Here is a 107,491-nt window from a genome sequence, read left to right as displayed (position 1 = left end):
CGTATTCTTATGAAAATTTGCGAAGAACGACTCTTCTTGAAACCAGAGAAATGTACCTTTGATGCGCAGGAGGTCGAATATCTTGGTATGATTATTCGTCCAGGATGCGTCGCCATGGACGCTGCCAAGACTGATGGAATTCGTGATTGGCCAATCCCATCCACTGTTAAAGAAACTAGATCGTTCCTTGGATTCTGTAATTTCTACCGAAACTTTATCCCTCATTATTCCAATATCGCACAACCCCTTATCGATCTGACAAAGAAGGACAATGTCTTCCTTTGGTCCACACCGTGTCAAGAAGCATTCACGATGCTCAAGGAGTGTTTCCTAAAACAACCTGTCCTCCGTAATCCCGATCCTTCTCGACAGTTCGCAGTAGCCACCGACGCATCCCTTGTTGCAACAGGTGCTGTCTTGCTACAGACCGATGAAAACGGCGTATATCATCCCTGCGGATACCTCTCCCAATCCTTGAACCCCGCTGAGCGAAATTATCAGATCTTTGATCGAGAACTCCTTGCCGTCATCCGCGCACTCCAAGAATGGCACCATTATTTGGAAGGAAACCCTCATCCGGTTATAGTTTTCACCGATCATAAGAACCTCCTCTATTTCCGCACCGCGCAAAAGTTGACCCGTCGCCAGGCTAGATGGCAGCTCCTTCTTTCATGTTATGATGGTGAACTCCACCACGTACCAGGAACCAAGCTTGCCGCACCTGATGCCTTATCTCGACGACCTGATCATACGCCAGGTATCATTGACAATGAAGATATGACTCTCCTCCCTGATTCCATGTTCATTCGCCTCCTTGACCAAGAGCTTATGACCACTCTTGCGAACCCTGATCCTGATGACATCGACCCCATCTTCCAAGCCGCCTCCGATGCCTTAAGCGGCCTTTGCCTTCCTCCCATGAAATCGGCTCTCTCTGACTGGATGATTAAGGATGATGTCTTATTGTACAAAGACCGTGCCTACGTCCGACCGGCCGGATGCCGCTCTATTTTAGAACGAACCCATGACCACGCCACAGCGGGACATCCCGGTCGTTTTAAAACCGAAGAACTGGTTAAACGCGACTTCTGGTGGCCGTCCATGGGAACCTATATCCGTAAATACGTTGAGGGTTGCGCCCTTTGTCAGCAAATGAAATCCGATACCCATCCCACGACCCCTCCATTGGTTCCTATCCCTTCCTCGGTCTCCACTCCATTCTCCCAAGTCTCCGTCGACCTCATCACTGATCTCCCACCCTGCAATGGCTTCGACTCTATCATGGTCGTGGTAGACCATGGCCTTACGAAGGGGGTAATTCTCATCCCTTGTACGAAAACTATTCACCTCGGAGGGCGTAGCAAAGAAATTCTTCAAATACGTCTACCGCCGCTTCGGGCTCCATGAGAAGGTAATCTCAGATCAAGGCCCACAATTCATATCCAAATTCTCTAAAGCCCTTGCGAAACTTTTGAAATACAACATCGCCGCTTCCACCGCTTATCATCCGCAAACGGACGGTCAAACCGAACGTTTGAATCAAGAACTAGAAACCTACCTCCGAATCTATTACCGCAACAACCCAGAAGAATGGGTTTGAACATATCCCCATGTCCGAATTCGTCCACAACCATCGCAAACATGACTCTCGCAACGCGTCCCCATTCTTCCTTATGATGGGATATGAGCCACGGGCTCTCCCCCATGTACTCCCAGACTCCACTGTTCCCACCTGCAGAAGAACGACTTCGTCTCCTTCAGAAGATACGAGAAGAAGCCATCTCTTGCCATAATCTTGCAATGCAGCGAATGGCCGCACGATCATACGGAAAGAAGTATCAACCATGGAAGGTCGGCGATAAGGTTTGGTTATCAGGAAAGAACCTTATCACGCAGTTACCATCACGAAAACTCGCTCCAAAGCGCTACGGCCCCTTTACCATCACCGCAGTATTATCGCCGATCACATTCACACTCCAATTACCCAAGCAATGGAAGGTTCACCCCACGTTCCATGCTTCCGAATTATCATCCTATCACGAAACCGAAATCCACGGTCCTAACTTCCCTGATCCTCCACCTGATATCATCGATAACTGAAGAAGAATACGAAGTCGAAGCAATCTTGTCGCATAAGGGCACGGGTAAACGAAGACGCTATCTCGTATCCTGGAAAGGATATTCATCCGCCAGTAACGAATGGATTCCCACGGAAAACCTCGGCAATGCCTCCGCAATCCTTGCTGCTTATAAGAAAGCTCACCAGCTATAAGAATCGTTGCGAAAAGATGTCTTTCTCAGAACTCCGCACTCTCCAAATCTGCCTCCTGCAACTTCAAACTCTTGTCAGAACCATTGATAATATGTCCGAAAGTCTCGCCGCCTCTCCATCCACAACATCTGCTACGTTGACCGAAACCATCGAATCCCCAAACTACTTTGCCATCCTTGACGACATCGAAACCAACACCTTATTCGAATCTGCTCTCCTCTCTGAACAATACGCTATTGAGATAGATCGCCTCCTTGCTGAACGAGGAGCCCTCTCTAGCACGCTTCTCATTAATATTATTCGCGCTGCCAATCTCGTCAAACGTACCGCAGGCCTTCTTGGTGAAAATGACCAACGCCTTGAAACCATTTTCCGTCATCTCCATATTCGTATTCGCAACACTGCGATATGTCTCATGCCTACCTCTACCAAAGAAGTTGTTAGAGAAGCCATCCATATTGTCACTGAACGAATTGCAACCAACCCAATCGCTAGACCACCATCCCCTCATGTCGCAATTCCCGTCCCTCCTCCGGTTGAGATATCATCTCCCATTGAGCATACACCTAATGCTATCATTCCTCCTGCTGTACCGATTGTACCATTTGCTCCTATGACTACCCTGGCGGCAACAACCCCTCGTATACGCCCTACCCGTCAACGACCCTCTAAGCGAGAGATCTCCATCTCCCCTCCTTCTCGCAACCGCACTCTACCTTCCAAGACACCATCCCCGCCTCCGCAATCATCCTCCGTCACCATCGTGAAAACCGAACCCCTTGATAATTTCAAGTGTCGTAACTGTAACGAAATCGGTCATCGTCACAAAACTGCCCTACATACTTCTGCCGCGTATGCCGTAATCTCGCGCCAGGGCACCTTTCGGTCTTTTGTAAAGACCTTAAAGGAGAGAAACCTATCCCATTAGTATGGACGGACACAGGCTTCTATGAGGCTCTCTCTAGATGGGAGGCTGACAAGGACGCCGCCATGGAACAAATCTCTATCGAAGAAGATGAGAGAATGTTCAGTCAATGCGCAGGTGATCGTGACAATTATGACGCTTACAATAACTTTGATTGTTGAAATCGGTGACTTCAACGATAACAACGGGGTAATGTTACAGTCAAGTACGCCCCTATTCATTTTCTTTCTCTTACATCATTGTATTACATCACGATCGCATCTTGCCGTCGCTAGATGATCTATTTTTGTTATCTCTGACTCGTCTTATCTCTGACTCGTCTTATCTCTGACTCATCCCTATGATCTCATCGTACCGGCCCTAAAGTCATTTCCATGTACTATATAAACTCGTCCTGTACCATGTAGTTCTTTACTTTAATCTTACTAGGTTTTACCTGGAACTTCCTTCGCTTAAGACCTCCAATCTTAAGTCGTATTGAACTTGATTCAAGTCGAGGACACTCTCCTTGTCTTGTCTTAGAACATCGAACTTCGGTATACGCCGAAGCCTTGAACCGAACCTTGGCCGATTACTCTTATCGAGTAGCCATACGTCTGAACTATCCTAGTTCGTAACAGCAGTCCCCCTTCCATTCTGTTTCCTCTAGAGGCACTGCCTTAGGGTCTTTCTACTTCCTGTGCAGTGGAAACTCCTCCGGACTTTCCTGTACTCCTCCAGAACTCTCCCATGTTCCTCCAGATGTTTCCCACGCTCCTCTGGAAGTCTTCTAGCACTCTATTAGAGTAGCCAGCCTCCGGAAGTCCTTTGGACTTTGTCAGACCATCATTGGACTTCATCCAAAATCAAGGGCACCACACTCGGGTAAGGGGCACAGCATACCAGCTGAGGCCAAGCCCTTCAGAACCTGTCTACCCTTGAGCACGGTCTTAACACATCTCCTGGATTTCAACATTTTCCATACTCCTCCTCAGCACATTCCTGCCCACCACCACACCATATCCACCTATCTACTGTAGAGAAGTATTAGTGTATGCTATTTATATATAATAGGTCATAATAGAACACTTTTTGGTTTGTTTTTGTTCCAATACAAGCTCCAGAGACCTGTACATGTATTACAGGAAAAACATATCAAAAACACATCCATATTTTTTACCCTTCAATGATAGAATGTCTTAGCACACTAGATATATGTTTCTGAGTATATATGAGTCGATTCCACCGCTTGTTCAGCCAATCGGCTCTCCAAAGGTCCCTGCAGCACTAGATGTAGTATGCACACAAAAAATAACAAATAACTTCACTTTTTCAGTTTTAACTATATAGACTTGAAATATGATCCCCAACATCCTTTCAATAGTATATACAAGATATGAGCAGTATGGGATCATAGGTTCAGTCCCTGGGGTGCTGCATTGCTATCCTCCCCTGATGGTTCATCTCTTGGGAAAATTTTCCCTGGGGCTCTGACCTTCCAGAAATGTAGGGACTGTATTTCTAGGTGTATATAGAGTATATATATGTTATAAATATATGCTAACAGTAGCAGGATCCTCCTTTATAAACCAATACTTCCTCCTGCTTGCATGGGTGTATATTTTCGCAATGATGGTTATACTCATTCACCACTGGAATGATTACCTAGCAGGCTTACATATATTATATATGGTGTATATAAAGGCTAATTATGGCCAAGATCAGTGAGAAACAGGGCGGATTATTGATATCATGTACATACTAGATATATTGAGTGATAAGGTATTTTACATGTCATTAGGGAGATATTTATGATCAGACTGTTGCAGTACATCCTAAATACACTAGGAAGTATTGTCCCAGTGTTACAGACAATCCACCTAGAATTGAGAGCAGGGCAAGCATATAGATAAGAATTGGACTGTGGGAAACCTAAAAGGACAAAACATCGAAAATCAACACTGGGTGCACATACAGTTAAGGCCTCCAAATAACTTACATTTACACAACCCTTCCACACCACCTCTACCCATAGAATAAAGTGCGGGAAAGGTTCTTTGGGTACTCTACTATGTAATTTACTGACTTTTAAAAAATCCTTACCCTGTATATGCATCAATTATGACATTTGTGAGTAGTTCTCATGTAAAAATAAGAGTCTGTTTGGCCACCATTATTTTATGCAAGTTTAGAATCTATATTTTGCAAATTTGCTTTGGTAATCTTCAGAGCTTGAATGTCTTGTCACGCTTTGACCATGGCCTTGTCCTTATCATCAATACAATGCCTGATGATCCTGATTGCGATACAGACACTCTTGTTGATGACCATGATCCTGTTGAGGTGGAGGATATGGATGATGGGTCTGGTGATGCAGAGGAGAGTGATAAGAGGTATCTGTCATGCATCATGCAGATCGCCATGCATGCTATGCACACGGTCATTACAGTCCTTGACGCAACAACTACCACACTTGAAGCTTACTCAAACACCTACTATGACAAATAGCTGTATCATATGTCTGCTTTGTCGGGGACTGCATGGGTCACTGAACTTCTTACTGGACACCCTGAACACATCAGATGCGAGCTTGGGGTCCACAAGCACATTTTCTATGTGCTTATCAACCTCCTTTGGCAAGCAGGATGCAGAGATTCCAGGCATGTACTGCTAGAAGAGCAGCTTGCTATATTTCTTTATGCGTCTGTCATGGGTCTCTCAATTCGCCACCTTGGTGAATGCTTTCAGCAGTCAAACAAAACAATATCAAAGTACATATATTGTTACTGTCCTGGTATCAAGCTTAATGTTTTTTAGGTATTTCAGATGGGTTCTTTTGGCATTCTCCTCTCCACCAATATATACAACATATGTCTGCCTGCCCGACATAGATAGCCCTCCTCCCCTTGAAATCACCCAAAACCCGAAGTTCTTCCCATTCTTTGTTGATGCTATTGGGCTATTGACAGTACACATATCACATGCCCTCCTTTTGGTGAAGATCGGCATGCCGCTTGGGATCACAAGGGTAACTTCTCTCAAAACTGCCTCGCAGCATGTTCATTCAACCTATCCTTTACCTACATGTTGAGCGGTTGTGAGGGGTCAGCTGCAGATGCCCATCTCTATCACACGATGCTCATACTACCAATTTCAAGATATTGAGTAGTTGCTTGTCCTCTAGACCCTCACTCTGCAACTTTTTTCACCACCTTCTGCCTATGCAAAGGAATAGGATCTACTGATTGTGCCAAGGTGTTGGAGGTGTTGGCCTCAAGAGCATTGGTTGCACGCTCAAATGTTGTATTAAGACCCGCCAATACTAGTTCTCATCTGCTGGATGGCCACTGGCATTGCTAGGCATGCAGATTTCCCCAAGTCTCCTGATTTCATTGAATGTGGGGGGGCAGGTAACAAGAGCAAGCATACTTTTGTCATCATCAATCATTTACCTGTTTACCGGTGCCTTGTTACTTAAGAGTCTTATATAAGACGCGTATATAGTGACAACACAACTATACAGGATAAGACTTCTTGCCAGTCCTTAAGTACACGGTCAACGACTTTTCTAGTTTTCGGTGGTAGATAACGTGCTGAGTTCTTGGGAGGAATGTCTTTCAATATTCTCCTTCTTGTTCCTTGGTTAGTTTTAAACCTCGTGGTCTCGAATACTGAGTGTGAAGTTTGTACGTGTTTTGGCAAGTGTGTGCCTGTGGATTCGTGAAGTGTGTCTCGTGATTCGTGTCTCCCTTCCTGAAAAAGAGAGAGGAAAGTAGTGCTGATAACCTTTAGCTAGGTAGCTGTACTTTGTTATATAGTCAACCCCTGTAAGGTAGTATATAACCTGAATATATGTTTCTTATTCTAACTTCAAGGCTGCTGAATGGCCTGCACTTGGATCTTACTGGTTCTCACACGGTTTGAGAAAAGAGTTAAAGTGGGAAGCTTAAATTGCATGGGTGAAAATGGGCTCCTTATATACCTTTTGGGAGGCCAATCTTACTAAGCATGATTCATCACATAGATTGGTAAGAATGTGCTTACAAACTTGTGTTGAGTCAGCTTGTTTACTAATGTACATACAAAATGAAGTGTAGTATTACAAAGAATGAAAAATGAAAAGCATGAGTCATCACATGGATTGGTAAGAATGTGCTTACAAACCAAGTCCTTAGGTGTGCTGAATCAGCCTTATGACAAAGTGGATTACAAATACAGTTGCAAAGTTTTACAAAGCATGACAAATCATGACCAAACATGATGAGTCAAGTTGAATCCTTACAAATCAGAGTATTTCCCAGTCACATGACATGATTACTAACATGTTTTGATGGCTTGAGGAAAAGTCTGGTGGCTAAATGTGCCTAGAAAAATAGAAAGAGATGGAAATCTCATGGAACAAAATAGAAATACATAGAAAAAATAAGAGTGAAGTTTGAAAGTGACAATACTAGCTAAGAAATGAATGAAAATGATAAGGTAACTTGGTGATAGGAATCAGTCAGGTGTCTTTCTACCTTCCCTGTCACTGCTGTTGTGTATATGTCATGGTATGGATCACATACCATGCATGACACCGGAAGCAGTTGATGATGGCGCACTAACATTGACCGACCCAAGGGAGGGTTGCTGTGTGACATTAAATGGAGGGAGGCTCTCTGAGCTGACAATGGTTGCACGCTGACCACCTGAAAATAGAGCCGGTGAACTTGATGCCATTGAGTGCATCTCCAAGGTCCATCATATGGACTTCGTCAAAGGAAGGGGAGGTGACTGCATTGCTAATAGAATGCAAAGGAATAATGGGACATAGTGTTGCAATGGTGGCAAAGAACGAGTTGTCGTTACCTTTCTTGACATGCATGAGACCTTTCAGCAACTCATAGTGTTTCTAACCCTTGACCCTGAGGCCTTTGGCCTTTGGATTTTTCTATTGGTTTCATAGTAATTAGCATTGTCATAGTAGTTTGATGTGAATTAAAATCACTTTACCTTCACAAAGTCGGTCCACATGTTTTCTGACTCTGGAGTGATCGGAAGCTCCATCATGGTGTTCCATGCTGTAAGATAGTCCAGAAATGTTGGCCACTTTGTTGACGACGGTAAACATAGCATGGAGCTGAAACTTGATCATCAGTGAGGGTACCAAGGCTGATATAGTGGTAGTACATACCTGTGTCCATTTTGATTGACATGCTGCCACTGTTTTGCTTACATCCGAGCAGGGGTGTCCCTTCCATTTCAGCGGCAGCAGCAACCCAAAATGTTGATCAAAGTTCAAATCATCACCACCTTGTGAATGGTTCTTGGCGACATACTCGATGAGGATGGTTTCATCTGCTTCCGTCCATACACACTGATCTCTCGGTTTCTGTTGGTCCCGCACCACCATGGGCACTTTTTCTGCCCTGAGACAATCCTGTAAGAGGTTGTGATGATAGATAGATTGTGGACGGGTAACAGGCATGCCTACTAGTATTGATGATAAGGTTGGCTACACTGTGACAACACAGTATGATTATGAAAGCCAAAATTTGCGAAACATAGATTCTAAACTTGCATAAATAACAGTGGCCGAACAGACTCTAATATTTCACTTGCCTATTCATCAATTGTGGGTGAGAGGCCCTGTGCTCCTGAGATATTGTGTATACTATTGAAAGGTTGTTGGGGATTATATTTTTAAGTCTATATAGTTAAAAACTGAAAAAAAGCAAAGCTATTTTTGTATGCATACTACATCTGGTGCTGCAGGGACCTTTGGAGGGCCAAATGAGTGGTTGAATCAACTCATATATACTCAGAAACATATATCTAGTGTGCTAAGACATTCTATCATTGAAGGGGAAAAATGTGGATGTGTTTTTGATATGTTTTTCCCCATTTATTACAGGTCTCTGGAGCTTGTATTGGGACAAAAACAAACCAAAAAGTGTTCTATTATGACCTATTATATATACATAGCATACACTAATACTTCTCTACAGTAGATAGGTGGATATGGTGTGGTGGTGGGCAGGAATGTGCTGAGGAGGAGTGTGGGAAATGTTGAAATCCAGGAGATGACCGAAATGCTCATAATGTTTTGGGTGCATTGCAAATTTCCCACAGTTTAAAAAATGTGGTGCATCGAATGCATGACCAATAGGGACGCTCAAAGTTGGGCGCACACGTCGCACACTGCACACTGCACACACACATGCACACGACCCCCTCACACATGCACCCCTACCCAAAACAGTAACCTTAGATAATCATCGGACTTTGGACTAAACCTTGCGGCGCACAGCGCCGAACAATGCTCTACAGTACTTCAGGCCATACTGTGATAATGATACATCAATTAATTACGAGTTGTGGTAAATGTGTGATACATATTTACCATAATCCATAAGCACCTATAATCTGTAGGGCTGATATATCAGTGGAGGATTCTACCTAGAAGCCTGCTGTTGGCTGATTGGTTCCCTGGACCTGGTTCCTTGCTTCTTGTCACCCATCAATCCTTCTTCTGATTCGGTCCCTGGGGGTTTTGAGCGGGGCTGTCAAATAGGCTTACTAATCTGATCAACCATTATCCGAAACAATGGCTCACCTAGACTTGACCTAGACCATTTGCAATTTAGAAGTATTGAGGAAGATCAAGATTGATCACATGATGCAAGCCACATCACTTTTTCCTCAAGTGATGTGGCTTGCATCATGTGACCTTGATGTTCGGAATTTGACCAAGTCCATGAGTACCTGGCAGGCATAACCCTAAATAAACATATTTGTCATGTGACTCATGTCCTGTTTGAGGTGTGTGTTTTCGCACGGTTCTGAATGCCCATTTCTAATTATTCTGTCTGCGCTTATTGATCCGATTTCTTAGTCTTTGACTACTTATGTCTCCTTATAAAGTCCTTGGATCTTTCACCGATATCCCAGCCGTTATTCGTGTTGATGATGCAAAATCTGAATCAACTGTGTCATTGTCTTTTCTGCATACTTGCAATGTGCCGCAAACTGTCGTCAATCATCATGGTGTGGCTGTAGAGTCCACTCTTGGGCCAGTGCGCATATCTTTGCTCTGGGGTGTGAATCCTGCGTCAAGAATTTGATATGTCTTGTCACTTGTGGTGATGAAGATGGTGTGCTTTCTGCGAGGATAGCGTTTCTGACAGCTATCTCGCCTTCATCTTGCAGCTCGATTTCACCCTATCGATATTTGTGGCATTCACCAAAGTTCACCTTGCATTATAGTATACACCTCCATCTCGCAGCTTGTCCTAGGTTGATCTGTACGATACTTGTACCCTTTCACCGTTCTCGCGACTCGTCTGGGTTGACCTGTTTGATATATGTATCTGTACTAGTAGCACCTCCAATTGATTTCACATTATGACGGCTCAAAAAGTGACCATAGTGGGCTCTGCCACATTGTCACTCAGACTCCTGCAAATCCTACACCAGTGGTGTGAATTTTCATTCAATTGGGAAATGTTGGACTTAGTGAAATTTTGCTTGTCATACACTCACATCCCTTGTAATGGTGCTGGGTCAAGCAGCCCACTGAAATGACACCACCTCTGAGTCTCCAACCACGTCCCAAAAGTAAAAGTGTGGAACTAATGCAAGATGATGGATTGTGATTCACATATTACCAACTATGTACATGTAACAATGATGTATGGTGTGAAAAACTCAACCTGACTAGGCACTTGTTAAGGTACTCAGCCAGTATATGTCTAAGCTCTGCCTATGCTGCTATACTTGCAAACAATAAAGCAAGAACGTTCGACCCGAGGGAAAAGCTACTAAGGACAGCTCAAGATCAAAAGACCCGAAAGAGCGCTAAAGCGCGGGAATAGCGCATCGCAAGATAGAGCGCTAATGCGCGGGAATAGCGCGTCGCAAGATAGAGCGCTAATGCGGGGAAAGAGTGGAAGTCAAGAAAGCGGACACTGAGTCAAAGGAGGGTAATGGATAGTGAGTGAGATCAAAGGTATTGATTGCAAGGGTAAGGAAAGTCAAATAGGGGCCATAGAGCGCAACTAAAGGGTGACTACTTCTAAGTAAAACCTAAGGGAAGGAAATACAGTCGAAGGGAAGTAATGTCAAAGTAGTCACCATAGGCTTCTTATACTAGTAAACTATACCATCTCAGACTTGGAAGGGATAGGATATACATGTAATAAGACTGTAGCACTTTTTACAACTCGAGGCAAGGCAAATTACATACCAATGAGGTAGGATGGACCATGGATGGATTCCGACATTTCGGGTGATTCCTAGAGCGCGAGAACAGCGCGCTGGACTAGCGCTAGGCGTGGGAACAAGCGCTAGCGTCGGATAAGTCACGGGAGCATGAATAGCGCTGCGGGAATGTGCGCGCATAGTGTGGGAAAGTGCAGAATAGCGTCAGACAAGGGTTATGGCTGAGACAAGTGAAGACTGCTGATAGGGGAGTAGTGAATAATGCGAGGGATAACTTTGGTCCACCTATTGAAGGCTTATGCAGGTATACATGCCTAGCGCCAATATGATTGTCACACCACGAGGAGACAAATGGACTCATACACACCTGCCCCTCTCTCTTATTTCACGTCCTAATACATTACTTCCTGGTTCTAACTATCGTCTTGCACCATCCGCGCATCACCTGCTCTTATGGAGCAAACATGACTCGTTTTCCGCTGCGCTATTTACAGCACAATATACTCACCTCGTCTCTACCCGTTTGGTTATTGACCACACGTCTGTCGACGCATTTAACAGTGTATATTCTTTTGACAAGACCCGACGTGTGCTGGTTTACAAGCCAGTCGCGAAGAAAGTCCGCATGGTACAAACTTCTATGCCCCCTGAATATAGGATAATGCGACGGTTACCTGATGATCCTTTGGCCGGCATGCCTACACTGCCTACCCACCCGCCTGATTTCTTTCCAGGTGTCTGCTTCACTCAAGAGAGAGTGGACAAATTGGACTTAGACCCCACTAATTGGTTATGGCCTGACGAGTTGAAGCTCATATGCTGGCTCGTTCAGGTCCATGAATTAGCATTTGCATGGGACGCGACCGAGCGCGGCCGTCTCAATGAAACATATTTCCTGCCATACAAAATCCCTACCATCCCTCACATTCCTTGGTCTCAATGTAATATCCCTATCCTGCCCGCAACCCTCAGAGAAGTTATCCACATCATCAAAGAAAAGATCCAATCGGCTGTATACGAACTGTCTACCACTGCATACTGATTGCGCTGGTTTTGCGTAGTCAAGAAAGACGGAAAATCCTTGCGCCTAGTTCATGATCTTCAACCGCTGAACACAGTAACTATCCGAGACTCATCCCTCCCTCCTTTTGTCGAACAGTTAGCTGAATCCTTTCTGGGTATGCGGTATATGGTATGATGGACTTACAGTGGCTCAAAAAAGTGTCCCAATGTTTGTGAGTTTTCATGTAATTGCTTCATTGTGAGTCAGGGTGTGGGAATCTGACTAAGCTATAGGGAGGTGTCAGAATGCTCTGCCTCTTGGCTTTATCTTTGTTCCATGTAGCGTGGGAATCCGATGTTATCGCGTGAAGATATTGTCATTTTAATTTGATGCCTCATTGGGACACTTTTTTGACTTTGAATTTGACCAATATAATCTCTATAATTCTAGTACTTACTGTTGCCTCTTCTTGCTCTAATCACTTCTACCACTCTTATAAACACACTATCTATCAATTCCTAGCATTACCCATTAGTAATATTCCCTCACTGTGCTGTAACTCTCTCCCATAGCTAAAATAGCCCCTATTGGGGTTCCTGATACACTTCCTGAGTAATTTCCAGAGTTGTTCAATAGGGTTGAGGTCTGAAGACTGTACTAGCAATAATAGAACAGTAATATCATAGTTTTCAAACCATTTGGTAGCTAACTCTAAGCATACTTGAAGTCATTATCTTGTCATAAGATGGTGTCTTCTTCATTAATGTTTGATTCCTGCATGCTTTTAAGCAGACACTCTGCCAAAATTAAGATGCACTGCTCTGCATCTATCCTCCCCTCCACCTCACAGAGAATTCCTGCCCTAGTCCACCTCATACAACCCCATACCATCAAGTTTTCTTCTCCAAACCTGAAGTGTTTTCTTCTTGACTTCTCTTTGTCCTAGTAGTTCTTCTGCCTTTTTCCATACATATTCCTGGTCATCTGACCCCATTCTATTGATTTTTGTCTCATCTGACCAGATAGCCCAATTCCAGTCCTTTCAGGTTACGACCAGCGCACGCTACATGAGGAATCACGCGACCTCACTTCCTTTGGAACGCCGTTGGGTCCACATCGGTTGACAGCACTTCCGCAAGGTCACACTAATGCGGTACAAGTATACCAAGGTGATACCGCTTTCATTCTGCAGGACGAAATTCCAGAGTTCACGTTGCCATTTATTGACGATGTGCCCGTCAAGTCGGTTAAAACACGGTATCAAAGAGCTGACGGCTCATATGAAACCATAGTGCTAAACCCGGGCATACATCGCTTCATATGGGAGCATTGCATGGTCATCAACCGCATACTCCAGCGACTCAAGAATGTCGGTGTAACCGTATCTGCTACTAAGTTTGTTCTAGCCGCTGTGACAATCATACCAGCGCTAGGCGCGTATGAGTGTCATAGGCATATTTTGCCTTGCCTAGAGGAAAAGAGTAAGGCGCTAGTCACCAGCGCTATTCAGCTCCCAAGCTATCTGCTTTGGAGCCACTTTTCTCCCATAGCGTGCTACCCGGTCCGACGCCCAGGTACTCCATCCTCCCATGTCCCGCCTATGTCCACCTACCTCCGCTGGTGCGTTATTAGTCCTTAATTGTCGCTACTGATCAGTCGCAGGTCTTATTACATGTATCCTCGTGTTCCGCAGCGCTACATGTCTTATTACCTGTGCACGCATCATGCTCCCGCCTGTATCGCTACTATTCTTGCTGCGCATCCCGAACGCTTATGCAGTATGATAAAATGGCTCGCCGTACATACAGTAGACTACTTCCCTTCCCCGGACCTTTGCTGGTGTCGGAGTCACTTTAGTCACTATATCCTAGTCTTGGTGCAATTGATTCTGCTCTTGCCAATATCTCTGATTGCGTGTTGCTTGACTTGTTTTTAAGTGCGCGTCGCTAAAGTTCCCTCTTAAGTTTGACTTTCACAACACCGGGATAGCTGTCGGTAGTCAAGCTACAATCTAGTTGCTACCAGGCATTTCACTTGCACTGTCTGACCTTACTCCTCACTTTCGCTCCCTTTGATTTCTTCTTGCTGTTGCTAGTCGGACATCGCATAGCACTATCGCATAAAAACAACTTGCATAGTGCTTCTCACTTATATGCACGTTTCTCTATCGGAACTCACTTGTCGCTAGTCACTAACCGCTATAAGCGCTACTCATCAGTTTTTGGTCTTAGGTCGCCATAGGTTATCAGTCCTTCGTGCTATCACTACCCTTGCATATTAGAAGGGAGTTGCTTCAATAGCAGTCCTCTTGGGTCGAATAATACACTCGCGCCTATTTGGATAAGTAGCGCTAGTTTCTAACCAGCCTAGTCGCTATTTCTCTTTCACACTGCTCCTACCGCTGTCATAGTTGGACACAAGTGTACCTTTGAAGGGCGAGTGCTGGAAGATTCAAAGTGCAAAAAATCCGCGATTGGCCTGAATGTTGTACCATTCACGCAAGTGCGGGGCTTCCTAGGTACCTGCGGAGTCTTGCGCATCTTCATTCGGAACTTCTCCAAGATCGCACAACCCCTCACCAATCTTACCCACTGTGAAAAACACAACCTGACTAGCACTGTTAAGGTACTCAGCCAGTATATGTCTAATGCTCTGCCTATGCTGCTATACTTGCAAACAATAAAGCAAGAACATTCGACCCGAGGGAAAAGCTACTAAGGACAACTTAAGATAGAAAGACCCGAAAGTGCGCCATAGTGCGGGAAAGCGCGTCGCAAGATACAGCGCTAGTGCGTGGGAAAGTATGTCGCAACTATAGAGCACTATGGTGCAAGAAAAGCGGAAGTGCAGGTTGGTAGATGGTCGCTATCGGGTCACTAATGCGTCGGTAGTGGAGCATTAATGTGTCTGTAGTGGAGCGCTAGTGTGTCGGTAATGGAGCGCTAGTGCGCGGGAAAAGCGGAAGTCAAGAAAAGCGGATACTGAGTCAAAGGAAGGTGCTGGATAGCGAGTGAGATCAAGGGTATTGATTGCAAGGGTAAGGAAAGTCAAGGTAAACCAATAGGGCTATAGAGCGCAACTAAAGGGTGACTACTTCTAAGTAAAACCTAAGGGAAGGAATACAGTCGAAGGGAAGTAATGTCCAAGTAGTCACCATAGGCTTCTTATACTAGTAAACTATACCATCTCAGACTTGGAAGGGATAGGATATACATGTAATAAGACTGTAGCACTTTTACAACTCGAGGCAAGGCAAATTACATACCAATGAGGTAGGATGGACCATGGATGGATTCCAACATTTCGGGTGGATCCTAGAGCGCGAGAACAGCGCGCTGGATAAGCGCTAAGTGGGAACAAGCACTAGATAGAGCGGACATGCACTAATGCTCCTATAGACACATTGCTGGTAGTTCTGACAGTGCTATAAGTGTGGGAATAGCGTTGGATAAGTCGTGGGAGTATGAATAGCGCTGTGGGAATGTGCGCGCATAGTGCGGGAAAGTGCGGAATAGCGTCGGACAAGGGTATTGGCTGAGACAAGTGAAGACTGCTGATAGGGAGTAGTGAATAATATGAGGGATAACTTTGGTCCACCTATTGAAGGCTTATGCAGGTATACATGCCTAGCGCCCGGACGCTCCTTGGACCCGATGTGGGTATCACAACCTGGCAGGCACATATAAGAAAAGTGCTCAGCCAGTATAAGTGAGTCTCAGCTCTGCCTAGCTGCTATACTGCAGAATGCAAGAACATTTGACCCTAAAGGGGAAGCAAGGAAAGCAAGGATCCACGGAATGATGCTGAACAACCCTGGTGAATGGCTGGGTGAAAGCGCAAGAAATGCGCTGAAGGCGCGCGCGGGAAAGTGAAGTGCGAAGGTGCGTGGAGCGCGGGAAGGTAGTGCAAGCAGTGCACAAGTGTAGAAGACGGATACTGGGACTGATAAGAGGGAAAGTGCGGATCTAGACGGATACTGATAGTGCCCACTAGCTATAGACTGATGCTAGGGCCTCAATATGATGAAGGACACATGCATTGCATGGAACTAACTAATGATAGATACCGAGTGGTAGGAAGGTGTGGGGTAGTTGGGTCGGAGAGCACATGAAGGGCATCAGGAGTGCGCGCATGAACATCTGGCTGACGGTAATCTGCTGCAAGGTACTTGAATGCGCTTAGTGGCAAGTGCAGGGCTAAAAACGCGATTTGAGGGTGATTCCAAGATTAGTTTCACAAACATAAGCGCATTGCGCGGTCAGGCGGCGCAGAGCAGAATACTAAGCGTCGGTGGCGAATCTAGGCCAATATGGCTGCGCTTCAAAGGCAGATAGCTGGTAACCGGTGCAAGGATCAAAACGGTGTCAGTAACAAAAACGCGGAACTTCCATATGTCAAAGGCGCATTGAGCGCTCAATGAAAACGCATGTGGATCATCAAGGACATTGTCCTGAACAGCCTGATAGGCTAGGGCGGCAACATGGCAATAGGCGCTTTGCTCCTTGAGAGCTTTCGACGTATAACAACCATAAATCGCGTTAACTGAGGAACATTCGTACAAACCATTAGCGCATTTGAGCGTTTCTTCCGGAGTGGTTCTAGCGTGGTCAAGGTATGCGTCTTGGTCGTCTGGAACATGATCCATGTGATGCATCTGATGCACCACTTGGACATTGGTTGAAGAGCATGAACTGCTATCGTTAAAAAGCGCGGTTTCGTCAGTAATGGGATCGTCAAGGGGCGTACTCTGGTCAACTGGTGTCGCGTATTGAAGCTCTGGCGCTGCAGGAGGCACCTGATTAGGCGCGCTAAAGTGCGATGAGCATACAGGTCAGATTGAGACATCGGAGCGAGGGGCAAAGGCGCGGTATCTTCTACATCCGGATGGTGCGTTTCTTGGACTACTGGGGCAGGGATGTGTCGTATGTTTCAGGAATTGGTGCGATGATTGCTGCTTCTGGTTGCTCTTGAGCGCGTTCTGGATGCGGAGGTGCGCTTGCAAGGGGCGCTTCAATGGCGGCTGGTTTTTCGAAGATAGGGCGCGTATAGTGGCAAACACCACATTCTGGCCAAAAATCCAAGACGTGATCAGCAAATTCCACATAGTTGTCAAATGCGCGGTATGAGAGAAGCTGCCTGTGTTTAGGCGCTGTATACTTCAGTGCATACTTAATGATCTCCTTGTCTGATAAACCAAGCGGTTGCGCGAGTCGTTCTACTGACTCCAGGAAGTTGACGAGCTGAGTACCATCACCTGCAAAGCGTGGCGCTGAGTTGGCTATTCGAAGGGGCATTCCGGATGAATCTATGGGTCATACATGGCGTGAAGTGGTCGCGTTAGGCGTGGAAAAAGCGCGGATTGAAAAGTGGATGGAGGAGCGCAGATGGAGTGCGTAAATGCGCGTGTCGTATAAAGGTCTAGGAATGAACTGGTTGCTGTGTCAGATGGCCCCCTCGGGTGGGCTCCAGTTGAGGCGATCTCAACCTGGCTGGGCTGATATGAAATATCTAAAAATGCTCAACCAGTATAAGTGAGTCTTGGCTCTGCCTAGCTGCTATACTCGCAGAATGCAAGAACGTTCGACCCTAAAGGGGACTGCTACTGAACACAGAACCAGATGAAAGAAAGACCCTTGAAGTGCGATGGATGCGCGAAAGCGCAAGAAAGAAAAGCGAAGTGAGCACGAAGCGCGAGAGAGCGCACTAAGGTAAGCGCGAGAGAGCGCACTAAGGTAAGCCGCGGAGAGAGCGCACTAAGGTAAGCGCGAGAGAGCGCACTAAGGTAAGCGCGAGAGAGCGCACTAAGGTAAGCGCGAGCGTGGGAACGTGAGCGCTAAGGCGCGCGTTGTGCGGAGAATACCGGATAAGGAAACGGACAAGGAAGCGGAGGTGCAAAGCGAGTGGCAAATGCAGAGCGAGTGTTATAACGAGCGCGGATAAAGGTCTAGTATAGGCGGATAACGATACTCATTGGAAACACAAAGTGCGCCCAAGTGGTGACTACTACTTTAAAGTAAAACCCATAGCGAGTGAAGTACAGCAAAGGGGAGTAATAATGATGGTGTGTAAGTAAGTCAGCAACTTTATACTATGGAAATCACATCGGAAGCGGAAGGGATAGGAGCAATAAGCGCTATGAAACATAATGACATGTAATAATGCTGCAATGCTTGTTAAAAACCACGATGCAAGTGCATATGACGTACCAATGAGGTGGGTGGACATAGACGGACGTCCCCTGGATGATAGGCGATGAAGGGCGATGCAGGGCGCTTAAGCGCGAGAAAGCGCGCAAGGTGCGCGTGTGGGAATGCTGCGCATTGTGTGGGAAAGTACCGCGCCTATGGCGCGTTTCGCGGGAAAGCTGCGCGTTATGTGTAAAATGACTAGGGACATGATAGAAGTCGAATATAGCTGATGGTGCAAGTCATGCATTGAAGGCCAATTGTCATGAGTTGTGAAAAGGTGCGAAATGTGCCTATATGTGCCTGCAGAAACGCGAGTCTCTACACCAAACCAAGTGGCACCCCAATGAGGACCCCGTAAATCAAACCGCCGACAACGCGCTCAACAGCGCCAAGGCCGCCACACAGCGCTTCATGCTCAGCAAGAACCTCAAGCCGACCTACCTCAAAACACCTCAACAACAACCCTATCGACGACGACGTCACAGCCAACATGCCAACACACGACTCAAGCTCCTCGACACTGACTCAAACCAACAGAATGAACCGCAAGACAACCGCAAGTAAACCCCTCCTTTCCACCAGCAAATCAATCGAAGACCACGCGACGGGCCTAGGCGTGAAGACCGACGTCAACAACCTAAACAATGCAAGGAAAACGCTCACCACGCACGGACTCAACCTTCCCACGGCTGGCAAAACACTACTGACTATCTCGGCTGCACTTTTCGAGTTCAGTGCATCGGCCAACCTCGGGGCCACGCACACAGATATAATGCATGCTTTCGTGTTTATCATCTACGAAGTTCAGAAAGATATTGACACGGAACATATCATCAAGAAAGTCAAAGCGCTAATGGGAGGACCAGTCGCAACCCTGGATGAGAAAGTCGGCGCACTCGAAGACGTGTTAGTGAAGTACAAGAAGGAAATGGAGAAAATGGTCACAGAGGTGCATGACAACATTCAAATGTCAGTAGAAGAACTAGCGAAAGCAGCAAAGAGTACGAGCGCAAATGCCTCGCAACACTCTCAGTCTCAGATGACCAGTGATGTGCAAGGGTCTAATGGACCACGATCATATGCAGCAGCAGTGAAGTCTAACACCCCTCCACTACTAACCAAAGCCCTTGCAAAAAGCGAAGCACAGTCTCGACAGATTCTGATAGATAGAAGATCCCCACTCTATGCCAACTCGCTCAAGGACCTCACGGAGGCGCAACTAGTAGCCAAGGCCACCATGGCAATCGAGTTGATAACAAAGGACAATGAGGACAACGAGGACATCCCCAAGAGTTTAGTGTTTCTATCGGCACGAAGACTCCCACACGGCGGAGTACTCTATGAACTGGACTCAACAGAATCCGCCCTATGGTTCAACAACCCAGCAAACAAGAGCAAGTTCCTCGAACACTTTGGAGTAGAGGTTGTCATCAAAGACCGGGCCTTCCATGTACTAATCGAAAACGTCCCGATCTCTTTCATACCGGACAACCATGCGGCAATAGACGACGTCGAAAAGAAGGCCGGCCTCAAACCCAAATCCATCTGCAAGGCAAGATACATAAAGCCCGTCGCCAGATGCAACCCAGGTCAACGCACGGCTCATGTCATCTTCACCTTCAGTACGAAGGAGGGAGCCAATCACGCAATCAAATTCGGGCTAGCTGTCGCAGGTAAGAAAGTATATGGTAGGAAATTGATACAGGAACCTACCAGATGCCTCAAATGCCATTCTTTCAACAGCGCACATGTAGCAGTTGAATGCCCACAAGAACACGATACCTGCGGGACATGCGGTGGTCAACATAGGACAGCAGCATGTACAGTAACAGACCAAAGCAAGTACCACTGCAAGAACTGCGAGGTGGAAGGCCACGCAGCATGGAGTCGCGACTGCCCGACGTTCACAAACAAATGGGAAAGCTACAAGAACCGCAACGAGGATGCTAAGTACCGATTCTTCCTGACAGATGATCCACTTACATGGGAAACCATAAACGATCCATCTCGGTCAGGGGACGAAGACGTGAACCAAGACCACCGTCAGCAACCATGTCCACAACACCAACAACGCTTCCCACCTCCAGTCGACTGAACAAATGAACGGCAAAATGTCAACTACCGAAGGCAACCCCCTCAAGAACGCAACACCCGCAATGTGAATCGGACCCCACTTGGCAATCAAACCCGACTCATGGACACCTGGTGCTCACAACCACAACCTCCTCAACCCTCACAACCCCTCCGAGAAGAAGACCACTCACAGAATGATGACTACGGCTGGACGTCCCACCACCTAGGCTCCCCTTATGAACAGTACAACCCAGGAAGTGGATGGGACCAAGACCACGCAGGTAATCTATGAGCGATGACGCCCACAGAAACCAACCTGCGCAGGACGACCTCAAGATTTGGCAGCAAAATCTTCGCAAATCTCTCAATGCCTGGGAACATATGTTAAGAAATCTCAACCCGGATGTATATGATATAGCCTGTATACAAGAACCATATTTCAACCCTGTAAATCTTGCTAACGCATCTAACTTAAAACAGTTTTGGGACGTCATCTATCCGACCGACCATCACGCTAGCGCGGGCAGATCGCAAACTCTAATCCTGGTCAATAAAAGACTATCCAAGAACAATTGGCATATTGTACTGATCAAATCGCCGAACGTTATGGCAATAGAAATCACGGGCCAGTTTGGAAAGGTGCGTATATATAACATATACAACCCATGCGATAGCGACACGACACTCCACTTCCTCGAAAGGCACATGGCCACAGAGAATGCCCAGCGCAATCGCACGCAAGGTATCGCTCAAGGCGAAAACGGCGAAGCAAATGAATATATTGTATGGTTAGGTGACTTCAACCGCCACCACCCCATGTGGGAAATGCCACATAACACGCATCTATTCACTGCGGCGAACTTAGACGCCGCGGGCACGCTAATCAACCTTTTATCTTTATATAACTTAGTACAGGTACTTCCACCAGCATTAGCAACTCTGGAAGCATCTAATACCAAGAATCACACTCGCCCAGACAACATGTTCTGCTCCGCTCAGCTAGAACAATCGTTCAGTCAATGCAGCGTCGAACAACACTTACGCCCGGTAATCACTGATCATTTCCCCATAATTAGTACACTAGACCTCCAGCCAGAGCGCATCCTTACAACACCTAAGCTAAACTACCGAGAAACCGACTGGGACAAGTTCCGCGACGTCCTGACCGACAAACTCAACGCTATCCCTCGGCCAGTCGAATTAACTGACCGTGAGCAGTTCGACACCGCCCTTTGCCAACCTAACTCAATGTATTGCCAAGACCGTTGAAGAACAGGTTCCCAAGACCAAAACCCTCCCCATATGCTAAAAGGTGGTGGTCTAAAGAGCTAGACATTCAATGCAAGGACGTAAACAAGCTAGGAAGAAAAGCTAAACACTTAACAGCTAGAAGGAACGACCCGATACACGAAGAATATAGAATGGCCCACAATCGCTTCTCGGAAAGCATCAAGAACGCAAAGGAAGAACACTGGAAGGAATGGCTGGAAGGACTCACCCTCACAGGAACCTGGACCCTTCACAAGTACGTAGCGAGTGCCCCCGCTGACCAAATACACACTAGAATCAAAACACTTCAAGATCCCAGAGTGAATGGACAGAACGGCACCACACAGGACAACACTCGCAAGAGCGAGCTACTATATGACGTGTTTTTCCGACCCCCGCTAGAAAATGATCACGTAGACCCCGACTTCAAGTATCCCCCTCCTGTTTGTGAATTCGAGCTGATCACAGATCCACAGATTCACCGAGCCATCAAAAAGCTCTCCCCCTTCAAGGCCCCAGGTCTAAACGGCATATGCAATGTCGTATTCATGCGCTGCGCAGACCAGCTAGTACCCTTCATGGGACCAATATTTAGGGCGACATTCACGCTAGAAGTCTACCCGAAAGACTGGAAATGCTCATCTACGATAGTTCTCAGAAAGCCAGGCAAACCAGATTATAGCGTCCCTAAGGTGTACCGTCCGATTACGCTTTTGGACACAATGGCTAAAATCTTATCATCATGCGTTGCAGACGATCTGACATACATCGCCGAACAGAACAACCTCCTCCCCGCCATGCACTTCGGTGGCCGACCAGGACGCTCAACAACGGACTCACTTCACCTCCTTACCAAGTTTATCACCGACTCATGGGCCTCGCAAAATAACCACGTTTCACTGCTATTCTTGGATGTCAAAGCGGCCTTTCCGAGCGTGGTGGTAAACAAGCTCATGCACAACCTCAGGAAAGCGGGAATCCCACAGGAGTACGTCAATTGGTATAGACGACGCCTCGACAACCAGTCGACATACCTCTTTTTCGACAACTACCAGTCCAACCTGTTCAACGTAATAGATGGTGTTGACCAGGGCTGTCCACTATCGCCCCTAGGATTTGTTTTCTACAATTCAGACGTGTTAAGAGTAGCTGACCCCAATCCTAGACAGGGAGAACTAAGCCTAGGATTCCTAGACGACGTGGCACTCGCAGCAAGGGGTAAATCATATGAAGAGTCCAACGGCAAACTCAAACATATGATGGAAAAACGAGGCGGCGCACTCGAATGGAGCGAGGAGCACAGCGCAGAATTCGAGCTCGACAAAACCACACTAATCTGCCTCTCCAGTGCACGGAGCCCCGACCCAGACAACCCCCGCAAGTCAATCCCACCCCCCCCGCCTACCTATAACCATCCACAACCACACCATACAACCGTCGAAATCGCACAAGTTCCTGGGGGTCGTAATTGACCAAAACCTCAACTTTAAAGAGCACGCCACCCATGCCATGGCAAAAGGAACAAAGTACGCGATGGCATGCAGATGGATCATCCGCCCCACCAGGGGCATCCATGGCAAGCTGGTAAAAAGGCTTTTTGAGAGCGTCATTCTCCCGAAGATGATGTACGCGGCGGATATATGGTGTGCAGGCCTAGTGGCTGAAGGGCAGAGGAAAGAACGGAGGGGGATGAGGAGCAAGGGGATTCGCATCCCAGATGGCCAGGGTTCAGAGGACAACCACATTGTTGATAACAGGAGGACTAAGATCAACCGCAACTGATATTCTGGATGCTCACGCTAATGTACTCCCCTTTCAGCAGGTATTAAGGAAGACATGCTATCGAGCATCCCTAAGGATGGCTACACTCCTCCCACCGCACCCGCTAGCCAAAGAAATCAAGAAAGCATATGAGTATAGCGAAAAACGACAGTTCCAGGGGAGAAGGAAAGCGATATCCCTCACCTCTACACAGGCTGATGAATGAATTTCAGATTAACCCATCCAACATCGAGAAAATTGAACCGGTCAGACATTACCCCAAGTGGGAACCGGACATTGATACGCATATTGCAGAGTCAACGCAGCAAGCGGTAAAAGACGACACACTCGCCACGGAAGAACTACGGGCATATTCGGACGGATCGTCAGTGGACAGGGGAGTAGGAGGCGCAGCAGTACTGATGAGGGGAGAGGAGGTGATAAGAAGGAAAAGATTGCATCTGGGAAGCAACGAGGAACATACCGTATACGAGGCAGAGCTGGCAGGGATGATCCTGGCAATCCAACTGTTGAAGGAGGAAGGAGGCAGCAGGGGGGGAACGATGGCGCTAGGCATAGACAACCAGGCAGCAATACTCGCCACGACAGCATTCCAATCAAGACCAGGCCACCACCTAGCAGACATATTTCACGACGACCTGCTGTTAAGACCGTACTCAAGTAGTATCGGATCCGAAGGGCTTCGGCCTCAGCTCGTGCGCTGTGCCCCTTTCCCGAGTCTTGCCCCTTATTTCAGAGAGCTAAAGTATCGCGTGTATAGAGTAACGGCCAATCCGGATCGGATCCGGACTAGAAACTAACGGGTGAGGACTGTCCGAAGACAGAGGCGGATATGTAGACTATAGGAATCTATCCTAAGTCTCGGAGTAGACAAGAGTAGCGTACTCAAGTCTGGATGGATAACGGAGGGACTCAGAGTCCAGACGGAATGAGTGCAATCTAAGATGATATTCGAACTGATCTACTACAGCGCATATACAAAGGTTTATATACTGCGGATAGCTAACGGAATGATCAATAAGCAAAGGTGCGAGGCTATGTACGAAAGTATAAGCAAAGTAAGTAAAAGCGGATTCGTAAGTGTAGCGGATCAGTAAGCATAGCGGATCAGTAAGCATAGCGGATCAGTAAGCAAAGCGGAAGTAAAGGATAACCGGTATACCAGTGTACAGGAATACCGAAAGGAGATGAACGATAGTTAGAGTTATATGAACAGGAAATGAAATAAGAATCAAAGCGGATCTGTGGACCGGACGATGGATATGTTCATCGGATCTGGATCGGATCTGAGATCCAGATCATCGGATCTGTAACCGGATATATGGTATATGACACCTGCGCAACTTGCTACCCCTCAAAGATGGCAGAAAACTAGTCATCCGGTGGTCGCCGGGCCACAAAGGCATACCTGGCAATGAGGCAGCGGATGAGGAAGCGAAGAAAGCCGCGTCAGGAGACTCCTCAGAAGCGCACAAACTCCCCAAGTCACTCTTGACCAGAGACGGCGCAATCAGAATACTCCCGCAAAGCAAATCCGCTCTCAAACAGCATTTCTATGGCAGGATCAAAGACGAAGCCGTGAGCATCATGAAAGAATCACCCCATTACACCCAGCTCAACTCCATCGATCACACGGCTCCGTCCAAGAAATTCGCAAGCAAAATCGCAGACCTACCAAGAAAGCACGGGACGCTACTCTTCCAACTACGCACCAGTCACATCGCCCTCAACAAACATCTCCACCGCATAGCTAGAGCGCCGTCAGCAACATGCCAGGAATGCCATGCCCACAAAGAAACTGTCCACCACTTCCTGTTAGTATGCCCCAAATTCACCAGACAATGCAACGCACTCAGCATGGAAGTAGGACCGCGCCAGCTCCACATCAAATATCTTCTAAGCGAAAGCAAAGGAATCAGAGCAACACTCAAATACATCGCGCGCACAAGAAGAATGGAACAGGCTTTCGGAGACGTCACCCCCCCCAGAGGAGAAGAAATGAGGAAGAAGGAAAGAGGGAGCAGCTAGAGAAGAGGAGAAGTGCACGCAAAATGTAACACAATATTCCAACGCCTTGAGATGGTGTCACTGTCCCTGCTCACGCATGGACCATTGATTAGCACCGACACACCAGAGTCACAATATATATTTAGCAACGTACAATATTGTAGGTAGTGTCCACCATAGGGCCCCGCCCCACAGGACAATAAACAAGGATCCAAAAAAAAAAAAAATGCCTAGCGCCAATATGATTGTCACACTGCAAAGATGTACCCTTCGAATGGGGTGAAGACCAACAGGTAGCTATGCAGACTCTGAAGGACTCAATATTAGAGTCTCCCACACTCCTTCTGCTCAATTATGAGTGCGGTCGTGAAGTTACCCTTGCTGTTTACACCTCTTGCATCGCTGTAGGTTTCATCCTCCTTCAAGTTGGGGAAGATGACAAGCGCTATCTGAACCGCTTCGGGTCCATATCCCTTACGGAAGTCAAAAGTTGCTACTCTCAAGTGAAATTAGAACTCTACGGCCTATTTCATGCGCTTCGCGTCTTTATCTTCGGTGTCGCCAACCTCACGGTTAAAGTTGATGCGAAGTATATCAAAGGAATGATCAATAACCCCGACCTTCAACTTAATGCAACCATCAATCGGTGGATCGCAGGTATATTGTTATTTTCTTTCGCGCTTGTTCATGTACCTGCCACCAAGCATACTGGAGCAGACGGACTCTCAAGGAGACCACCCGCTGAGGAAGATCCCGATGAGGATGATGATCATGAGGATTGGCTTGACCGCTCATATTCTTTTGGCATCGAGATTCTGAATGACTGTAGTTGCGCTATCGCAGGCGCAGGAGCTGATATCATGCGATACCCATATGCTGCACCCATACCTTACCTGCTGACCCGTTTACCCGCTCTCATCGCATACCTAAACACCATAGAACCCGATTCCACAAGCCTGACCATACCCCGCTCAGAGAACGCGCAAGCACTTGACGCCAGATTAATCAAGATCCAACACTTTTTAGAGACCCGCAAGCGACCCGCAGACCTATCAGATGATGACTATGAGTCATTTGTCTCATCCACTGCGCGGGTACTTCATCCTTGACGAGAAATTGTGGAGGTGCAACTCTCAAGGAAAGCACCAGCTAGTGGTTCCTGAATCGCGACATTTTCGCATCTTGAAGGAAGCGCACGACGACCTTGGACATAAGGGAGTATATTCAATTCACGCCTGACTTCTCTTATGCTTCTGGTGGCCTATGATTATTGACGACATCAAATGGTACAATAGGACATGTCACGAATGCCAAGTCAGACAAAGTCGCAAGTTGCATATTCCTCTGACTGTGCTGATCCTGGGTGGTATTTTCAGGTGAGCACATATTGATTGTATGATGATGCCTAAAGCAGGCAGATTCGACCGACAAGTCTATGCACATTGCGCGCTAACCGGATATCCAGAATGGTGCATGTTATGCAAGGAGAATACCAAGACCCTTGTTGCATTCTTATTTGAGGAACTTCTTTGCAGATGGGGACCTATTACCGAAATTGTTACCGACAATGGACCTGCATTCCGCGCAGCAGTTGATGAACTTGCAGCCCGCTATGGAATTCACCCGATCCGCATCTCAGCATACAACTCTCAAGCTAATGGTATCGTTGAGCAACATCACTATGATGTCCGGGAGGCCATCATGAAAAGTTGTGATGGGGATGAGGCGCACTGGTATCAATCCGCACACTCGGTACTTTGGGCAGAACACGTCACTGTTCATCAAGCGACAGGACTTACACCTTATTTCATGGTTCATGGCGTCGAGCCTATCTTCCCATTTGATCTTGCTGAAGGAACATTTCTAGTAGTGCTACCCGACCAAGACACCTTCTCAACGACGGACCTAGTCGCATGGAGAGCCCGACAACTGCAGAAGCGACAAGAAGACCTCAACGATATCAAGGAGAAAGTACTCAAGGCACGCTATCAGTCCATCCGCAACTTTGAGCAGCACTATTGTCGCTCGATCATAGATTACGACTTCGCGCCTGGTGCACTCGTTCTAGTCTGCAACTCCAAGGTTGAGTATGAGCTAAGTTGCAAGACGAAGCCGCACTATCTAGGACCTATGATAGTCATCTGCCGCACTAAGGGCGGGTCGTACATCCTTGCGGAACTAGATGGTTCTGTGTCCCAACTGCGCTATGCAGCATTCCGCCTACTCCCTTATCTTCTGCGCAGCGAAACTAAAGTCTCAGTTACTAGCATCACAGGTCTAGACGATGAAGCACTGAATACTCTAGCAAGCGAAGACATAGAAGAGCCACCCAATGAAGCGCTCGATTTCAACTTCGATGCATGACCCGCCAGCATTCCTCAAATACCACCAATATACCCATTCCCAACATCCGCTATCTCTCATAAAAACAAAAACACAAAAACATACTGCTCTTAGTATGATAGTCTCAGTTTCACCCCAGGTTTAGTCCGGTGTACCAGTTTCATTCTTCTGCTCTCAAAGGACTCACATATGTTACGCGCCATCCACGCATAGACTTTATATCGCAACACAGACATTACAAGGATTGGACTATTTCACACGAAAGATTGATTACCGTACATTTTATCTTCGAACGCGTAGGCAGCGCACCACGCACATTGACATGATATAGGGATTAAAGTCGCGCACAAATAGCGACAGGAGGAATAGACAAAGAAGCGCAACGAAGAAGCCAAGTCAGGTGGTACCCCGCCAATTAACCTGACTGTGACTAGTATCAATTCAACTTCTTCTGCATCACGACTGCATGCTCATTTTACCTTATATATCTCTTAGGCACCCAGTGGAGCTAGGATCGGAACATTGGATTTGGACATGGGACATAGGACTCAAGATTACCTGGACCAGGACACGCAATCACTCAGGATATTCATGTGACTGACATTCCAATTCATGCGCTATCTATTCCAGTCTATATTGTACACTAGCGCTAACAAAAGTCCAAACATGCAACCTAAGGAATCCCATCTACCGAAGCCTCCTCCTCTTCTTGCAGCACACCGCCAAGGAATCCACCTCCGTCATCATTTCCATAAGCATCCCCTGCATAGTCAGCATCTTGGTGTATAGTGCCCACACCTTGCCTTCCAGATAAATGTCTTCATCGTCAGCATCAGCATCTGCCAGGAGGTCAAACTCAACCTCCCGACTCTCTGGCGACTTCCACTTTCGTGAGTCCTCTACTGACTCTTCTTCTTCTTCTTCTTCCTCCTCCTCTTCTTCTGAATTGGTGGTAGTTGCATCCTCTGGAGTCTCCCTAGGATGGCGGATAAGGACACCCTGCCCCGCAGAGGAACCTGGAGCGGGAGCAGAGGGTGCCTTGACCGCCGCCTTTGCTGCAATGACACAAGCGGCAGCTCTCTCCTTTGCGACTGTAAACAAGTGTTAGAAAGTTGCGACCCTTACAAGTCGGGACCACTTACCTCCACGCCTATGGGTAGAGTATTCGCACTTCTTGCGAGCATCCTTGCAGAGCTTGCAGGAATTTCCTGGCTTGCCGACGCAAGGCTTCTTGGCCTTGACACATCGAGCACAAGGGACAGGATGTACGACAGGTGCGACAGCGCGTGGAGGCTTCTGTAACCAGAGTCAGAACACCAGAAGGCAAGGCAACTAATCCACTTACCAATGCCTTCCTCCTACCCACCACGGCGCCAACAGTTGCAGCACGTTCAGCGACCCAAGGAGGATGAACATCCACCTCCTCTTCATCCAACTCCCCTTCCACATCAGCGTCGGCATCTGCGTTGTCCATGGCCTCATCTGTCTCGCCCGACTTCTCCTTCTCTTTCCCCTTCTCTGACTCCATCTCCCGCTCCTTACTCTTCTCCTGCTCAAGCGCCGCCTGCTCGTCCACAAGTCGCTGGACCTCCACCTTGTAGGCGTGAACTTGACCAGAGTATAATTTGTTGGCCTCTTCCGCCTTGCGACCCAATGCAACCTCATCCGACAAAAGTGGAAGGTTCATATTGTAGGTCTTGCAGTTGAGTGCATTGTCGCTAAGTTCCTGCTGTAGAGAGAATCAGAAACCAGAAACAGAGCTAAGTCGGAACTAAGGACTTACCACAAGCTTAGTCCAGTCGTGCACCCACTCCTCCTTTCACTGGATGAGTTCCGGTCGGTCCTCAGGGATAGCTTCGACCACATGGACCAACTTGAGTCGCAAGTCAGCGAAGGCCTGCTGGAGCTTGTCGACGTTGGGGTTAACGACTTCTGAGAAGGTGAATGAAGACATGATTGAAAGTATGAGATAAAGGAGCGGATGAAGGAAAGGTCGGAGGGTTTTTATAGGGAATAGCAATCCAGCCCACACTTCCATTGACCCCGACCCACTCTTTGCGACCACCGCATGCCCATTATTCCTTGCATTGTTCTAGTCCACCGATCGCGACCACTGCATGTTTACACTTCCACCCACTGTTCCGGCTCATCCATTGTGTCCACCGCTTCTATCAAATTTTTGCTACCCCGATCATCACTTCCATATCAGGTCGCCATTGATCACATGCCCTTATTGATGGACGAAATTTTTGCTAAGTCCAAGTCGCGACATGAGACCGACTGGGGACAGTTGGTATTCAAGTCTCCCACAGATGTGACAATCATACCAGCGCTAGGCGCGTATGAGTGTCATAGGCATATTTTGCCTTGCATAGAGGAAAAGAGTAAGGTGCTAGTCACCAGCGCTACTCAGCTCCCAAGCTATCCACTTTGGAACCACTTTTCTCCCATAGCGTTGAAGGATCTTCAACTCAGCTGAGGGTGCAGCTGATATAATTGTTGAAGGGAGGAAAATATGAGTGCGATATGTTCGTCCCTTAGGGGAAGTGGAGAAAGCAAATATCCACTGGTCAACTCTAGGGGGAATGCACAAAGTGCGTGATAAGGCGAAAGCGCGGGAACAAAGGCGCTATAGGCGCGCGAAGCGCGGGATAGTCGCGCGTCGAAAAGCGGAACTGGGTGAAAGCGGTATGCGAGTGATAGTGAGATGTTAAGACGTGTACTGAGACGCTGATAAGACAACTGATGCGGATATGGCCACTAGAGCTAACTGCTACTAGGGCTTGCGATGATTTATTTAAAACATAATAAAAACTCGGAGATGGTGACTGTCTATCATCATGGTGGTCCGTGGTAATGTGTGTTTGTTGTGTTGTGTAAAAAATGTGTAATGAAAAATGTGTACCAAGTGAAAATAAACATGGTACGATGTTGAAATAAATGATAAATGGAGAAATGCATACCTGGGAACTTGGTTGGACATGGGAAAACACAGTGGGAAGTCAGGCGCCCTATAGCGCTTAGGCGCGGGAAAATTCGCCTAAAGCGCGCGCAAGTCGCGCAAGTGTCGCCTATGTCGCGGAAGTGTCGCCTAAGTCGCGCGCGTCGTGCGAACGTCGCGTTTATCGCGCTAGTGTCGCGTTGCATGCATGATACTGTAGACTCAACCTATGTTGCAATATGTGCCATTGTGAGGCTACCCAGGATCGAGTCTCTACATCTCCTGGGGGCTTAAATTCTGAGTGTCCCCACTCAGTGCATCAAGTGGTGAACTCAAGCGAAGTTGCAATGGAGGTATGTGATGAGAGAGGAGTGTTATGCGAGTGTGGCTGAGGTGAATGTGATGAGGTGAGACTGGTGTAACTATGGCGCGCTAAGCGCGGGAAAGGCGCAGGCGTAAGGCGTCATAGGGGCGTGAAAGCGCGGTAGAACAGCGGAATGCGCGAAGTGACTCTGGTGTGTGCAAACACAGTGTAAGCGCGGGGATGCAATGATAGCAACTGGCTGAATGGTATGGAGATGATTGCAGTGAGGCGAGAGTGACATGTCTATGGCGCGTGAACAAGGCGACATAGGCGCGCGAAGCGCGGGAACATTCGCGCGTGCAAAGCGGAAGTGCGCGAATGCAGTATGCGAGCGATGGTGCAACTTCAAGAGGATGTAATTATGCGAACTAGTACTCATGACAATGGATGGTGGGTGATGCGAGTGTGGCGTGACTATGGCGCTTTAGGCGCGGGAACATTCGCGCTTGAGGCGCCTGAGATGCGCGGATGTGCGTAATAGCGCGTATGTCGCGATGTCGCGTAGGCGTCGTGTTATGCAGGGAATGTGAAGGGGTGAATGTCCAATGATCTCCAAGGCATAGAAGGCGAAACTGCATGTTGAGGAAGTGGTCCAACCCATGTCCAAACCAAGTCCCACTAGGCGCGCTATGAAACAGGTGCTAAGGGAATGAATGACATGAGTATAACTATAAGCAAAAAAAAAGCGAAAATGAAATGATAAACTTTGCGGATGTCCTGTCCGTCTTGTCTCTTCGTGCAACTATTGACATCTATACCCTCCTATGCGCTAAGCGCGAAAAGCGCGTGCGCGAGGCGCTTGAGGCGCGGGAATAAGGCGATAAGCGCGCGAATGAGGCGCTATAGGGGAGTATTCTAAGGTAAAATGTGCATGGTGCCGTGGCATGCGTTAGAAGCGAAAATGATATCCTACTGAGTGAGGTGGGCACGAGTCTATGGTGGTTTTGTTGTTTTTGTTGTTTTCTTTTAAGTGGATCTATGAATATATATATGTCAGTGTTTTATTAGTGTTTTGGGCGATGTTATGATGAGAGAAATGAAAAATGAAAAGTGCGCTGGACGAAAACCAGGGTAAAACAAACTATATCCTATGAAAAGCGCGGTATATGGTGATTTTAGCGAAAATGATTGTTGAAGCGGTTGAAGCGGATGAGGCGCGAGGCAAAGGCGCGTGAGGCGACAGGGAATGATGTGATCTTCATCTTCAAGACTCTGCAACAACTTCTTCAACCAGGTATGAACTGATTCTTCTGCAAACTCGCGATAGCGGCGGACTAGTAACTGGAGGAATGAATTCTTGCACTTGGTGGCGCCTATTAGGTGCGCACCAAGGCGAGGCGAGGCGACAGTGGTAGAGATGCACTACAGCATGATAGGCGATAGGCGACGCTGGCGCGTTAACGCATTTAGGCGCGAAAATGATTATATCCTCTGTTTGCACGAGGATAGGATGATATTCTGAAAACGCGTTAGTGAGGGATGTATGTGAAGCGAAATTAGGCGCGAATAAGGCGCGAATGATGAGTATGGACAATGTATCAAGGCGACATAGGCACCTGATCATGAATGAATGGTGTTTAATATAAAATGAAAGGGTGATATGGACGCGATTGGCGAAAATGCGAAAAATGCGAGTAAGGACAAGTGATGCAAGGTTAATGGTGATAAGAAGTGATGTAGGCGGATGTTTATGTGTCAGGCGCGCGCCTAAGTCGCGCCTGAATGGCTGATTGAAATATAGTTCATGGTGAATGTGAGGAATGCGATTTAAAAGTGATAAGGTGGTAAAAATGCGATGGAGGGAGAACTTTGGTGTAATGATGGGCGCCTTAGGCGCGAGAATTAAGGCGTGAGGCGCGCGACTGTGGCGCCTAAGTGAGGGAATAATGGTAAGCTTAAATGAAGTCAAAGGCGAAGCATTAGCAACTGATGAAAAACTCAATGAGAGTGAAAACGCGAAATAAGCGAAAACGCGAAATAAGCGAAAAAGGCGAAATATGCGAGGGTTGAATATACAATGCCTCAAAGTGCGTGACATGCGCGACCTCAGGCGCCATAGGGTGCACAGGAGGCGCGTCAGGGTCGCCTGAGACATGATCTATATGGTGGGTGGGTGATGCGATGCATGGATGCTTGATTGGCGCGTGATAGTCACTGTAAGCGGAACACGCGATATGCGCGGTATCATCAGTAACAAGCGGATTTAGCAGAGACAAACTCTGGTCAATGTAAGGCGTGTTTTGGAGCTCTGACACTGCAGAATACTCCTGAATGGGCGCGCTAAAATGCGATGCATGTTTGAGGTCATTGCTGACCATGGGTGACGCAATTTTGTCTTGTAGCGCGTTTGGCGCGTTCACAATAGCGGTAGGCGCATGTACTTCTTGCTGGGGTAAAACAACTTCGTCCAACTGATCTTCTGGGTCGCTTTGGGGCTCTGTAGGCTCGCCTATTATAGGCGCCTCGATGTAGGCTGGTGCAATGGCGATTTCAACAATAGGCGATGTTGGAGTAGGCGGAAGGGGAAGTGTTTCGTGTGTTTCGTGTACTGGCGCTATAGCTGCAGCTACTGGTTGTTCTAAGGCGTGTTCTGGTTGCTGAGGCGCGCCTACAAGTGGCGCTTCATGGGGCGCTTCAAGGGGCGGAAGCGGAATAGCGGAAATCGCGCTAGGGCGCGTGTAGCGGCGCTGAGTACCGCATTCTGGGTACATAAACAAGGCGGAATTAGCAAACTCTTCATAGTTGTTACCTTCATAGTACTGAAATAGCTCTCGCTCGTTAGGCGCGGTATACTTCAAGGCATACTTGATGATGTCCTTATCTGACAGCCCAAGTGGTTGCGCGAGTCGTTCTACTGACTCCAGGAAGTTGACCAGCTGAGTGTAGTCACCTCCAAAACGTGGAGCAGCGCTGCAGGTGCGCAAAGGCATGCCAAAGGAATCTACTGGTGTGTTCATAGTGTGAAAGCGGAGAGGCGTAAATCGCGAATTTCGCGATTTAGGCGGAAAAGCGGACTAGGCGGAATAGCGAAAGGCGGAATAAGCGGATATGCGAGAAGGCGGAATAGGCGGAAATGCGAAAATGCGAATGAGGCGAAATTGCGGGAAGTGGATATGCGGATTATGGAGTAGAGTAGAATAGAGTTGACAGTGTGTGGATATGCTAACTGATCCCCTCGCGGTGGGCTCCAGTTGAAGGATCTTCAACTCAGCTGAGGGTGCAGCTGATATAATTGTTGAAGGGAGGAAAATATGAGTGCGATATGTTCGTCCCTTAGGGGAAGTGGAGAAAGCAAATATCCACTGGTCAACTCTAGGGGGAATGCGCAAAGTGCGTGATAAGGCGAAAGCGCGGGAACAAAGGCGCTATAGGCGCGCGAAGCGCGGGAAAGTCGCGCGTCGAAAAGCGGAACTGGGTGAAAGCGGTATGCGAGCGATAGTGAGATGTTAAGACGTGTACTGAGATGCTGATAAGACAACTGATGCGGATATGGCCACTAGAGCTAACTGCTACTAGGGCTTGCGATGATTTATTCAAAACATAATAAAAACTCGGAGATGGTGACTGTCTATCATCATGGTGGTCCGTGGTAATGTGTGTTGTGTCAAGTAAAAAAATGTGTAATGAAAAATGTGTACCAAGTGAAAATAAACATGGTACGATGTTGAAATAAATGATAAATGGAGAAATGCATACCTGGGAACTTGGTTGGACATGGGAAAACACAGTGGGAAGTCAGGCGCCCTATGGCGCTTAGGCGCGGGAAAATTCGCCTAAAGCGCGCGCAAGTTGCGCAAGTGTCGCCTATGTCGCGAAAGTGTCGCCTAAGTCGCGCGCGTCGTGCGAACGTCGCGTTTATCGTGCTAGTGTCGCGTTGCATGCATAGTATTGTAGACTCGACCTACAGTGCAATATATGCCATTGTGAGGCTACTCAGGATCAAGTCTCTACAGCGTGCTACCTGGTCCAACACCTAGGTATTTTGTCCTCCCATGTCCTGCCTATGTCCACCTACCTCCGCTGGTGCGTTATTTTTCCTTAAATGTTGCTACTCATCAGTCGCAGGTCTTATTACATGTATCCTTGTGTTCCGCAGTGCTGCATGTTTTATTACCTGTCGCTACATCGTGCCCTTGCCAGTGTCGCTACTATACTCGCCTATGCAATCCCGAACCTTTATGCAGTATGATAAAATGACCCGTCACACATACAGTACAGTACTTCCCTTCCCCAGACCTTTGCTGGTGTCGGAGTCACTTTAGTCGCTATATCCTAGTCTTGGTGCAATCAATTCCGCTCTTGCCAATCCCTTTGATCGCGCGTCGCTTGACTTGCTTTAAGTGTGCGTCGCTAAAGTTCCCTCTTAAGTTTGACTTTCACAGCATCGGGATTGCTATCGGTAGTCAAGCTACAATCTAGTTGCTACCAGGCATTTCACTTGCACTGTCTGACCTTACTCCTCACTTTCGCTCCCTTTGATTTCTTCTTGCTGTTGCTAGTCGGACATCGCATAGCACTATCACATAAAACAACTTGCATAGCGCTTCTCACTTATACGCACGTTTCTCTGTCGGAACTCACTTGTCGCTGATCACTATAGCGCTACTCATTGGTTTTTGGTCTTAGGTCACTATAGGTTATTAGTCCTTCGTGCTATCGCTTCCTTGCATATTAGTAGGGAGTTGCTTCAATAGCAGTCCTCTTGGGTCAAATACTACACTCGCGCCTATTTGGATAAGTAGCACTAGTTTCTAACAGCCTAGTCGCTATTACTCTTTCACAACGGGACAACAGAGAAGCTTACCATCCAGAGAACACTCCAATCTTGTGGCCCCTGGTGACATAGTAGACTGTCATGCCATCTTTAGGAGTGATTGGGACATTAAAGTACACTCCATTGTATACATTGAGGATACTGCCAAAGGCAAGAGCAGCGTGCCAGCAGTCAGGCTGGTGGTGGTGGTGATGGCAGCAGCAGGCTCTTCATCATCACGAGCCTCCTCATCACCGCTGATGGAAGACTCGGACTCGGGCTCGGCCTGCAAATCTGTGGCATTTGAAGTAACACCAAGGTTGTCGGAGAGAAGGCCAGAAGCCAGATTTGCACGATCGGTGGAGGAGAGTTGAAGTGATAGCAGCATGACAACAGCCTCTAAATTGAATGTGGTCAGTATGGTAGGATGAACAGAACATGGAGACCAGACTCATTGGACATACCAACTGTGTCTTTGGTTATAGCAGAAGTCTCTGCACCAGCTGAGGACATAATTAATGCTTTGAAGTGGTCGGTACTGGTGTATGAGTGTATGAGATGCAAGGATCGAAAGACTTCCCTTTTATCCATGCAGGCATCTGCAAACTAGAGAATCTTGAGTCTTGTTGAAGATGAGAGAACACGGAACACATACTGGAGAATCTTGAAGCTGACACTCAAGTCATAATAAAGATGAGAAATTTGGCCATGTTACTTAGTAAAGGCATTCAGAATCATTGAACACATTCTCTGATATGACAAACAAAAACAAGCAAGCACAAACTCTTCTTCCCTTCCAACACTGATTTGTGCTGATTCACCAACTGTCTTTACATGGCTGACAGCCTTACATTTGTAGGTGAGTACTCTGTATTACACCCCCCAGTATGTCCAATCTGATGCATGTCCCACTCCCCAGTACGTCCAATAGTCAGCAGGCTCTACACCAGTCTGTTGGAGCTCATGCTTGACAATCTGTCGCATTTCCCACAAGAAGAAACATTTGATTTCCTATCATCACATGTCAGCAAGTGGAGAGGCTGAGCCAGAGTACTTACTACACGACGTTTTGCCAGTGCCCGGCATAGTTGCACACCCATTGAATATGTGATTGGGACGTCTTTTTCCACATCGAAATCTGGCCAGAGGAACTCCCACAATGGCCACGTCTTATCATACTCCTTGAGTAGATCATCAATAAATAGGTCTGTTTCCACAAACCCTGGCTTAAGTTTCCTGTATTCAGGAATTTTGGTATGCAGGAATTCAGCCTGTTGTTTGTCCATCTGGACACAACAGATCATGTTAGACATGATGTCTACAGCAGGACAAGGCTGCACATACCCTGCAGTCTTAGATTTGAGAGCGGGGAGAGCGGGTGTGAGTTTCAGTTGTTAGTCAGAGTTGTGCATTCAGAGCCTTATGTATATATTTCCAGAGAGATCCACATTGTAATGACCATTCTCATGAGGCGCCTTTCCGTGCATCTGATATGACATGGGCTACCAAAAAGCTTCAGGTGCATTTTGAGCATTTTATCCAGCAGCCCTCAGCCACACCTCCTCAACAATGTGTTCGTGAATATACACTGACAACCAGGCGCACCACATTGCAAACGGCATATATACCACTACATAATGAGGTCCCTCTGGAAGGGGAGACGGATGAATTGTCAGCACCCAAGACTCAGTGGCTGGTTCACGACTTCTTTGATGAAGTTCCCCTGGATATGGACACAGATGTCATCACATATGACCTTCCACCTGCAAAGCACAGACAGACTGCAGCTGTAAGCAGTGATCCAGTCAAAATTGAGTATTTGAACTAATAAGAATTGGATCGCACAGGATAACCCTCTCCTTGCTTGGATACCTGAACGCCAAACATTTCTTGATGAAACTATTTTTTGGAAGGGCATAGGCACAAAGCTATTTGCTCACTCTGTCACTGCAGCAATTCCAATAAAAATTACCAGTGCAAGGATTGTTTCGGACCTGGGATGTTCTGTCGTGCCTGTATTGTCCAACAACACCCATGCCTGCCATTGCATAGAATCAAAGTAAGCTTAATTTTGTATCAGCAAAGTGTCTCTTATCTAGCCTGAATGCAGGAGTGGACTGGGAGTTTTTTCCAGCACACAACTCTCAAGTCTCTGGGTATGTGAGTCCAGCTGGGTCACAATCCTGGTCATTGGTGCCATAATCCACATCCCTCATCTGGAAACAACTTTGTCGTCATCGATGTCAGTGGTATTTAAGAGATTGCACTGGATTTTTGCGGCTGCGAGAGTGCATAGATTCGCTTCAAGCAGCTGCTACAAGTATGCTGGTACCCCACAACCACAACCGACCCACAGACAGCTGCTACATTTAATGTACTTGAGTATTACCACCTCCTCTCCTTTGAATCCAAGGTGTCGGCATATGAATTCTACCACAGTCTAGCCAGGTGCAGTGATAACACTGGACTTTCACCTATCAAAGTAAGTTCCAACATGATTTTGGGTCGTAAGTTTTACTGACAAATAATAATCTTATGCAGGATCGGTACTCAGCTTTCATGCGCATGGTGCGTGAATGGTGGCACCTACTCATCCTTCACTGCAGGTGGCTGTATGCACTATTTATCGCAATAGATGCGAATTTCTGCCTCAAACGCAAAGCAGTCTCTTCAAATGAAGTTGATCCAGGCTTTGAATGCTGGGTGGGCATACTTTGTGGAGGAAACAAAGTACAAGGAATATCTATCTGTGTGGGCAGGCGAGAAACAAGAGGTATGTGTACTTTTGTATCTACTTGTAATGTCTGACACAAACCTTTTCTAGCATAGCACCTGTGTTGGCCACAATGCAGTCAACATGGCCAACACAAAATCAGCACGTGGCCTAGCAGCAACTGGTGTAGGTACTGTTGACTGCGCATGCCATGAATTCAAGTTGCCGACTAGGGTAGGAGATCTTCAAAAGGGTGAAAAGTAAGTTATGCTTGAATTCGTTTGGTCTGTTAATTGACGATGAACTGGAGGTACCTTAATATGGACTACTTTGTGTTTTCAGCCCTGATTGGGTTTATGGTCACAATGCTCAACATCTCATATGACATCACATGCCAGTGGTCAAAGAAACTATGGACTAGGATGGACTCCATGCCGGCTCATTTGCATGTGCTGCATGACGCAATGCAGATTCGTTACTTTGTTCCCAAGTTCCATATCGGAGCTCACATTGCTGCCTGCCAGACTATGTTCTCATGGAATTTAGCCAGGTTTGTAGGCAGGACTGATGGAGAGGCGCCTGAACGTGGGTGGGCAAATGTCAATCGGGTGACCTCAAGCACAAAAGAGATGGGACCAGGGAGCCGACTGTGATACACTAGATGACCATTTTGGCGACTGGAACTGGAAGAAAGTCACAATGTTTGGTGATTTTTTTTTTCACTCCAACATTATTCAAAGCTCCTTGCTGAAGTGTTGAGAAGGCAGACCTTGAAACGCAAGATGGAGGATGCAGCAAAGTGGAAGCGGGGAACACTGTGCTGCCTTGGATGAGCAGGAGGGAACCATTCAGCCCGTGTTACTGGATGAGTAGAGGCTAGAAGTCGAGGCATGGGAGGAGGACAATATCAAGCCAAACCCTTTCGAAAGCAGAGTCGCTTGTGAGTCATCTCTTGTTTCCTCTGCAGCTTTGGCTGATCACTGCTTAGCTATTACCCAGGCAGCAGTGCATGCTCAGCTTGTGGATTTGGAAGCGCAGGAATTGGAAGCTGGGAATGATTGCTCACTTCATGTGAATGTCTCACCCAGCATACTTATAAGTAGTGGGATTGAATTGGAGGATCAGCAGTGCGTTAAATTATCATTGTCGTCATCTTTTTGTTCTGATGCCAATAACAGACAGCGGCTGAAATATGACATTGCCAACGTCTCACTTCGTCCTACAGACAAGCAACAAGAGGCCATCACCAACAGGACTAATGCACTACAGAGATGGATAGACTCATGGATAAGCATCCAAGAACTTTACATGCCCATAGTTTCAGCACTCCATTCGTCAGTCAACTCTAACACCAGTGCCATGGAAGCTGTCCTCAAGCCCCAACAGCTGTCATCTGTATCTTCCATCTTCAATTGACACCCATTTACATTGTGACCAGCAGCTCCTCCAGCATGAATGGGAGCTCTGGCACGCCCAGGCCCATGATGCCCTTAATGAAATCTGTTCCCACCTCTGTCTGCGCTCCCACATGTATAAATTCAAGGACAAGAACCTATATGGCCAAGTGGCATCCACTTGCACTCAGAATCTGATTGCACGTGTTGAAACGAAGAAAGATGCAGGAATTGAAAAATACAAGCGTGCACGTCAGGCACTGGAGTCACTGAGTGGTTATTTGGATAAGGTGGGCTGGGAAGTATCTTTATGATCTCTCAGAAGTGAAGATGTGAGACCTATGGGTGATTTTGTGGGTGGGCACACTCAAGGAACAGGAACGATATCATGGATTTGGCTAGCCACAGGTGTTGATACTGGCCGCTCCAAAAATGACCGTGTTCAAGATTGTAAATTTCTCAAGCTTGCAAGAAGGACATGTAACTGATTGCACTTCTAGGTGTTTGAATTGAGTGGTGTAAAGCTTGTGCACGTGCTGCACGATGGTCTGAGGAAGTGCAGCTACTGCTCGAAGAAATGAGGCACATGCTGGTTTTTTTGCAGTGGCAGGCCAACTGGTGGTGCGAGCGTGCCAACCTACGTGTACTGGAGAAGCCCTCCAACCAGGAGGGCCTGCAAGCATATGCATATCGTCAGGCCGCACTATGTTGTGCGGTGCATGGCTCATTCCAAGCATTGTGGAGTGCTGTGCCTCGACTTGTGGAATCCACCCTTATCCCTGAGGTCTCAGAGTTGAACAATATCCATACACCTTCAATTGACTGCCCCCCGACTTGCATGATGAGCCTCCATATGACGAAGACTATGTGTAGCGCTACATTTGTGTACTATATGTTGTGACATGTCCAGGTACTCAACTCTTTGTGATTGTTACATCAGCATGTCAGATCCAATCTGAGATCCTCGATCACAAGAAGAGAATGAAATAGAATGCGAACATATGGAAACAGGTACAGAACATACAGGAACAGGAACAGAACATACAGGAACAGGAACAGAACATACAGGAACAGGAACAGAACATACAGGAACAGACTCAGAACCTGAATGTATAGCACAAGGGAGGACTGGTAGGGACTATGATCTATAGTAAGATGATATATCACACCACCTGATGTATTATGGTTGAAAATGTATCATGGACTTACCATAACTATGGGGAGTGATATATCATTACCACAGGGACAGGTGAGTACTTGTCATGAATTGTCTAGTGCTGCCGAAGTTCAGTTCCGTCCGGTTTTTTCAAGATAACTGAGGACCAAGAACTGAACCTCGGTCAAGTTCACAAAGGTAGGGTGGACTCTGGGCCGGACCACTTCGAACGGGTTCACAATGGTCGGGTTCGAGTTTGAACCAGTTTGAACTGCCGAACACAACATGAAATTAGCAAAATTTTCCAAGTACGAACAATTGTAGGCTAGACTATTCAACAATAAAAATTTGAGGAGCAACAAGCTCAGCCTGCACCATTGCTGATACATGGCCTTGACGGTATGCACTTTTTAACAGTTGAAGTGCCTCAAATGTCTCTGGAAGCAAGCAGTTGCGACGTGTGGTGCCGGTGATGCCGCCACTTGAGAATGCCCGTTCAGATGCTACCGCAGACCCCTGAATAGCGAGGTAATCTTTTGCGATGCGAGCAACAGTGGGATACTGAACCGAGTGATGCTTTAAAAAAATAATTGTCAGCTTCAAGTTACACGGAATATTAAGGATATGAGCTTACACCCCACCACGCGACTACATTCTCAACATCCTCCAGTGGTGCAGCTAAGTAGTCCTCCAATTCCCGACGAGGCCTTTGACGAGCTGCGTCATGTGAGACACGAGCTTTGATTGCATCGCGCATCCAGCTCTGGCCAGTAGGAACCTTGGCGTGAGAGGGATGGTGTAGCAGAATGTGTCGTCGCAGCAGATGAAGGAGGGGCACGATAATACTGATCAAACTAGATACTAAGTTAGTGCGCAGACAATTTATTGAGATACCCATGGACTTACCACATCTTCGAGCCGTTTCACTCCATCAGCAAAGTCTTGAGACGCCCATTTTGCCTTAGCATAGGCAACTTTGTAGTTAGGGTCGAGGGCTGCATGATGAAAGTAAGAGTGTCGTCAAAATGAGAATGTGTTCAGGATGGGGCGAGATGGGCATGTCATCGTCAGGATCATGATACCATTCGATTTCGGACGCATCCTTCAAAACACCATTAGCATTAACTGCAGAGTTCGACATGTTTTGATGAATGAGCTAACCTTGGACGCACCCCACCCTTTTATCCTTTGCTGATGTTCTGCGTAAGACCAGAATGAGATATGAATATCCACTCTGATCAATTGCATCGGTGATGATAGTGCCGGTGATGATTGCGCCAGTGATGATTGCACCGGTGACGATTTCACCGGTAAACTTACTGATATGTCAACAGTGAGCATCTTTCGACGAACCTGAGGAGTCGCAGAACAGAAGCAACAAACCTGCAACTCTAATGATGGGTTCAGGACCGGTTCAGACTCGTCCGAACTGGGTCCGACGTCCATCCGAGACCACCCGAATGAAGAACCTATGTAAGGTTCGGTCCTGTATCGTATGTCGAACTACTGACCGAACGGTGGTTCCGTTCGCAAAAGTTCAGGTTCAAACCTAGGTTCGGGACTGAACTGCGGCAGCACTAGAATTGTCTACTATATAGCTTTAAAGCAGCATCCCTAAACCTTGCCCGAACCAGTTTCAAACCTCATCATCCCTAAACCTTACGGGCCATTGTAACCCTTGCCATGTTTGGCCTAGACTTTGTCCCAAAACTGGCAACTTAGATGACATTTCGGGTCTTTCCAAGTAGCCAACCACTAGGTCCAATATCCACAACCCTGCCTCAACCTCAGTACTTGACCAGTCCTAAATGTAACCTTTGAAACCCTTTCCACACATTGTATTGTTCAGTATAAGTATACAATGTTATGCTTTTTCATATATCATATATCACGTGATCACTCGAAATACGACTTTGAATTGATTACATAAAATAATCAAGTACTTGTGTACAACATGTGCACTCAAGGTTTAGTAATGACGAGGTTTGAAACTGGCTCGGGCAAGGTTTAGGGATGCTGCTTTAAAGCTATATAGTAGACAATTCATGACAAGTACTGTAGAGTATTGTTCGGCGCTGCGCGCCGCAAGGTTTAGTCCAAAGTCCGACGATTATCTAAGGTTACCGTTTTGGGTAGGGGTGTATGTGCGAGGGGGTCGTGTGCGTGTGCGGTGTGCGGTGTGCGACGTGTGCGCCCAACTTTGAGCGTCCCTATTAATGGCATCACCAACAGATGATGCATCGAATGCATGCATCGCCCTATATTGCTGCTGATGCATCAGTATTGGCAGGCCTACAATTTTAGCATAAATGGCATCACTACTAACGCTGCAATCACAGCAATTTCTTGCATTACTACGACAAGGACGCCTGGACAGCCTTCAATCAAATGTCAATGCACAGACTAATTTTGGTTAGTTGGGACAGGCCCAGTGGCGGCCATCGACTCGTGTCCTTCTAATGTGTTATATAAATACGAGATATCCTCTCATCTGATCAATTTGCTCCACATCCCCGTTCTTGAGTTGCTCATCCTCTGCTAGTAGTAGATCATGTTGACAATCACCAACGTTACCTGGCTGGACCTACTATGCCTTACCGGTGTTGGAGTCTATCTGGTAAAGCAGGTACTCATCAAGAAGAATCCTGCACCATATCCACCTGGTCCCCGGGGGTGGCCTCTCATTGGCAATCTTTTAGATATGCCTCGCATCAAACCCTGGCTCACATTTACTGAGTGGGGTAAGAAATATGGTGAGTGCCTCCCTTTTTCCAATATCATCCATTTTCAAAAGTCTTCCTGCAGGTGATATCACGCATATCGAGGTTCTGGGTCGGCACATCATTGTGCTGAACTCTGTCAAGACTGCAATGGAAATGATGGACAGAAAAAGCATCTTGTACTCTGACCGTCCTGTTCTTCCTATGGTTGGTGAACTTGTTGGTTGGAAGGACTCTTTGCCTGGCCTCTCATATGGCGACCGTTTTCGCCGGCAACGCAAGAACATACAACGCGTCATCGGCAGTCGCGCCGCAGTGGACGTATACAACGAGACCGAGAAGGTCGAGACACTTCGATTCCTGAAGCGTGTGCTTGCGAGACCCGACCGACTGCAGGAGCATATCCGACAGTATGTATTATTATCCTCGCAATGACGTTATCTTGAATTTTCACTATAGCACTGCTGGTGCTATCATTTTGCGCATCACTTATGGTTATGAAGTGAAAGAGAATGATGATCCCTTCGTTGACCTTGCAGACCGCGCTATGTCCCAGTTCTCCCAGGGTCAGTCCGGTAAATTTATGGTTGATATTTTACCATTCTGTGAGCTATATTATTCTGACATTTGGGTTGGCTTCCGATGACCTGAAAATTTTAGTGGCAAAGGTCCCCGCGTGGTTCCCCGGTGCTGGCTTCAAGCGCATAGCACGTGAATGGCGCGGGACACTCGAAGAGATGGTTTCTGCACCCCACGAGTTCGTCAAGGACCAGATGGTGAATAATTTGCAGTTTTGTGATCATGCATTGAAGCTCAAATTTTACAGGTTGCTGGCATCGCCCCCATGTCTTTTACCTCGAATCTCTTAGAAGGCGGTGATATATCTGCGGAAGAGGACCACACTGTGAAATGGTCTGCTTTTTCCCTATATGCCGGCGGTTCCGACACGGTTGGTCCCTACATATCTATGTTTCTAATCATCATCTTCTGAAAGTACTGCGCCTATTTCCTCAGACTGTTTCTGCAATATACTCGCTTTTTCTAGCTATGACACTTTTCCCTGATGTGCAGAAGAAAGCTCAGGCTGAAATAGATGCGGTCGTCGGTCCTGATCGTCTTCCCTCCTTCGCCGACCGCGAGTACCTCCCCTATACTGAGGCGCTTGTCAAAGAAGTCCTGCGTTGGAACGTTATCGCTCTCGTCAGTATGTGGATCTTGTTCATGACACTATTTATTCGCCAACGGGTATTTCAATGACAGGTGCACACTGTGTGACCAACGACGATATCCATGACGGGTACTATATTCCAAAAGGCTCCTTAATAATGCCTAACATTTGGTTGGTGCTCCCCTTCGGTTGATGGACAGAATGTAATGCTCTTGATCGCGACAGGTTCATGCTCAACGATCCACAAACATATGCTAACCCCTCGCAATTCAATCCTGAACGCTTCTTGGCTAAGGATGGAAAGGAACCTGAGACGGAGCCTCGCACGATTTGCTTTGGCTTTGGTAGACGGTAAGCATAAATTTGGTTCTGAATCTGATCGGAATCCTAATTTTCTGCTCCGCAGTATATGCCCAGGTGTGTCCAACTCGCATCAATCAACTAGCAGTAATCTGACGTTTGCTTGCTTTTGATGTACAGGTATCTACCTTGCTGAAGCCTCCATTTGGATATCCACTGCGATGTCACTGGCCGTGTTTGATATTTCGAAGGCTATCGAGAATGGTGTCGAGATCACCCCCGAGGTTGAAACCTTACCAGGTGTGATCGGGTATGTCGCATATCTTGTACGTCTGGCGCTAGTCTCGATTAACACACTCCAAGCCACCCCAAACCCTTCAAGTGTTGTATTAAGCCTCGCTCTGCGACTGCCCTTGGGCTTATTGAACAAGATGCTCTAATAAGCTCATGATTGTGAAACCGCAGAAACACGGAGGGTTAATACTTAAGCATGCGTTGTAATTTACATGTTGCACTCAGGAGTTGTGCAATATGATTCTTGGGGTTTGCGCAGGGAATCATTTGTTTCTGTGGAACCTGTGGACATAATGTTAACGAGACTGTACTCAACTAGCCCACACCCATTGTGCCTGGATCCGCACTGCCTCTTCCTTCTCTTTTGGTCTGACTAGGGGAGACTAGAACAACATTGAATGACTCGTCGGCAAGTAGATGCGGTACTACTATATACAAGGACTCCCCTTCGGTCGGCTCTACGACAGCTATTATACGATTTTGGCGCTCACTGGTGCCGGCTTTATCTTGGCACTTCTTGGCATCGCCACTTACGCATGGTTTGGACTTCAGCGGGTTGTTGGGATATTCACATTGGCTTGTCTAGGTGTTAGTTTGTTGTCATGTGTGTGTGGGCGGTGGTGTACTGAGCCTGCTTTGACTACGTACGGCCCATACCCTTGACGACTTGCATGATTATCGATTACGTTCTATAGTCTCACTCGTGTTGTTAACAACAGCACGACTCATTCACGACTTATTTGAAGCTGTACACTAAGTACTTCGAGTGTTGTATTCAAGACTCATTGGTAAATTTTTGCTTTCTCGACGATCCCGCTGAAGCAGGTTTTCACTGATCCGCGTCGTTGTGCTTTTCTTCGCGAAGCCTCTACTAAGTGAGTCATTCTCGTCTAGCCTTTTATATTTTATGTTATTATTAATGATATAGGCTGTACGTTCGGGTTTCCACTCTTTTTGTGTAACGTGGCCGACGACAATCCCAGCGGTCCAGATCTATATATCATCCACGCAGGTTCTGATTCTAGGGCTCCAATAGATTCATCCTAAACCATCCGTTGTGAAGTTCTGCCATCCAGGCGCAACCAATCTGCCAAATCAATAGAACTTCAAGTTTTTGCCCACAACAATGTTTTCAGGATATAAAAGCAAGCTCTGCCTACCTCAGTAGTTCAGAGTCTCCTTTGCGAAGCTTTTATCGCTTTGTCGACGAGGAACTTGAAGGAGAAATCATGTCTCCTTCAAGTTCCTCGTCGTCGTTACTACTTTGGCAGCATGCATGTCTGTCACTGCCGCACAGTGCAAACCTTCCTTAAAGGTCTGCGATACGAACAATAATTGCTGCAGTCACAACTGTGCTCCGGTGAAAGTGAGTATGAGTAGCTTGCTTTGGATCGAATATTCGATCCTGTTGCTCACCTCTTGCACCTCGCAATATCAATAGCGCGGCGGTCAGAAAATCTGCCAGTAAGACTGCTTACCGATAGGCTGGCAGCCCGTCCACGAGCACATCTGGGCAGTGAGTCGTGTTTCCGCTTTCGCATTGGTGCTGTGGCTGATGGCACAATATATAGTTCGTTGCTGACTTGGTCAATGTGGTTGTTCCTGAAGTCTGTTATTTTCCCTGCTTCATGGGCAATAGAGGCGCCTTTTTGATTAATCTGAACACTCAATATTGACTTACTTGAGGAGACGTGAGGAGCGATTTCAATGTCCAGAATTGTGCTGCGTCGTTCAGCGCTTGAATATTCATTGCCGAAGTCTGCATTATGTGTATAGCGGTTGTAGCAGTCGAGGCGGGAATTTTGACCGTCGCTGATGGGTGCGTCAAACTTTGGACATTTTCAATATCCATTCAACATCATGACCGTCTCACTACCCAACTTTGTTTGCGGGAAAAGTTCAGTTTTCAGGCTTGTTCTTGCTGAACATTCATTCGTGGATGGATCCTTCAAGGTCTATCTTAAGTAGTCATAGCCGACTGGCACCAGTTAGAAATATTGGTGATGCGGATTCAATGCCGACAAATGTCTTATCGCACCCTGGACATTCACTCATGGACAGACAGTTCTTCGGAAGTTCATCTCAACCTCTGAAGTGTACTGGCCAAAGTGATCACCACAACAGAATCCAAATCTGTTTCTCTTGGACCGTGCAGGTTCGAAACCTGCTGACAATTTATTTTTCTCTTTGAACACCCTGATATTCACTCATAGATGGTTTCATCAGAGGTTCGTCTAACTGGTCTTAGCTAAGTGGTTACCACTGCAACAGAATCAAAATATGTTTCTCTTGAACTGCGCAGATTCGAAACCTGCCGACAATTTTTCTCTCGGAACACCCTGACATTCACTCACGGATGGTTTCGTCAGAGGTTCATCTAACTGATCTTAGCTAAGTGGTTATCACAAAGTGAAGCTCACAGCGGAAGTGGGTTCTGACGCGTGACGGACCCGAATCACACACTTAAAGCTGAACAACGATGTTAGCAAGAATGCGACAGATGATATTCATACGGGGCCCGTAAGATAAGCCTGGTGGACAGGTAAGGATTGGGTGGGTGGGGCAGCACGAGAAAGATGATGATGACGAGCAAACGAGTCCATAACGCGGTTAAGCTCCAGCAAACGCTCCGTGTTGGCAGAGGAGGCGATGAAAAGAGGCAATATGATATTGGGGGTACCCGAATGGATACCTTGATTCGCTGACAGACTGGACATCGTGTAGCATCAACCTACATGTGTTGATAATGATTAATAAAATCTGATGAAAGTGTCACGTACAGCGAGTAGCGACTTGTCGGCGTCGCGCTGATCCAACAAAAGTTCATCGAGGCCAACCTCTATACTATCACAGAAATATCCCAAGGGTACGCATTTTGTCCTCAAGGGCGGTGGCTAGTGACTTTCCATCTGCCGAAAACAACACAGATTGCATGTCAGATACATGACGGAGGGGCGAACTGATGCACTGGTTGTTGCCGAGATTCCGTAATCGCGCTGTGTCGTCGTACGATGCGCTTGCAAGGATGCAACCATTCCGGTATGGTGGATCTTTGGTGACGGTTCAATTTGGCGTCCGATGACATCCCATACTCCCGCACTTCAGCTGCCGGACGCGTCGTAGGCGTTTGCACGTGTTGCAGTACAAGGTGGTCATTTTCCGCACTCTTGAGAGAGCTGTGCACAATTGGAGTTATCATTGATCAAAGAGTACCAAAACCTTGGCCTTAAGTGGAGCGCACACATGCCGTCGATGCGAATCTGCCGTCGGATTCGAGACCAGCACTGTACACGCTGGACAACGGGTAGCACGAAGTGGTGCTGCAGTAGTCGAGCTCACCGTTGCTCACAACGAGCACGAACGTTTCGGCAATGTCACCGGTGTCGACTCAGAAACCTGGTGTGACATACAAGTGATATTATTTGTTAGGTGTGCTCTGTATACAGAATAATAAATACGGCGGACTATGAAAAATGGTAACATAATGTATGCGCCATGGCGGCAAATCGAACCTCACCAAAGATCCACCATAGTCTTCAGGAAATCAGCTCAAACCTCCAACTTGCACTCAACGTTCAGGAACAAAGCGTAGGCACCTACCGGTCACCATCATGCACGCCACCTAATGCAGCACGCACACTTGATATTAAATGAGAATGCTCGAATGGGATTGCCCCTGATGTTACTGATATCTTCTTCATATACCTAGAAGCCTGGCGAGTGCGCAAGGTACCGATCGAGGTGCCTCCCTCGTGACGTCAACAGGCGCCAAACCGAGTTCAAGCCTCCGAGCCTAGCTAAGGCGCGTCCAATAATTTGCAAAACTCCTTTTGCAAGTTCCACGAGTCCGTCTCGAGCTCCCCGACCATAGTTATATCGCCAAACTGTTAAAGCAGAGTCTGGGGTCTTTTCATTACATAATTATGTAGGGTGTCTGGACCTTGTTTGCTCAGTCGTTCCAAGCAACCGAGAAAGGTCCAGACTCCGAGGTAATCACCATACCAGACAGCCTTCAATCAAATCTTAATGCACAGACTGATTTTGGTTAGTTGGGACAGGCCCCCAGTGGCGGTAATCGACTCATGTCCTTCTAATGTGTTATATAAATACGAGATATCCTCTCATCTGATCAATTTGCTCCACATCCCCGTTCTTGAGTTGCTCATCCTCTGCTAATAGTAGATCATGTTGGCAATCATCAACGTTACCTGGCTGGGCCTACTATGCCTTACCGGTGTTGGAGTCTATCTGGTAAAGCAGGTACTCATCAAGAAGAATCCTGCACCATATCCACCTGGTCCCCGGGGGTGGCCTCTCATTGGCAATCTTTTAGATATGCCTCGCATCAAACCCTGGCTCACATTTACTGAGTGGGGTAAGAAATATGGTGAGTGCCTCCCTTTTTCCAATATCATCCATTTTCAAAAGTCTTCCTGCAGGTGATATCACGCATATCGAGGTTCTGGGTCGGCACATCATTGTGCTGAACTCTGTCAAGACTGCAATGGAAATGATGGACAGAAAAAGCATCTTGTACTCTGACCGTCCTGTTCTTCCTATGGTTGGTGAACTTGTTGGTTGGAAAGACTCTTTGCCTCTCCTCTCATATGGTGACCGTCTTCGCCGGCAACGCAAGAACATACAACGCGTCATCGGCAGTCGCGCCGCAGTGGACGTATACAACGAGACCGAGGAGGTCGAGACACTTCGATTCCTGAAGCGTGTGCTTGCGAGACCCGACCGACTGCAGGAGCATATCCGACAGTATGTATTATTTATCCTCGCAATGACGTTATCTTGAAATTTCACTGTAGCACTGCTGGTGCTATCATTCTGCGCATCTCTCATGGTTATGAAGTGAAAGAGAATGATGATCCCTTCGTTGATCTTGCAGACCGCGCTACATTCCAGTTATCGCAGGGTCAGTTCGGTAATTTTATGGTTGATATTTTACCATTCTGTGAGCTATATTATTCTGACGTTTGGATTGGCTTCCGATGACTTGAAAATTTTAGTGGCAAAAGTCCCCGCGTGGTTCCCCGGTGCTGGCTTCAAGCGCATAGCACGTGAATGGCGCGGGACACTCGAAGAGATGGTTTCTGCACCCCACGAGTTCGTCAAGGACCAGATGGTGACTAATTTGCAGTTTTGTGATCATGCATTGAAGCTCAAATTTTACAGGTTGCTGGCATCGCCCCCATGTCTTTTACCTCGAATCTCTTAGAAGGCGGTGATATATCTGCGGAAGAGGACCACACTGTGAAATGGTCTGCTTTTTCCGTATACGCTGGTGGCTCCGACACGGTTGGTCCCTACATATCTATGTTTCTAATCATCTGCTGAAAGTACTGCGCCTATTTCCTCAGACTGTTTCTGCAATATACTCGCTTTTTCTAGCTATGACACTTTTCCCTGATGTGCAGAAGAAAGCTCAGGCTGAAATAGATGCGGTTATCGGTCCTGATCGTCTTCCCTCCTTCGCCGACCGCGAGTACCTCCCCTATACTGAGGCGCTTGTCAAAGAAGTCCTGCGTTGGAACGTTATCGCTCCCACCGGTATGTGGATCTTGTTCATGACACTATTTATTCGCCAACGGGTATTTCAATGACAGCTGCACACTGTGTTACCAACGACGATATCCATGACGGGTACTATATTCCAAAAGGCTCCTTAATAATGCCTAACATCTGGTTGGTGTTCCCCTTCGGTTGATGGACAGAATGTAATGCTCTTGATCGCGACAGGTTCATGCTCAACGATCCACAAACATATGCTAACCCCTCGCAGTTCAATCCTGAACGCTTCTTGGCTAAGGATGGGAAGGAACCTGAGACGGAGCCTCGCACGATTTGCTTTGGCTTTGGTAGACGGTAAGCATAAATTTGGTTCTGAATCTGATCGGAATGCTAATTTTCTGCTCCGCAGTATATGCCCAGGTGTGTCCAACTCGCATCAATCAACTAGCAGTAATCTGACGTCTGCTTGCTTTTGATATACAGGTCTCTACTTTGCTGAAGCCTCCATTTGGATATCCGCTGCGATGTCACTGGCCGTGTTTGATATTTCGAAGGTTATCGAGAATGGTGTCGAGATCACCCCCGAGGTTGAATCCTTACCAGGTGGTATCAGGTATGTCGCATATCTTGTCGCGTCTGGCGCTGGTCTGGATTGACACACTCCAAGCCACCCCAAACCCTTCAAGTGTTCTATCAAGCCTCGCTCTGCGACTGCCCTTGGGCTTATTGAACGAGATGCTAACTGATAAGTTCATGATGGTGAAACCGGAGGATAATACTTAACATGTGTTGTAATTTGCGTGTTACACTCAGGAGTTGCGCAATATGCTTCTTGGAGTTTGCACAGGGAATCATTTGTATAATACTGTACTCAACTAGCCCACACCCATTGTGCCTGGATCCGCACTGCCTCTTAAGTTCCTTCTCTTTTGGTCTGACTAGAACGGCATCGAATGCGAATGACTCGTCGGCGAGTAGATGCGGTACTACTATCTATGTGTGGATATGAGAGTGTGAGCGAATTTCGAAACTGAGACTCCTAGTCTAGGGTTCGGAATATATAGTCTTCCCCAGTCAGACCAAAAGAGAAGGAAGACAGTCGTTCCTTCTATATTGGCTCGGAACGTGAAGTATTGCGTGCCAAAGGTTCTCGACCAGCTTCGAGCGCCTGGAAATCGACGATCCGCTCGGAAGCTTGGCAGCCACAATCTCACAGCTGGCAACGCGCTCGCCTCGCCGTACAACAGATATCTATTTCTTCCTGTAGGAGATGCTCGACGAATACATTTTTACACTACCTCTTTGGACTACAAACCTCACCCAAAGGACCATCAAATTTTTACATTAATGCGAATTCGACACACCTTATATGCATGCCGGGCACGCGGACAACCTTCTTATCGAACCTCATCATGATCACTTCATCATTTACCCACTGTCCTTTCGATCTTTGTCTGCCAGCCGTAAACATGTCTACCCAAGCATAACGTATCGTGATTGATATTCGTGACTGGCGGCTGATACTGTCAGCCTACTTAGGTAGGTACTACTGATGGTTGACTGATGCGGCGGCATGGACCCTGTCGAAGCTTGCTCCACCGTCTACATAGAATTATGTTGTTTCCGTAATATCAACGCCGAGAGATCCGCAGTGGTGCAACCAGTTGATTAATCTCCTAGGGTCCAGCGCTATTGGGCACAAGACGTATATAAATGGTGGGTCCGAGAAGTCTTGTCAATCCAGTGGACACTCAGGTCTCAGCGCTCAGCACTCAGTACTCAGTGTTACAACGTAAATCCGTGAGAAATCTTGTAGCCAGCTTATATCCGCTAACTAGACGCTGCAGGCGCCCCCAACTCACAAGGACACTCTGCACGCAACATTGTTCTTGTGAACACGCACACCAATCTGTAAGTCATGTCTACTCAAGGAGACCTCGAACGAGCAGACCCCGGGCCAAATTTTGGTATGAATTTGATCACATTCTGTCAATCCAGTAGAAATCTTGAGAGATGCACAGATGGTCAACGTGATGAACAAGTTAGCAAGACTCAAAAGGATAAAAAAACAACTACGGGAGAAGATTCGGCGCTTGTGGCAGCATGGATGCATCGACTCCAGACACTCACTCTTATAGTAAGCCATTGTTCAGTGACTCTGGTTACATGAATCTTGAACGACCCGTCAGACGACATTTCTTACTTCCATCGACGGAGAGCTCTTCACCCTTACCCAGTCCTCCACACCGCAGGTGACACTCAATGCAAGTGAGGAATCTGTGGAACTCGTGTATGCATGTTTTACTGGTGCCCTCGTTTTTCATGGCTGTTCTGGTGAGTATCGGGATGGTTGGGGAATCGCGAGGCACTAACAGCTTGTGTTAGCAATTCTGGGATACGTGGCGTCTTTTGCTCTCATTCGATACCAGATCGTTGATGCAGAAACCCATCCCGTTACGGAAACCGATGAGCTGGGAAACCGTTCTCATACTGTTTTACATCACCACGAAAGCATTCACGGAAAACAACTCTGGCTTAGAGCCATCCCTCCTTTGTATGCTGTACAGTCCCTTCTTCAGATGCCCTCGAGGCTCCGGATTCAATCCAGGACGTCCACTCCCCCACTGGATCTCCTGACTCGGTGCTATTATACGATTTTGGCGCTCAGTGGTGCCGGCTTTATCTTGGCACTTCTTGGTATCGCCACTTACGCATGGGTTGCACTGCAACGGGTTGTTGGGATATTCACAATGGCTTGTCTAGGCGTTAGTTTTCTGTCATGTGTGTGGGCGGTGGTGTACTGAACCTGCTCTGACTATGTATGGACCATACCCTTGACGACTTGCATGATTCCGATTACGTTTCATAGAGTCTCACCCATGTTGTTAACAACAGCACGACTCATTCACGACTTATTTGAAACTGTACACTAAGTACTTCAAGTGTTGTATTCAAGATTCATTGGTAAGTGTCTTCAGCATCGCAAGCGGGAAATCAGTTGAAGTTCAAACGTTCAGGAACAAAGCGTAGGCATCCACCGGCCACCACTGGCATGTACGCCACCACTGCAACATACACATTTGACATTAAATGAGAATGCTCGAACGGGATCGCCCCTGATATTATTGATATATACCAAGAGGCCTGGCGAGTGAAGGTGCCGATCGAGGTGCCTCCTCTCGTGACGTCAACAGGCGCCAAACCGAGTTCGAGCCTCCGTGTCCGGACTTTGTTTGCTTAGGGTTGAAGTCGTTCGAAGGAACCGGGAATTTCAGGTCCGAATGATAACAGGATGCCGGACACTGCCAAGTCTCGCGGCCTTTAGCTCATCGAGACCCTAAACCGGTTTCTGGTAGCCTGTTGTCAGTCGGACCTTACTCGGTTCTTTCGAGTTTCTCCAAACCCTGCACAGACAAAGTCCGAACACCCTCACGTCATTCACAACGAAAAGACCCCAGGCTCTGCTCGACATGTTCGCTTCAGCTTAATGCTGCGATTATTATTGAATGAATAGTAGTCTAACTGACAAAACACAAGCATGGCTGAAGGACAAGGTCGAAACTAACAAGTTTGCATTGCCAGCTCTATACCGACCCACGAGCTTTATTACTGAAGATATATGGCGCGCATGTCCAGCTACCACGAACGGCAATGAGCAGGCTCACCGCAATGTTAACCGTGACGGCGTGAACTTGACACTACGACCGAGCAGCGCAGAGCATTGATGTTCATGTGTCATTGGGCATTGACACTCGTGATCGTGATTCCACTCATGTTTACCGTGCATCGAGAAGTATCACTCGTCAAGGTATGTATCTCCACTCGCACCATTCAATTTTTGACAATAATTTAGCTCTATCACAGCGCCGCCACGTCACGCAAAATCCAGTGGTACGACCCGGCGCAGACAATGAACACCAGGATGCACTGCAGCAACCAGCGCCCCGAAGAATCACACCAGTACCATCCTGCACACTTGCTAATGCCCTTCGCCCAGACATAAGAGGAGTACCGGAGCCATGTCTATGGCCGGGGCAGCATACTGTACACACTTATATCGCTGCGCGCCAAGTTGTGACTAGCGAGTTCGACGACTCGCTAGTTCCACTCCACCTCACCCATGTTCCCATCTCGCAGTTCAGTACTATTGATGGTGCACTTCGTGGGTGAGCACTTAGATTATGTACAATATAATACAGCCTCGTTGTTTCAACCATGCTTGGGCGCCACTCAAACCTCAATCAACCCAACCTACAACAAGACATTCTGTCCCATTTTACAGCCATGAGCCGGCCTCACAAAGGGTTCTGCGTTCGGTTCAAACCAACGCAGCTTTTTGCTTGTCCATATTACCTCCCCCTCCCTACAGCAAGACATTCTGACCCATTTTACAGCCACGAGCAAGCTTCACGTTTTCAAGGAGTCAACTTGAAACATATTCATTAATACACGCCAAGATACAAATGACACGACATCCGACCAACTACCATGTTAGTAATGAGAGCGGTACATATGGGAACGGTTTGGGAACGGTACGAAGTTGAGGGAAAGACATTGATGAGAGGAAGACAATGACAACAGATGTTATGGAGGAGCAAGCATGCAAAAAGTGAGGATATTTAGACTTTGAAAATGTGATGAAGAGACTCGGAAGATCGAACCGACAGAGTAAGGGAATGGAATTCGAAACATGCGGGGAGTAAGAACATCTTGAAGGCCGTTAGTATACCGCTCGATAATAATCGCACTATTAAGCTAAAGCGAACATGCCGAGCAGAGCCTGGGGTCTTTCCGTTGCGAAGGACGTGAGGGTGTTCGGACTTTGTCTGTGCTGGGCTTCGAGAAACTCAAGACTGCTCAATTCTAAAAGTTCGAGTTCACCCGAGTACCGCTAAGCGTCGCTAGACCTGTCCAATTGAACATGAGTAGACTCAGTAGGTTGTGAATGCCGTGAGGGTATCCGGACGTTATGCGAAGGAACTGAGTGAGATCCGACTAATAGCAAGGTGCTACTGACCGGATCAACAAATGCAACTTGATTCAGCATCGTCTCTGCATGGAGATAGCAAATTCCCTCTTCGGTTCGGAAACGAGGGTCCCTTGGTGAGTGGATGTAGTAGGGTGAGTTCATGATGCGTACCCTGTTATCAGTCGGTTCTTTTGAAGGGCTGCTCAAGTTTTCATTCAGTTCGCCAAAAGTTCGAGTTCACGAGGGATCCGAGCACCGCTAAACCTATCCTAAACGGGACTTGTACCTAAACCTTACGGCGCGCAGCGCCAACACTTACTAGTAAGCTTGGTGTAGCAAAGTATCTACATGCAGTCTTAAAGCACATCCCAAACCTCACTATACCTTGTCATTCACGTTCCTAACCCTCAGCAGGCCTAACCCTTAGCATTTCCCCTTTTCCTGACCTTTTCCATAGAGTATATCTGAATCATATGTAGTATGTTTGTGAATATAATCTAATCATCTCTCACTCAAAAATGGAATCAATTGATCATGTATTGCTACTCAACGAGGCTGAGATAAGGGTTGGGTCTGCTGAGGGTTAGAAATGATGAGGTTTAGGAGTCTTGCTGAGGTATGGGATGTGCTCTAAGACTGCATGTAGATACTTTGCTATACCGTGACACCAAGCTTAAGTGTTGGCGCTGCGCGGCGTAAGGTTTAGGTACAAGTCCCGTTTAGGATAGGTTTAGCGGTGCTCGGATCCCTCGTGAACTCGAACTTTTGGCGAACTGAATGAATAATTGAGCAGCCCTTCAAAAGAACCGACTGATAACAGGGTACGCATCATGAACTCACCCTACTACACCCACTCACCAAGGGACCCTCGTTTCCGAACCGAAGAGGGAATTTGCTATCTCCATGCAGAGACGATGCTGAATCAAGTTGCATTTGTTGATCCGGTCAGTAGCACCTTGTTATCAGTTGGATCTCACTCAGTTCCTTCGAATAACGACCGGATACCCTCACGACATTCACAACCTACATCGGACGCCCGTGCAAGACTGGCGATCGTGCGTATGTACGGGCCGCCTGTCCATGGAAAGTATTTGGAGATGAGTACATACAAAGAATGCATTTCAATGAAGCTATTTTTGCCCACGTTGCACTCATACCAGACTATCATTGCATGCTATTATCCGTTGTCAGTGGAGCTTCATAATATAGAGCTCGAGCTGTCGTTCATCCCCGAACTAGGGTTTCTCACGTCCGAGTCCGATGTACCGGGTCTACTCATGTTCGCTTCAATTAAATTTCAATGTACAGACCAACTGATTTTGATTAGTTGGGACCGGCCCAGCTGGTGACCGATATTTATTACTCCTGTCCTTCCAATGTGATAAATACGAGATATTGTCCCATCCGATCCGAGTCAATCTGCTCCACATCCCCGTTCTTGAGTTGCTCATCCTCTGCTAGCAGTAGACCATGTTGACAATCACCGACGTTACCTGGCTGAACTTACTATGCCTTACCGGTGTTGGAGTCTATCTGGTAAAGCAGGTGCTCATCAAGAAGAATCCCAAACCATATCCACCTGGTCCCCGTGGGTGGCCTCTCATTGGCAATGTTTTAGATATGCCTCGCGTCAAGCGACTCAAGCTCTGGCTCACATTTACTGAGTGGGGTCAGAAGTACGGTGAGTGCCTCCCTTTTTCCAAAATCATCCATTTTCAAAAGTCTCTCCTGCAGGTGGTATCACGCATGTCGAGGTTCTAGGTCGGCACATCATTGTGCTGAACTCTGTCAAGACTGCAATGGAAATGATGGACAGAAAAAGCATCTCGTACTCTGACCGTCCTGTTCTTCCCATGGTTGGTGAACTTGTTGGTTGGAAGACCTCTTTACCTTTCCTCTCATATGGTGACCGTCTTCGCCGGCAACGCAAGGACATACAGCGCGTCATCGGCAGTCGCGCCGCAGTGGGCGTATACAACGAGATCGAGGAGGTTGAGACACTTCGATTTCTGAAGCGTGTGCTTGCGAAACCCGATCGACTGCAGGAGCATGTCCGACAGTATGTATTATTTATCCTTGCGACGACGTTATCTTGAATTTTCACTATAGCACTGCTGGCGCTGTCATTCTGCGCATCTCTCATGGTTATGAAGTAAAAGAGAATGATGATCCCTTCGTTGACCTTGCAGACCGCACTGTATCCCAGGTCTCGCATGGTCAGCTCGGTAATTTTATGGTTGATATTTTACCATTCTGTGAGCTATATTATTCTGACGTTTGGATTGGCTTCCGATGATCTGAAAATTTTAGTGGCAAAGGTCCCCGCGTGGTTCCCCGGTGCTGGCTTCAAGCGCATAGCACGTGAATGGAGCGGGACCCTCAAAGAGATGGTTTCTACACCCCACGAGTTCGTCAAGGACCAGATGGTGAATAATCTGCAGTTTTGTGATCATACATTGAAGCTCACATTTTACAGGTTGCTGGCATCGCCCCCACGTCTTTTACCTCGAATCTCTTAGAACGCAGTAATATATCTGCGGAAGAGGACGACATTGTGAAATGGTCTGCTTTTGCCCTATACGCTGGTGGTTCCGACACGGTTGGTCCCTACATATTTCTAATCATCATCTTCTGAAAGTATTGCGCCTATTTTCTCAGACTGTTTCTGCAATATACTCGCTTTTTCTAGCTATGACACTTTTCCCTGATGTGCAGAAGAAAGCTCAGGCTGAAATAGATGCGGTCGTCGGTCCTGATCGTCTTCCCTCCTTCGCCGACCGCGAGTACCTCCCCTATACTGAGGCGCTTGTCAAAGAAGTCCTGCGTTGGAGCGTTATCGTTCCCACCGGTATGTGGATCTTGTTCATGACACTATTTATTCGCGAACGGGTATCTCAATGACAGGTGCACCCCACTGTGTGAACAAGGACGATATCCATGACGGGTACTATATTCCAAAAGGCTCCATAATAATGCCTAACATTTGGTTGGTGCTCCCCTTCGGTTGGTGGATAGAATGTAATGCTCTTGATCGCGACAGGTTCATGCTCAACGATCCACAAACATATGCTAACCCCTCGCAATTCAATCCTGAACGCTTCTTGGCTAAGGATGGAAAGGAACCTGAGACGGAGCCTCGCACGATTTGCTTTGGCTTTGGTAGACGGTGAGCATAAATTTGGTTCTGAATCTGATCGGAATGCTAATTTTCTGCTCCGCAGTATATGCCCAGGTGTGTCCAACTCGCATCAATTAACTAACAGTATTCTGACATTTGCTTGATTTTGATGTACAGGTATCCACCTTGCTGAAGCCTCCATTTGGATATCCGCTGCTATGTCACTGGCCGTGTTTGATATTTCGAAGGTTATCGAGAATGGTGTCGAGATCACCCCCGAGGTTGAAACCTTACCAGGTGTGATCGGGTATGTCGCATATCTTGTCACGTCTGGCGCTAGTCTCGATTAACACACTCTAAGGCACCCCAAACCCTTCAAGTGTTCTATTAAGCCTCGCTCTGCAACTGCCCTCGGGCTTATTGAACAAGATGCTAACTGATAAGCTCATGATGGCGAAACTGGAAAAACACGCAGGGATAATACTCAGCATGTGTCGTAATTTGCGTGTTACACTCAGGAGTTATTCTTGGAGTTTGCACAGGGAATCATTTGTTTCTGTAGAACTTTTATAGACATGTCTGACATGATGTTAACGAGACCATGTACTCACTTTGAAAATTTGTCCCATTGATGACGAACATTAAACATTCCAAACAGATGTCGTTAGAAGTCAAAGCGGGACAAAAGTTAATTTGTCGCTCAGGTAATGAACGCTAGACTGGTGACCAGCCCAAGCAAGACGTCGATAGACGCTTGTCACCTGCAGTCTAAATGAACACATCGATCCAGCTGCTCTGCAAGGTAATGCTTTTTCGCATGGATCCCCAATCGATATCTAGTAATGCAACATCTTATAGACGTTGCTTTCACTATGACACTTGCAATGGTTCGCCTGGCTCGAGCGTTATCTTTGTAGGTAACCGGTAACCGGTCGGTAATCATTACATAATCATTGCGGATCGGAAACACTTGGTCGTTCTTTTTTATCTCTAGCACAAGTTAACTGTAAGATTATATAATACTTGCGGACCAAATCACTAACATTGACATCACCGTATAGTGTCTTTTATCTTCGAAGATCGCAGTCTCGCTCTCAGTATCTGTCCGTATCGAACTTCATGAACCTCCATCCGTTAATTTTCCCTAAGATCCATTCAAAAAAAAGAGGCCTCTCAGCAAACACTGCTACTCAGTGCTGACCGTTCACAATTGGTAAATTGTTGATAGTCTAGGTTTCGAAGTCTCCTCCTGATCTAAGAAGACATTCGTTCCTTCCATATTAACGGTGAATTACTTGCCTGCCGAGGGTTCTCAACCAGTCACAGTCTCTAGGACTTTGATGCCTCTAGCTTCGCGCCCGGAAATCGATGGTCCCAGCGCGCCGCTCGACTTCGCCGCAGTCCTAGTGTTGGCAGTGGCTAGTCAGCCATAATCCCACAGCAACCGTCGAATCCTGGCAACGTGCTCGCCCCGCCGCCGCTTGTCGTGCCTAATCTGGTGGTCACTCCTGCTCATTCTGACCAAACCTCATCCAAAGGACCCTCAAATTTTCACCTGAATGCGAGTTCGACACACTTAGTGCAGGGCACGCGGCGGACGACCTTCTTATCGAACATTATGATCGCTTCATCATCAATTTACCGATTTTTTTTTTTCAATTTTTGTCTGCCAGCCGTAAACATATCTACCCGAGCATAACGCATCGTGATTCGTGAGCGGCTGATACTGTCTGCCTATTTAGGTAGGTATCACTGATGCGGCGGTGTGGACCCTGTCGAAGCTTGCTCCACGTCTACATACTAGAACTCTGTTGTTTCCGTAATATCAACTCGCCGAGAGATCCGCAGTACCGTACCTGGCGCAATTGGTTGATTAATCTCCAGCGCTATTGGGCACAAGACGTATATAAATGGTGGGTCTGAGAAGCCTTGTTAATCCAGTGGACACTGACTCAGTACGTACTCAGTGTTGCAACGCGCCCAACTCATATACGTAAGGACCCTCGGCACGCAACGTTGTTCTCGTGAACACGCACACCAATCTGCAAGTCATGTCTACTCAAGGAGACCTCGAACGAGCAGACCCCGGGCCCAATTTTGGTATGAATTTGATCACATTTTGTTCATCCGGTAGAAATCTTGATAAATGCATAGATGGTCAACGTGATGAACAAGTCGGAAAGACTCAAAAGGATGCAAAAAAAATTACGAAAGAAGAATCGGCGCTTGTGGCAGCATGGATGCATCGAATCCAGACGCTCACTCTTATAGTAAGCCATTGTTCAGTGACTCTGGTTACATGAATCTTGAACGACCCGTCAGACAACATTTCTTACTTCCATCGACGGAGAGCTCTTCACCCTTACCTCCACATCGTCGCAGGTGACACTCAATGCAAGTGAGGAATCTGTGGAACTCGTATACGCATGTTTTACTGGTGCCCTCGTTTTCCATGGCTGTTCTTGTGAGTACCGAGATGGTTGGGGAAGCGTGAGGCACTTACAGCTTGCGTTAGCAATTCTGGGATATGTGGCATCTTTTGCTCTCATTCGATACCAGATCGTTGATGCAGAAACTCATCTGGAAACCGATGAGCTGGAAAAACGTTCTAAAACTGGTTTACATCACCACGAAAGCATTCACGGAAAACAACTCTTGCTTAGAGGCATCCCTCCTTTGTATGCTGTGCAGTCCCTTCTTCAGATGCCCTCGAGGCTCCGGATTCAATCCAGGACGTCCTGTCCCCCGCTGGATCTCCTGACTCGGTGCTATTATACGATTTTGGGGCTAAGTGGTGCCGGCTTTATCTTGGCACTTCTTGGTATCGCCACTTACGCATGGGTTGGACTGCAGCGGGTTGTTGGGATATTCACAATGGCTTGTCTAGGCGTTAGTTTGTTGTTATGTGTGTGTGTGGTGGTGTACTGAACCTGCTTTGACTACGTATGGACCATGCCCTTGACGACTTGCATGATTTCGATTACATTCCACAGAGTCTCACCCATGTTGTTAACAACAGCACGACTTATTCACAACTTATTTGAAGCTGTACATACACTAAATAGTTCGAGTGTTGTATTCAAGATTCACTGGTAAGTGTCCTTCAGCATCGCAAGCGGGAAGTCAGCTCAAACGTTCAGGGACAAAGTGTAAGCGCTTAAGCATCTACTGGTCACCTATGCACGTTGCAAGCGCACTTGACATATTAAATGAGAATGCTCGAACGGGATTGCCCGATATTATTGATATCTTCTTCATATACCTAGAGGCCCGGCGAGTGAAGGTACCGATCTAGGCGCCTCCCCTCGTGACGTCAACAGGCGCCAAACCGAGTTCGAGTTTCCGAGCTTAGTTAAGGCGCGTCTAATAATTTGCGAAGCTCCTTCAAGTTTCACAAGTCTATCTCGAGCTCCTCCTCGACCATAATCAATTCGCCACACAGTACTAGTATACTTATGCTCAGAAAACTCACGCTATCTACTATAACATTCTTCTTGTACTATGACACCTGTCGTTCAAACCACAAATATTCAACATAGCATATGTAGTGATGATCAATCATGCCGCATCATGCATCAGATGGTATCAAACGCAAGCTCAGGTTGAGCTCAGGCTTGCTAAATTTGCACTACAGCCCGATGATCTCTTGTTCTATTTTAAATCGACGAAGAGGCCTTTTACGGCAAGTGTTGTTTTTCTCAGTTTGCTCTCGACTCTTTCACTTTACCGCAATCGTATCTCTTCCAAGTTCTCATCCCGAGGCTGATTTAGATTTCCCTGTTGATAGTCCCGGCCACCTCTGGGAAATACACATGGATGACAATCTGCCATAGAAGTACAAGGCATGGTACAAAATTTACCATAGGGACCAGCAGTGGCCCATGTGTAAGTTATTCGTGTATGCTGAAAGGAAGGTCCAGATCGAATTGCGGTGCCAGCCACATGTCGCCCAAGCTCTAAGCTCAGGTCCCGGGAAGATATTGCGAAACGCCTTGTCTCCTCGACCCTATCCGTATCACAGATACAAAGATAAAAGGTCTTATAAAGACCTCTTTTAAGTGTAGGCAATTTCTTTATATTGTAAGTGCGATTAAACTATCGCATAACTGATACCATCTTTCACTCGCACATATTATCACTGTGCGCCGCTCTCTTGTTTTGTGCATTCTGTGGCTCGGAATTCTCCAACAACCTCCCGGTACATTCATTTTTTCAGACGCAGGCATCCAAGCTCCCTAAATAAACATGGCATCCAAATTCATCTCATTCCCGGTCTTCGCCATCTTTCTGTTTGCTTGCTGTTCGTATTTGAATTATTGTCCGCACCAATTCCATTTGATTCAAGCTTCGTTCAGTATCCCTTCTTGCGTGTGCAAGTCCCATCCCCATCGTTCTTCCACCCAGTGAGGGCATCACTCTTTTCAAGGATGTTGTTGCGGTAAGCCATTTTTTTCATGTTTTATAAGCTCTTGAACGAGAAGACGTGCAGCGCGAGGCTTTGCTCGAGGTTAATGTATTAAGACGCGAAGCTGCTCCACTTTTGGAGTTGAATGAAGCCACCGATGTCTTGGCGCGAGACGAAGACGCAGGACTCATCGTGGAACCCTCCACACTCGTCGATGATCCCGGCGATGATCTGGAGGCACGCATCTGTCGTTATGGATGCCTTTGAATTTTTTTGGTGGGCGTGTTTGTATATTGCATATGGCTAGCTTCCTAGCTCGTTTCAGTAGTACTAGTAGCATCCTACGCGCTTATGGGTTGTGTATCCATTACATTCTTTCCTTCCAGTACTCTCTGGAAAGGTGGTGTCGTTTCACCGTCCGCTCATTTCTTAGTTTCCTTTTTGTCTTTCCTCTATGTATTTTTGATAGTCTATCCTTTGATTTCGTACTGACGGACTTTCGCTCGATGCGACTGAGAAATGCTACATATTATTATGTATATCTGTCTTCATTACTAGGTTGTATATCGTCGGGCTCAGTGCACTCTGAATATACCAGCTTCTATCATATCGTATCGTGCAAACTCTCCGGTCCGCGCATTAATGGCTCAGTACAATCTGCCAAGACTATTGCCAGCAGCATGCATAAACTCATTTAACCTGTGGAGTACATATTTGATGGTATCTTCAAAAAACGATGTGCCTTCTGTGAGCTACGTTGGTTAATTGATAGTCAACCGCCGCAAGGCGGAGTGTTTCACAACCGCAAGGGTTCTCTCGAGCGCCACCTTGAAGTTATCCCTTTGATCCCAAAAAGGCAGGTGCTGTAGATTAACTGGCGCTGGACCAGGGTCGGACGCAAATTTTGATTTCTCCTCACACCCAACAAGGGGACATCCAAATACGTTGCACCGCCGGTTTAATCAACTTTTCATATCATGGTTCTCGCCGCACGCGTGCCGAGCTGTGCAAGTGCGTGCAAACGCAAGAGATAATTTAAGAACCGACAGAACAAGCTAACATCCTAATTTGGATTGAAGCTACTCCCCAAATGCGGTCGTTAGCTTTTGGACCAACCGCCTTTAGCAGTATTAAAGAGTTGAAACTCACAGATGGCTCACGCAAGGTACTATAAAGACGTTATGGAACGAACTCATGACTCAACAAGCTTTTTGTGCTCTCGACTCTTATTGTTCTGCGCTCAGAATATATCTTCCATCTAGCGCTCTTGATTTGACACTTCGAACCTTCTTCCAAAAGTCAACAAAACAATAAAACCACTTCCCAAAGCACTATGTTTGCCAAGTTCACTTCCGTATACATCGTCGCATGCTTTGCTGCTTTAGGTGGGTTTAATTGTCTCGTCCTGACATGTTTGTCATATTGACGGTTATGACGTGTAGCATTCGCATCGCCTGTACCTGTTGCAGCTCCTGAAGCTGTTGCCCTTGCTAACACAGAGATTCTTGCTGTGAGTCTTTTTGGATTTGACACAAAATGTCAAGTCGCTCATGCCTTATTTTTGTAGCGTAAGGCTATGCCAGTAGCAGAAGCTTTCGCTGAACGCGAGCCAACTCCTGAAGAGGAAGACGTCGAGGCCAGGATCTGCCGCTACGGCTGCCTGTAATCGAATCCCTTTTCCCACATCACTTTTCGCGCTATTGCGATTTATCAGCGCTCTACTGTCCTTTCTGCCGTCGCATGCGTCGTGCGGTCCAGCTCGACGCGGACCACCATTGTCATACCCAGCCACAATTTGTCCTTATCCGATGACCATTCCGGACAATATTTCGGATACCATTTTCTTACGCACGTTATGAGTTTGTTTTGTTAATCGGTGGGGTTCTGTAACTGTATTACTCGTCATAGATGCTGTATCGCTATTGTTTTGCTTTCGTATGTTTTCTCATGCCTATGGAATATCCACATTCAAAAAACAGCTGTCGTGTAAAGTATCTAGGTGCTTACTTCGAGCTACCGCTTACATGGTACCAAATATTATATATGATGGAAAGCCTTGATGGGTGCAGACCACATGACATTTAAGTGAGCGTTGAACATTTGATTTTAAATAATAGCAAGGACACCCGAAGGACACCCCTTCGGTTGGCTCTTCGACGATATACTGTATCTACAGTAGCAACCGGGGAAGTGCGATATTAGCGCAGTCTTGCAATCCTTCGTTCGTCTCTGCAAATAAACACATCGTGTCTCTTCGCGTTCTCACCCCGATCAACAACGCTGTGTACACTGGCAATTGACCGTGAGCAAAGGGTTTCCTTTGAAGGGTTCGTGCTAGCGTCAGACCTTGTCAACCATCAGATATTAATGTAGTTGCGTACGCGGGTCGCGACTCGCAAAGGAAACTGTCTTCGTGACAGAGACTCGGAGATTGCAGGACTCGTTTTCACTCGGTTCTCGCGCTTTCATCATGGACTCATTCCTCCCGACTCGTATTAATTAATGTAACAAATTGTCCTGAATCAATCATGAAATTCTGAATCCGTCCTATGTACTACTTTAGAACCTATTAGTAACCTAGAACCAAGCTCCCAGTCCATGGCCCGGCGTCGAGACTCACGGACCTTCTAGTAACAGAGCCTCGTTCAGGCAACGTGTTGCAACGGTACCCTTCAAGTCCTTCCCGACTTACCTGTTTGACTGTATCATCCGAGTCTTCGATTTCACCAGCTAGCTGCTCGAAATCAACACCGCGATCATGGCACACCCTGCCCTATGGAGAGGAAAAACGTTCTTCTATCCTATTGGCAATACATCTGCAGTTTGCCTCACACAGGATCTTTGTCCATCTGAAAAAGCAGACGTACTGCTTCTTGGGTGCGGTGACCCGAGGCATATCCTTTACACCGTATATACAAACAGCACTGGCTCGCAAGGTACTAAAAGCACGTTCCTAGTAGGAATATTTGATAGAATGGCGCGCTAATATTGTTCCGTGCTCAGCGTCACGAAAACTGGATTTCACTTGTTGCGACCTTGAGAGTGCAGTCATTGGCGAGCCCAGATTTAACACTCGATGCGTCTTTTAAGCTAATTTATCAAACAGCCCGTAATGTTATCTTATTCACGCTTCTTGCCGACGAAGGCGCTGTGCAGAAAGTGCCGCAAATCTGGAACATCTTTTTCCACTTTTATCTCGACAAAGCTTCCCATGACCTGCTCATATCGCAGTGCAGGAAGTTGGTCGAGCTATCCAGCGATCTGGATAGCTGGAACAACAGTCCTTATGGTCATTTCCTTCGTATGTGCACTAGAGATACTCTCGCCGAGCTGCGGCGCCTTTGGCAGCTCTACGTCAAGACGACGACTTTCTCTCCTGGCGAGGCAAAAGCATTTGAATCCGCATATACTGCTGACGTCAAGGCTTCCAAGGCGAAGTTCGAATCCGTGTGTACATCAAGCCGCGCAGCTGGGCCACTGTCAATGTATGCGTTCGAGATGGCGGGCGATCACTACAACATTTACTGGGAGACAGGCATATGCTCTGCCGTCCCTAAGAGACCCTCGGAGGTCTCATATCCAAATTCAACCTTAGCATATTCCATGGTCGGTGATAAATTTGGGGTCCACTATGGAACGGATCCTCTCTCTTGCTTTCATTTGGCGGAAGCGCTTGCGCCAGCTGTCGGAAGCGCTCGCCATCCAGAGCAAGTTACTCTGAAAGACATAGTAAATGTCTGCAAGACGCAGTTTTCCCGGTGGTGCACTTCCGTTTCCATGGTCTTGGGCAGTCAGGGTCCATCTTCTCCGAGCCCGCTCATCATACGCTACTTTGTGGGAGACGCCCTGAGCTTTTGTCAAGCTCTTGGCTACTTCCGAACTACAAAATCAACATCCACGCCATTCCTTGTCGCCCCTTGGAAGAGCGCGTGCATCGCATTTGATCCTGAAGCTTACGGGACTGATACGCAGTCACTTGCGCCAACCACGTTCAACATCATTGATACGTCCAACCTTCTTGATCACGTCGGCGTGTTGAACATCCTCGTTGTTATTTTCCCTATTCTTCAGCGAACTCCATCCGCTACGTTGTACACGGAAGGTCTCGCCGGGAGCAGCCTAGAAGAGACGTTACCACAGCAACTCTGTGGAGATATTGCGACTATTGGGCTACTCCTCGGCTTGATTCCCGTGTGCTTCGTATCACAGTTCACGAACCGGTCGAACATGCATGAGCACATCATGCGTCTGTCGCAAAGTCCAACCCAGAATCACGAGCGCCTTGCCTGGAAGCTGATCGGCGGTGCTGAGAAACTCCTGACTGATCTCGACTGCCCCATCAACATCGCTGCAGAGCAGCTTGCAGGCATTTTCTTCAATATCTATCTCAACATGTTTTCTCACGAAAACATGGCACGAAAGTTGGCCATGGTCCAGCAGTCGCCGGAGTCAAACATGTTGTCTGGGATCATTCATTACCATCGTCGTTCGTTTGTGGAGGTTTTGGGTGTCGTCAAGAGGAGGGTGATCACGGACTGGGATTCGACAATGAACATGCTTCATGGCAAGATTCAGAAAGACAGGACCCTTATAACCGGAATGAACTTTTACCAAGATCTCTGCTGTCAGCTGCACCTCCTCGGTGTTTTCGATGTGGATTGGCTGTCTCTGCAAAAGGTGCGGGAGGTGCATCGTGTCGAAAGGCCCTTTGTCTTCCGCGATTGGAAGACGCTCCCGCAAATCGTCTGTGTCGTCCTCGTCATTCCTCGGGCTCGCCTCCAGCCACTCTTACCGACTCTTGACGAGGCTGGAACACCTGTGTTGCAGTGTGACGTCAGGGGAGTAACAACCTCGAATGCGTTTTCATGCATCAACACAGTTTTCGGAACCGTCAAGATCAGCGGCAAGGGTGATGGAAAAACTGCAGCCATTGAGGAGGACGCCACTAGACGGTACGGAACTTCCCCTCTCGTGGTGTGGTTCTGGGTGCCATACATGGTGTTGTTGGACGACCATCGATTGTCGGTCGTCTTGTCTGTCCTAAGCACCCCAGCGACTTGCATGCTCGCCATGAAGCTGGGGCTTGACCTTTCCTTATTCCGTGCAGACATAGGAGATGAGAAACTTGTGCATATCTTGCGACAGCGTCCTAACGCTGTCCCAGAGAGTCCTGAGGATAAGAGTATGCAGACCAGCGACCGTCCCATGAAGGCGCCTGGCGCCACATTTGTGACGTTAGATAAAGAATGCAAGAAACCTCTGTCATTCACCACACGGGTGGATATCGTCGAACCGAAGATGAAAGCTTCCTTGACCAGCGGTGCTACTCCCACTGTAAACCAAGTTTCCATGCATTCAATCGCCATCGTTCTTGGAGACAAGTCTTTGCAATTCCCTTTCCCGCTTCCTGTCGATGCCAAGAAAGCCAAGCTTCGCATTGCACGAAAGTCACTATACATTGAAGTACGTTTTGTCTGTCGCTCTGCCTCTCTTCAAATCCTCGGTTCTAACTCGGCGCAGGTGACCTTGCCACCGAAACTTGCTCTTGGAGAAACGGACACAGACATGTTCCCTATCATTCCCCAGGGAGGCGATCTTACTCTGTGGAACATGCACCGCGTCAACCTCGACCAATGCGTGCCCTTCAGCATCACCAACAAGAAGGCTCTCGGCTGGATCAACCCTCACCTCTCCTTCATGTTTTCTGAGCGTGAAAGACGCATTCCCCAGGGTTTGATAACAGGATCCACGCTGTTGGATGTCAAGCACACACTTAATTTCATATTTGGGCTCGCAAGTGGTACCGCGGATGGCAAACCCCCTCTATGCTACGCCTTGCAGGAAGAACATGCTATATTTGTTATGATCTACATCACGGATCTCCGCTTGGACCTCGGCTCGCACACCATGGTCGCTGATGCTTGGGTGATGCCGTCTTCTCCCGAGCCTGCGAAGATCAAAGCTTTCGGCAAGGTTTCTCAACATTTGATGGCTGGCACCGATATGAAGCAAACGGGGATAGCTGCTGAGGAGAGAAAAGCATGGATGCACCTCCTTGTGGCCGCAACGGAGCGGTGCCGTACCTGGGAGCACAAGACCAATTGCGAATATCGCGCCAAGGGCGCTATCCCTCTAACTTTGGAGCCAGACTGGAGTCCTATTTGCTCTTGCGGCGCAGGGGTGGGGGCAGAGGCGTTTGTGAAAAAATATCCAATGCTTCGCCCGCTTGCGCCGTATGTGACGAGGGCAGTGATCAGTCCGCTATTCGCGCTGTCATACATGGAAAGAGTCGGTGCTCCGGAAGATGCCATTGCTACGAAGACTCCACTGACGCCTGCGTCGGCAGCGGCGGTGCGTCATGTGTGCGCTGCTTGTGGAAAGGAAGGAAGTGCTCCTGGGTCCTTGTCGATTTGCAGTCGGTGCAAGATTGTGCGATATTGTTCAGCGGATTGTCAGCGCGAGGACTGGAAAGGGCACAAGAAGCGCTGCATAGTCCCATCTTCCTGAAGGGATCATTCATCACGAGTAGATGTTATGTTGATTGTTTTGCTGTATTCATGCTATGTACTAGTGATCTGTACAATATGGACTGGGTCGTGATCAATATGACAATTAAAATTAGAAATCGACTGTTGTCAATAAACTATATTATTCGACCAGATTGTACTGCGCAAACGCGAATTCAAAGAAAATGAAAATCGTGTCGCCAATAGTGAGGTCTAATTATTGTGGTCTCATGTTTCAATAGATATCGTGTTCGATCGCAAATTATCTAATCAGCGTCTCAGATGCTTGATCAGTTGGCCATGTGGTCACAGGGTGTCTTTGGCCTTCTATATCATGATGGATTATCGTCGTCACCTCGTTTTGCTTGATTTTCCTTTGGAGTACTTTAGCAGTTCTGTCAGAGCCATTACTTCACTTTTCCATCCAGTAAACTACCACAAATGATAATATACAGGTAGATGAGCTTCATCCCCGAGACTTTCCCCCCTAAATGATAGATCGCTGCCAAAAATGATCTGCTTTTCGAGTCCTACATACATGACTCTGTGCGAAGGGCTTTAAACCATGCTTCTGCCTAGTACGATTGCTGTACCCGCTAACCCGTAACTATTCGGTCCTCAAAGCGAGCGTGGCATGTGCCATACGTTTGCACTACGTGCGCCCACTATTTCGGCTGTTGCACTCGAATGAATATTGTTCCTTTATTGACACAGATAGGTAGCTCTACGCAGAAAAAAATACAACATTTTTGCATGACAAGTGCCCATTGACGACTCGGAGGTGAACGATGATTCTACTGTTAATAACTACCATGAATCACTCCGCGATGTAGTGAGTGGGTGCAATCATGATGCTGGTATGGGGGTTATCATGATTTGGTGGTCCTGGAGGGGCTGTAGATTATTATACTTTCACGATGATGAGGAGGCCTTGGCGGAAAGGAAAAATCAACGGGTAAAGGAACTCTTCGCGCGGATACGTTCGCCAGCAAAATATATCCACACGGGAAATGGTATACCAATGATGATGGCAAGACTTGCAAGCAGGGAATTTCCCTCACCATAGCCGAGTGCCGCAAACATCTGTTCTCCAAACAGAGGGAATACGAAACCAAGAAATGAACGAAACATCTGATGGTATATTCAGTGCACGCCAACGAAATTAGGAGTAATGTAAGAAAGACTAACAGAAGCGGCTGCAATAGCGCTTGCAGCATAGGTGAATGTATCCACGAGATACAGTTGAATAGGGAGGCTTCATGTCAGAGGTTAGACGTAGAAGAGACTGATGCATGGGAGCACACCCACAAACTTGTCATCAACCCGAACCCAAAGATAGCGGTACAAATGATGGGCATCATGAAGTGGGCCTTGGCTTGGGCAGACCAACCATACCAACTAACATATGTCAGACTGGGAGCAGGAAATCAATGCGTCAATCTCACAATAGTCCCACTGGGACAAAAAACGAGCCGAATATCAGAGCAGGTATGCGCATCTCTGGTTTACCTTTCCCTCCATTTTTTGCAGCAAGCTAGCAACAAGACCCAGCACTTGAGCTGAAAAGTTCAAGATAGAAGGCAAGTCTTGACATACGTATGTGTATATCTTACTGGAAACTCTGGCGCCAAAGAAAGAGGCGGTTAGAAATCCAACGCCTATTCCGGTGTACGTCAGACCTCCAATTCCAGTGCTGAAGTGGTACACCTTTGAATAGAGGTCTGAGCGAGATTTGTTAATAACGATCCCTGTAGGCAAGTATAATCTTACTGGGGAAAGTAGCAAACATCAAGTAGTAGATACCTGGTATATGCTCTCAGTCCATGTCTAATATAACTTAACGTGGCACTGACCATATATCCTAAATATATGAGCATCAGTGAGCCGCGTGCACATGTCACTAGACTTAAACTCACAAAGACATATACAAGCTCAGCATGAAGAGTATAAAACTCCGGGTCAACAGCATGACAGGCCGCTTGAGGTTGAGCCATAAGTAAGCCCATTTCCCCATCTCGTGTTGGAGGGCAGGATGTCCCGCAGTCGCCTTTTCGGAATCCAGCGCCATGTTGTTAAGACGAAGCCTGATGACTGGCGCATATGTTTCTCTCAAGAGAGGGATGCCGATCACTGCGGCAACGCCAGAGATCGCGATAATGACATAGAAGACATATTGTACACCGACTGATTCTGCGATGAAACCTCCCATAACAGGACCGATAGTAGGACCTTGCAGTATGCGTGAACCCCAGTTGACGTCGCACAATATAAAACAGTGTATAACACACCTATCAAGGGCCCGATGCTATATAGTGCCATAGCCGATGCTCGATCACGTTCCGCGAAGAGGTCGCTCATGACACCTCCGCCGCATGCCATAGGTGCACTCCTCGCTAATCCAGCTTTGCAAGGAGTGAAGAAAAGTTGCAGCTCCAGATGTTCTGAGACGTACCTAGAAACCGGAAAACAATGAAGGATACAGTGGTGCGTGACAAAGCGCAGCCGAGATTAAAGGTGAAAAAGAAGAGGTTCGCTAGGTGGAGTACCTTGAAGTCATTCAGGTAAATGGACCCGGCGATGAAACTTAGGACTTAGGATGCATATGACGCACCCATACACGACCATACATTTCCGACAATGGTGCCGCAAATAAAGGACCAATGGCAAAGGATAGAAGGAATATACTTAGAGTCAACGCTATGACTGTTGAATCGGTTATACTGAATTTGATGGCTACGTCAAGTAAACTAGGTGCCATGATAGAACTTGCTAGTGGAGTGACAAACGCGTACAGCGAGACCTAATACTGACATGAGCCATCGTAAATTGAACTCGGTAATGGAAAAACCGACAAGCGTAGCCATTGTCCATTTTTTTGGTGGAGACCAATTCCTGGGGTTCGCAGGATCGTGTTCCCAACCATACTCTTCGTCATGAGTCTTATTCTCGACCTCGGCAGACTGGCCTTCGCTCTCATGACCTGGGGAAGATAAAGAACATTCGAATCATCTTGGTGGCTCGGAGTAAAAGAAACGGTTCCTGAAGGAGAGCCTGACATCATGGACCAGTGTTGCACTGGCAAGCAGGGAAGGCGACCGAGGACTCCGGTAGAAGGTGATAAGACATGTCTTTAAATATATAGCAGACGATAACCTGACTGAGCAGGTATTCGCTTTATCCCTGGAGGCCACTGAACACTTACGTTGCAATGTTTGAATTGCTGAGAGGTCTAACAGTGTCTAGTATGACGGATACAAGTATCCACTTCGTTTCCTGATATGGAATTTCGATTTCGATTTCGACTTTCACTTTCGGCTTTCGACGTTCGGCTTCGGCTTTCGACTTTCGACTTCTTTGCTTTGGGTTTTGGGCATCGGGCATCGGGCATTGGGTTTGCATGCGATCACGTCAGCGTGTCTTGTGAGTGCATCGCTGCGTGGTAGGCTAGCCAAATGATAACTCGTTCATGCCATCTGTACCATGCAGTGACAAACCTGCCACTAGGAGACAGGTTTTTTTTTTCCTTATCGGAACACACTTCGACATTTACTCATGTAAGCCGTTCAAATTGAATTTAAATAAATGTTTTCCTGACTTTGATTTTGCCCGCAGTGTTAGAGTTTGGGTTTGTTTGGTTGACCTTTGGACGTTGACGTTGATCGATTGGGTTCAACTTGGCAGGGTTATGTTTTAAAATTTTACCTTTTGCCTCCTTTTTGCGTCGTCCGCTCTTCGTGAATGGCGACGACGTGCGTGTGTTCCGTCCTACTTCCTTTTAAATATGTGCATGTCTATCCCATGTTATCAGATAAATTTCACCTTGCCAAGGTAGGGCGTACAAGTCGATGGACGATTATTGGACGATTAGTAGATTCTTCCCCTCTACCCAATATGATTAACGCCTCGAGGCTTGTACTAATAATGGCCTATTATTTTATATAAATGATGTGGGCTCTAGGGCCCTTCTCATCATCTTGCTTCGCTTCAACTGCTATTCACAATGAGAAAAGGCAACTCATCGACTCGGAGCCGCAGCAACTCCCCAGCTAGTGGAAGCTCGGTACGTGACTGATGAGGGTCACTCAGTCCACTCCATTTCAAACACTAACACATCATTTGTCCAGCACCGACCCCGTGGAAGAATCGGTCGGTTTCTGAAGAAGCTCAAGGACGGTGCGAAGAAGTTAAGGATCTCGGTGAGTTCACGAGCATGTACAATGAATGTCCTAGAATACGACTAAGATTGCTATAAGCGCTCGAAGGATTCCCGTACCCACAGCCCTGTTCTCCCGAATGTCAATCATGAACGTGCTTCATCGACCCCGAATCTCGAGGTAAGTTCTCATACTTTTCTTCCAGTCTCTGTGCTCTCTCTAATTTCTGGTGGTCGCGCAGGTTCAGGCGGCTCCGTCTGGTGTGCAAGTGAAGGCTGATACTACCCAATCGGCACTTCAGGATGCACAACAGACCGCAAAACGCATGCATCCACTTTCTGGAGCTGTGACATCCGTGGTTTCTATCGTTCAAGACACCCCGGAAGATCTCGATGCTGCCGACAGTTTCCAGGACACATATCTCAAACCCCTCAGGAGATTCGACGCTGTTATCGGAAAGATTGCGGATGTATGCAGGCCCTCCTCTCGATCAGAACCGAACTAATCTAGTTCTACAGGTACATCCATATGCAAAGATGGCACTGGGCGTGTTGTCTTTTGCAGCCAAAGTATGTTTTCTCTCTATCTCTTCCTGTCTCCCACCGCTCAGCAATCATTTGTACAGATCATTCTAGCTCAAACGGATCGCGACGCAGCGGTATTCAAACTTCTCAAGAAGATATGTGATGTTTACCGCTTCATAACACAAGACGACATACTTGGCCAGCTTTCGTCGATGCGCATTATCCTTGGCCAGATTTCTCAGCAGACTCGTGAATGTGCCCATTTTATCAAAAATTATTCGGAGATCAGCAACTTTTGTGAGTGTTACAAGCTGTTGCGCTCTGTACCGTCTCGAGCTTCTACTATCATCACAGGGAAGAGGCTTGGAAAGGAAGTTCTCTCAGAAACGGACGATACGATCAAAAAGTACAATGACGTGTTTGACGGGCTCATGCAAAACTTCCGGGACCAGGTTACTCGCGACGTAGCCATAGGCGTCCACAACATAGCCATACACGTCCATCGTATGGGTAAGGGTTCGGACGTCCTTGTGACTTCACATATATTCATACCTTTTCAGAAGAAACACTGGACCTCAGCGGCATGACTTATGCGGATCGCGCGGGGCTAGATACCAGAAAAGAATGCCTTCAAGGGACGCGCACAGACATCCTGTCCCAGATTACGGAATGGGTCAACAGCACTGGGGACAACGTTTCACGCGTGCTGTGGCTATCTGGCCCTGCAGGCAAGGGCAAATCGGCCATCGCCCACACCATTGCTAAGTGGTTCAAAGACGTGGGAGGGCTTGGCTCGTGTTACTGTTTTGACCGAGGAGTAGATGGTCGCCACGAAAAGATCTTTGCCACGATTGCGCGCGACCTGGCTGACCGTGATCCGGAGATGAGGCGGGCATTAGCAGATGCAGTTAAGACCGCGAATTCGCTCAAGAATACAGCGGATATCATCCAACAGTGGCAGAACCTTCTTGTCGAACCACTGGGGAAGTCATCTGGGTCAATTGTGGGACCCATCGTGATCGTGATCGATGCACTGGACGAGAGCGGCGGAGTAAAGACACGAATGGACCTCCTCCGTATTCTGGCTGGCAAACATCCAAACCCTGAGGTTCCAAAAATCACAGACCTTCCTGGCAACTTCCGCTTCATCGTTACCTCTCGTCCGCTTGATGATATTGAAGACAAGTTTCGTGGTGTTCAGCATATTCGACAAATGTCGATGGATGGCATTCCACCAGAATTTGCAAAGCGCGATATCCGTGCTTACGTATCCAAGGAGTTGGAAGGGCTAGATTTCCAGGACAGAGAGTTCGCAGTCCTCGCTGAGAAAGCTGATGGACTTTTCGAGTGGGCGCGTCTCGCCTGCGGATACATCAAAGAGTCCCATGTGGGGCTATCTCCAAAAGATTGCTACGAGACTGTGGTTTCACGCGATCCTGCTGAGAGAACCCCGCTGTTGTACGACATGTATGGCCTCATTTTAACAGATATCATGCACGGGAATACATCTTTGTATACGCCGAATCAGCGTTTGACAAAGCTAGCGAGATTTCGCTCTGTGATGGGACAAATACTAGGCGCAGCTGAACCCCTTCCTTTAGCTTCCCTGAACGCCATGAGGCACCATTTTCCAATGCGAGAGGACCATTTCGACGTGGAGCTTGTGATAAAAAGCATGGGCTCCCTCCTCAGCGGCACCACCAACACAGGTTCTCCAATCCGACCCCTTCACGCATCCTTCCATGATTTCTTGACGGACAAAGCATCCAGTAAAGAATTTTTCATCGACCTGTCAAAGGCGCAACGCGACCTTGCATTCGCTTCACTTCGAGTGATGGAACAAGGTCTTCACTTCAATATCTGTGCTTTAAAGTCGTCGTATCTACCTAATAGCGAAGATCCTGGGCTACAAGAACGAATTCAAAAATGCATCTCCCCACATCTGTCATACTCATCTCGTTTTTGGACGTCGCACGTACGATCAACAGCCTTCGACAAGGAACTCGCGAGAGAAGTGAAGTTGTTATTCGACCATGAGCGGGTGTTTTTCTGGCTGGAGTTACTTGCCCTGACCAATGCGCTCAGCGGTGCAGTTGGTGCCCTTCCGCCCATTGCCCAGTGGCTGAAGGTGAGCACATTGCTACTAGGTGTCAGATAAAGCGCTCATGCGCAACCACAGGGCCATTCCGAATTCGAAGATGTCTCGTCGACTGCAATGGACGTACAGAGGTTTATCCAAGTCTTCGGCGGCATAATTTTACACAGCACACCACATCTGTATATATCAGCACTCTCATTCACGCCTGCCAACTCTCCGCTATCGAGAAAGTTTTCTGCACGGTTTCCGAATACTTTTCGTGTAGCATCTGGACGTGCTATAAACTGGCCGGCTGTTCAGACCGTGCTCAGGGGGCACACTTCTGAAGTTAACTCGGTCTCGTTCTCGCCGGACGGCACTCGCATCGTCACTGGTTCTTTGGACAAAACTGTTCGGCTGTGGGATGCAGGGACGGGGGAGTCGGTCGGTCAGCCCTTGCGGGGGCACACTGATTCAGTTAACTCGGTCTCGTTCTCGCCGGACGGCACTCGCATCGTCACTGGTTCTTGGGATAACACTGTTCGGCTGTGGGATGTAGCGACGGGGGAGCAAGTCGGTGAGCCCTTGCGGGGGCACACTGAATTAGTTAACTCGGTCTCGTTCTCACCGGACGGCACTCGCATCATCACTGGTTCAAGGGATAACACTGTTCGGCTGTGGCATGCAGGGACAGGGGAGCAAGTCGGTGAGCCCTTGCGGGGGCACACTTCTTCAGTTTCGTCGGTCTCGTTCTCGCCGGACGGCACTCGCATCGTCACTGGTTCGGAGGATAAGACTGTTCGGCTGTGGGATGCAGGGACGGGGGAGCCAGTCGGGGAGCCCTTGCGGGGCCACACTGATTCAGTTAACTCGGTCTCGTTCTCGCCAGATGGCACTCGCATCGTCACTGGTTCAAGGGATAACACTATTCGGCTGTGGGATGCAGGGACGGGGGAGCAAGTCGGCGAACCCTTGCGGGGGCACACTTCTTCAGTTTCGTCGGTCTCGTTCTCGCCGGACGGCACTCGCATCGCCACTAGTTCTTATGATAAGACTGTTCGGCTGTGGGATGCAGGGATGGGAGAGCAAGTCGGTGAGCCCTTGCGGGGGCACACTTCTTCAGTTTCGTCGGTCTCGTTCTCGCCGGACGGCACTCGCATCGTCACTGGTTCTTGGGATCACACTGTTCGGCTGTGGGATGCAGGGACGGGGGAGCAAGTCGACGAGTCCTTGCGGGGGCACACATCTGAAGTTTACTCGGTCTCGTTCTCGCCGGACGGCACTCGCATCGTCACTGGTTCTTTGGACAAAACTGTTCGGCTGTGGGATGCAGGGACGGGGGAGCCAGTCGGTGAGCCCTTGCGGGGGCACGCTTCTTCAGTTTTGTCGGTCTCGTTCTCGCCGGACGGCACTCGCATCGTCACTGGTTCGGAGGATAAGACTGTTCGGCTGTGGGACGCAAGGACGGGGGAGCCAGTCGGGGAGCCCTTGCGGGGCCACACTGATTCAGTTAACTCGGTCTCGTTCTCGCCGGACGGCACTCGCATCGTCACTGGTTCTTTGGACAACACTGTTCGGCTGTGGGATGTAGGGACGGAGGAGCAAGTCGGCGAGCCCTTGCGGGGCCACACTTCTTCAGTTTTGTCGGTCTCGTTCTCGCCGGACGGCACTCGCATCGCCACTAGTTCTTATGATAAGACTGTTCGGCTGTGGGCATGCAGGGACGGGGGAGAAAGTCGGTAAGCCCTTGCGGCACGCTTCTTCAGTTAACTCGGTCTCGTTCTCACCGGACGGCTCTCGCATCGTTACTGGTTCGGACGATAAGACTGTTCGGCTGTGGGATGCAGGGACGAGGGAGCCAGTCGGTGAGCCCTTACGGGGGCACACTGACTTAGTTAACTCGGTCTCGTTCTCGCCGGACGGCACTCGCATTGTCACTGGTTCAAGGGATAAGACTGTTCGGCTGTGGGATGCAGGGACGGGGGAGTCAGTCGGTGAGCCCTTGTGGGGGCACACTGGTTTAGTTAGGTCGGTCTCGTTCTCGCCGGATGGCACTCGCATCGTCACTGGTTCTTGGGATAACACTGTTCGGCTGTGGCATGCAGTGATGGGGCAGCCATCGCAACAGTGCGCTGAGTCAAATCATCCAGCATTCTCAGATGAACATCGCACGATCAAGGCCACCACTACCATGACATTGAACACTCTGAACAATCACTCCATTCGCTTCTCGTCCAACTCTATCCATGCGCTTTACGACACTTCTGAGTTAATGGAGGGGGCATCTCATGACGACCGCAGTTCGACCCCCTGTGTCCTGGATGATGGTAGTGGATGGGTGATAGGACCCGAACATCGACTGTTATTTTGGGTACCACCCGCTTCCAGAAACTCACTTTGGAGCCCTGGGACTGCATTAGTGATACCCAGGGGTGCTGAGCTTGATTTGAGCCGCATGGCACATGGACAACACTGGCAAAAGTGCCGAGAGGAGTGAGTCTCTTCGAAGCCCTTTCTGTTCCCCGCGCTTACTGAAATCAACACTTGCAGACCTTAGCACCAACGATGATCGTAGCAATGTATCCATTATGATGATTTCATGCTGTGTTGTTCTCCTCTTAACGTTCATGTTCTGTTTTTTACGGCCCTTTGCTCAGTACTACGGTGTTACGCTCGGTAAAAGCCATCTTCGGATATTGGTCTCCATCAGCAATATCCTTGTTGGCACGCACTTAGTTCTACCCCATTCTCTCAGTTTCTCTTTGATTACATCAGATTCGTGGTTCTCCAGCATTTAAACTCGCGTTGATCTACTGTAGAAGTAGTTGATCTTTCCCTGACTGAATACAGTTTAGTTATCTCGTATATAATTAGTCCAGATGGATCTATAATCGACTCGCTACTCAAGCACTCTCGCCAGTTGAACAACATACGTGAATTAACAACACCCGAGTCACAAGGTCCCTATAGAGTCTGTCTATCGTGATATAATAAGCAGTATATAAAAGTGGAATAAGTGTGGTCAGTAGTCGTCTAGCACCGCTGAGGGTACTTCATGGTTGTAACCTAAAATACCACGAGAAAGTGACAAATCCCGACCATTCTGCAGTTCGTTGACGGAGGGCGCTAGCTTGGCTGTGATGAACCTTCCGGGCCAGAATGGAACATAGATCACGATAACCACAAAAAGGGGAAGCGTATCACCCACGTAGAAGGCTGTCTCGCTTGAGCCTTGAGGTGAGGGCGCCGTGAAAGCCCTGAGCGACCTCCGCAACACGGTAGCATGAACGAATCTGCAAAAGCGTTTGTTAAAGGAGACAAGGTTGCCGCATGAAAGACAAACCAGAATGCCGATGCAGCTGATCGCCGCGGCGGCGGCGAGTGTTCGTCAGTCACCGTTCCATTGTTGCTTTGAGTCTTGCATCCAAATGGCCGGCTCTTCAGCGTGGACCTTGTAGAGGAATCGTGCGTAAATGACACAAAATGAACCGACAGAAGCCAGTTGAAAAACGAGGCCGGCCAAAAAAACCTGATAGAGGTGATTAGCGCTCACTCAGATTGGGACAAACGCGGGTACATAAACATACATGAAATCCTGTCAAAGCAGAACTGTAAACGGTGGACGTAGTTATTGAAGCTCCTGCCGCCTGTGGCAAAACATCAGCAGAGAAGCTCTTTGAAAAAAAGAAGTCGATAGTCACTTGAATGACAAGGTAGTCACGTCAGACAAGACGAAAATGAGGGTGAGCCGTCTCACTGGAATCAAGACCCGATGGACGCAGTCGATTTCCCTGGCAAGACGACCGAGGAGAACGTAATTCGTGGCAATGAAGAAACAGGGCTTTATAAAATATAAACAAACCACCAATATTGTTGCAGTTTGACGCTGACTCACAGACAGTACGATCATCAAGTATTCGGCGATGTAAATCCCCAGTGAATCAGGATTATAATGCAAGGCGAAGCGAAACTCAAAACCTATAACATAAACTACAGCCAAACATCAGGAAGAACCAACACAAGTGTGAGATTGAGACGTGCTGTATTCCCCGAGGACCATGGGCAACATCCACTTCTGACCCTTATAGATAATTTGGTAAGTCTGTATGAAAGCGACCAGCAGCACAAGACCTTCGCACAGTAAGTTACGTATGTTCCCTGGCTTACTGGTTACTCACCAAAGGCGATGGCAGTTGGCGTATTGTTAGCAATATAGCCAAGGGCATTACATGGGTCGTTGCGCGGGTCTAGGTAAGGATCAGATGGGCATTGGGTGGAATTGCTGGCCGCCCGAGCAGAAGTGACATAAGTCAAAAGAAGAGTCAAGAAAAACAAAGTGCTGGCTAAGATGGAACGAGCCATGAAGATGATGAAGATGAAGATGAAGATGAAGATGAAGATGATGAACGCCCTCTATGGAAAAGGCCGTGTTTTATGTTGGAGGACGAAAGAGTATCCATCGAAAACTTCGCAGCGCAGCGCTGCGCCAATGTTATCATGTGGATCATGAGGCAGTGAGTTAGGGCAGCCCGAGAACATCGGGTATGCTAGAGCTCATCAGAAGTTTACCGCAGCAAGAATACCAGGAATGTGTATCAAATTAATACCTTCGCTATCATTAAGAATTTATGAACGATGTGTCCGTGATAAGACTGGGGTATTGCCTTTCTCAAGGTCCAGGAGCCCAAAGTGTATACAATTCCGTGTCTGCTGGATCAAAGCAGGTGACCAAGGCTTTGTCCGAGCGAATGATAATTTTACGACTGTTCAGATTGACTGGCAGACTGCGGAGTGTGGGTCGCAGAGGTTCGTCCATGCGGTAGAAACTGCCTCCGGACTCTGATATAGTAGTTGAAGTCGGAGAGTTAGCTGCGTGGTCCTTGACATGCGTGATAAGTAGAAAATTCGGAAGTCTCCCTATGTGCTAACCTCTGTGGAATGCTGTTTGCGACTTGGCAATTCTGGGGTTGCTGCTGGGGCACTGCCCATTCCGGAGTTGTAGTCTAGGGACCAAAATTCAACATAAGAAATTTAATGGATAGCACGCTTTCGACCATGAAGCTTGTATCTAGTACTGTAGACAATTTCAGTATGAATCTTATGCCGGCACCTTTATAGCTTCGATGCGGCAAAACACGGCAAACCCGCTATAAGCTGATAGTGTGTGAGCACTAACTGTTGTAGGAAGTGGCAACACCCAATGATATTTCGGGACCGCGATGGGTTGCGTGGTGCATTCGTTACTGACGGCAGATGAATCTGCCGAAGGTCAGCATAGTGGAACACTATAAATTGCAATGTTGACTAGGATATCTCATGCATAAGACATATCATGTGCTCCACAACAGACGCATTGATTTACTGAACCTCGATGCTCTTCAAGTACTCCAAGCGGAAGGGGTTAGCATCCGTTTGGTTACTGCGGTTATGCGCAATCCACTTGGGCTCATCCTGGAGCACAAAAGCGGTCAGAATACAAAAACAAAAACAGACTAAGAGCAAACCTTGAACAGTCTCATGGTCCTGACGCGGTTGCCCATATCGAGAGAGAAGCGGTGGTAAATACCCGCAGGGAGGACCAAGAGGTCACCGGCACCCATGTGGCAACGAATCCAGGACTCATTGGAGTGCTCTGCATAGCGTAAATTTCATCAAAAGCTCCAGGGTTTAAGTTATTATTACATACCACGAACGTCAAAGAAGCCGGTGCCTTCAAGAAGGTATCGGATTTCTTCATCATCGTGCATGTGCCTGAGGTTATCAGATACATAGTAGTGAGTACACTTCGGACAGACGAAGAAATCAGGTCTTACTCGTGGTAGAAACTCTTGATCTTCGTTTCAAATTCATCACCAAGACCCTCTTTGCTGATAGCGACAACATCGTGGTTCTTGTAATTCCTTTCCTTCGCAATAGCAGCAATCTCCTGCTCATGCTTGCCCTCGGCATCAATGGGAATGTGCCAATGCAAGACGCCAATGGACTTCAAGATCTCATCTGAAACATCCATGCCAGAGTCATGTGGGAGACGTTGGTCACCCTCAAGGTTGTCAAAGTAGTAAGCACGCATATTATGGTTAAGAGGATATCAGACAAGACTCTGAAAGATGCAGGATGGAACTCAGAGTATTCAAACAATCCACGAGGAGAATGACGCCTTTATATGCGGAGCCGTCAGCTGAACCCGTAGGTGTATAATAATAGATCACTTACTCCTAATTTTGTGAGCAGCTAATTTCGGGTGGGGGTGTCCACAAGCTTGTGTGAGCTGTGCAGATAGGCTTGATATGTTTGATGAATCAGCATACGTACCACTTGCAGAATGAATGCATCAAGATCTAGGGTGGAACGGGTGCTCCGTACGTTCCGAACGCATCCGTGTTATAAAAAGTTCTAATTGGCCGCCGTTGAATCAATAAGTGGCACTCGTTTGTGGTGCGGCGGATTTAGGACAGGTTGGTCCCCTCCGATTTCATGCTCGGAGAACCTGAATTTAAATGTTTGCCAGTCACCCCGAGTGGAACATCATCATATCATGATCGATGAATCGATGAAATTCGGAACGAGTGCCATGCATGCCCATCACGTGACATTCGTCGAGCGTTGAAGTTTAAACGCGGTTAACGTTGATTCTTGCCGGATTCCTTCATCGAATTATACCTGAATGGCGACTGCTGGAAGTCCAAACAACGTTGACAGGTATGAAAGCCAAATCATTATGGAAACAATAACGGTTGAATAACCTAATCTCACCTTTTCCTAGGCACTTTGATTTCCTGACTACTCTCCCAGACATTATTCTGAGCCATATTCTCTATCTCGTTTTTGACGATACGAACCAATGTACTACTAACGCGCTCATGATGAACCGGCGTGTTTTTTCATTGGCAAAACCCATATTCTTGTCCACGATCATCTTACGCTCGGAGCTATCAGTCTTACACCTCATACACCGTTGCATTTCCCCGAGTCGGACGACTCTTACAGCTGCCGACAGGGAACACGTCAAGTGCATTGAAGTCAATTTCTTACCATCATCTCAGCAACAGACCCTTGGGGCACCCAGCGTACTCAGTGCTGCCACCCCTTTTCCAAACCTTCACACTCTGAGGTTTCGCTTTGACGTTGGAGTCCCGTTGTTGTCGAGCCTGCCTACTCCAGAACTTCACAAACTTGTTGCAGATACAGCCGCATACACTCGCTGGCTAAGGGTGGATTCGCCATTATTCGATCTCTTATCGAACCTCAAGCCGCAGCGTTTCGAATGGATTCCTGAAGTTTCTTCCGGTCAATCTAAGTTAGGCTCATGTGTAGAGGGAGCCGCAGCATCAGTGGTTCGACCTATTCGTGTTGTTTGTTTCCATGGTGCTTTCCGAGCTCTTATCAAGCGCTGGGACAGTCTTACGCACGTGTATCTGGATGGTATCTACCTGCTTGCTAAACACTACACATCGACATTTTACCTTGCTCTCTTCGCAAAGCACATGCATATCAATGTGGATTCTTATAGGGACACCTTGCATCTATTTTCTTCAGCTCCTCGCGTGCCTTTGGGATCTCGCAAATGCGAGAGTCTGGTGGTCGAGCGTCCTGGAGCGAAAGAAGATCGAACATCTATCTATAATGCCATTCTTAAACATGGAACCTTACTTTCTTTTCGCGGCTTCTCGTCGGCTCAGTGCGCATTGTTCAAGTACACATTTCTTAGCACGGAGGACCAACGATATTTTGGGCCAGTACCACCAGAACAAGTTTTCCGAACCGTCGGGGCCGGGGTCCGCAAGCTACCGGAGTTGAACATTTCTCGGAAAACTCCAACCATGACAGCTGTCACTCGCCCTTCCGCGACCGTCCCGTCTCATGACGAAGCTACTACTGGCCCTCCTACATCCAGGGATTCGAAACCACGCCCTACGCTCGCTTCTGTCATATCGACAACTAACTATTCCACCTATATTATTGGCTTCATTGCTATCCCTATTGCCATTTCCTTCACCATCTTGTATTTCATGTCATTACCCGCTGTCCACTATTTCCAACGACGTCTCAGTGCTGCCTCTGCCACGACTACCTCTGTGACTACCTCTGCGCCTACGGCACCTCGGGACAAACCTCGGTCTCGCGCAGTATCGACCCTTAGATGAGGCCCGAATCCATATTCGAAGGCGGTAACACACTTACCGGATCCGAGTCGTCACAGCAAAGATCCCACAGCATGATCGTTTTGTTTTTCCTCTAGATCTTCCTTGAATATTTCTATCAGTTTTACTGTAAGAATCGATTTGTAAATCTCAGCTGATGTGCCGTTGGGGTTTGATCTGATCGATTGGCGTTGACGTTGAGCGCGAAGTGACGCTACCTCCACCATGGAATGTGTTCTCAGAACCTGACGTATTGCCAAGGACTAGTCCATACAACGAATTGTCTGACCCCATCGATTTCGGACACCCCTGACAGGCCCGCATGCCGGCATCGTAATAAAGCAAATTGGGCGAGGGTGAAGTTCATCCAATTCAACTTTTTATCCATTTCTCAGTAATCACGGATGCAACATATCTTTTCGACAACGACTGCCCCTCGAATCAAACACCATAACGGTTGAGGACGTGGCATCAGAGACGAATGTACATTGGGCAACCGATCTAGGGATCTCAGGCACAAGAAAGAATCGTAACTGCTTCCAGTCACATCAGCGATGGCGAGCCAAAAGTGTATATACGAGGTCATATAAGGTATTCGAGCGCCAGCAGTACTAGTGGGTACCAATGATAAACATATAACAAACATTCGATGGACTCTGTAAGTTAGTAGGCAGCAGCGCTAGATGGGACTCTCTAGAGTCCTTTGGTATCAAAGGTTCGCCTTACCCCGCAAGCAGAGGTTGCCACATGGTAGGATTAGAGCTTTGCGCGAGGTTTCAATTGTCCCACCGCAACATCCGTCTTCGCGCGCTCGCGAAGTTCACGACGAAGGATCTTTCCGGCAGCACTATCATTTCGCCTCATCAGCCAGACGACAGAGTAAGGAATCAGCAGTGTAACCGGACCTCTTCGGAACCTTGTCGATGATGACAACTCCTCCTCTTAGCCGTTTGTGTGGCGCCACACGCTGTGAAACCCAGTTTTGGACACCTAGTGCGAATGAAGACGCTTCCTGGGAGGAAAGCGGGCGAGAAGGCGTTATATATGCGCTGTAGAGTGAGAAGCTGTTGGTTTGATTCACGAAAAGATGTCCATGGACTCACCGAGGTAATTCCGTTGCTTCCTCCTTACTCTCAATCCCAATTACGGCTGCGTCTGCGACCTCGGCGTGCTGTAACAGCACTGACTCGAGCTCAGCGGGAGGAACTGACACATTAGCTATCAGTTGGGTGGTCGCACTGAAGAAAATTAAATGTAGGCTCACCTTGGAAGCCCTACAAGCGTGACCAAATGAGAATTGACAACCGGGCGCATTGCAGCAACTAACTCGCCTTATATTTGATCAATTCCTTTTTCCGGTCTACAATTGTGTAGAATCCATCTTTGTCCCGCACGCCGATATCACCAGTCTTGAACCACCCATCAGGCGTAATAGCTTCAGTAGTTGCAGTGGGGTTGTTTAGGTATCCCTGATGTGAAACGTGTGATCAAACTGGTTTGAAGGATGTTGACACGCGGAATACCTTCATGATCGTCGGCCCTCTCACCCATACCTCACCAGCGCCTGGGATATCTGTGTGTGCCTGTAGAGTTCATCATTAATATTGACCTGAGCTAGACGGGGAAGAAGTACGAACTTCGCCTTCAGCTTCGCCAACAAGTCTGACCTCCAAGTTTGGAAGCAGTACTCCTGCTGCCCCAATGTGACTGCTGGCGTCGGGAACAGGGAGGAGGAATACCGTCGGTGAAGTTTCTGTGAGGCCATAGCCTATGCAAATATTTGAGACTCAGCACTCGGGAAGTGAATCGAGACGAAAACACACCTTGTAGAATATTTACATCTGCGCGCATGCTTTTCATACGCTTCATCACGGTCGAGACAAGCTCGGCACCGAGGGGTGCGGCACCTGAGAAGAGAATCTTGAGGGAGGTGAGGTCATGTTTCTGAATAGCTGAACGTAAGATTGTGTCAGAAGTTAGAACTGAGATAAATGACAGCGGAAAAGGACTGGTGGGCATACGGGCATGCAACAGACCCCAAAGGGAGTTAGATCCACGAGGAGCATTGACACTTATACAACGATGCGAGATAGGTCGATATATGCGTACCATACGCAGTCAGACCGGGAATTCAAGTGGTGAGGAGAGAAAAGAGGAAGAGGAAGACCTACCTGGGTGTCTCGCAAATACTACTAGCATCGGAGGGACAACAAAGCCGACTGTCACGCGATATCTTGCGATAGCGGCACAGAAGCCATCGGGGTCGAAGCCTGCCATGACAACCCCAGGTACACCTAAGAATAACGGCAAATGGAGAAGTTTGACTCCGCCATAGATGTGATAATAGGGCAGGCACCCAAAGAGCACATCTACACCGCCTTGTGCAGGGATGGACGGGGTAAGGCATGGCTTAGAATCGGGCCAGACAGGTTTGAGTATCTCGAGGACAGAGATGAGATTGTAATGTGTGGTCTCGACACCCTTTGGTTGACCTGTTGTGCCAGAGGAGTAGCAGAGATATACAGTTTCGTTTGACCGTTCGCCATCGAAGCTGACTTCTTCCGTGAGCTCGCCACGACCAAGTAGTTGAGTTATAGCCACAAGGTCTTTCAGACCCGGAACAGATACATCTTTGGCACCTGTGATCCACTGAACCCCAGCTACGATGACACGGCTACGTATTTCCTGCTCGGAGCATCCAAGGGACCTTAGCATAGTCCGGGCTGTCCCAACCAGCGAAGGGTGGGCGAATACAAGATGAGCTCCTGCATCAACGTATTGATACTTTAGTTCATCTGGCGTATATGCGCTGTTTGCAAGCGTCGCGCGGAAGCCAGCGGCCACTGCGCCAAATGTCATGATGGGCCACGTGATTGAATTGGGAGAGAAAATGAGCACTGTCTTGGTGCGGTTCTCTAGCGGTGATGGAAGATTGTGAAGAGAGAATGCTAACTGAAGAGCATATGAGCGAAATGTTCCACGAGAGATTGTTGTACCGGAAAGAGCATCTATGAATGCAGGTGATGAAGCGGGGAAACCACCGACTGTGCCTGGGGAAGACGAAGAGACACCAAGGAGGTGAGTGAAGATAGAACGACGACAAATAGGGACAGACGGGTAGGACGACGTGTAAATAGTGTCCGTCATCGTGTCGCTCGTTGTGCTCAAGGTGGGAGTGAAACTAGAACTCCTTTACCGCAGTGATCCAAGCTCCGTATTAATAAAAGGATTCCCCTTTGGGATAGCGCTGCACAGGCTAGTGCAAAGTTTTTTGTCGACTTTTGTACTGCAACAAATCGCGATTAACAGCGGCAAAGTGGGTAAAGACAACGACTTTTACCAAGCCTTTACGATATCTGTCAACTTCATTGATCATCATCATCCCTATGACTATGGGGAACGGCGTCAGGCAAGCGCTGCCAACCGTGAGGTCACTTTATTCGTTTGGTCCAGTTGCCAAACCGGCAGTCAACATTCTTCATATGTACGTTCGAACTTCGGTTGCGCGGTTTTATTAGACTGCTATATGAATAGCACTGTCAGACAATCATTGAAAGGTTTGGATGATCTCGAGTCTCGACTGCCAACGACTCGGAGCCTCTTGACCCATGATCGACCAAATGATAGTCTAGGAGTATGCCATCACCTGATGGCAAGACCGTATTGGATCCCTGGATTCAGCGCTCAGCGCTCAGCGACGGGCGTTTACGTTTAAGTATTAAAACATTCTTCGGAAGCCGACGAATCATGTCTTCTGTCTTCCTTTGTTTATATTCTAGCTAATCTTAGCCTTAGAGCCATCTAGGCTCGTAATGATTATGTATCATCGATCGACACTACTAGGTACCAATGGTAGTAGCACGTCGGGTCATCCGTTATCGTCGGTTACCCCGACACGCACCAACGTCTCCCTCGAAGAAGAATCGCCCAGTGCTTAGCTCCAGTGTGCATGCTCGGCAGGGCACCTAGATCGCCTCGTTGATTTCATTTGCTCTCATCACAGTTGTCCAACGGTCAATTAACGTCCGATAACTCAATTTTGCCGCCCGGACGTACATATCCAGCAAAATTCCTCAAAAGAACAGATCCACGAGTCTGATGGAACTGTCCCAATGCCGCCCATATGCGCGCATATGGCGAGCTACGGTGAGTCGTTAGGGAGGTGAATATATACATGTACTATCTTATTGTAATATTCCAGAATTGACCATCACAATTTACTCCGTAACTCGGGGACCAGATCATGCCCTTGGCCATCGCGAAGGAAGTCTCTCAAGTTAGTTAGCGCACGAACCTCCATGCAGCGCTGGGAATCCTGGTTCTCTGTCCCCATGTGAGGGAGGAGTACGTTTTGCGGGAATTCGAGTAAACGCGGATTCACGAGAGGCTCGTTGGGGTATACGTCTAGACCAACAGACGAGAGCTGTTCCGGTCGTGAATTTAGAAGAGGCAAAGAGAACAAATAAACGATCTGACGCACATGGCCATCTGCAAGAGCGCGAATCATCGCCTCCTCGTCAATGACCTTTCCACGCGCGGTATTCACGATGATACTGCCCTTCTTCATCGCACGAATCTCCTTCTCGCCCACCAGATGAACTGTCTCATCACGTAAAGGAACATGCAAGCTCAGAACATCACTTTCTCGACAAAGCTTTTCCACACTGTCAACGTACTCGCACCACTCTGGTGCGTTGGCAGACTTATTCCTCGAGTGATAGACAACGCGCATAGGAAATGCGTGTACTAGATGAGCAAGCCTAAGACCAATACCGCCGAGGCCCAAGATACCCAGCGTGCGTCCCGTAACATCATGAGCCCGCCCAGGATGGAGGCCCGTTTTGAACCTTCCCTGGCGAAGGGATTGTTCGGCCCAAGCGTAATTTCTGAGACAAGAAATGACAAGGTATAACGCCGTAGTGGCAGTTGCATCATCGACAGCGCCAGGAGTATTAGACACGTTGATACCTAATCCGGATGTAAGCTCATGAAATATCATTGGTGGAAGACCCCAACGGATGTAGGACATGAAAATGTAGTGCAGTCACCTTTTTTTGCGCATCGAAGGACATCGATCTGATCGTAACCCGCACCGTTATGCGCGATCCACTTGATAGTGCCCGTTTCAGCCAGTGCATCGATAATCTCTTCGTCAAAAACGCCGATGCGGTCTGCTGAAGTGTTGTGCCGGTAGATGCCCACAATTCCGTCGTACTTTTCTCCTTTCAGCCCAGCAAGGAAATCTCCCCGATTTGGAGAATCCATAACCTGAGACATGTGTTAAATGCGAATAACTCTCCATCGAGGAGAAATAAACGTACAACAATATCTGCGAGCCCGCTAAAAAGCTGTCTGGCTTCATCATGAGCCCAAACAAGGTTTCCTGCGAGCACCGATCCTGTAAGTATACAAAAATGTGGCCGCGACGGATCAGGACTCACCACAAATCAATATACGGCGCTGGCGAGACGACATCGTGGGAATCTAGCTGGAGTGGGGGACACGAGGGAGGGTGCCAAAAAATGGTTGGTACTTGTTTGAGGATACTCGAACTTTAAACCTTTCATAACGAAATTGAATGGGGTCAACTGATCAGTTAATGAGGAAGGATACGGAGCCGCGGACCGGATGCCCGCCGTTTGGCGTCCTCCAAGGTCAGCAGCGGGCCTGCTAGTCTCAGGCTGCAAACTTACAGCAACGACAGCAATGAAACAACTGTCTAGCTTGCTGAAGGAGACCAAGGCATAGCGAGCTAGCCCAAAGCTAACCTTGGGTTAAGTTCGTGTAAAATAGTACTACGAGAGTTTGGGCGAACCTCCATCTTCATCTCGGCGTCTCCCGAGCGCGTGTCCAGGCGCACACGTGTGGCAGTATGGTCACCAGGTGTTCTGAGCCTTGAGGGAAATCAAATAATCTCGGGTTCACATTCGGTTCGTCAGGGAACACCAACCCGTCAAATGACAGACGAAAGCTACTTAGAAAAAAATCAGCACTCAGAAAAATCATGGTAATTGCTGAAGCAGCTTGTACGTGCACACCATCTAGCGCCCTTAGCAGCACCTCTTCATCAACCACCTTTCCCCACGCCATATCCACCAGAATGCTACCTCGCTTCATAGCACGAACCTTGCTGCTCACCAACGAGCTTTATCGTCTCTGACAGAAGAGGAACGTACACGTGGGGTCTCCGAGTTCCTGGCGCGAGTAATATAGCACTCGCATGGGAAATACATGGATAAGAATCACGAGATGTGCGAGGCGAAAGAGGGCGAAAGCCAATTCCGCCAAGGCCAAAATATGAGTCAACAAGTGTGACATTATGATGCTATTGCACGTTGATCGCCGCGACGGTGCAATGTCGCGAACTTGTCGCGAACTCCTCATGGTAAAATGGATTTTCAGACATCCATATGATTGGCTATGTACCGATCCTCGCCGTATACATTATAGGCATATTCAGCAGGAGCAGAATTATATCATCCTATATTTCTCACGGCTACCATATCAATTCACTGATGATGATGATATGCTCGTAAGGACACGAGCAGCACCTGAAGAAAACGGGGTTTTCCAATTCCCGGCCTGTAGTGAACATCGCTTGGCAGGGAGGTCCAGATCACCAAATAGAATGTTGTTGTCGCCTTTGCATCATTAACTCAGGTTGTAGCCTGCCGGGCGTGTTCGACACATGAATTCTTGAATCAAATAGAGAAGGAAAGTTGAGTGGAGTGGAACTAGTACCAGTAGGTACAGAGTCTTTAAAGGTGCGACGTTTACCTTGTAGACTCATTCATCAATGAGATCACAGCCGGATTCGTTGTGGACAGTCGCTGGATAGAAGTTGCTATTCAACTGCTAGAATCAACCCCTTTGCACGCACCGGCCCATCATGGAAATCTCGAATGAGGCAAACATCCAACATATTTGCAACAGTACTACTGATACACACAGACAATGCACAAAAGGAAGAGGATATAAAACGATATAGGTAACAAAGATTAGTACAGTACTCTCAAACTCATGAGGCGTGAGAATATGAAAACCATATACTAGGCTGGAAACCCTGTCAAAAATATCAAGAATGGCTTCGAAATCTACTCACTAGCTGCCTGAGATACCTCCGCTTCGAAAACTCTCATATCAAACGCCTTCTTGAAGGGTTCATATAATTTACCGGGAACAGCGAACACAACTTCTTCAAACGAGTCTTTGAACGCCGCGCGCGAAACAGTCGTCTTCCCATCTTCACGATTCTCTTCACCTTCCCCACATACAAGGAGGTCAGCCCAGATCTCCGCGATCATTTCAACTTTGTTCTCGCAGGAACCGCACCCAAACGCACCGAGGACGAGAGCTCGGTCACCACGTGTCTCAAAGATGCGAAGTGCCCTTGCCATCCGGTCCCGCATCTTGTCATGTATGCCGTCCGCAAAGATATGAGCGTTTGATGGAGTGATGCTGTAGTTCTGACGTATTGCAGCTGCGTTGACAGGCACAGCCGAGAGAACATTAATAAGATAAGGAGGGGTGAAGTTATTTGACGATGCAGTTGTCAGTGGAGATGTGTCATCACTATCATCTTGGCGAAAGGTGACAACACCTGGGCTGTATACCATGGAGTGATCATGAAGGCCAGCTCCGTCGACGCTAACAAATTTCCTGTGGGTGGTGTAAAACTCCTTGCCTTGGTCGGCCTGGAGACTAGCTACGAGCGATGAAGACCTAGCGAGGATCTCTTCTTGCTCATTACCGCCGTGTAGATAGCCTCCACCGGGACGTTTGGGTGAAGCAAAGGAAAGGACTCCAATTGACGTGGTAGAGAGCGAATACGGCGAACTACGAGTAAGATCTGGTCGCCGCTCGTGCAGTTGCCGAGCAGCCGTAAGCGTAGAGCTAGCAACAAACAAAAAACTAGTCGACTTGGTTCGGGAAGGAGAGACTGTGGGAGGCTTGCGCCAGTCAGCCAAAGATGGCAAATAATGAGGGAACAACGTTGTTCCCTGCTTGCTTAAAATGATTTGTGATGATATGTCATGTGTGACATGCGTTGTGATCATGGTATGCGGTCCTTGATAATGAGATGGGTTTACTTGTAGCGAGGCGTTACCAGGGCAAGAGACAAGCGGAGAGATATGGGTAGGGGGCATGATACATGAAACAGAAGTAGAAGAAAGTTTCTCTTCGATGTACTTGCCATCCCCAAGAACAATGCTTTGTGTTTCGCGAGCAGCTTGAGCCCAGCGTTCACGCCTTGCCTTTTGAACCCCGAAAGCAAGTTGCCTCCGCTGCCGCTTGATATGTTCTTGCTTAAAGTGCCGGCGTTTGTGGCCCAAAGATGAGCCTTGGGATTGTTTGATGGTGGCGACAGAACGCATCGGAGTGCCTGATCGCGTCTTCGATGCTGCCAGCTTGCGATTAGCCTGACGAGCCATAAATCTGTGAATGAGTCTCTTGGTGCTGTTCGATAGTTATACTTGGTGGTTGTAGAAAGAAAGTGTCAAGTGTTGGTCTCGCTGGTGATAATCAATGTTTGTACCTGTTTGTTATCTTTCTTCCACGTCATGTTTTTGGTGACTCGGAGGTGGTATCCAGGGACCAGGGCTGTCCACAGTGGTTGGTTGGTTGTACTCAAAGACTTTGGCCTTATCACCAGCAGCTTCCTGATTTTCCAAATTTCAACCCTACTGGTCAAGTTGGGTCATGGTCAGACTCATGATTCAGAATCAACGCCACTTCAAGCACTAAGCTTAGTAACCAGTGGAAACTGCTGCTCAGTCACACTTCGTTGCATGCCGGTGCCACTTGCCACTCCTCTGATGTGAATGAACTTTTTTGGTGCACTGCTCCCTTACACAGCTCACGCAGTAGCACGTTCTAGAAGATGAAGAAGCGTACTCCTGAGAAGTTTCGCATATGAGCCTTTCGAGCTCTTCAACTCACCAATATTATTAATTTGAGCAAAGCCGATACGATCGGTAGCATCGATAAATTTGTATGCAAGTTGGTCCCGCCGTGGTACCCAGTGAGTGATTTCAAATGACACCTGTCGCTTTCGTCACTCGTCATACTAATAGGTCATACAGTAGTCATACTCGGCAATGTCTCTTCGTCCGAGATGAAGATCGTTTCCACAAACATAGAGCGACCCGTAACGATTCAAGAAGGTAATACACAGTACAGATCCGGTTGTAACAAGTGAGATTTTTTTTAATTCCAATTTATGTCCATTGAGGATAGAACCTTATGTAGGACAGTACTTTCTAATTTATGGGACCCCCGGTGTCTTTCTACAAGTGAGATTTGATTGCGCTTTCTTCGATCCTCGCTCACATCGAACAATGAGAGGAGCGTGGCTGCTATTCTCAAGCCACGACCACGCATTCTCCTCGGCCCAGCTTATTTTCATAGCCTGCCTTTACATCGACTCGTCTGGGCCCCTCTCGGATCAATCTTAACATCTTCTCATACCCCGTCTACAAGCAGCTCGTCGTGAGACGCCAGAAGCAGGGGAACCTGGATCTTCTGACCTGCCCGGATAGAACTCAGGTACGAAGATGCCTGCCGCTCAAGACGTCTCAAGAGAATTCTACAGGAGTGGCTCGCGTACATCGTATTGCAGCGGTCATAGAACATGCTGAGCTCCAGTTTACGACTCGACTTTTTTTTACATAATTTGCCACGGTTCAAGTTCAAGTGGATCAAGAAGTGTTGTGTGAGCTGATACGCTGTTCAGATTTGGAGAGTAACACACAATCATAGATCATTATAGCAGGGTATGTACATGTGCTACCGATCACATTCTCCTTTTTTTTTTGTTCGTACGGCCCTCCGTTTCCAATATTTCGCAAGAATAGAAAGCGAACCAGCTGACATGGCGTGTAATTCGATATCCTGTATCCGTTTGCTAATTCCACGCTGCCGTTGACAGTGACATTGCGTTATCGCAATATTTGTGGGATTACAAGCCATGTACGTGACTTCAGCATTGCAAAGCCGCGGGCACTTACCTCAGTTGTGATACAGGTGGTTGCTCCCCGACTATGTATGGACATATCGTTGACCTCGATAGTTGTATATTAATGTCGTTTTCCAGCTGAATAACACTCGATGTCGATGCCAGGAGAGCGCCGATTGGCACAGGCGCGTCTTGCAGAGGATGCCGGCGAAGCTGATCAAGATTCTGCTGAAACTTCGTATGCACCCTTCAGCACAACGCATGGAATGTTGCTAAATATGGGTATTTGAGGGAGTACCACTTAAACACCGAGCATAACGACAGTGACTGCCTCGAACCTTGCGCCCGATAGTCCTTGCAACACTTACTACAACTATGTGTTTTCGAAGGTGGTTTGATGACGACTATCGATGTGCGCCTTATGTTTACATCGTGGTTAGTAGCTTTATCCTGCATGCATCCCAGTATGATGATTCAGTTGACCTGAATTCCTGCGCGCTAGTTTGCATCTGTCGAAATTCGGTGACTTGGGTTTTCATCGTGATCACCATCTGTCTTTCACGCATAAGAATGTGAGTAGTGTGCTCTTGGACATGACTTTGAGCTGTAGAGCCCTAGTGAGAGACTCGGTCCAATGTTGCTTGTTCGGACGATGGATAGGCTGGAGTTGTCCTTGTTATTCGTACTCATATCATATGCAGACACTATACCATCGCTACAGACGAAACGTGAACTCCGTTTGTTGGAGAGTCGAGTCACACGAAAGTGAGTTTGTTTCACACCCCGTCGGTCAACGCGATAGTGTATTTACCGTTTCAAAAGCCGTGATGGGCCTGAGCCGCGGCTTTCAGGCCTAACCGGATCGGCACATCACGACTCTGACTCAGAATCGTACGATACGATTCTGACCACTTCTGGTGCCGACAGTCGAGGATCCCAGTCCCTGGTTGGCCGGGTCGGAGCTCTTGTTCAAGTGAACATACCCTTCTGATCACTGGTGACTGCAGGAGTTTGATCCCCGTTTCCCCTTCAAGGTCTTGAAGCATTAACCCCGAAAGGGCAGGCAGGCATTGACACTCAGGTCTACATACTGTATTCATCCGAGGGGGCACACATTGTCATCTGTGGCACACCTGTGGAATCTGTGTAGTGTGACATGCATAAAATTATGCGAAACACAAACTACGCGACATCAAATCTTCTCACCAGGTACGTTGTAATGTACCTGCACGCTCGGTCACACGTTCTTGGGGGAATGTTTCTTGCACCGGTAAGAATCTGGGATGTGGATACAGTCAAGCCTGGTCATTTCAAAGTAGCTCTTGGAAAGAATGTTTTCTCCCATAGATCCGAGGTGTTCTTACCACCGCGTGGGGAAACGTACTTTCCCCCCTGAAATCGATGAGACTCGGTCGTCATATTGTCATGCACACATGTAGATCATCTGACGGGAAGATTTACCCCACAAGTGTCATTCCATTAGTATTCAAGGCGACGTGATTGTCAACTTGCTCCAACCTTCCCCAAACCGTTCGTCATGCCGCTCTGGCCCCCTTCCCGGTATGGTATAATTAGACACAAAGCCGGCGACAATTCTTGTACAAATTAATATTGGGCTACAGAGTTGGTGCCACCGGCGTTCGCCAAACACCAGGTGATCATGATAGTATTCTGGTCGCCCTCTACTTTTAGACTTGAGCAGCGGGTTTACTGAGTTCATTACAGGCATCGCGATAACGCCTTCAGTAACCCGGTATAAAAGGCATATGCGCATCCGTTTGGGTGGCTGGATTACCGCGCTAAGTTGGTGTAGCGTTTCGCTGATCTTTCTTGCCCCACATGTCCATCGAGATAGAGAAGAAGTCTGAATCCTTTGCAGAAAATGTGGTCGATGATGACTTCAAGCTGTTGACTGCAGACGCCAGGAAGGCGGGAGAACGGGCACTGGTGCGAAAATTGGACCGCCGGCTGATGCCCACTGCTGTATTCATATACATCCTGAACTACATTGACGTATGCAAACATCCATTTATGAACCTCAGCATGCTCACGTGTACTATGCATAGCGTGTCGCTGTTACTGCTGCGAAGCTGCAAGGTTTAGACCAAGATCTCGGATTGTCAGGTGAGTGAAGTGGACTGCCGTATTATTCATGCTTAATTGATCCACTAGACGTTCAGTATGAAACCATTCTGGCTGTTCTTTATGCCACTTATTGCCCGGCACAAGTGAGCAATTTTTTTGCACAAACCCATGCGATCTTACTCACAACATCTCATCTGCGACCAGGTACCCTCGAACATGGTTTGTTTGTGTGTTATTGTGTATGGATGCAAGACTGATTTTGATTGTCAAAGGTTTTGGGCTATATTTCACGGTTGGTTGTGACTGCCAATGTTTCGATCTAGTCGATACTAAGGAAACGCGACTCAGACCATCAATTTATATTGGGGCTTGCGTTGTTGCATGGGGCCTTACAAGTGCGATGACTGGGGTAAGCTTTGTTGGAAATTGTAACTCGTGCTTGCTAACCGTCACGCAGGTGACAACTAATTTTACGGGAATCATTGTTTGTCGTATATTCATTGGTCTTCCAGAGGTAAAATTTCCATTTTGATAACTATGTGCGGGCTAAAGGAGTGCGGCTTTCCATAGGCTGCATTCTATCCTGGTATCATGTATCTACTTTCGCGATGGTATACCAGGAAGGTGAACATCGTGTTTTAGGGTCATAAGTCGCCACTCATGCAACACATTCAGGAACTTGCCGCGCGGTCAGCCTGGTTCTATTGTGGTCTTTTAATCTCGAATGCATTCGGAAGCGTGAGCTTGCTGTCGTCACAGTGGACCGTGACGCCTGATAACAACCCTTTGTTAGTTAATTGCGGCTGGAATTCTCGCAAGAATGCAAGGCGTACTGGGACTTGCGGCCTGGAGATGGTAAGACAAATTCCCTATTCCAGGAGCAGTGCCCTGACTGGAATTTCGTACCACAGGTTGTTCTACATTGAGGTATATCTTACATCACCCCTGGATCTTATGTACTGACCGGCCACTTTCTCTGCATAGGGCGCCATCACCATGTTCTTTGGCTTCATGACAATGTGCGTTTTTGCGTGTTTTTATTCTCACTCAAAGTTGACAGCCACGGTGTTGTCCAGGTGGCTTCTGCCAGATTTTGTAAGCAGAGCATTTTTAGAACGAATTTCGGCGGGTCTGACATGGCATCGCACAGCCCCATAACACTCGATGGCTTAACGCGGCGGAACGGCGCTTGGCTCAAGTTCGCCTTGCAGAAGATGCAGGGGAGGCCGACAAGGATTCCGACGACGTCACGTAAGTCCAACTCGATTTCTCGATTTCCTATTACTGACAAGGTGTTACTCCATATCACTTTTGTTAATTGGAACATCGTTCGGAACGTCACAGCATTTACGATGGCTTGGTGCTGGCTATCAAGGATCCAAAGACCATCATTTTCATGTTTATAAGCTGCTCGCAACTTCTGGGCCTGAGTTACATCAACTTTTTCCCCACGTAAGTATATGGACAGTCTTACAACTATTGCGCTAACATCGAGCGGGATAGCTTGACTCAAACACTTGGTTTCGGCACTACTGTTACATTTTTGATGGCGGCGTAAGCATGACATTTCGTTGTTACATTCACAGTTATGGCTCATCGTCGTCTGATCGCTAGTCCTCCATGGATATTCGCGTCAATCTGCTGTGTATTAGGCGCATGGCATGCAGGTACGTCTGATTCCTGGTAATACACCACAGTCATTTTGACAGAATGAATAGATAAGACCGGAGAGCGATTCTTCCATATTGCTGGCTGGTGGTGGGTGGTCATCCTTGGATATATCATCTCTCTATCCACCATGGCTACGGGCGGGCGATACTTCTCCTTGTTCCTCATGACCACCGGATATTGTGGTAAGTTCTGATTAGAACGCTGAACGCAAGCTTGACACGTTTTCGAAAGGATTTGCCTTGACATTGGCCTGGGTTTCAAACGCCATTCCTCGTCCACCGGCAAAACGCTCCGTAGCTATGGGTCTTGTCAATGGGTTTGGAAACCTCGGTAATTTGTGAGGCCTCTATGGTCAGTGTAATGTTGAATTGCTTACAAGTATCCACAGAATGGGCTCGTATGTCTGGAGTTCTTCGTGGGGTCCTCAATACCATCAATCCATGATTATAGCATTGTGCGGTCTCGTCTTGTCCACAGCCCTGAGCTTCCGTGAGCAAAATCACAATTTGACCACTCTGATGTACTCACCTATTGATAGTAATGCGGTGGATATTGATCAAAGAGAATAAACACATGGATGCGGTGGAGAAAGATTTGATGGAGGGCCCTGGCCGCGAGCGTATTGAAGAAGCTGCTAGATTGGAAGGGATTACATTCGAGGAGGCTGTGAAAAGAAGGAAGAGCTTCAGGTATTTGTATTGATCTTTTAAGAGACGCTCGATGGAGCTAGACTCCTGTAACTTGATTGAACTTTGTAATACTCTACCTGATTTGTGAGTCGAAGTGACTTGTACTTGCAGAGCTTGATTTTAAACTTCGCGCGGTGACCTGAATTCAAGTATACATAACTTCAATAAAGTATATTGGGTACATAAGTAAAACGGTTTCACTGTACGTGACTTTAACATACTCATGTGCGGTGTTCAAAGTTTCACTGGAGTTTCTGTTGCTAGATCTCGTGCTGGCAGGAAATTTACGTGCATGATGCCAACTATCCGCGGCCGTGATTTTGTGACTTGGAGTCGGCGGTATGTTACGCACAGTAAAAGCCCGACATGCGCATGCCTAGTGACGTACGTTACCGGGGCCGCCACAGCCGTTTGCAGAACGCTCTAGGCCAATCCCAAAAAAGAAAACATAGTAAGTCACGGAACCAACGAACAACTTCCGACAATCAATCGTGCTCCTTCCATGGTACCTACCATGGGACGTTACACACCTCAGAAATTCGTGGTATCTGACCAGGCATCCTCATAATTCAAACAACGCGTTAACGCTGTCCTGTTTTATTTTTGACGATTGGCCTATAGGTGTTCTGCAAATGCAGGCCTGGAATGAGAATTACTCAATCAATATTCAATCAGGGAATTCGCCCGGGGTTCTAGCTAACACTGGATTAATTCCTGAATCTCCATGAGGATCGCGGACCTTCTACAGAGCTCTTAGACAAGTTGTTGCTCGTACCCTCCAAGTCCTTCCTGACATTTTACTGCCATCGTGTTCGTTGGCGCCAGCTCGAAATCAACACCAAGATCATGACACATCCTGTCCTATGGAGGGGAAAAAACGTTTTTCTATCCTATTGGCAATACATCTGCAGTTTGCCTCACACAGAATCTTTGTCCATCTGAAAAAGCAGACGTACTGCTTCTTGGGTGCGGTGACCCGAGACATATCCTTTACACCGTATATACAAACAGCACTGGCTTGCAAGGTAAAAGCATGTTCCTAGTAGAAATATTTTGATTGAGTGGCGCGCTAATATTCCGTGCTCAGCGTCACGAAAACTGGACTTTACTTGCTGCGACATCGAGAGTGCAGTCATCGGTGAGCCCAAATTTGACACTCGATGCGTCTTTTAAGCTAATCTATCAAACAGCCCGTAACGTTATCTTATTCACCCTCCTTGCCGACGAAGGCGCTGTGCAGAAAGTACCGCAAATCTGGAATATCTTTTTCCACTTTTTCCTCGACAAAGGCTCCCATGACCTGCTCATATCACAGTGCAGGAGGTTGGTCGAGTTGTCCAGCGATCTGGATAGCTGGAACAACGGTCCTTACGGTCATTTCCTTCGTATGTGCACCGGAGATACTCTTGCCGAGTTGCGGCGCCTTTGGCAGCTTTACGTCAAGACGACCACCTGCTCTCCTCGCGAGGCAAAAGCATTTGAGTCCGCATATGCTGCTGACGTCAAGGCTTCCAAGGCGAAATTCGAATTCGTGTTTACAGCAAGTCGGGCAGCCGGGCCACTGTCAATGTATGCGCTCAAGATGGCGGGCCATCATTACAACATTTACTGGGAGACAGGCGTATGCTCTGCCGTCTCTAAGAGACCCTCGGAGGTGTCGCATCCAAATCCAACCTTAGCATACTCCATGGTCGGCGACAAATTTGCGGTCCACTATGGAACAGATACTCTCTCTTGCTTTCATTTGGCTGAAGCGCTTGCGCCAGCTGTCGGAAGCTCTCGCCATCCAGAGCAAGTTACTCTAACGGACGTGGTAAATGTCTGCAAGACGCAGTTTTCCCGGTGGTGCACTTCAGTTTCCAACGTCTTGAGCAATCAAAGTCCATCTTTTCCGAGCCCGCTCATCATACGCTGCTTTGTGGGAGACGCTCTGAGCTTGTGTCAAGCTCTTGACTACTCCCGCACCACAAAATCAACATCCACACCATTCCCCGTTGCTCCGTGGAAGATCCCGTGCATTACCTTTGATCCCAATGCCTACGGAACTAGCACGCAGTCACCCGCGCCGACCATATTCAACGTCATCGATACTTCTAACCTTCTTGATTACGTCGGCGTGTTGAATATCATCGCTGTTACTTCTCCCATTCTTCAGCGAACTCCATCCGCTACCTTGTACACGGAAGGTCTCGTTTCGGGTAGCTCAGAAGACACGTTGGCCGAACAACTTTGTGGAGATATTGCGACTATGGGTCTTCTCCTCGGCTTGATTCCTGCGTGCTTCGTATCGCAGTTCACGAACCGGTCGAACATGCATGAGCACATCGTACGTCTGACGCAAAATGCAACCCAGAATTATGAGCGCCTCGCCTGGAAACTCATCGGCGGTGCTGAGAAACTCCTAACTGATCTCGACTGCCCCATCGACATCGCTCCGGAGCAGCTTGCAGGCGTTTTCTTCAATATCTATCTCAACATGTTTTCTCACGAGAACGTGGTACGAAAGTTGGCCATGGTCAAGCAATCGCCGGAGTCCATCAAACTTTCTGGGATCGTACATTACCATCGTCGTTCGTTTGTGGGGATTTTGGGTGTCGTCAAGAGGAGGGTGATCACAGACTGGGATTCGACCATGAACATGTTTCATAGAAAGATTCAGAATGACAGAACCCTCATGATTGGAATGAACTTTTACCAAGATCTCTGCTGCCAGCTGCACCTTCTCGGTGTTTTCGATGTGGATTGGGTGTCTCTACAAAAGATGCAAGAGGTGCATCGTGTCGAAAGGCCCTTTGTCTTCCGCGATTGGAAGACGCTTCCGCAAACTCTATGCGTCGTCCTCGTTGTTCCTCGGGATTGCCTCCAGCCGCTCTTACCCGATCTTGACGAGACTGGAACACCTGTGTTGCAGTGCGACCTGAGGGGCGTAGCAACACAGAATACGTTCTCTGCCATCAACGCGGTTTTCGGTACCATTACGACCAGCGGCCAAGGTGATAGCAAAACTGTAGCCATTAAAGAAGACACCACTGGACGTTATGGAACTTCTCCTCTAGTGGTGTGGTTCTGGGTACCGTCCATTGTGCTGGTGAATGAGCGCCGTTTATCCGTCGTGTTATCTGTTCTCTCCACCCCAGCGACTTGCACACTGGCCACAAAGCGACACGACCTTTCCATATTCCGCGCGGACTTGGGAGACGAGCAACTCGTACATATTCTGCGACAGCGTCCTAATGCTGGCCCAGAGAGTCCCGACATGAAGAATTTGCAAATCGGCAGCCGTCCCATGAAGACGTCTGGTGCATGCGCATTCGTCACGTTAGACAAAGAATGTAAGACACCTCTGTCATTCACCACTCGGGTAGATATCATCGAACCGGAGATGAAAGCTTCCCTGACCAGCGGTGCTACTCCTACTGTGAACCAAGTGTCTATGTATTCAATTGCCCTTGTTCTTGGAGACAAGTCTTTGAAATTCCCTTTCCCGCTTCCTATCGATGCCAAGAAAGCCAAGTTTCGCATTGCACGAAAGTCACTATACATCGAAGTACGATTTCTCTACTTGTCTATCCCAACAAATACTCATGTTGAACTCGGTGCAGATCATCTTACCCCTGAAACTTGTTCTTGGAGAAACCGACTCGGACATGTTCCCTGTTATTCCGCACGGAGGCGATCTTGCTCTCTGGAACATGCACCGTGTCAACCTCGACCAATGCATACCTTTCAGCATTGCTAATAAGAAAGCTCTTGGCTGGATCAACCCTCACGTTTCCCTTATGATGTCCGATCGTGAAAGACGCATCCCCCGTGCGTTGACTTCAGGGTCAACGCTACTTGATGTCAAACGCTCGCTTCATTTTATCTTTGGGCAGGCAAGCGGTCTCGCAGAAGGCAAACCCCCTCTAGGCTTCGCCTTGCAAGTGACTGATGAATCGGAGATCTTTGTTATGTTCTACATCACGGACCTCCGCTTGGACGTCGGCTCGCACACCATGGTCGCTGATGCTTGGGTGATGCCGTCTTCTCCCTCGTTTGAGAAGGTCGAGGCTTTCAGCAAGGTTTTTACTCATTTGAGACCTAATAATATAAAGATGGTTGGGATGGGTGTTGAGGAGAGGAAGGCATGGATGCACCTCCTCGTGGCTGCGACGGAGCGCTGCCGTACCTGGGAGCACAAGATCAACTGCGAGTACCGCATGGAAGGCGCTATCCCTCTGGCGTTGGAGCCAGACGAGAGTCCTATTTGCTCTTGTGGTGCCGGGGTGGCGACAGAATCATTTGTGAAGAAATACCCGATACTTCAACCGCTTGCGCCGTGTGTGACAAGGGCAGTGATCAGTCCGCTGTTCGCGTTGTCATACATTGAAAAGATTGGCAATATGGAAGATATCATGGCTTCGAATACTCCACCGACGCCTGCACCGGCAGCAGTGGTGCGTAATGTGTGCGCTGCTTGTGGAAAGGAAGGAGGTGCTTCTGGGTCGTTGTTGATTTGCAGCCGGTGCAAGGTTGTGCGGTATTGTTCACAGAGTTGTCAACGTGAGGACTGGAAGGGGCACAAGAAGAGTTGCGTAGCACCATCCTCCTAAGGGGATCATTCATCACGAGTAAATATATGATGTCGATTATTTTTGCTGCCAGTGAATTTGCAGATAGATTTTGTTCCACGCCAAAATTGCCGTATCATAGGCTTCACGAGGTGTACATGGCAATATGCTAGCATTGATCTTGCTTCGCAAGATTACATTTTGTTTTCACACCAATAAACCCAGCTTCACAAGGTAGGTGATCCTAGGTGGTAATTTACTGTTAATTTCCTCTGTTCGAAAGGGGATGTCAGATTGATGGGATCTTCCTACGTCACTATCAAGAACGATATATTCAGCTTCGAAAGGGGATTTCAGATAGATAGGAGTGGCGCTTCCTACATGATAAGCTACATCACCATCAAGAGTAATATTCAGCACATAAAAGCAAAGCGCAAACCTGATGTCCCCTTCAAATTTGCTTGATCCCATATCACATCCTCAGATAATGCGTCTCTACTTTGTCCTCGCCGTTGTCGCTGCTTTGACAGCATCGGTATCTGCCAGTGACGCTGCCGGCGAGGTTGCCAGTGCGAAATGTCCTTGGTTTTGCGTGCGTGATAGCACTTGCTCATCCTGCGAAGGGGGGTTTTGCGTGAGTATTAGTAGCTTGTGTCCTGGAATTAACTACATGACTGACCGGCGTGATAGAGCTTCTTTGTATGCTTCTAGTGTGGCAGTGAGTTGTGTTTTTGCTTTCGCAATGGTGCAGTATGGTTAATGGCACGACGCGTGAAGCCTTGATCAGATGCTCGGCTATTTGGGGTGTGGTGAGAACTTTGGTGGTGGCAGAGACGAAGTTTGGTGTGATCAGGCAGTGGGGAATTAGGATTGTATCTATTCAGGAGGCTAGAAGTTGAGAAATCCTGGTGTCAGAGCCCCTGTAAGCTAGCAGACTGTACAGAGGAGCTTGCGTAGTGAAAAATAATCGGGAAAGGACGAGATACTCACCGTATATCTGGATGTGCGTTGTCGAGCGGCTGTGCAGTTTCATCAAGTGGTCTCAATTCAACTTTGAAAGAGTAAGATGCATTGTGATGTGGTACTTACTACTTCACACAATCCGGTGCAAACTGGCGGGCCCATGTGCGAATATCACAAAATATCGCACTAGTGGGAATCCACGTACATGAAGGGACGGAATGTTGGCGTACGAAGTAGCAGGTGGGCATAGGAACTCGAAAGGACGAGCAGCGCAAATGGGAGAATGAGACTGCACACGAAGAGCCACATAAGTCACAATACATACTTGCCAGTGTAAGATACGTGCGCCACTATGCATGAATCTACGCACCTGCATGCTCTATCTGTGAACCTACTGGGGCTCGCCACAGTAAAAATATGCATGGCTACAGTGCTAGAACCCTAGTTATGTCATACATGGTTGCGCCGCGATAAGTGGCACATGGTAAGATGTGTTTGATGGAATCAACACCTACAGCGTATGAATGGCGTTTAAGTTCTTGACATCGCATTCTCGTTGAATCATCTTCTCGAACGCCCCAAGTTATGGATGATGACTGGAAAACTTTCGGAGGAAAAGCTCAAGCCATCGCAACCGCGGGACATGAAAGTAAATTCTTTGTCATGGACACGCTATCGCCTAAAAAAGAGGTTTCGGCGCAATGACCGGGCCTAGTTAAGACGGACCTCCGAGGATCTATACACCGCAAAAATATAGTCAGTAGGTTTCGAACCAACTCCAAGAGAAACAGATTTTGACTCTGTTGCGGTAACCACTTGGCTAAGGACAGTTAGATCATCAGCAAACCAGAGGTGTACTTGACAACCCTGGACAACCCTGGACAGAGTCACGGAGCCCACAGTAAGGGTTCTCTCTGTACAGCCCTGTACAGTGCAAGTGTGACATTGTACAGAGCTGTACAGAGTGTTAGGTACTTCGGACAATACAATACAGAGCACAATTGGGTAGGCCAGACAGGAATATCACAGAATGCTCACAGAAAGTGCACAATAATTAAAACCAAACAAATCATCATTGCGTCGTACTACAATAGGTATCCTACGGAAATACTAGAACACAATCAGTCTAGTTGGAGCTTCAAGCCCCAATCATGGCGCCTGTTTGGATCATTGCGAGTCAGAATTCTGCGCGGCCGTCAACAAATAACACAAATTAAGAAAAGCTTGACCCGTACCCTGCAGCACGAGCCCATTTCTTTCGGGCGGCCCGGCATTTCTTGGCGTGATAGTGGTCCTTCTTTACATTGTTGTAGAGCTTGATGACATTGTCGTAGATCGGTTGATATAACTCGGCCACGAATTTCAGTTGCTTGTAGACGCCCAGTCTTGTATTCGTCGATAGCAGCAGCAAGCTAGTTAGATGAGTGGGTGAAAATAATTATGAGCTTGGGATCACGTACCGCAGTCGCTGCGAGCGCGACAGCACCCTCGGGAACAGCATCAGCGAATAAGTCTGGAAATGTCTTCGTGAGTGCATTCTCGCCCTTGTAAAAATAGGACATACAGAAGCTGCCCAGGGCCTCGTTTGCAAGGTTATTGGTCCTGCCCTAATACACACGTCCAAGTCTGTAAGTGCGTGGCCAGTTCTAATCAACTAACCAGTGCATCCACTCCATCCCATAGGAAACTACCATCCTGCAACAATGTTTTGACATTATCACGTACCTCCCGCTCACAGTCATCCTCGTTGTCAATATCATGCGGAAGAATTTCATAGTGAGCTAGAACAATTGGACGCGCAACCTTTTTCATCTCAGAACACATAGTAGCACGATCGTCCCATAGCTACAGAATTGTCAGCATTGTCAAACAGAGTAAGAACAAAAAATACCAAGACTGCCATATCTGATTTGTGTTCATCCCAGTATCCGTTGTCGACACCTATACCTTGAGATCCAAAATCATCGAGCATTTCTAAGATATATTTGATGGCCTTGGTTTGGAGAAAATCGCTGTGCTTCGACGCTGTGCTAGTGAGTAAACCCAGGCGCGATTTCTTCTTCGCGGCCTCTAGAACGTCCCTCCAAGAAGGAGGATAGAAACGAATATTCTGTGCAGTCGATTTGACCGTCCGCATTCTCTTGCGTGGTACTACAACCTCCTCTTCTTCAGAAGGTTCAGCCAAATCTTGAGTAGTAGCATGTCGACGTAAATGCTCGAGCTTGTCTGGGTCGGGTATACGAGGGCGACGGTTCCTTGCGTGATGATCGTCGAGGACATCTTTGGTATTTCGTGAGTTACCAATAGCTCGAGAGTGTGTGCGA

At 47.7% G+C, this 107,491-nt stretch overlaps 29 protein-coding genes across 29 annotated transcripts; 16 read left to right on the top strand and 13 right to left on the bottom strand.

The window, feature by feature from the left end:
• Nucleotides 1-16,093: 16,093 nt before the first annotated feature.
• DFJ58DRAFT_728967 (uncharacterized protein) lies at nt 16,094-17,672 on the bottom strand (the record flags this gene model as incomplete). Its single annotated transcript, XM_041385669.1, has 4 exons — nt 16,094-16,378; nt 16,432-16,574; nt 16,660-17,186; nt 17,284-17,672. The coding sequence occupies 4 exons, from the start codon at nt 17,670-17,672 to the stop codon at nt 16,094-16,096; spliced, it is 1,344 nt and encodes a 447-aa protein (XP_041242987.1).
• Nucleotides 17,673-19,803: 2,131 nt separating this feature from the next.
• DFJ58DRAFT_661706 (uncharacterized protein) lies at nt 19,804-20,661 on the top strand (the record flags this gene model as incomplete). Its single annotated transcript, XM_041382238.1, has 1 exon — nt 19,804-20,661. The coding sequence occupies one exon, from the start codon at nt 19,804-19,806 to the stop codon at nt 20,659-20,661; it is 858 nt and encodes a 285-aa protein (XP_041242986.1).
• Nucleotides 20,662-28,727: 8,066 nt separating this feature from the next.
• DFJ58DRAFT_728961 (uncharacterized protein) lies at nt 28,728-29,994 on the bottom strand (the record flags this gene model as incomplete). Its single annotated transcript, XM_041385668.1, has 5 exons — nt 28,728-29,131; nt 29,183-29,336; nt 29,386-29,769; nt 29,824-29,856; nt 29,905-29,994. The coding sequence occupies 5 exons, from the start codon at nt 29,992-29,994 to the stop codon at nt 28,728-28,730; spliced, it is 1,065 nt and encodes a 354-aa protein (XP_041242985.1).
• Nucleotides 29,995-33,264: 3,270 nt separating this feature from the next.
• On the bottom strand, nt 33,265-34,302 carry DFJ58DRAFT_842197 (uncharacterized protein; the record flags this gene model as incomplete). The annotated part of the gene is made up of 1 exon (XM_041392799.1): nt 33,265-34,302. The coding sequence occupies one exon, from the start codon at nt 34,300-34,302 to the stop codon at nt 33,265-33,267; it is 1,038 nt and encodes a 345-aa protein (XP_041242984.1).
• A 1,843-nt stretch (nt 34,303-36,145) lies between these two features.
• Nucleotides 36,146-37,411, bottom strand: DFJ58DRAFT_842196 (uncharacterized protein; the record flags this gene model as incomplete). Its single annotated transcript, XM_041392798.1, has 5 exons — nt 36,146-36,207; nt 36,237-36,497; nt 36,563-36,704; nt 36,978-37,109; nt 37,157-37,411. The coding sequence occupies 5 exons, from the start codon at nt 37,409-37,411 to the stop codon at nt 36,146-36,148; spliced, it is 852 nt and encodes a 283-aa protein (XP_041242983.1).
• Nucleotides 37,412-37,827: 416 nt separating this feature from the next.
• On the top strand, nt 37,828-41,106 carry DFJ58DRAFT_842195 (uncharacterized protein; the record flags this gene model as incomplete). The annotated part of the gene is made up of 14 exons (XM_041392797.1): nt 37,828-37,887; nt 37,946-38,157; nt 38,233-38,347; nt 38,395-38,580; nt 38,640-38,666; nt 38,734-38,871; nt 38,923-39,071; nt 39,122-39,361; nt 39,565-39,628; nt 39,685-39,751; nt 39,800-39,938; nt 39,990-40,206; nt 40,253-40,495; nt 40,810-41,106. The coding sequence occupies 14 exons, from the start codon at nt 37,828-37,830 to the stop codon at nt 41,104-41,106; spliced, it is 2,154 nt and encodes a 717-aa protein (XP_041242982.1).
• Nucleotides 41,107-43,646: 2,540 nt separating this feature from the next.
• DFJ58DRAFT_746321 (cytochrome P450) lies at nt 43,647-46,070 on the top strand. Its single transcript, XM_041387454.1, has 11 exons — nt 43,647-44,114; nt 44,167-44,491; nt 44,541-44,686; nt 44,742-44,857; nt 44,908-45,030; nt 45,096-45,285; nt 45,342-45,420; nt 45,475-45,600; nt 45,656-45,666; nt 45,730-45,859; nt 45,913-46,070. The coding sequence occupies exons 1-11, from the start codon at nt 43,913-43,915 to the stop codon at nt 45,998-46,000; spliced, it is 1,536 nt and encodes a 511-aa protein (XP_041242981.1). The 5' UTR covers nt 43,647-43,912; the 3' UTR covers nt 46,001-46,070.
• A 98-nt stretch (nt 46,071-46,168) lies between these two features.
• Nucleotides 46,169-46,579, top strand: DFJ58DRAFT_426117 (uncharacterized protein). The gene has a single exon (XM_041380346.1). The coding sequence runs from the start codon at nt 46,261-46,263 to the stop codon at nt 46,504-46,506; it is 246 nt and encodes an 81-aa protein (XP_041242980.1). The 5' UTR covers nt 46,169-46,260; the 3' UTR covers nt 46,507-46,579.
• A 3,449-nt stretch (nt 46,580-50,028) lies between these two features.
• On the top strand, nt 50,029-52,106 carry DFJ58DRAFT_661716 (cytochrome P450; the record flags this gene model as incomplete). Its single annotated transcript, XM_041382239.1, has 11 exons — nt 50,029-50,230; nt 50,283-50,607; nt 50,658-50,803; nt 50,859-50,974; nt 51,025-51,147; nt 51,210-51,399; nt 51,456-51,540; nt 51,589-51,714; nt 51,770-51,780; nt 51,844-51,973; nt 52,028-52,106. The coding sequence occupies 11 exons, from the start codon at nt 50,029-50,031 to the stop codon at nt 52,104-52,106; spliced, it is 1,533 nt and encodes a 510-aa protein (XP_041242979.1).
• A 1,223-nt stretch (nt 52,107-53,329) lies between these two features.
• On the top strand, nt 53,330-54,164 carry DFJ58DRAFT_661662 (uncharacterized protein; the record flags this gene model as incomplete). The annotated part of the gene is made up of 3 exons (XM_041382235.1): nt 53,330-53,497; nt 53,550-53,694; nt 53,746-54,164. The coding sequence occupies 3 exons, from the start codon at nt 53,330-53,332 to the stop codon at nt 54,162-54,164; spliced, it is 732 nt and encodes a 243-aa protein (XP_041242978.1).
• A 510-nt stretch (nt 54,165-54,674) lies between these two features.
• Nucleotides 54,675-55,303, top strand: DFJ58DRAFT_426079 (uncharacterized protein). Its single transcript, XM_041380345.1, has 2 exons — nt 54,675-55,168; nt 55,214-55,303. The coding sequence occupies exon 1, from the start codon at nt 54,867-54,869 to the stop codon at nt 55,083-55,085; it is 219 nt and encodes a 72-aa protein (XP_041242977.1). The 5' UTR covers nt 54,675-54,866; the 3' UTR covers nt 55,086-55,168; nt 55,214-55,303.
• Nucleotides 55,304-57,799: 2,496 nt separating this feature from the next.
• DFJ58DRAFT_704200 (cytochrome P450) lies at nt 57,800-59,925 on the top strand (the record flags this gene model as incomplete). The annotated part of the gene is made up of 11 exons (XM_041383670.1): nt 57,800-58,010; nt 58,064-58,388; nt 58,439-58,584; nt 58,640-58,755; nt 58,806-58,928; nt 58,988-59,177; nt 59,234-59,315; nt 59,370-59,495; nt 59,551-59,561; nt 59,625-59,754; nt 59,809-59,925. 11 exons carry the CDS (start codon nt 57,800-57,802, stop codon nt 59,885-59,887), a joined length of 1,539 nt encoding a protein of 512 aa, XP_041242976.1. The 3' UTR covers nt 59,888-59,925.
• Nucleotides 59,926-61,070: 1,145 nt separating this feature from the next.
• Nucleotides 61,071-62,487, top strand: DFJ58DRAFT_426052 (uncharacterized protein). The gene is made up of 4 exons (XM_041380344.1): nt 61,071-61,360; nt 61,415-61,547; nt 61,602-61,717; nt 61,770-62,487. The coding sequence occupies exons 2-4, from the start codon at nt 61,499-61,501 to the stop codon at nt 62,373-62,375; spliced, it is 771 nt and encodes a 256-aa protein (XP_041242975.1). The 5' UTR covers nt 61,071-61,360; nt 61,415-61,498; the 3' UTR covers nt 62,376-62,487.
• A 1,205-nt stretch (nt 62,488-63,692) lies between these two features.
• DFJ58DRAFT_842188 (uncharacterized protein) lies at nt 63,693-64,119 on the top strand (the record flags this gene model as incomplete). The annotated part of the gene is made up of 3 exons (XM_041392796.1): nt 63,693-63,747; nt 63,803-63,885; nt 63,937-64,119. The coding sequence occupies 3 exons, from the start codon at nt 63,693-63,695 to the stop codon at nt 64,117-64,119; spliced, it is 321 nt and encodes a 106-aa protein (XP_041242974.1).
• Nucleotides 64,120-64,989: 870 nt separating this feature from the next.
• On the top strand, nt 64,990-65,937 carry DFJ58DRAFT_792679 (uncharacterized protein). The gene is made up of 3 exons (XM_041390372.1): nt 64,990-65,237; nt 65,295-65,362; nt 65,420-65,937. Exons 1-3 carry the CDS (start codon nt 65,186-65,188, stop codon nt 65,516-65,518), a joined length of 219 nt encoding a protein of 72 aa, XP_041242973.1. The 5' UTR covers nt 64,990-65,185; the 3' UTR covers nt 65,519-65,937.
• Nucleotides 65,938-66,566: 629 nt separating this feature from the next.
• On the top strand, nt 66,567-70,359 carry DFJ58DRAFT_704196 (uncharacterized protein; the record flags this gene model as incomplete). The annotated part of the gene is made up of 4 exons (XM_041383669.1): nt 66,567-66,788; nt 66,856-66,906; nt 66,959-69,315; nt 69,373-70,359. The coding sequence occupies exons 1-4, from the start codon at nt 66,611-66,613 to the stop codon at nt 70,357-70,359; spliced, it is 3,573 nt and encodes a 1,190-aa protein (XP_041242972.1). The 5' UTR covers nt 66,567-66,610.
• Nucleotides 70,360-71,306: 947 nt separating this feature from the next.
• Nucleotides 71,307-73,739, bottom strand: DFJ58DRAFT_716712 (multidrug resistance protein 4; the record flags this gene model as incomplete). The annotated part of the gene is made up of 14 exons (XM_041384254.1): nt 71,307-71,489; nt 71,547-71,613; nt 71,667-71,756; nt 71,804-71,892; nt 71,955-72,079; nt 72,129-72,161; nt 72,212-72,219; nt 72,275-72,587; nt 72,647-72,760; nt 72,811-72,904; nt 72,970-73,158; nt 73,211-73,338; nt 73,393-73,397; nt 73,561-73,739. 14 exons carry the CDS (start codon nt 73,737-73,739, stop codon nt 71,307-71,309), a joined length of 1,617 nt encoding a protein of 538 aa, XP_041242971.1.
• Nucleotides 73,740-74,229: 490 nt separating this feature from the next.
• On the bottom strand, nt 74,230-74,843 carry DFJ58DRAFT_792661 (uncharacterized protein; the record flags this gene model as incomplete). The annotated part of the gene is given in 7 exon segments (XM_041390371.1): nt 74,230-74,247; nt 74,258-74,277; nt 74,320-74,346; nt 74,370-74,374; nt 74,386-74,550; nt 74,585-74,669; nt 74,707-74,843. The coding sequence occupies 2 exon segments, from the start codon at nt 74,841-74,843 to the stop codon at nt 74,585-74,587; spliced, it is 222 nt and encodes a 73-aa protein (XP_041242970.1). The 3' UTR covers nt 74,230-74,247; nt 74,258-74,277; nt 74,320-74,346; nt 74,370-74,374; nt 74,386-74,550.
• Nucleotides 74,844-79,544: 4,701 nt separating this feature from the next.
• DFJ58DRAFT_792623 (uncharacterized protein) lies at nt 79,545-80,012 on the top strand. The gene is made up of 2 exons (XM_041390370.1): nt 79,545-79,606; nt 79,664-80,012. The coding sequence occupies exons 1-2, from the start codon at nt 79,576-79,578 to the stop codon at nt 79,909-79,911; spliced, it is 279 nt and encodes a 92-aa protein (XP_041242969.1). The 5' UTR covers nt 79,545-79,575; the 3' UTR covers nt 79,912-80,012.
• A 123-nt stretch (nt 80,013-80,135) lies between these two features.
• DFJ58DRAFT_716711 (RTA1-like protein) lies at nt 80,136-81,475 on the bottom strand (the record flags this gene model as incomplete). The annotated part of the gene is made up of 6 exons (XM_041384253.1): nt 80,136-80,344; nt 80,510-80,642; nt 80,701-80,760; nt 80,835-80,954; nt 81,009-81,103; nt 81,292-81,475. The coding sequence occupies 6 exons, from the start codon at nt 81,473-81,475 to the stop codon at nt 80,136-80,138; spliced, it is 801 nt and encodes a 266-aa protein (XP_041242968.1).
• Nucleotides 81,476-81,778: 303 nt separating this feature from the next.
• DFJ58DRAFT_425771 (uncharacterized protein) lies at nt 81,779-82,120 on the bottom strand. The gene is made up of 2 exons (XM_041380342.1): nt 82,043-82,120; nt 81,779-81,992 (listed from the first exon to the last, which is right to left on the bottom strand). Exons 1-2 carry the CDS (start codon nt 82,100-82,102, stop codon nt 81,783-81,785), a joined length of 270 nt encoding a protein of 89 aa, XP_041242967.1. The 5' UTR covers nt 82,103-82,120; the 3' UTR covers nt 81,779-81,782.
• A 193-nt stretch (nt 82,121-82,313) lies between these two features.
• On the bottom strand, nt 82,314-83,617 carry DFJ58DRAFT_792621 (Acireductone dioxygenase ARD family). Its single transcript, XM_041390369.1, has 5 exons — nt 83,327-83,617; nt 82,927-83,270; nt 82,800-82,864; nt 82,618-82,745; nt 82,314-82,564 (listed from the first exon to the last, which is right to left on the bottom strand). The coding sequence occupies exons 2-5, from the start codon at nt 83,181-83,183 to the stop codon at nt 82,472-82,474; spliced, it is 543 nt and encodes a 180-aa protein (XP_041242966.1). The 5' UTR covers nt 83,184-83,270; nt 83,327-83,617; the 3' UTR covers nt 82,314-82,471.
• A 160-nt stretch (nt 83,618-83,777) lies between these two features.
• DFJ58DRAFT_842183 (uncharacterized protein) lies at nt 83,778-85,257 on the top strand (the record flags this gene model as incomplete). Its single annotated transcript, XM_041392795.1, has 2 exons — nt 83,778-83,812; nt 83,877-85,257. The coding sequence occupies 2 exons, from the start codon at nt 83,778-83,780 to the stop codon at nt 85,255-85,257; spliced, it is 1,416 nt and encodes a 471-aa protein (XP_041242965.1).
• Nucleotides 85,258-86,010: 753 nt separating this feature from the next.
• DFJ58DRAFT_728944 (AMP binding protein) lies at nt 86,011-88,401 on the bottom strand (the record flags this gene model as incomplete). Its single annotated transcript, XM_041385667.1, has 9 exons — nt 86,011-86,101; nt 86,160-86,303; nt 86,358-86,492; nt 86,519-86,528; nt 86,582-86,723; nt 86,778-86,837; nt 86,892-87,022; nt 87,078-87,206; nt 87,426-88,401. 9 exons carry the CDS (start codon nt 88,399-88,401, stop codon nt 86,011-86,013), a joined length of 1,818 nt encoding a protein of 605 aa, XP_041242964.1.
• An 898-nt stretch (nt 88,402-89,299) lies between these two features.
• DFJ58DRAFT_792613 (D-isomer specific 2-hydroxyacid dehydrogenase) lies at nt 89,300-91,064 on the bottom strand. Its single transcript, XM_041390368.1, has 6 exons — nt 90,880-91,064; nt 90,696-90,814; nt 90,576-90,637; nt 90,303-90,522; nt 89,735-90,222; nt 89,300-89,677 (listed from the first exon to the last, which is right to left on the bottom strand). Exons 2-6 carry the CDS (start codon nt 90,727-90,729, stop codon nt 89,465-89,467), a joined length of 1,017 nt encoding a protein of 338 aa, XP_041242963.1. The 5' UTR covers nt 90,730-90,814; nt 90,880-91,064; the 3' UTR covers nt 89,300-89,464.
• A 1,082-nt stretch (nt 91,065-92,146) lies between these two features.
• On the bottom strand, nt 92,147-93,742 carry DFJ58DRAFT_792609 (uncharacterized protein). The gene is made up of 2 exons (XM_041390367.1): nt 92,357-93,742; nt 92,147-92,308 (listed from the first exon to the last, which is right to left on the bottom strand). The coding sequence occupies exons 1-2, from the start codon at nt 93,684-93,686 to the stop codon at nt 92,304-92,306; spliced, it is 1,335 nt and encodes a 444-aa protein (XP_041242962.1). The 5' UTR covers nt 93,687-93,742; the 3' UTR covers nt 92,147-92,303.
• A 3,001-nt stretch (nt 93,743-96,743) lies between these two features.
• On the top strand, nt 96,744-99,793 carry DFJ58DRAFT_792604 (major facilitator superfamily domain-containing protein). Its single transcript, XM_041390366.1, has 21 exons — nt 96,744-97,222; nt 97,276-97,333; nt 97,382-97,437; nt 97,499-97,513; nt 97,567-97,586; nt 97,643-97,703; nt 97,752-97,808; nt 97,865-97,918; nt 97,970-98,032; nt 98,088-98,149; nt 98,206-98,221; nt 98,279-98,313; nt 98,371-98,389; nt 98,445-98,545; nt 98,639-98,746; nt 98,798-98,848; nt 98,909-98,961; nt 99,013-99,147; nt 99,197-99,302; nt 99,354-99,454; nt 99,504-99,793. The coding sequence occupies exons 1-21, from the start codon at nt 97,049-97,051 to the stop codon at nt 99,665-99,667; spliced, it is 1,509 nt and encodes a 502-aa protein (XP_041242961.1). The 5' UTR covers nt 96,744-97,048; the 3' UTR covers nt 99,668-99,793.
• Nucleotides 99,794-100,528: 735 nt separating this feature from the next.
• On the top strand, nt 100,529-104,246 carry DFJ58DRAFT_661721 (uncharacterized protein; the record flags this gene model as incomplete). The annotated part of the gene is made up of 4 exons (XM_041382240.1): nt 100,529-100,679; nt 100,742-100,792; nt 100,845-103,201; nt 103,257-104,246. Coding segments are annotated over 4 exons (3,549 nt in total), but the record flags the coding sequence as incomplete, so codon positions are not given.
• Nucleotides 104,247-104,699: 453 nt separating this feature from the next.
• DFJ58DRAFT_842178 (uncharacterized protein) lies at nt 104,700-107,447 on the bottom strand (the record flags this gene model as incomplete). The annotated part of the gene is given in 13 exon segments (XM_041392794.1): nt 104,700-104,819; nt 104,884-105,080; nt 105,195-105,223; nt 105,294-105,353; nt 105,373-105,456; nt 105,538-105,608; nt 105,894-106,091; nt 106,206-106,266; nt 106,403-106,536; nt 106,628-106,774; nt 106,827-106,862; nt 106,893-107,012; nt 107,059-107,447. Coding segments are annotated over 13 exon segments (1,646 nt in total), but the record flags the coding sequence as incomplete, so codon positions are not given.
• Between the last annotated feature and the right edge of the window lie 44 nt (nt 107,448-107,491).

This window comes from Suillus subalutaceus, assembly GCF_016647625.1.
Source record: "Suillus subalutaceus strain FC151 chromosome Unknown DFJ58scaffold_66, whole genome shotgun sequence".
In the NCBI taxonomy this organism is placed as follows: Eukaryota; Fungi; Basidiomycota; class Agaricomycetes; order Boletales; family Suillaceae; genus Suillus; species Suillus subalutaceus.
This window is presented reverse-complemented; position numbering and strand designations above follow the sequence as displayed.

Excerpts from the sequence above, each read along its gene's own strand:
- DFJ58DRAFT_426117 (XM_041380346.1), top strand. The coding sequence starts at position 46,261 with ATGCGGTACTACTATATACAAGGACTCCCCTTCGGTCGGCTCTACGAC.
- DFJ58DRAFT_792604 (XM_041390366.1), top strand. The coding sequence starts at position 97,049 with ATGTCCATCGAGATAGAGAAGAAGTCTGAATCCTTTGCAGAAAATGTG. Across the intron at positions 98,849-98,908 it reads GTTACATTTTTGATGGCGGC|TCCTCCATGGATATTCGCGT; the intron begins GTAAGCATGACA and ends TCTGATCGCTAG. Across the intron at positions 99,455-99,503 it reads GTCCACAGCCCTGAGCTTCC|TAATGCGGTGGATATTGATC; the intron begins GTGAGCAAAATC and ends ACCTATTGATAG.
- DFJ58DRAFT_792621 (XM_041390369.1), bottom strand. The coding sequence starts at position 83,183 with ATGCGTGCTTACTACTTTGACAACCTTGAGGGTGACCAACGTCTCCCA. Across the intron at positions 82,746-82,799 it reads CGGCTTCTTTGACGTTCGTG|AGCACTCCAATGAGTCCTGG; the intron begins GTATGTAATAAT and ends TACGCTATGCAG. Across the intron at positions 82,565-82,617 it reads GGACCATGAGACTGTTCAAG|GATGAGCCCAAGTGGATTGC; the intron begins GTTTGCTCTTAG and ends TTTGTGCTCCAG.
- DFJ58DRAFT_426079 (XM_041380345.1), top strand. The coding sequence starts at position 54,867 with ATGAATAGTAGTCTAACTGACAAAACACAAGCATGGCTGAAGGACAAG.
- DFJ58DRAFT_792623 (XM_041390370.1), top strand. The coding sequence starts at position 79,576 with ATGGACAACACTGGCAAAAGTGCCGAGAGGA. Across the intron at positions 79,607-79,663 it reads TGGCAAAAGTGCCGAGAGGA|ACCTTAGCACCAACGATGAT; the intron begins GTGAGTCTCTTC and ends CAACACTTGCAG.
- DFJ58DRAFT_426052 (XM_041380344.1), top strand. The coding sequence starts at position 61,499 with ATGTCTACTCAAGGAGACCTCGAACGAGCAGACCCCGGGCCCAATTTT. Across the intron at positions 61,548-61,601 it reads AGACCCCGGGCCCAATTTTG|ATGGTCAACGTGATGAACAA; the intron begins GTATGAATTTGA and ends ATAAATGCATAG. Across the intron at positions 61,718-61,769 it reads TCCAGACGCTCACTCTTATA|ACAACATTTCTTACTTCCAT; the intron begins GTAAGCCATTGT and ends ACGACCCGTCAG.
- DFJ58DRAFT_792613 (XM_041390368.1), bottom strand. The coding sequence starts at position 90,729 with ATGTCGTCTCGCCAGCGCCGTATATTGATTTGTG. Across the intron at positions 90,638-90,695 it reads GCGCCGTATATTGATTTGTG|GAAACCTTGTTTGGGCTCAT; the intron begins GTGAGTCCTGAT and ends CGGTGCTCGCAG. Across the intron at positions 89,678-89,734 it reads GCGCTCTTGCAGATGGCCAT|CTCTCGTCTGTTGGTCTAGA; the intron begins GTGCGTCAGATC and ends CGACCGGAACAG.
- DFJ58DRAFT_746321 (XM_041387454.1), top strand. The coding sequence starts at position 43,913 with ATGTTGACAATCACCAACGTTACCTGGCTGGACCTACTATGCCTTACC. Across the intron at positions 44,492-44,540 it reads CTGCAGGAGCATATCCGACA|CACTGCTGGTGCTATCATTT; the intron begins GTATGTATTATT and ends TTTTCACTATAG. Across the intron at positions 45,860-45,912 it reads ACCTTACCAGGTGTGATCGG|CCACCCCAAACCCTTCAAGT; the intron begins GTATGTCGCATA and ends ACACACTCCAAG.
- DFJ58DRAFT_425771 (XM_041380342.1), bottom strand. The coding sequence starts at position 82,102 with ATGGGCAGTGCCCCAGCAGCAACCCCAGAATTGCCAAGTCGCAAACAG. Across the intron at positions 81,993-82,042 it reads GCAAACAGCATTCCACAGAG|GACCACGCAGCTAACTCTCC; the intron begins GTTAGCACATAG and ends ACGCATGTCAAG.
- DFJ58DRAFT_792679 (XM_041390372.1), top strand. The coding sequence starts at position 65,186 with ATGTTTGCCAAGTTCACTTCCGTATACATCGTCGCATGCTTTGCTGCT. Across the intron at positions 65,238-65,294 it reads CGCATGCTTTGCTGCTTTAG|CATTCGCATCGCCTGTACCT; the intron begins GTGGGTTTAATT and ends TATGACGTGTAG. Across the intron at positions 65,363-65,419 it reads CTAACACAGAGATTCTTGCT|CGTAAGGCTATGCCAGTAGC; the intron begins GTGAGTCTTTTT and ends TTATTTTTGTAG.
- DFJ58DRAFT_792609 (XM_041390367.1), bottom strand. The coding sequence starts at position 93,686 with ATGGCTCGTCAGGCTAATCGCAAGCTGGCAGCATCGAAGACGCGATCA.